Consider the following 144,179-nt stretch of genomic DNA (forward strand, 5'->3'; position numbering starts at 1 on the left):
CTTCTGATCTCTTACTTGGGCTGCAGCTAAATTCTACCCAATTTTTCTGACTTGGACCACGGTTAATCCAAAATCCAATTTCGGTTGGTACTGCTAATGACCCGGAAAAAACCTCCCTTATAGTGTTGTAGAGTACACCATGTTATTTCGATCCCTTTAATGAAGTCATCTTCATATTTCGCTCGCGTAGCTACAGCGAAAAGATACGACGCTTTGTATTTCTGTACTTCTTTTCCATTTTTAAATTATTCATTTTTTTGTCTTAATTTTACACGCTTTGCTTCATTTTTTGTCTTAAATTTACAAGCTTTCCTTGATTATTAGTAAATGTCCTTATAGGTGCCATGTGGAACCAAATACTGGAAACTTCGAAATAGAGTTTAATAAGTAAAACGCTTAAAATAACTTTTCAATAGCTGTGTATATTATAGTTCTAAGGTTTAAAGGGAAGGTGATTTAGCAACAACAAGAAACGGTAGGTTAGGTTATTTGGCAATAGCCTGCAATTCAAATTTGTTTATAGCTATGTGTGTGAACTGCTTGCCTCCTGTAATATTTGTAGTAGACGTCTTCCAGAAATGCTTAGTACTAGTGCAAGAACAACGTCAACAGTCGTCCATCTGAGTGACACAAGATGGAGTCCGATAACCGCAACACCAAGCGCTGACTTCCTAAGATCCCTTGTCTTTACATATTTCACAAAATAAATTAACTAAATTTATTATGTAAGTAGCAGTATAGGCTTCATAAGGTGCACTGTGCGCAAATAAAATGTATGTTACTTATTTTCTCCTGCCCTAAATATTATATACAGCTGCGAAGGGACAAAAAGCACTGCTTCCACGGTGAATTACGTCGTACAGCAGTAAATGGTTGGCTCAGTCTTATTGCAGTAAAAGCAGTCGTAGTGAAACTTGGGACGTCATTGTCATGCCGATTATTTCCAAAATAGGGAAACTATCTTAATTTACTCAAAACAGACTTGCAAACACTCAAATTTATATTCGATATTAACGACTTTCTCCTCTTCAAATAATAATTTCTTGTCATTGTCAATCTACACTTCATATCCTGTCTACTTTATTTTACTGCTCAAATGGCATAACTCGAATACTATTTTAGTGTCTCATTTCCTAATCCAATTCCCTCAGCATCGCCTAATTTAATTCTACTACACTGAGTCACTATGTTTGTGATTTTACTGGTTTTCATCTTATATCTTCCTTTCGAGACACTGTCCATTCCGTTCAGCTGCTCTTCCAAGGCCTTCCCTGTCTCTGACAGAATTACAATGTCATCGGCTCACCCCAGGTGCCGAACCGCACTGGTACGCAATCTCCGATTCATCTCGGGAATGGCGGACGTACCAGTGGCGGCACAGCACGTAAACAGGCAATAAAGAATGTGATACACGCCGAGATTGGCACCGAACTGGGGCTTTCCATTTCCGCCTCGTGGCGACAGTCGCACACTGAACTGTGTCTGAAGGATTCAATTTGACGACTACCTTCGGAGTCCCCGTCGCCTCGCAGCCAGCTTTATGACGTCACAGTCACCGTCTCTGGCGAGTTCGCTGTCTCGCAGAGAGCGCCGCCTTCCATTTTCTGGAGTATGCTACACGTAGGTATTCGTGATCTCGTACTTTGGGTCTCTTGTTATTTCTCCAGTCATAATTTGCGGAGTTGTTGGGTCAGTGCTGGAAATCTGTGCCTTAGTTTTCTTACGGTTAAACGCCATATAAACGTCAGTTCTCAGATATGTATATGAGTATGATATTGCGTAAAGCGTATGGTAAAATGTTTTTCTGCTTATTGCTATATTTACAGTCGAATATTATTTTGACAGTTCAATTCATGCTCCGTTATAAACATTCTAATACTTTTTATTCCGTATCATACACCCTTTGGGAAATATGCCAAGTTTCCTTTGATTAATCTTGAAGCACAATTACTGCTACTACTGATATAGCATTTTTGTGGAAGAAGAATCTGATATACAAGATAAAAGAGCACCTTGCTGAAAACCGAAAGCATACAAAGCATACAAAGCGATAAGAAGGGTGTACAAATAGCAGCGTAGCTTCTGCACATGCTTAAAAAGCACGAGCAGTGGCTGTTATTGGCATGAATTTGGTGAATGTATGTACTTCTGTGTATTACTCTTAGAGTGATGATTTAGGAACTGTTCTGAGCCTTAATAATCGTGCTTAACGTAGTGAATCTCTGCCTTCACGATTTGTATGAGGTTATTTATCGAAGTTCATAGAGTCGTCCGGAGATTTTAACATAACAAGTTCCAGTACGGATTCCAAAACGGTTTAATTGCAGGCATCATTTCGTATTGGAATGCATCCTGTAGGCTGTAAACATATCTAACGTACCAATTACACAAAGAAAAACAAAGAAAAACAAACGCCTCCAGGTTTCTCTGTACCAAAATACGGACTGACGGAATGAGGTTAGTAGCAGCAGCAGTCTGAGAGTTAAGGCCTTGACTCACACAAATATTTATTAAACACATGCCAGTGACTTAAACTCACACAAATATCCGGTAAACACACGCTAGTGACTTACTGACATATTATCATCTCGTGGCTTATACACTCCTGGAAATGGAAAAAAGAACACATTGACACCGGTGTGTCAGACCCACCATACTTGCTCCGGACACTGCGAGAGGGCTGTACAAGCAATGATCACACGCACGGCACAGCGGACACACCAGGAACCGCGGTGTTGGCCGTCGAATGGCGCTAGCTGCGCAGCATTTGTGCACCGCCGCCGTCAGTGTCAGCCAGTTTGCCATTGCATACGGAACTCCATCGCAGTCTTTAACACTGGTAGCATGCCGCGACAGCGTGGACGTGAACCGTATGTGCAGTTGACGGACTTTGAGCGAGGGCGTATAGTGGGCATGCGGGAGGCCGGGTGGACGTACCGCCGAATTGCTCAACACGTGGGGCGTGAGGTCTCCACAGTACATCGATATTGTCGCCAGTGGTCGGCGGAAGGTGTACGTGCCCGTGGACCTGGGACCGGACCGCAGCGACGCACGGCTGCACGCCAAGACCGTAGGATCCTACGCAGTGCCGTAGGGGACCGCACCGCCACTTCCCAGCAAATTAGGGACACTGTTGCTCCTGGGGTATCGACGAGGACCATTCGCAACCGTCTCCATGAAGCTGGGCTACGGTCCCGCACACCGTTAGGCCGTCTTCCGCTCACGCCCCAACATCGTGCAGCCCGCCTCCAGTGGTGTCGCGACAGGCGTGAATGGAGGGACGAATGGAGACGTGTCGTCTTCAGCGATGAGAGTCGCTTCTGCCTTGGTGCCAATGATGGTTGTATGCGTGTTTGGCGCCTTGCAGGTGAGCGCCACAATCAGGACTGCATACGACCGAGGCACACAGGGCCAACACCCGGCATCATGGTGTGGGGAGCGATCTCCTACACTGGCCGTACACCACTGGTGATCGTCGAGGGGACACTGAATAGTGCACGGTACATCCAAACCGTCATCGAACCCATCGTTCTACCATTCCTAGACCGGCAAGGGAACTTGCTGTTCCAACAGGACAATGCACGTCCGCATGTATCCCGTGCCACCCAACGTGCTCTAGAAGGTGTAAGTCGACTACCCTGGCCAGCAAGATCTCCGGATCTGTCCCCCATTGAGCATGTTTGGGACTGGATGAACCGTCGTCTCACGCGGTCTGCACGTCCAGCACGAACGCTGGTCCAACTGAGGCGCCAGGTGGAAATGGCATGGCAAGCCGTTCCACAGGACTACATCCAGCATCTCTACGATCGTCTCCATGGGAGAATAGCAGCCTGCATTGCTGCGAAAGGTGGATATACACTGTACTAGTGCCGACATTGTGCATGCTCTGTTGCCTGTGTCTATGTGCCTGTGGTTGTGTCAGTGTGATCATGTGATGTATCTGACCCCAGGAATGTGTCAATAAAGTTTCCCCTTCCTGGGACAATGAATTCGCGGTGTTCTTATTTCAATTTCCAGGAGTGTAGTTTGTGAGATATTTTCCGGAAAATTCGTCATAAAAACGAGCCAGGCTAACGGAAAAATACCAAAATCGTTGCTCTTTTGGTATTTTTCTAGACCCCTTTGGACTACAGTACTTGAACGATTACAGGGGTGGTTTATTAGTGTTCGTTCAGTTATAGTACCGATAGTTACTGGCCCTACCTGCTACATCCCTGAACGCTGTAGTATCAACAGAAGAAAAATACACATTGTGGAGCCGAAGACGTGCTGCCGGCAGCATGACTGCTTGCTGTATAATCCGACGAATTAGCCACAGGCGCTGTACCTAAGAGCTGCTGCCTCCTGTTCAACTGGAACATTAGATTACTTGATGAATTTTTCACAGACAGTGCAGACTGGAACATCTCTGTCAGTTTTTATGCTAAACATTCACTCAAATGAGCGTTTCGCCATTTTGATACAGACAGAAACTCTTCCATTAACGAAACGCACTATCCATAAAAACAGAAGACTATCTCAAATAACAGCTACTTAGTCGCACTAAATGAAGGATAATATGGGAACAACAATAACAGCGAGAATAGGCGATAACAGAGTGCACTCAATAATAATTGTTCAATGATATCAAAACGATCGAATGTTTCTCCTCAGAACTGCATCAGGCTAGTGTAGTTGTCGCTTCCAGCGTTACGGGGTTCGCATTTGCTTACAGGCTGTTTACAGTGTAGACTGGGGATCAGCTTAACTGTTAAACTGAAGTACCAATGCAAATCTGTATTTGTCGCACGTGATACCTTACACACGCTGCAAAATGTAAACTAATTTGTATGCATAGGTTTGATTTGCACTTACATTGCCAGTGACATACTTTCCTTCAGAAATAGACGGCAGAATGAGTGTTCAAGGGCTAAATTCAAATGATTTTTAAAAGCATAACGGAATGTAAACTGACGGTAAAATTTGGTAATGTGGCTTTCTTCCAGCAGTGCATTAATCAGTTGTAAATGATAAAAAGAATAAATAGACTACATTTCTAAATGGACGTGGATAGTGCTTTATTTTAACTTTCGCCTGCTCATTAAGACGTCTCGCGTACCAATAGGGGAGTAGGAAGACCTTCTGTACCATTCATACCCCGGTAGTGAACCACTGTTCTAGTTGAGTCAGGAGAGTGAATGGGTAACTTACACATCCAAAATATTAGAGAGATGTTTCAGTAGAGAGAACGAATATGTCGTTCATCTGACGAAAAGAGTACATATTAGTTTCAACTGAAAAGAAAAAAAATGAATAATTCCTTCATTGTACAAAACTGCAATGGATGGAATCGATTGGTTCCATTCGATTGCTCCCACAGGCTGATTTCACTAGAAAGAAAGGCAGGAATTATAGTACAGACAATTCGTAAAACAACAACCAACTGAATCTATTGTTTTCATTCGGTTGATTCTGTAGACTGGTTTCACTGAAAGAATCAATGAATAATTGAACCAATACGTTAAACTACAACCGAATGAGTCGAATGTTTACCAAAAACCGACCAAATGGATTGTTTTCACTCCGTTATTCCCATCACTAGTACTCGATATGACGTCGCTCTGGTGCCTCAACATAAGCAACCGGGTAGCTCTACTCGAGCTTTTCAATTAGTAGCTGAATTGTCGACGTATCCGGTAAATTATGACTGTTGAAAATTGTATTGCAATTGCGAAGTGTTTCTAAAGAACTTTTCCCGCATTTTCCAATCAGTTTTTGATAATGGAAACACATGTAAAGTAAAAGTTATTCATTTTCACTAACTGCAATGTTTATTGACGACAACTGCCACGTGAACAATAGCGAGCATTGCCACCCGATCGGAACAAAACCGGCACTCAATTTAAATGGTGCCCTCGCGATGGGACGTCCTACATTATGCTGAAGCATCTACCGCACACAGTCTGCACTATCCCGTCGAATCGATTCCCTACTCCGTATACAATTCTTGATAGTCGAGCATACTTACCTGAGGAGTCTTTTTTAGTAACATTCTGCCTTCGGAATTGGGCAAACAATAAGTTTGGAATGTAAAATTATACGATGAAAGGTCATTTCTGCCATGAAATACCATGCAAGCAAAATTAAATGTAACAAAACATCCAAATATCTGGTCTGTAAAAATCAGCTGCAGAAATAATTCACGTTACTGTGCGAGTACCCAGTTTTCATCGCTGTCTTTGATAATAACGAAACCTGTAATCAGCTTACAAATTACGGAATTTAAAGCGAATGTAAAGAACACAGCCAATCAATAGGAAATACTACAGTCATTGTTATCCATTTATCGTTAAATCCGTTATAAATCTAATACAAACGGCGCGCAGTGTGAATGGAACGATAATGTAAATGCTTTAACATTACACGCTATGCACACTGAACTGCTTCACTGAACTAAACAAACATAGGCTAGCAATGCGATCCTGTTTACGCCGGATGGAGTGTAACTAAGATAAATTGCAATTACGTTATGATTCATCCATCACGTCAACATATCCTGAGACAAACTAAACATTCATCAAATTTATTTGTTTACCTTAAAGTTTGGTAATTTAGTTTTTTCAACTTCAGTTTCAACTGATGAAATTAAAGACCAGTTATTAATTAGATTGTTTCGGGTACGCTTAAGACTTTCCAGGTATAAATGTGGTTGTGTAATTTCTTCGAATCGAAACACACATCAGTAATTTACTATTTTTCTCCTTACATCATCGATTGAAACAGGTATGAGTCAAGCAAAAGAAAGTACTGGAGCTTTCCTGTGCCTTACGGTCGCATTACATACGCATTTACCAATAGCGGTGCAAGAAAAGTAGTTCTATCATGTGAACTAAAATGATTTTACAGAAAACTCTATTTTTAAACATGTTGTAAGACATTAAAATGTTAATTTCTTCCTTTGTGTCTATCACGTTTTTAAGAAATATTGTTCCTCACGCTTCACACCACTCCATAACAAATCACACACAAAGGGACAGTCAGATGAAAAAGAGACATACGGAAAAAAGTAACTGATTTGTTCATTACTTCATCTACATCTGCATCTACACACGTACTCTGGAAGCCACCATATGGTGCACGCCGGAGAGTACCTGTACCAATCAAGTCATTTCCATTTCTATTTCACCCGCAGAACGAGGGTAAAACTTCTATCTGTAGGCCTCCGTACGAGTCCTAATCCCTCTAACCTTACCTCTATGGTCCATAAGCGATATTTACGTTGGCGGCAGTATAATAGTTCTGCTGTCAGCCTCAAATACCGGTTCTCTAAATCTTCTCAGTAGTGCTCTTCGAAATGAAAGTCGCCTCCCTCCAGTTCCTAAAGTATGTCTGTAGTACTTGCGTGTTATTCGAACCTATCGGTAACAATTCTTGCAGCCCGAATCTAAACTGATTCGACGCTTTCCTTTAATGCGCCCCGGTGCGGATCCCGAACAGTCAAACAGTACTCAACAGTGGGACGCACTGGTGTCCTACATGCGGTCGCCTTTGCAGATGAATCACACTTTCTTTAAATTCTCCCAACAATCCGGAAACGACCATTCACCTTCGCTACTACAATCCTTAAATGCCCTTTCCATCTCATATTGCTTTGCAACGTTACGCCTAGATATTTAATCGACGTAATCATGTCAAGAAGCACACTACTAACACCATATTCGAACATCATGGGTTTGCTTTTTCCTACACTTCTCCATTAACGTACATTTTTCTACGTTTAGACCTAGTGTCATTCATCACACCAAACAGAAGTTTTATCTACGTCATAATGTATCCTCCTCTCATGTCTCTTATCATGAACTCAGCCTTGCAGGTGGCTCTTCTTCAAAATATTTTTTCTAGCACCATCTTTTTTGTGCATGTTACAATCACCAGTACGTAAATACGGCTTACCTGTAGCACTTTGCAATGGATCCGCCATCTTCACTGTTTTCCGATCTAATGCACCATCCCAGCTAGACACGACAGCGAGAAGCACGAAACTAAAAGCGACAGATGTCCAGTAAAGCCGTTGTCCAGGTCTGAAACGGTTAAATGTGTTGGAAATGATAACAGACGATGGTGGTTATATGGATATGGACGAAGCTTCTCACTGCTCATGAAATGCTGGAATTAGTCTGTATCCTTTATTACGCTTTTTACGCTCACGCGAAGCTGAGGGATCCGTGACAGCTGAGTGGCCTTAGGATTCTTGAAGGTACAATATTGTTTGCATTCTTTCTGTGGCACAAAAAATAAATATCAATTCATTTCAGAATTAATTTAGTCGGCATTTTATACGTAATTATGTAAAACATATTTTTTATCTGTATTATGAATAGCAGACTTCAGCGTACAAAGTAAGCTACTTATTTACGGTACTTCTCTACTTATTCTAAAATACTCTTCAAACCGCGCGAAGCTTTAGATCACTGGAATGAAACAGTAACTGACTTTATATTTTTCCGGTCTGCTACCCATTATGAGGATGTCATCATCTTGAAGGACAGACACAACATGTACATAATGCTGGAACGCTGGAAACATGTGGAGAACTTCTGTGATCAAAGTTGCTACGAGTTTGTACAACTTTTTCATGCACCTCTGAAAACCACACACCTTTCAATAAACTGACTGAATTAGCGGGGGTGTGGTCGGCAAGTGTTTTTAATTTTGAGCTTTACTGGACACACTTTAAAGAAATTTTGTCGATCACATCCCATCATCGCACATTGATAAGAGATGATATACATCTGTTTCTCGTCTGAAAATTTCAATTCATGGTCCACAGGCAGCATTTACCCTTTTTGTACGTGTTTAAATGTTTCTCTCGAAAGACTGACAAAATCTGTGACCTACAGAAATTTTCAAATTTTTGAAAAGTTCTTATGGGAACAAACTGCTGAGGTCATCGGTCGCTACCCTTACACACCACTTAATCTAAATTTAACTTACGCTAAGGGCAACACACACACGCGTGCCCGAGGGAGGACTCGAACCTCCGACGGGGGGAGCCGCGTGAACTGTGAGAAGACGCCCTACACTACGCAGCTACCCGGCGCGGCTCTAACCTGTAGTTCAGTCAATATTCGAGCTCTAACACTTCCGATATTAATATCACACAAGAAATTTTTCAGTTTCAGACTGGATCACCAGTTGCCGTTCTCCACATTTCTGTTTGTTGACTTTTATTTATTGCTGGCGCCGGCGGTAATAAGACAATGACGTGCAATTATACTCTACTCCGCGTGGATAAAATCTTCCGCCAATTCCATTGTATCGTTCTGCGTAAATGTGAGGATTGTCTTCCGAGAGCAGGGCCGGTTCAAGAACATTGTTCAGCACCATCGACCTATCATTGATCCCTCCCCAATCTGCACCTCGTCCCCATTATCCAAACCCTGTATGTTAGTTAAATTTTCTTCGGCTACTCGTACGACCTTTAAAAATAAATCTACGTCTATAGATCGTGGAACTGGGTGCTTGTTTTTCTTCTACGATGAGTGATGCATGAACATCTCTAAAAAAATAGCTACCTCAATCTTATTTAAGTGCTAAATATTTTAAAAAATCATGTCCATTGACGGTAGTTTTTGAGATGTTTGTAAGATATATCATTATCACACAGAATTATATATTTTTTACTGTTCTATCGTCAATAAAACTGTACTATCTATTGAACTGAGTGGATAGAATGACAATATAGAAGTTCTTTTATTTTTTATTTAACAATGGAAATTTTTAGTTCCAAAATTTACTATTATTTCACTTTTCATCGGAGAAAGTGAGCCATAAATAACAGAAATATTGTTTAGCTGCGTAAGTTGTATGTTTAACGTGAAGAAAATGACCAGTAAACTGTGACATATAACGCGCTAAAGTGGAATTTTATTTCTTGTTAAGGTAAGCACTGGGTGAATTTTAAGCCTAATTACAAGCGGACTTAATTCAGAGCTTACAATTCACATTAATTGGTACCAAATAGGACAGCGGTTTATACTAAAGCCAACGGCAGCTCTTAACCACACATTACTTTTATTTCGCAAACGTACGTGGAGGTATGTTTACTGGGATGCTTTCCTTCCATTATCTTATACTTACACCATTGTTAGTGCCCCTCCTTCCTCCCCTTTAGTTCGCCTATGGGGGTAGAGATAGACGCAGGTTCAGTTTGCTTAATAGAGAGTAAATGGGTCAGTGGAATTCTGAAAACGACAGGAACAGTTAGTGGTTTCATAATAAGTCGACAACAAACAAGATTCTAGCATTAGAATGCACGTTTGGATCTCCTACGTGGCGACTTGCTCTTTACGATTCTCCAATAGTAAAGTTTTTGTCACATTCAAGAATGTGGATAAGGACTTTAATTCAGGGGCAATGTTTTCGAATTTTTCGTAGTCGCATACATCTTCCACCGGTCAGTCTCTCTAACGGAGTTACAAAGAGGTCTAACTGTTGGTGTTCGTGTAGTTGATCAATTTTCTTCGTAAGTGGTAAATGTATTCAATGCTTCATTATTACCTTTAGAAGTGCGTCCACTGCTTAGGGGAGAAATAACAAAGATAATTAACTGTGATTAGAAAAGCGCTAATACAGTAGTACCAAATGAGCCTAACATTCGTCTGTGAACAAAAGCTAAACAAGTACGCCGTATTAGGTATTGCCTAAAGCAGGGATATTCAAACCGTGCGTCGCGGATGCCAGGAGTATCGCGCCGTCACGGTAAGAGCGTCGCAGCGGGTTATTAAAAATAATAATTTGATTTATTTCCTTGCTCACTGAACGAACAGCTTGTGCGCTGGAAGTGGTATATAACGCACCGTCAAGTAAATGCTGTGGTAGCGTGATAAATGGCGGTCGATTCCTATTACGTGAATTATTCGTGTTTATACGGTAATCATTTGGTTGAAGGATAGTTGTATCGAATGCACATACTTTTTAAATGTTGTCGGTGTTCTGTGATATGTGTTCCTCTGTCAGCATGGAGTAATCTTTAAATATATGTACAAAACCTAATATTTCTAACATATCACACAGTTACAAAGACATGAATAGATGAAAATTCAGGAAGAGTGAAAACAGTTAATAGGATTTTGATTATACATGTACTGCTGTTGGGCATGGAGAACAACCACATTGTGTGATGTTCTTCGAAGTCATAGCTGCTGAAAGCAGGCTTCCGAATGAAGTGAAACGACGTTTGGAGTCAAACTACGGTAGTCTGGCAAACGGACCGTGAGAATATTTTCCCTAGAAGTTAAAAGACATGCCAAAAGAAAAAAATTATGTGCAAAACGAGCGGCAAATTTTTATATTCAGGTCAAAAATAGTTCAAATGGCTCTGAGCACTATGGGACTTAACTGCTGAGGTCATCAGTTCCCTAGAACTTAGAACTACTTAAACCTAACTAACCTAAGGACATCACACACATCCATGCCCGAGGCAGGATTCGAACCTGCGACCGTAGCGGTCGCGCGGTTCCAGACGGTAGCGCCTAGAACCGCTCGGCCACAACGACCGGCGAAGATGGTTCGATGAACCCTCTGCCAGGCAATTAAATATGATTTGCGGAGTATCCAAATAGATGTAGGTGAACCCAGAACTTATGGTCTAGGGTGCGATAAGCTACAATTTTCATTCACCTCTGGTATTTGTGGATGGGACACTAACCAGCGCTTGGTATGTGCAGAGTGTTCTATTCCATCTACAGGAAGGTGATGTTCCAATAGGATAACGCTCACCTACACACTGCCCATGAAACTCAACGTGCTCTGCGAAACGTGCAGTAACTTCCCTGGCCATTACCATTTCAGAATTTGTCTCCAGCCGAGCACTTTTGGCATATGATAGGACGAGAAGTAACTCATACAATTCGTCGACCTACAACTCTTACAGAACTACGTGAAAAAAAAGAGCAAGCGAGGAATAATGTGTAGCACGACAGTACTTGCCATTTCTATGATAGACTGGATTCCAGAGTCAGCGTCTGCATTGCATACTAATGTGGGAGTTTCGGCATAGATCGATACGGGTACCTCAGAAATGCTTGTGCTATTGATATGTAAATGTAATCAGTTAATGTACCCCATATGCGCTGTTGCTACAATAAATCTTTATCGAATAGGAAACGTCTAAAAGGAGGTAGTAAAATTTTCTGGCAGTACATTTAGTTTGCGTCTCTTCTTTTTGGGGAAGAAAGCGGAAAAATAGAGGGAAACTCCGTCCGATCAGGACTCGGAAGCCCTAAAGGTACCGACAAACTACCTTCGCGTCCTCAGTCGATTGGTGTCAATGGATAGGGACATTGAGGATCATGTTGTTAGCACACCGCTCTCCCGGCTCTTCGTCAATTTTTGTGACCGGAGCCGCTAGTTCCTTCTCAAGTAATTCCCGAGCTCTTCTCACAAGAGATGAGTGGACTCCACTTACCAACAACACTTGGCAGATCCGGGTGGTCACCCATCCAAGTGCTGGTCAAACCAGACAGCACTTACCTTCGAAGATCTGACGGGAATCGGTGTTCTCACTGTCGCTAGGACGCTGGGTGACCATCTTGGTAAATACGCAGCCAGCGAGGCGGATTGCTAACCTACGGATCGCGGATTCTAATCCCGGCCGGATCGGAGATTTTCTCCGCTTGGTGAATGAGTGCTGTGTTATCCTCATGGTGGTATCGTCATAACTGACATTCTACTGTTAAGATGGTTGTACGGACACGTCCCGAAAGCCGATAAATTAAAAAAGAGTAGTGGTTGACTAAAAGGGAGAGGAAAGCTCTCACCAAGTTCAAAGATGATAAGAATCAACTTTGCAGTTTTTCAACATTTTAAAATACATCTAAGCAAAGCACAAAAATGAGTTGCACACCAAATTATACTAACAACATCCGCACCTTGGCATCTATGGGAGGCACTCGCGAGCCACCCAAGTACTTCCCTGTAAAAGCGGAATGGCGTCCAACTCACAGTTTTAAATTAACTCACACAACTGTCGTTTTTTCCAGATCGTGCACGTCAATATGGATGACAGAATACGGTCGCTCATGCAAACGAATCCCCTCCCACGCAAAAAGTTGCTCTCTATCCGCACACACACACACACACACACACACACACACACACACACACACACGCACGCACGCACACACACACGCACACGTGCAGACGCACACACAAACACCACCGCATAAATATGTACGACAACATGACTCAAAAATAAAGTGGCGTTAGGAGATGAAGGATGATGGAAGTTATGCGTACGGATTATAATTGCAACGAATGTTGGTAAATCCCGCAAGTGTTGCTCTATGCAGATATCATTCAATGGAGAATATATTTATTTTTAAAAAAATTCACCTATGGAATTCAATTGTAAAATCGTCTTAGCTGACGGCAGAGAATAGGCCGATGTTACATGTGTCATAATCTTGCGACGAAAATGAGCATCTCGCAAACAACATTTAAATAATTGACGCTTCCGAGGAACTAACCGTAAGATTAAGCTCCCCATACACACTTAAATGACGGACGAAAGATTTGCTTTACGTCAAAACTTTCTTCGAAAACTCAAGTGCGTTGGGTGCCGTGCGTAAAAGTCTTCAGATTTTCAGCGGAGGTGCTACGTGACAAGTGACACAACCCTTAAACACACCGTCCGGCCTCTTGAATGAACTGCTATCAGCAGTTTCGTGAACACGAGGGTGTCTACTACGGAAGTCATAGACGGAAGCTACATATGATCTCGCCACCTGCATCAGGACCTCTTAGAATCGTCGGCGCATATCTGTTTCTAAAGCAGAATCTTACACTTGAATTCAAGCTTCAACGAAAGTAATAGGCACAGTACCAAATGATTACGCAGGCAGACATCGGGTAAAGACAGGTGTTGTGGTCCGCTACTCTTGGTCGTGCGGTAGCGTTCTCACTTCCCGCGCCCGGGTTCCCGGGTTCGATTCCCGGTGGGGTCAGGGATTTTCTCTGCCTCGTGATGACTGAGTGTTGTGTGATGTCCTTAGGTTAGTTAGGTTTAAGTAGTTCTAAGTTCTAGGGGACTGATGACCATAGATGTTAAGTCCCATAGTGCTCAGAGCCATTTTTTTGAACAGGTGCTGTATTGGAGACGTAGCTACACAGAACTGAGTACTTCATAATCACAGGATACAAAGTAATTCGTAGACAGAGATTAATGGATATGGAAACAATGCATCTTCAGTATAATGCCTCACAAACGACAGTAAGGTTCAGCCCTCCTCCACGGCGTTCTGTCCTTGGAAATTTCTTCCCTTACCCCAAGAGTCTGGAGATCCCTGGCCACCTGGTTCCCCCATCTTATTTTCAGTCTCCATTCATCCCTCGGTTTCCTTTTCTAACACTTCTCCCGATGTAGATCCCTCCTCTTTTATGCGTGGTATCCCAGCAGTAATGGTCATTATTCAGGGATACGGCACGAACCATAACCAGAAGGAAAAAACTCCATATGGACTTACACCATATTCCGAACGGTTTCCGAGACAGTACATATTAATGTACATTCCTATTTGTTTTCTGTAGTTTTCAGTACATTGTCAGTTTCGCGCAGTCACCCATATACAACACCTAGTAAACATCATAGCACGATTTCTACAAAGTATTAGTTGAAAAATACCTGTTTCACGCAGCGTGCTGAAAACCCTGGCAAATCAGTGCCACTACCGTGGAAGAAAAACAGAACGTACACCGTATCTTCATGTTCTTCATTAGTGTAGATTTGCCTCACTTTAGACAACGCGTGTACACATACAATTCACCATTGCTTCTCTTTGATACAGTCTCAATCCCTGGCACTTCTTCATGACGAGAAAAAAAGTACGTACATCAAAAAAGGTTTTGCATCACCCCGGTTCCCAGAACTCCTGAAGATAGACGTTGTCTGTGGATAATGTATCAAAGATACAGTCCCTTTGACTGTTCTGAGATGTTACTAAACCCGCCCAAAGATGTAAACAACCATGCATGAGCAGCATCTATTAGACGATGTGGATCGGACAGCTCATCAGTTCCAGTGATTGCACCAGGAAGGAGGTACATGGCCCTTGATGTCTGTAGTTCAAACATGGCCAGACGTGTGGCCAGGCGTCTCGGAGTGAACCAAAGCGATGTTGTTCGGACATAGAGGAGGTACAGAGAGACAGCAGAAACTGTCAATGGCATGCCTCACTCTGGCCGCCGAAGGGCTACTTCTGAAGTGGATGACCGCTCCCTACGGTTTATGTCTCGGACGAAACCTGACAGCAACGCCACCATGTTGAACAATTCGTTTCACGCAGGCACAGGACGTGGTGTTACGACTCAAACTGTGCGCAATAGGCTGCATGATGCGCAACTTCACTCCCGACATCCATGGCGAGATCCATCTTTGCAACCACGATACCAAGCTGCGGGGTACAGATGGGTCCAACAACATGCCGAATGGACCGCTCAGGATTCACATCAAGTTCTCTTCACCGATGGGTGTCGTATATGCCTTTAACCAGACAATCGTTGTAGACGTGTTTGGAGGCAACTCGGTCAGGCTGAACGCCTTACACACACTGTCCAGCGAGTACAGAAAAGTGGAGGTACCGTGCTGTTTTGGGTTGGCATTATGTGTGGCCGACGTACGCCGCTGGTGGTCATGGAAGGCGATACATGAATGCCATCCTCCGAACGAGAGTGCAACCTTATTGGCAGCAAATTCTTCCCCCATCGTGCTCATCTTGTGAATGACTTCCTTCAGGATAACGATGCCTCTCGACTAGAGGGCATGTTCTCCAGACATAAACCCCATCGAACATGCCTGAGATGGAGTGAAAAGGACTGTTCATGGACGATCTGACCCACCAGCCACTGCGAGGGATCTACGCCGAATCGCCTTTGAGGAGTGGGATAATCTGCACCAACAGTACCTTGATGAACTTGAAGATAGTATGCCACGACGAATACAGGCATGCATCACTGGAAGAATACGTGCTACTGGCTGTTAGATGTGCCGGTGTGTACAGCAATCAGGACAACCACCTCTGAAGATCTCGCTGTATGGTGGTACAACATACCGCGTGTGGTTTTCATGAAGAATAAAACGGGCTGAAATGATGTCTATAATGCTCTCTATTCCAGTTTTATGTACTGGTTCTGGAACTCTCGGAACCGAGGTGATGCAAAACCTTTTTTGATATGAGAGTTTTATGAATGTTATTAGTTTAAGGACGGGAGGCCGCTTTAAGAACGTGCATCCACTAGTAGTTCACAGTTTGCCTTTTCAATATATTTACGTATTAGGTATTGGATCCCGTCTCTTACCTTTCACTGATTATTAGAGTAAATTCTTTTCTGAATGGTCAGCTCCCACCTTTCCTTGTCCATTTCGAACGCTAGTATTGTGGGTGAATGCTGAATTGAGGTCATATCCCTCTACGCCCCTACTCTTGTATTAACGTCCATCGGTAACAAGAAATGTATACTCAATAATTATACTTCGTTTGTACAAGTGTAATTTCAATTTATAATAAATTGTGGTGCTTCTAATTCGACTTTCAATGAAAAGTGTTAACCCCATTTATAGAAAAATCAAGGAAATGCTAGCATTGCAAGGCCCCCTACTAAAAATGCTCCTCTTAAGATGATAAAATTGATTGTAAACCGAATGAGTAGTTTTTCTTTGATCGTGGTGGGTATTTTTTATGCAGTGAGATAGACGATCCTTGAGCCAGGCCCTAATCCTTTCTGATGTGCCGACACTTCTGTATCAAATTCGACCCCAGTCCTCCGTTCTAGACGTGGGAAAGTTACACTTTTGTGAACAAAGTCCACGTTATGTGGTGAAAGGGCAGGCCCTGCCATTCCCAGTCCCTTGTAATGGGCCAGGCACCTCTTTTAAATTAGGAGCTACTTGAATGAGAAGTATCGGCTCCGGTATCGGTATCGACATATGGGCGGCAGAGCGGCGTGCTCACCACATAACTCTCCTTATACACTTCTGGAAATGGAAAAAAGAACACATTGACACCGGTGTGTCAGACCCACCATACTTGCTCCGGACACTGCGAGAGGGCTGTACAAGCAATGATCACACGCACGGCACAGCGGACACACCAGGAACCGCGGTGTTGGCCGTCGAATGGCGCTAGCTGCGCAGCATTTGTGCACCGCCGCCGTCAGTGTCAGCCAGTTTGCCGTGGCATACGGAGCTCCATCGCAGTCTTTAACACTGGTAGCATTCCGCGACAGCGTGGACGTGAACCGTATGTGCAGTTGACGGACTTTGAGCGAGGGCGTATAGTGGGCATGCGGGAGGCCGGGTGGACGTACCACCGAATTGCTCAACACGTGGGGCGTGAGGTCTCCACAGTACATCGATGTTGTCGCCAGTGGTCGGCGGAAGGTGCCCGTGCCCGTCGACCTGGGACCGGACCGCAGCGACGCACGGATGCACGCCAAGACAGTAGGATCCTACGCAGTGCCGTAGGGGACCGCACCGCCACTTCCCAGCAAATTAGGGACACTGTTGCTCCTGGGGTATCGGCGAGGACCATTCGCAACCGTCTCCATGAAGCTGGGCTACGGTCCCGCACACCGTTAGGCCGTCTTCCGCTCACGCCCCAACATCGTGCAGCCCGCCTCCAGTGGTGTCGCGACAGGCGTGAATGGAGGGACGAATGGAGACGTGTCGTCTTCAGCGATGAGAGTCGCTTCTGCCTTGGTGCCAATGATGGTCGTATGCGTGTTTGGCGCCGTGCAGGTGAGCGCCACAATCAGAACTGCATACGACCGAGGCACACAGGGCCAACACCCGGCATCATGGTGTGGGGAGCGATCTCCTACACTGGCCGTACACCACTGGTGATCGTCGAGGGGACACTGAATAGTCACGGTACATCCAAACCGTCATCGAACCCATCGTTCTACCATTCCTAGACCGGCAAGGGAACTTGCTGTTCCAACAGGACAATGCACGTCCGCATGTATCCCGTGCCACCCAACGTGCTCTAGAAGGTGTAAGTCAACTACCCTGGCCAGCAAGATCTCCGGATCTGTCCCCCATTGAGCATGTTTGGGACTGGATGAAGCGTCGTCTCACGCGGTCTGCACGTCCAGCACGAACGCTGGTCCAACTGAGGTGCCAGGTGGAAATGGCATGGAAAGCCGTTCCACAGGACTACATCCAGCATCTCTACGATCGTCTCCATGGGAGAATAGCAGCCTGCATTGCTGCGAAAGGTGGATATACACTGTACTAGTGCCGACATTGTGCATGCTCTGTTGCCTGTGTCTATGTGCCTGTGGTTGTGTCAGTGTGATCATGTGATGTATCTGACCCCAGGAATGTGTCAATAAAGTTTCCCCTTCCTGGGACAATGAATTCACGGTGTTCTTATTTCAATTTCCAGGAGTGTACGCATCCAGTCACGCTTCTGAGCTGAAGATGACACATCGGCCGGTCGGTAACGCTGGAGCTTCATGGCTTCTCCGGACGGTGTTTAGTTTAGATTTTAGGGTTTACACTCCTTGTTATTCTACTGCCACCTACTGTCGGACTTAAGTACTACACACGTACCACTGTAACAACGATTCGACGGGCGTACCGTGAATGACAGGGAAAAAATTAACTGTAAATGAATATGGAACACCTCTCGTATAAATGAAATCCGACTCTGATCTAGGTTTTACAAGGTACTGCATGTTGAAAAACTGTTTACAATCGCACCTGACTTGCAGTTCGACTAACTGTTACACGCGCGACCTCAACTTCTTGCAGTATTGGACCAGTGTCTTGTGACGGTTGTGGTTTGCCGCAGCGCTGAGGTGGCGGCCGCAGACATGAGAGCCGGCGGGGACTGCGGCGTGGCAGCAGGAGGCCGCTGGCTGATGACGCTGGCGTTGGTGTCTGCGGGCCTGGCGGCCGTGTCGCCCCCGCCGCCTCCATCGCCGCCGACCCCACCGCGCTGCCGGCTGTCCGAGTTCCCGTGCGGCGGCGGCGGCGGCGGCGGTGGCGGCCCTTGCGTCGCGCTCGACAGGTTCTGCGACGGCGCAGACGACTGCGGCGACAAGTCGGACGAGCCGCGCTACTGCTCCCGTGAGTGCCGGCTGCCTGCTCTCTGTCCTGCCTCCAACTCTAGTTGAGGCCGGTTTTAGTAACATCTTCCGACTACGGTTGCCGTAAGGGGGAATCCTGACTTGTTTCTGTCTCTGCAATTAGTGACCGGCTTGCAAGGCAGTCACGTCTTAGGTAACGTACAAGAATGAAATAATATTTCATGGGTGAAAAATGTGTGTACATTCAGATGCTTGGACAATCTTAATGATATTCATCACACAATCCAAAACATTAAGATGAAACAGATCTTTGTACTGTCGCCAATGGGACACAGTGAATGTACACTGGCACGTGAAACTTAAGGACAAATTAGCGTTCGCGTGATATCTCACTGCCAAGATAGAAAATGAGACGCAACTTGGGCCATACATCTGAAGAAGGGCTACAGCACAGAACTGAAAACAACAGAGAAATATGTACTGAGACAAACACGGAAGACACTTTAATTCAAAGACAAGAATTACAATTATGGAACAGCGATTCATGATGGATATAAGAGAGATATAGGAACAATTAATGTATCCAGAAAAGTTGTTAAATATAACCGTTTCGATGGCCCACGTGTCATAGGGAGAGAAGCGTAACGTTATATAGAAATACTGGCTTCCAAACCATTGAGCACCGTACTCTCACCCAACCACGCTATTATGACACTGTACTCCTCCCCTATGTGCGTCTTTCCAGGCTTGAATTCGGCCCGAACTTAATTTTAATGCGTCACAATGCGCAACCGCATGGAACTGCACAGATACAGGAGGTCTTGCAACAAGAAGATATTCGGCCAACACACTAGCATGCCTGTTCCCGTACTTTAAATCCCATCAGGTACGTTTCGCAAGCGTTGCGTGTGTGTGTGTATGTGTGTGGTTTGAGGTTTCCGGGCGCTAAACAGCGTGGTCATCAGCGCCCAAACACATAGAAACAGGAACACGTGCGGTGAAGGGACAAAGACGGACAGCGAACAAGGAGAACGGCTAAAAGACACAGACCTGACGCAGTTCCAAATCCTCACATACAGAGGCAAAACAAGAGAAGAAGGAACGCACTAAAAAAGGAAAGGAAACACAAGGAAAATAGAACAGAAATCGAAGTGAAACAAGTAGGTAATCGTGACTGGCCGACCTCTTACCTAAAACCTGGGTGAGCCAGCACATTACAATCCTCTCCCTAAAATCAGAGGCAACAAATTGGACAGGACACAAAACCCTAAGAACTTAACCATAGTCGTTGCGTCGTCTTGCAAAATAGAGGGCAAATCCTGTGGCAAGGAAACCACCGCCCTCTGGTCAGAGAATAAAGGACAGTCAAGTAAAATGTGGCGGACGGTAATCTGGACGCCACAAGCACTGCAGATTGGGGGGTCCTCCCGCCGGAGTAAAAAACCATGCGTTAAGGGACTGTGCGTGATGCAAAGGCGAGTGAGGAGAACCTCATCCCGCCTGCATGACTGGTAGGACGTACGCCATGGCCGCGTGGTGGCCTTGACCAGACGCAGCTTATTTTCAGCGACTGCCAGCCACTCCTCTTCCCACTGACGCATAACATGAAAACGCAGGAGGGATGTAACAGCATGGAGGGGGACGGCACATTCAACACCATGAGGGAGGGAACATGTATCTTTGGCAGCCACGTTGCGTAGACGTATTTGAGCACTCCTACATGCACCGACGAGCACGCAGCCGTTCTCAAAAAAATGGTTCAAATGGCTCTAAGCACTATGGGACTTAACATCTGAGGTCTAGAACTTAGAACTACTTTAACATAACTAACCTAAGGACATCACACACATCCATGCCCGAGGCAGGATTCGAACCTGCGACTGCAGCAGCAGCGCGGTTCCGGACTGAAGCGCCTAGAACCGCTCGGCCACAATGGCCGGCATCCGTTTCCAATCGCGCTTGTGGAGCCATGGAACGCGCTGCTACAAGTACTCTTCACCAACCCAATGGCCGGTATGAGAGCACGCTGCTTATTTGGTCACACATGTTACACTGCCTTCTTAGAAAATGCAACACCAATAACAACTGGAAATATCACTACCAATTTGATTTGGGAGGTAACACGTCATGCAAAGATCACATGATTGTAAGTACAGCCTCATGTGAAATGCGGAAGATGATGAAATTACTAATTAGTGGTGTCGCCATTGCTGGCTGTAAGTACTAACCACTGCTACACGCCCCGACAGTGAATGAAAGAGGCTCTGGATTTGTTGATGGGGTATAACAGCCATGCTGCTTCCATGTACTGCCAAAGGTGATCTGGTGTAGCAGTGGGTGGTGAATACCGGGCCAGTCATTCCGTATCATCGAGCAGACGTTTCCGACAGGTGGGAGATAAGGAGAATAGGGACGCCAAGGCACATATGCACTTAGACGGGCAACGAAGAAGTTTTGAACACTGCGCTCCCTATGTGGTAGAGCATTATCGTGTTGCATTGTGTCCGTCGGCAAGTTCCGAAGTTATGGGAGGACGACAGGCTCCAACACTTCGGGATGTAACGCTGACTGGTTAGGTTTCCGGCAGTGCTTACCAGGGATATGCGAGAGAGGAATCCAATACCATACAAACAATATTAACGGATGCAGTACCAGTATGGCGATGCATAAGGCAAGAATTCAAGAGTCTCTCACCACGGTATCTCCAGACTCTAATTCGAACGTCGTGGTGGTGCAGGCAGAATCGAGATTCATAGTTAAAAGCGATGTCGCTCTATTCGGTTGTCCCCGTCCGCCGTTCTTAGCACCAATGGACACCTTGTTGAATGACCACTCTGCTGCAAACGACTTCGAGTGGCACGCGCGGACACTGCTTCTTGTGGAAAAGACTGAATTTGTTGTGATTTGGTTCGTAATGCTGCTGAGCGATCCGTCACTGACACGCACACGTGTAGCGGTCCGTCGTTCTCTCCTGCATCCAGCGATTACAGACGCGCATCACTGTTGCTTGGTTCCGTCCGACACGACCACCAATTTCTCTGAGTCATAATGGGAAATCACTATAGTCATAAATGAACTAAAAATATTGGCATCTTAACTAAAAAGGCCAAAATTATAAATACATAAAGTATAAAATAATAAGAACCAAAATCAACCAATAAAGGGAAATACGAAGTGTTAGAAAAATCATAAACCTTAAATAAAATCAACAACAAAGGCAATCTAGCAACCAAAGTATTTCTTGCTCGGTCGAACCCCGAGGCATTCTCTAAACACACTCGCTGGCTTCTACGAGGCATACTGAAGCTGATTACGCAAAATAACCTAAGTTTGTCCCAACGTCCATCTGTTCCCCTTTACATAGCGCTCGGACTTGGGACTATTGGTGCCCGTGCTCTACGTCTGCGCTGAAATTCTAACCGTGTGCATCTCTTGTCTCCACAAACGCACGCAGAAAATTTCACCTGAGTTAGATGATTACTTTGATGCGATTATGAATGAGCAGCAGTGTCTTAAAAACCATATCCTGTTGTTCGTTATGGGCAGGAGACCATTTTCAATCGCGGTAACTTGAGTGACATTGTTGTCTTTGAATAAAACTGTCATTTCCATTCGTCTCATTAGGTGTTTCTATCATTTACGTTCTGTATCATACTGTACTGTGGCAGTTGTTTCTGTGTATGTTCCACGTTTTATTGCGCTAAGTTATTTGGCAGTGGCACATCATGTAAAAGTACTTCCGGCCTCAAGTTTTCTACACCGGTGTTCCAGTCGTAGCGTACTGGGTCAATTCGGTCGTCAAGTTCCATCGCACAGCATTGGAAAAATGATACTGTCTCGGAAAATATTTACAAATTTGACTCGAAAATGGCCCTTGTTAAGTAAAGGAGGACAACCAGTCACAGAAAATAGTAAATTGATGCATCAGTGTCCTAGTGTCATGTGCCTATATATGCGCGTCTCCAGAGTGCTCTGTTCCAAGGCTTCGCTGTCATTACGTTTGAACAAGTGAGAGGAACTGATGTATTTAGTGACTGCAACAGAAAATGGTGCTCAACAGAAAATAGCAAGTGTTCATTCTCTATGCAGTCCGCCCCGGTAGCTGAGTGGTCAGCGTGACGGTTTCCCGTCCTAAGGGCCCGGGTTCGATTCCCGGCTAGGTCGGAGATTTTCTCCGCTCAGGGACTGAGTGTTGTGTTGTCTTCATCCTCATTCGGAGCGCAGGTCACCCAACGTGGTGTCTAATGTAATAAGACCTGCACCAAGGCGGCCGGACCTGCCCCGCAAGGGGCCTCCCGGCTAATGACGTCAAACGCTCATTTCCATTCTCTATGCTGAACATAATTAGTAGAAAATATTTGTAGGCAAAGCAAAACATAGCGTCAAAAAGGTGAGAAAGGGGTTGCATAGCGAATAAAAATTGTGATGTTCATGAGCAAAGCTAGATCTCGCTTCAGTCTCATTGTAAATATTTTCCGGGCCACTTTTATCTTGCCCTCCCCATGTATTAGGAAAAATCATGTCGGAGGCACGATGTAAAGTAATACAAGGGAATATCAAACTGTTATCAACGAGGTCATTGCAAACGGAGCTGAAGTTCGGAATGAGGGGTCGTGGACAAGGAAATCGGTCATGTCGTTGTCAGAGATTCCCTTAACTGCTAATATATTGAGCAGGTAGAGTGATCAGAAATTTTTTATAAGCATTATGATAAAAATTTGATACGTTTATAGAAACAGAAACAACTACGACGTATAAACACTGAAATCGGGACAGTTTACCTAGTGGAAGTGTTCATCTTGAAATGAATGATAAGCAATGTGAAGTCCAGGATTTAGAAATCACAGTTCTCAAAGATTTTAACGGATCAATTAGTGTATTGTTTATATGATGTCTGTCATTCTGAAAATACTGCGTCAACTGGACAGATCGCAGTGTCATACACGAACAGTTGGTCAGTCGACGTCATTAATGTAGCTGTATGTATGTAATTTCTATCTTAGAGCTTGTCAACTAACTGGCAATGCGTAAGGGTAACGCGTTCCTACGAGTATGTAAAATATGACGGTTAAGCAGTAAAGGAAATTTGGTAGCTTAATCTTTCCAGCCAAAATCTATGCAAAGTCAGTGGTTCCGCACTGAACAAAGGTCCTTCATTATGTACACTCTCGCGATGAATACTGATTTTATTGTTGACAGAACAGCACAGTGCATTCATTACTCATCTCACGCACGACGCAGCGGAGAACGTCAAGCTGACTACTACACGAATCCCAGCGACAAATAAGCTACCGAAATACAATGTCAGATAGGAAGACGGTTATTAGGTAGTAACGGGAGTCTGATTGTCTTTCCGACCGATAAAGAAAATGCTACGTTGATTATTAAGACTGACAACTATCGTCAGAAAATGTTATATTGATTGGAGCGTAACACATACAGGAAGCTCAGTGGCGATCCAACAGTCTTTAGAAAAGCAGGGAAGCCTTTACATGCTACTAGTATACCTGATGAAGGGGTGAAGACATTAATAACACGTGCTCCCCAGCCACGGAAACCTTTTGGATTCCTGAAGGCAGATCTTCTGTTCACTGTAGGTGCTAAAAGGTAATCTAATTGCATCTGGCAGAGTTTCTGACTGAGATGAAAGGACGTTGACAGCACCGCTTCGTTAATTTCCTGGCGTTTATCGAACTACTCAAGAAGATTATGACAGACGAAAACAACGTTAAGGTTATATTTCTACAAGGTTATTGTGGAAGACATGCCGGATCCCTTTCGTCAATTACTTGAGCGTAGCGTGAACAAATCTTCTTACAAATTACACAACGGATTTTTGTCTGAATTTTCATAGACAAAAGAACATTGTAAAGTAGACAAATGGTATGTTAAACTGACCAGCGTGAAACTTAGTTTTGCAAAACACGATTTTTTTTTACTTGAAAGCAATCCGGGTAACCAATAAAAATTAGTTGGCGATTTTAGGAAAAATTTTTACCACAATTCTCATAGCCAGACGAAGAGTGGGAAATGTAGAAATAGAATATCAAAATGGTGTGTAGCATTGTAAAAATGTATTTAATTGCCTGAAAATAATCAGAGCAATTGAGAAAAATTTAATTAGGGGCAACTAAAGTAGTTCACGAACCGCTGCAAGTTGCTAAGTAGATAGAGTGTCAAAAAATTCTCTTCGAGGCTTAGCTACTCTTCACATGTAAAATTATGTAGGTGTGATACATAACTGTCGAAAAGTCTCTCCTCGATCAAGCACTAAATTTCAAGAACAGAAGACACTATGAGACAAACATGGCAAAAAGCTTAGCATTTCAAGATGCAGCTAATTCTCGTCAAAAAAGTAACGAATGGTGAGATATTTGATTTTTAAAAATGCTTACTTCGGATTAAGTGCTATATTTAGGACATTTCTAGAAAGCAAACGTTAGGAAGAGAAATGAGATTTCTAAGAGTTCATCTTTTCACAGCCTAGTTATTCTGAGCGTAAAAGTTTCATTGGTGTAATATTTAACCGTTAAAATGTTTCCTCCAAATCAGTTATTAAATTTAGGACATTTAGCAAAGAGGAGACGGTTGGAAAGCAAATGAGGTGACAGTAAAATCACGTTTTCTGAACAAACTAGAAAATTTAAAAAGAAGACTGAAGAAGTTGGTCAAATATAAGTGATCATCATTAAGAAGAAAAACAAATTAGAAAAAAATTTTTACACAACTTTAAGTGATGATCAAAGTTTAGTACATCAAATGAGGTACGTCAAATGATTGCCTATTTAATTTTATTTCATGCGTTCAGGCAAATCATTTAACATAACAACTAACCGAATTTTTTCACAGTGTACTTTTATTGGACAAACTGTTCCGTCAAATTGTTCTATCATACATTACCGACAACTTATTTTACGTCCACCGAAGTGTATTATGGGATGGACGGCAAAGCGATGATATCTCAACAGTCACCGGCAATAGCGAATTTCTTCAGGGAATACTTTGAGGTGCAAGACCTGAACACGACACCGGTATTGTTCGCCCATTACATACCACAAGAATGTTGAAAATCAGATGGACTTATAAGATATTGAGTGACGAGGTTCTCCGCTCCGCAGAAACCGCGAAGAAAGGAACATACACAAACCACTGGCAAGACGAAATTCAGGATGACGGGACATGTGTTCAAACATCAGAGAATAGCTAGAAGGAACTGTAGAGGGTAAATCTGTCCGATTTCATGATTCAGTGTCTAGGAAACCATCGCACAACTACTAGTATAAATAATTTATTAACTGTCCTGTAGAAAACAAATCTAGAGCACAATGGAAGACAGAGATATGATAATATCTGACGAATACTATCTGCAGAATGAATGTAAATATTTGAGACTCGTCTTTAGGAAAAACCGTTCCAGCGAGATGGAAATTTCAGTTCATATCTGGTGCCACCACGACAGTTGTGGCAAGATAGAAGTCTCTTAGATAGTATACTTATGCAAGGTCTAACAGAAGTAAATGAAACAATAAGAATTTCAAACCTAGTGACATTGTTTCTGGGGATAGGCCGTGTCCCGTTTTATAGAATATATATTTATGGCAGATACTGAAGAGAGGATGTTCACCTCGACGAAATTTGTACCACATCTCTTGTGGCGAGATATAGCTGGCTCTTTTACTGTGTGGTCTCGCGCTTACGAGAGTTGTTAAGATTTTTAGAACGTGAGAATAAGTTAGTCGAAAAGTGGCTAGGTCTTTAGATTATTTTATTCGATGCATATTTTCTGGATCTATATTTGCAGACATGTAGCTGATACCCAAGTGCAAAAACAACCGAGAATCTTAGAACGCTTTGTTAGTAGATAGACCTCCTACAATCTGTGTTCAAGGATAATGTATACCTTCACATCAGATTTGCACCAATTTAGTAAGCATCTCCTTAAGATAAAGAAGATTAGTGCGTATCAAACTCCTGAGCGACCCTATCGTATGATGCTAACATATCAATTCGGTAAAAGCCTATAAAAATTTAAAGGAAAGAATTATTTCAGAAAAATTTTCCTGTCACTTTAGAGGTCATGGTAAAGCGTGATCTGGATTTGTGTAACGCTGCAGTCAAGGTGAGAAGTGGTGCTCTTACACTACACACCCACCTCTGCACGATACCATTAACTGTAGAGCACATGTACAGAGTACATGCAAAGGTAAGTTTTTCCCAGAATGAGACTGGTAGCATAATTGTCACACTTAGAACATCTTTCCACCAAATAAGGATAAAAGCAAACACTGACAAAGGACAACGGAGCTTTGCGATAGAAAAGTAATTTTATCTCAAGACGTGTGCTTAGACAGCCACGTAAGGCTCATCCAAGTGGATCTTATTAAATGAATTTATTGATTTGATCATCGCCCGTTAGGTGAACCAGAATCGAGGGAAACTGGGGACTAGTTATTATGAGATATGTTTGCCCCACGTTTCGTATGATCTTCTTGAAAACTTATTTTATTCTTCTCCAACTGATTTACTGCTCCCTTCTTTGACTTCAGTGTCTTCCAATATATTCGTAAGAAAATCAGCAGAACAAGAAAAGTGTGGATTTCACTAATTTATGGTTTTAGTAAGGACATTTCGATAGTTTAAATTGTTTAAATACGTGAGTTATTCCTCACACTAGAGCACCAGACGCACAATGAGCACTCGTCATTCCACGGGAATGCGAGCCAAGCTATCTTGGCAAAACATCGTCTCGTCAGGATTAATACTCGGACAGCGCATGCCTGTTGCTGCGTCTGTGTAGCAAGCAGACGTCGTGATATCTCAAGAATTTCCATTTATTCCAGCTGTTGCCGTATCCCGTAGATGCGCACATTATTCTTGCTGCCTCAGGTAGGGAATCTCCGGTTTATCAGGGGAAATACTTATGTCTTTAATACGCAGAGAAGGGAGAGAGAGAGAGAGAGACAGGACAGAGACAGAGAGAGAGATACCGGCAGAATTCGCTGCCGGGACACATATTTACGACTGCGATACAAGACGAGGGAGATAGCAGTGGAAACAAGAAGGCGGTCATGTCTTATCGCGACGTCGGAAGTAATCCTGCGACGGGAGGAACACGTGCCGAGGCGAGCGAGCCCGGACCTGGCAGGTGCATCGATGTATCGACCGCTGCCCTCGAGTTCGCTCTCGATTCAATGCAAATACAAGGGCTCGTGCTGGTCGATCTGCAGACGCAACCGCGCGGCGATCGCAATTATTGGGAGTATGGGGAGGGTAGGGGAGGGAGGGAGGTGTCGCAGATGGCTGCACCAGCGGCCGTAGAACCGGGCCACTATAAATGTGAATGCGGAGGAAAAAATATGGAAGAGAATAAAATGTAATTCAAATGCCGGTGGAATGTTTCATTTGTAACCGTATACCGTACTGGAGCTCTCCTTCCCCGGGTCGTACATATCCAGCAGCAGCTGGCTGTATCTGAATATATATTCGCCGGTGACGTGTGTCCTGTATGAAAGCGTCGCCGTTGGAATTCTTTTGCGAAGTAATTCAAATATGTCCGACATGTTCCGCGAGGAAACACATCATTGAGTTGTTGTCTTAAATTTGGATCTTTATCAAAAAATGGATGATTATTTACAACGTCTGCCGTCTTCAGTTGCTGAGTCTAACAATATTATTTCGTTACCACTTGTAATCGACCTCAAACGATTTGAAGCACGTTACCTCTGTACTTGATATTTATATATAGTAATTTATATATAGTAATTTATATATAGTAATTACTTGATTATGCTACAGACATCACGGTAATTTGATAGAGTACACCCATTAGAAAAGTCCTCTCTAAAATTTAGCTGTAGATAAATAAAGTAAGTTAAAATGACGTTCACAGATAACACATCTGCGTTCTCATTTTCCTGAGTTTGATAGCAGAAAATGCGCTATGAATAACAGTTAATGTAACATGAAGCGAATACGTTTACAGAATGTTGGTAAGCAAACATTGCTGCTACGACTAGACGAATACTTGGGGTACAGAATGAGCGTCTCATGTCTACTCAATAAATATCACTTCAAGTCTTTTCTGAACGTTGCATAAAAGTATTTGTTTTTTTTTAGAACTTTTCAGATTGTAGTTTGCGATTCATACCGTATCGTATTTAGTGCAACAAGTTACCAAGGAAAGTATAAGGTTCTACATGTCGGGGCGTGGAATGGCAGAAGTTTGAGCATGGTAGGGAAGACAGGAAATGTGAAAAGTGAAATGAAGTGAAAGGTGAGTAGACAAGTATTTACAGTTGGATGAATAAACTTTCTCTGTCTCATGATGACTGGGTGTTGTGTGATGTCCTTAGGTTAGCTAGGTTTAAGTAGTTCTAAGTTCTAGGGGACTGATGACCATTGATGTTAAGTCCCATAGTGCTCAGAGCTATTTGAACGATTTTGATGACTAAACCGTAATGTGAACAACAGCGGAAAATGGTATAACTGCTGATTATGAATGGTAAGGAGGGGCAGGGAGTGAAGAGTTCAGTGGTTGTTCTCAACAGAATAGACAGCAAAACAACACTAATAACGATAGGCCAGGCATGCCGACGTGGCGAGCTGAAGATGAAGAGCTAGAGAAGTATGAGAGGATTTTGAAGGGATAAATCAATACGTAAAGGGAAATGAAAATTTAATAGTCATGGCCGGCTGGAATGCGGTTACAGGAGAAGGAGTAAAAGAAAGAGTAATAGGAGGAAATGGGATTCTTGCTAGGAATGGGAGACGAGAAGGACTAATTGAGGTCTGCAATAAATGTCAGCAGGCAATAGAGAATACCCTATTGGAGAATCACAAGAGGAGGGGTATTATGTGGAAAAGGCCGGGAGGTACAGGAATATTTCTATTTCATGACATCATGGTCAAGCAGAGATTCCGAAATTAGATACTGGATTGTAAGGCGTACTCAGGAGCAGATATAGATTCAGATCACAATTTAATAGTGATGAAGAGTAGGCTGAAGTTTAAGATATTAGTCAGGGAGCATCAGTACGCCAAGAAGTGGGATACGGAAGTACTATGGAATGACGAGATACCCTTGAAGTTCTCTGAGGCTACAGTACAGCGATAAGGAACTGCCCAGTAGGCAGTTCAGTTGTCAGGGACTGGAAATCTCTGAAACGGAGAATCACCGCAGTTGGAAAGAAAAACATGGTGTCGTATATTGACGACATAATGACTTGTACATTGCTACGCGTTAGCCTATTTGGAGCCATCAAAGGCGCTCCAAGGTAGCAACTAAGAGACACAATGCAGAGAGCAGGCAAAAGTGGTAGCGTTCCCAGAGATAAACAGTAACACTAGAGACGTCCAAAGAGCGGATGCTCCGTACAGCTGTACCAGGGGAGTAGTTTCACTTCAGAAAATTAGCTGGTAATTCCGTGCACGGCCCAGACGCTCTCGTAAGGCGTCACTGTACAAGGTGGGCACGAAAAGGCACGTCTTAGCGGAGGCAGCAAGCCCCTGAGAACTGCAACGTCGGTGGGTTTACAAAGATTAGATGCTACTACAGCAGTTTCCGCCCACAGAAGGGCGGAGGACGCGGCCCAGTGACGTAAAACAATATTGTTGCTGGCCATAATAGGAGTACCAATGACGTTTAGCTTTCAGTGGAACGCTGTTGATACTGAGCAGGAGTAGGCGAGGAATCTAAGTGTGGTTGACCAGAGGCACCCTTAGGTACAGAAAAACTCGCCATATTTGCTAAAACTTGGTAAGTTCCAGTGAATCGGTGGGTCGACTAAAGGAAAGCAGAAATGGTGTGGTGCCACGATTCATTAAAAACCCGTGTTTTTCAATTCCGAGGAAGTCCCCAGTCAGACCGCTAGGGCACCGACTCCGTATCGCTTGTGGCGGGCCTCAGTGAGCTCCGACACGTCTCTCACTTGGAGTGCCGCTCTCAAGTTAGCACCTAACGTGCTGCTGGTGTCCATTACTTCTATCAGCACCCTCACCTCGTGGCTTCAGACACTGGCTTGTGTTGTGCAGCTAATTCCTTTTCCTTTTCTAATGTTCAGAATTAGCCTTAATTGTAGTAGTTAGTCTGATCGCAAATAAATACCACTAATCAGATCCATGGACTCCATGACTCTCCTGCTATAAGCATCCAATAGCGTCCCAGAACTCACGTCCTCGTAGATGCCCTGTGAGAATATTTGCCGCCGATCCAAGTCATCAACCTGCCTTCCCAGGGATTTCGTCTTTCTGCATTTTCTACTACTCGCTCGGAAATTGTAGACTGACCTTAAACCCCCTGTTTTCACTCTATCCTGCCTCAGGACACGAATAGGTACAAAAAAGATAACTGCGAAGAAACCGTGGGTGATAAGTGAAATACTTCAGTTGGTTGATGAAAGAAGGAAGTACAAATATGTTCAGGGAATTTACGGATACAGAAATATAAATCACTTAGTAATGAAACAAAACGGAAGAGCATGTAACCTAGGGCGACATGGAAACATCAAAAATGAAATGCAAAAAGAACTGATTGCCATATGAACTTAGACAGCATATATTAAAGTAAAAATAACCTTAGATGAAATTAAAAGCAAAAGTGGTTAAGAGTTCAATGGATATTTCACTGTAAAATGCAGAGGAGAGAGCAAATAGATGGAAATAGTACTTCAAATGTCTCTATGAGGATAAACTTATCTGATGACGAGAGAGAAGGACACACTTGAGTCGATATAGAAGAGATAGGGGATCCGATATTCGAATTTAAAAGAGCTATGGAAGACTTAAGATCAAATACTTCAGACGGAATAGATAACATTCTATCAGAATTCATCGGGGGAATTGTCAACAAAGCGACCACTGAATTTGATGGGTAGAATGCATGAATCTGACGATATACCGTCTGACTGTAGGAGAAACATCATCCACACAATTACCAACGATTGCAATACTTAACAAATGCGAATATTATACCATATTCTCCTTAATACCTTAGGCATCCAACTTTATGACAAGAATAATATGCATAATAAAGGAAAAGAAATTTAAGACGTGTTAGATGACGATCACTTTGGCTATAGGGAAGTTTGAGGCAGCAGAGAGGCGGTTCTGACGGTGTTGTTGATAATGGAAGCAAGACTAAAGGCAAATCAAAACACATACACAGGAATTAGATTTGTAAGCTATAACGAAACATGGATAATATTCCATTTGGGCAGGATCCAAGAGGGAGCAATAAGCGTGGAAGTCCTGGAACGAAGTTTTCGGATTATAAAGGGTGTAAGACAGGAATGTAGTGTTCCGTCCCTACTGTTCAATCTATGTATCGAGAAAGCAATGATGGGTTTAAGAGTAAAATTAAAATTAAAGTTCAGGGAGAAAGGGTATGAATGATAAGATTCATTGATTGGACTGTTATCATCAGTGTTGAATGGAGTGAAGAGTCTGAAGAATACAGAATATGGGTTGAGGGGAAATCGAAGAAAGTCCACAGAATGAGAAGTAGCACAAATGGGAACAGCTAGAAACTTAATAGCGGGGTTTGAGATCACGAAGAAGGTGAAGTTACGGAATTCCGCTACCTATGTAGCAATATAAACCATGATAGACAGAGCAAGGAGGGCATAGAAAGCAGACTAGCACTGGCAAAGGAAGACACTCCTGGCCCAAATAAGTTTACTAATATTAAACATAGGCCTTAATTTGAGAAAAAAGTTCTAAAAATATGCGTTTGTAGCACAGCATTATATGGTAGTGAAACATGGACTGCGGGAAAACTAGAACAGAAGAGAATTGAAGAGTTTGAGATGAGGTGCTGTGGAAGAATGTTGAAAATTAGGTGGGCCTGTAAAGTATGAATTGAGGAGCTTCTTCGGAGAGCTTGTGAGGGAATCAATATATGGAAAACTTTGTCAATAAGAAGGGATAGGGTGATAGGACATCTGTTAAGACATCAGGGAATGACTTCCATGGTACTACAGGGAGCTGTAGAAGGCAAAATACTGTAAAGGAAGACAGAGATTGGAATACTTCCAGCGAATAATTGGGGACGTAGGTTGCAAGTGCTACTCTGAGATGAAGAGGTTGGCCCAATAACGGAATTCATGGTCGTCCGCATCAACCTAGTCAGAATACTGATAACAAAAAATAAATAAATAAAAAACTAGATCAAACTTAATGAACAGTCTTTGGTTGCTTGTGGATCACAAGTGGTTAAGGTATGAAATGATAATTCCGTTTGCAGGTGCACATTTCACAGAATACTTCCACGTGAAGTTTTTGTCTGATGTGGCCAGACTGATGGATTAGTTCCGAGATTAAGTCACGTAATCCCCGCTATACTGTTTATTATGACAGTCTGACACATATCACACTTACGTTTCTACAGGATGGGGTAAATAAAAGTGGCCCAACAGAGTTCCAGGGTAAAAAGAAACACAACAGAGCAAAGGAAATACGTTAATAACCTGACTATAACAGATGTTGAAAGTGGACACCATTCACCTCGGGGCACTTTTATCCCTGGCCAGCACGCTACTGAAGGGGGATCGAAGCTGGACTGCTGGAAATACATAGTCTGCAATTCTTGAAGACTTTAGACCTCCACACACAAAGCAATCGTACGATGAGAGGTCAGGTGACCTGGGTGGCCAGCTAGGGCAGCGACATAAGTGACCTCTGTTAACAACTTTATCAGGCGTGTAGCCTGTGTAAACGTACTCTAAGATTCGGCCGGCTGTATGGGCAGTTGCTCCATCGTTTTGGAAGTACTTGTCGGTCTTTCTCTCCTCCGATAAAGCTGCCACAATAGTTCAGTCGTACCCACTCGTCCGTGGAACTTTTATTTGCCTCATCCTGAATATGAAACAGCATTTCACATGCGCGGTTACGGAAAATCGGGTGCTGTGGAGCCGCAGGTTTTTGGTCGCTGGGACTGTAAGATGCAACAGATCCTCCACTTTTATACAATGGCGTCGCAATTCATACAGCAAAGATGAAACACCTCGTAGAAGAATGTACTGTGAACATAAAATATTAAATTTAATCATTTCTCTACTGCACGTAGATCGCTGCCTTTTGCCTTCCCCCTTGCAGCCAAAAACAAACATATATGTCACATGAAAAAATGCCATATACGATATTCATGAGTAGTAGGAATTTGCGAGGGACGTTAAATAAGCATTGGAACTTATATTTTTTCTCAGCCTGTTTCGGCTGAAAAAATATTCAGAATTTTTTGTCGGGCATCGTGGAATATTTTCGTGAAGTTCAGACAGGTGGTGGCGCTGTACGAGTTCTTCAAAATGACGTCTGTAATGAGGATGTGTTCCAAACAGAGATCTGGGCGGAAAAATCAGAGCATCGTTGATATACAAAGGCGCTTGTAGAATGTCTGTGGATACCTGGCAGTGAACAAAAGCACGGTAAGTCGTTGTTCCAGGCGTCTGTCATCATCGCAACAAGGTCACTTAGACCTGTCCGTTCTCCCGCGTGCCGGCCGGTTGCATACAGCTGTGACTCCTGCAGTATTGGAACGTGCGAACACTCTCATTGGAGGTGATCGACGAATCACAGTGAAACACCTCCATGACAGAATAAGCCCCCAAACAAGTTTATGCACCCGAGAAGAGCTAATAAAATCATTGGAGTGTTCTTCCTCATCAACCTTTCAGCACGGAACTCGCACCTTCCGATTTGGCTGTATGAGGGATGCACTCGACGGGATTCAGTACGTGGATAATGAGGAGGTTATTGATGCAACAAGACGTTTGCTCCGACGTCGACCAGTTCAGTGACACCATGTGAGCATACAGGTCCCCTCAGGAAGATGGTGTGAGGCTGTCGCATTGACAGGAGATGATGTTGAAAAGTAGGGTTTTTTAGCTGAAAGGGTGCGGAATAATATTGTCTATCGGAATCTCAAATAAAATCAACCTGCTTTCAGAAAACAATGTGTTGCATTTCCTTTTGAACTCCTCTCCAATACTGAAAAAGGACAATTTAGTAGACCGATTATGGGACGAAAATATAACCAGAATTTATTTATTTGTTTGTAGCTACTCTGTCAAGGGATCACAAATTTAGCATTGGAGGGCAGCGTGGAGGGTAAAAATCGTAGAGGGAGGCCAAGAGATGAATACACTAAGCAGATTCAGAAGGATGTAGGTTGCAGTAGGTACTGGGAGATGTAGAAGCTTGGACAGGATAGAGTAGCATGGAGAGCTGCATCAAACCAGTCTCAGGACTGAAGACCACAACAACAACAGCTACTCTGTAGAATATCTTAACTTCTTTTCTGACGCTGACTGCCCAGTTACATTACTGCATGCCGCAGATGGGACGACATCATGGTATAACCCACTCTATGTGACAGAAGTTAGTGTAGGCTACACCTACATCTGCACACATACTCTACAAACATGGCGGAAGGTACCTTTTACCATTGCTAGTCATGAACTTTCCTGTTCTACTAGCGAATCGAGCGAGGGAAAAATACCTTTCAAAGTGGCAGGATTCGAACCAGCGACCGTAGCAGGCGCGCGGTTCCGGACAGAAGCGCCTAGAAAGGCTCGGTCACAGCGGCCGGCAGAAATTACTTTCCATACACTACCGCAAAATCCTCTCATATTCTATTCACGGCACTGTCATAAGACGTACGTAGCTGGTTAACAATACCGTTCTGCAGTTTTCCAGAAATGTCGCTTCTCTAAACTGTCTCAATAGTTTCGCGAAAAGGATGTCTTCTTCTCTGCACAAATTCCTATTTAAATGCATGGAGCCGGCCGGTGTGGCCGAGCGGTTGCAGGTTCGAATCCTGCCTCGGACATGAATGTGTGTGATGTCCTTAGGTTAGTTAGGTTTAAGTAGTTCTAAGTTCTAGGGGACTGATGATCTCAGATGCTAAGTCCCATAGTGCTCAGAGTCATTTGAACCATTGTTTTTGAATGCATGGAGAATTTCCGTAGTGCTCGCATGTTCATCGAACCTAGCGGTAACCAATCCAGCAGCTCGTCTCCTAATTGCTTCGTTGGCTTCATCATTTCTCCTTTTACACACCAGTCAGAATGAGTAAATATACGTTTCTTTCGCTCTACTTTCGTAGTTGAAAGTTCACTGGTAATATCTTTATTGTGAAGCAGGTAAGTTTCCTTTCAGAGTTTGCCAGTGGTCACTGTAAAAACTACGGTTAGCTTTGTAGCTTGGATGACAGTGCGAGGTGCAGGCTGTGGTCGGAGCATACCCCTAGACCCGATAAAACCATATTCTAGTACCCAACACGCTGAGGGAACACCCGCAAATGAACATGCAAATTAATTGAAAACAAGGATACTGTCATGCAACGGGAAACGTCTTATTTAAACGAATATTAATAGGGGTATGCCTATTAAGCACGAAAAATGTGAGTACCACACCGCTTTCGTAGGTATACTAACTGGAGGAGGTTCTTGTAGCTGAGAATGGTAACAAATAGTAACTATAACAAACAGATTTATTGACTGTGAACGTGAAAGTTACCCACAAACATCTTAAAAAGAACCATTAATAATCGAACAAGGGAACACAACTCAGGTGTATAGGGAAGATAAAAAGTTAGTGCTTCCCGGGCATGGCCAATGACTGTGTGAGTTCTTAATGAGTTGTAGAGAGTTACAGAAGGATAAGAGTGAACACTAGCAAACTGCTAAAATGTGAACTGAAAGCAACATTCTGGATGCGTGACTTTAAAGTCGCGAACTCAGCACCTGAATAGAGCGAATGAGATTCGTTCCTATATTGCTTCGGCGGCTGCGACCATGTGGCATCTTACCAAGTGGGCAGCGTGGAAGAAGACGAGGCTGTCGCGAGTAGTGGCTGCAAGATATGATTTCAGCCGTCATTTTGTTCTTAGTGCTTAAGCACAAACATCTTTCCAGCGGCAGAAACGTTCCTTTCATCCATCATCTCTCCTGTCCTAGTCTGAAGTGTTTGTACTCTACAACACCCTGAGCAGAAATGTGCTTTGTAAAAGCCTGAGACATAGTGTCACCACTGAACTTAAAACAGACAGTTTACAACAACCTGACAAGAAGTGGGTTCTTCAAGAGCCGTCTGAAATTTGGCTGTTTTGCTGCCAGATCTGAACTTTGGGTTAGTGAACACGGAGATTCCGAGTACTGACACATGAAAAATGCGTAACACGCTTAAACAATCTCCTACTCTTTTCTGTCTCATTATGTTTCAGCAGATCGCTCAGAGGCTACAGCTACAGCCAGGAGACTCCTTGATACGTCGATCAGTTATAGAATTTTGGAACACGTATTATGTTCGAGTATAATGAATTTTCTGGAGACTAGAAATCTACTTTGTAGGAATCAGCATGGATTTCGAAAAAGGACGGTTGTTTGAAACTCAGCTCGCGCTATTCGTCCACGAGACTCAGAGGGCCATAGACACGGGTTCACAGGTAGCTGCCGTGTTTCTTGACTTCCGCAAGGCGTTCGATACAGTTCCCCACAGTCGTTTAATGAACAAAGTAAGAGCATATGGACTATCAGACCAATTGTGTGATTGGATTGAGTAGTTCCTAGATAATAGAACGCAGGTTGTCATTCTCAATGGAGAGAAGTTTTCCGAAGTAAGAGTGATTTCAGGTGTGCCGCAGGGTAGTGTCATAGGACCGTTGCTATTCACAATATACAGGGCTATTACAAATGATTGAAGCGATTTCATAAATTCACTGTAGCTCCATTCATTGACATATGGTCGCGACGCACTACAAATACGTAGAAAAACTGATAAAGTTTTGTTCGGCTGAAGCCGCACTTCAGGTTTCTGCCGCCAGAGCGCTCGAGAGCGCAGTGAGACAAAATGGCGACAGGGGCCGAGAAAGCGTATGTCGTGCTTGAAATGCACTCACATCAGTCAGTCATAACAGTGCAACGACACTTCAGGACGAAGTTCAACAAAGATCCACCAACTGCTAACTCCATTCGGCGATGGTATGCGCAGTTTAAAGCTTCTGGATGCCTCTGTAAGGAGAAATCAACTGGTCGGCCTGCAGTGAGTGAAGAAACGGTTGAACGCGTGCGGGAAAGTTTCACGCATAGTGATGTGAAAGATTCAGTGTTTAAACCTCCTCTACCAAGAAACGTGCCAGAACTTCGAGCTCGCATCAACAATGCTTTCGAACTCATTGATGGGGACATGCTGCGCCGAGTGTGGGAGGAACTTTGATTATCGGCTTGATGTCTGCCGAATCACTAAAGGGGCACATATCGAACATTTGTGACTGCCTAAAAAAACTTTTTGAGTTTTTGTATGTATGTATATCTCAAATAATAAAGTTATTGTAGAGCTGTGAAATCGCTTCAATCATTTGTAATAACCCTGTACATAAATGACCTGGTGGATGACATCGGAAGTTCACTGAGGCTTTTTGCAGATGATGCTATGGTGTACCGAGTGGTTGTAACAATGGAAAATTGTACTGAAATGCAGAAGGATCTGCAGCGATTTGACGCATGGTGCAGGGAATGGCAATTGAATCTCAATGTAGACAAGTGTAATGTGCTGCGAATACATAGAAAGATAGATCCCTTATCATTTAGCTACAAAATAGCAAGTCAGCAGCTGGAAGCAGTTAATTTCATAAATTATCTGGGAGTACGCATTAGGAGAGATTTAAAATGGAATGATCATATAAAGTTGATCGTCGGTAAAGCAGATGCCAGACTGAGATTCATTGGAAGAATCCTAAGGAAATGCAATCCGGAAACAAAGGAAGTAGGTTACAGTACGCTTGTTCGCCCACTGCTTGAATACTGCTTAGTAGTGTGGGATCCGTACCAGACAGGGTTGATAGAAGAGATAGAGGAGATCCAACGGAGAGCAGCGCTCTTCGTTACAGGATCATTTAGTAGTCGCGAAAGCGTTACGGAACTGATAGATAAACTCCAGTGGAAGACTCTGCAGGAGAGACGCTCAGTAGCTCGGTACGGGCTTTTGTTAAAGTTTCGAGAACATACCTTCACTGAAGAGTCAAGCTGTATATTGCTCCCTCCTACGTATATCTCGCGAAAAGACCATGAGGATAAAATCAGAGAGATTAGAGCCCACACAGAAGCATACCGACAATACTTTCCACGAACAATACGAGACTGGAATAGGAGGGAGAACCGATAGAGGTACTCAGAGTACCCTCCGCCACACACCGTCAGGTGGCTTGCGGAGTATGGATGTAGATGTAGATGTAGATGTAGGTACGGTTCTGAAATTGACCAATGAAAAACTCTGCACGTGGGCATAGTGCAAAAGCACGAGCTCTGCCGTAAAATATATAATGATCCAACGAGAAGTTGGAGCACCGTAATGAATAGTCACACGCCTTGAGTGAAGGTTTACCTAGAGATCTTTACCTGGCTGAAAGGATTTCTGTGTGAAATTTCATGTTTCATCGAGAAAGGGATGCCTATCCCGCAACCCTCCTACGGATTGGGCAGGGGGAATGACAAGGCCATCCTAGCCACCTGCGGAAGAGGGCTTGCCCAGAGTACAGTAATTTTATACAGGGAAATTTACTTCACTCATCCAACTTGTGAGCTTCCAAACCTAATAATCTTCCATCAAAGCAGAAAGTGAAGCGAAAAGAGCCACTGGCTATGCTGCTCCAGTTCTGGAAGTACAGAACAGTGTAGTAAACGACTAGATGACAAAGGAACTTGCGTATCATCCTCTGAATTACGCTAGACTTTTGAGAGCAAAATGGCCACGTTACAAAAGATATCAAAACAGTTAGTATGCTTAAATTACAATTTGGGTTACTAATACTTTGTCTCCTTTGCAATGTGTTTACGCAATGAGAGGCTCTGAAGACAGAAGCATGGGAGAGCTTAACCACATGATAAGATGGTACATGCCTTTCTAACGCAGTTAGGCGTACTCTATGATGCTAAAACCTACAGAATTTGCTACACATTCGGATACTTCGAAGCTGATTTTCGCGAAACGGAATATCACTTTAAGATTTTTGTAAAAGATGATGTGTGTAAATACTCTGCTTTTTAACGAATGGAGAGTGATTGTGTCTTACAGATATTTCGACCAACAGCACTGGTCAGTTGAGCGCATTGTATACCACATGGCTTATGCTGAAGGGTTTGATTTTTATTGATCTTTTGCTGTAACAATAAAGTCCTTCACAAGTGCAAAGAAATATTTGTTTTATAAATATACACCATTCATTTGGGGTGCTCTACGGTAATACCGTAAAACATCAACAAGTAATTAGTTTTAATTTACAATTACGGATTTGTTCTTCAGGAAGCGACAGAAGAATTAGTTCACATGAAAAATGCTTACATTACAGGTTAAACGTTCGTTCATAGTTAAATGCACCACATTCAACTTATTTGGATGTAGCATTCCTTCTTATGCTAACTGTTTAAGAGAATATTTTCCAACAATTCTTCCAGATCGCAGACCGTGTCGTATTGTAAAATCAGGAACCAATATTAGAGCCACTATTACCAGTGACCTTCATCGGCGCATGTAATATGTGAAACTAGAGAAAGTTGGCAAATCGTTAAAATGTAGGACTGCAACGTGCATTTGATAGCACAAACATCCTATCTCAGATCAACAACAGTGCCTCTATTTGAGGCGCTTCCTGGAAGAACTATACTAAAGCACACCCTCATTTATCCGAAAATACATTTACGACGTGAGAAAACATATTCACCTACTTCCACTAGATTATTTGTAGTAATGGGCCATGGACGACAAGCAAAGGACTACCGAAGAGGTTAGTCTGCCACGCATACTCTCCAATAAAGTTACTTACGACGTATACTACACTCTGTTACAAAGTATGTTTTGCAGTACCCCGACGACATATGTAATTATTGAACTCGCACGATTCTATCTGGTGTCCTGCAGAAGACAAATCAGGCAGTGCCACGGAGAAGAAAACTCTTCCCTTCAGCTCCTTACACTACACAGGATCTCTCTCGAAGATTAATTGATTCTTGGGCTCTATGAAGGGCAGAAGTGAAATATCAGAGGTTTCAAGGTGATCGTAAATATCGATGAAAGGCAAATTTCACAGATGCTGCCGAGAACTGTGAAATACAGATCAATCTATTTCTCTGCATCGCGGGTAATAATTGTAAAGTGGATGTCGATACAGGATTCTGGTTATACCATTACTTGACAAGGTCATATATTGATTGTGTATGTATTTGTCTTGGGAAAGCTGCGGGTAAATGGTCCAAATGGCTTTGAGCACTATGGGACTTAACTTCTGAGGTCATCAGTCCCCTAGAACTTAGAACTTGTCTCATACAACATCATGTACTGTAAGACAGCTGTGATTGGCCTGCACTCTACATAGTGATATCGTCTCAACAAAAGCCTTCTTCCTCTCTTGTTAAAGAATATAGAGAATATAGGACCAGAACCCTTTTATCAAAAGAAGTTAACTTGTTCAAAGACCACCATGCTTAAGGTTATCAGATCAGATTGACGTGTCGCCGTATGAGACTAAGTTTTTTAGTATGGATACCTAAATGATTGCGTATTTTCGAGTGAATATCTCTACAACTGAAGAAACACAAGTGTCACCTACACCAACGTTTCAATGAACGAAGGTGGTTGTAGTTATGCTCTCTGGAATAAAGTCAGTCACGGTGATAACAAATATTTTGTACGTATGGAAGGTCTTATTGGTACGGAACGTTCGGTTGTGTTCGCCAAGAAGCTTTTGGGAGACCATATTCTTATCCTCTTTGATTGAAGATCACCTTAGGCATCCTTTTAGTTCCATATTATTCCTTCATTAGTGGCTTTTGAGAAACTGTATTTTCTGTGTAATCAACCACATGATGCAGAGGTTAGGTATCGAACTCGAGAGGCCCAGTTAAGAATCTCAATGCTGCCCTCCTTATTTGGGTTCAATGTGGTCTGCTTTTAAGCCACATATGTTGAAATCCGCGATGGCTCGTAATAAATCGTAGATCCCTCGAACAGAAGACAGTGGCAAAAAATTGGAAGAAGTCGCAGGTGACGACTGTCTACAAAACTGCTGTTTAATGTCCTTAACATTCATTTGCTGTAGCATCTTGCAACATACAGCGTATATTTCTATTGTGATTGGCGAGCTGTAACGAATAACATTACATCAGCATTTACTTCATTTGCACAATAATAATTATAGCTGTTAAGAGCAGCATGATTTTAGGTTGATTAGTACCTTCACGTACGAACAGCGTAAGCAAGCCATTAATATTTACTTTCGCCTGGGCAGATCAGGTACTGAAATGGCGAAACGTGGATGCAACACGGACAGTCAATACCGATAGGTGTATTCCACTTCATGGTGAAGCCACGATCGCGCAGAAAACTCCAGGCAGTAAAATATGTGAGGTGTTTTATGGGAAACCTGTTAGACACAGAGGAAATACACCTAACGCACTGAAGTTGGCATATATTACGGTAACACTTATCACCATATCAGTGCCTATACTCCTACTACCCTGTGTAGTGTGGGCTCCTCTTTAATGCAGTATCTCGAACACTATGACTCCTCCATTCCAGCCACAAGGATTCTGAAAACATCAGTCATGTGAATCCCAATTTTCACATTACATCCTAAATCAATGGAGCAAGGCAGCCCCAAAAACCTTTGACTGATTGTCAGCACCATATGTACCCTTCTTATCAAAAGTACTTTGATATGGGTATCACGTGAAATTTGTTACTGGATTGCTGGGTGTTCATAGGGAGGACGTAGCGTGTTACCTGGGATGGCGAGTAATTGACAGATGAAGAAAAAACTTGAAGTGTGCACTAGGGAAGTTAGGTAAGGCTCTCGATGTCCATGCTATATATTAATGACCTTACAAAAGATATTGATAGCAACTACAGATCTTTTTCGGGTGATGAAGCTTCCTTTAATAAGTCTGAAAAAATATTCACCAGTATCATGACAAAATTTAGAAAGTGTTGCGAAGATTGATAACTTACATTAAATGTTCAGAAATGAAAAAGTGTTCACTTCACAAAACTAAAAGTTATAGTATCCTATGACAACAATATCTGTGATATCGTCAACTCATACAAATACGTTGGTGTAGCAGTGTGTAGGGATATGAAACTGAACGACCACATATTCACCATTGTAGCTGAAACATGTGGCAGATCATAGTTCATTGCTAAAATAAAAGACGGCAAAGGAGATTGCTTACAAAACACTCCTGGAACTAACCCTAAAATATTGCTCGTGTATGGGGGAATAGTTCAATATACGACTAATACTTTTACAGAAAAGGGCAGCACGAATGGTCACAGGTTTATCTGAACCGTTGGTAGTGTCACGAAGTTGCAAAAGAAAACGGACTGGCGAACGCTTGAAGAGAGACGCCGCATATTCCCAGAAAGGCTTCTACAAAGCTTTAGAAACCAACAATGAACCTAGGAATATACTATAACATCTTACTTATTGTTCCCGTAGGGATCGTGAAACAAGATTCGATAACAGTGCGCACAGAGGTGGTGAAGCAGTCATTCTCCCCTCGCTCTACGCTTGATAAGATGTAACGGGAAGAATTCCTAAAGAGGTACAAAGGGAACACGTCACGTCACATTGCTTTGTAAAATACGTATGGAGATATATCTTGTTTCACTACAAATAGAGTCATAGAGCTATAAATAGGTCGGTCTAAATGTAAACGAAGGCTTTCCGTTCCCATTCTGACAAAGTAAATGCATCCATAAATAAATAAAAAATAATAATTTTAATTCAATGCCAAAAGAAGAATAGTGCTCTTGCTGAAAGGCAATACGTCGAGCCATACCGTAACAAAGCATGATGTATTTATTCATAGTAAACACTTCGTAAAAGCTCTTTAAATCGTCTGAGCAACTGGGAGAACACTATGCACAGTTATTATAATGTTATAAGATTAAACTGTATAAAACAGAAGTGCCTCTTTTTATTAACAAAAGCTGGTCACTTTTTAAACGAGACGTCAGAGAACAAAAGCTGCAGTTGACATTGAGAGTACTTTTCCAAACAGAAAGGTATTGTTATCTGAAAATCGAGTGAAACACTGGATATAAAGAGAGATCAATGGTCTGCACGTGACATGTAGAACAGATGTTTTCGGAAAACAAGTGAAGCAAACAGCCCATCAGGCGGCTTTTGTGAGCATTGTGCTGCTGTCGGACCTCAAAGCAGAAAGCTGACAATATGACTGAAAGCTGTGAGCATTTTATGAATTTTTTTACACTTCATTGATAAATAAATACGGAGACCATTACTTGTATAGGCAGCAAGGCGAGTGACGGCGATGGTTAACCATTGTCGTACCTTCTTATTAACAGCTTTTTAGATGATATCACCATAGGGTGAGTAATTTCTAGAACTCCTACCCGGCGAGGAGCACTATACTTCTCCTATTTCATCGTTCAGTTTACGATTATGGCCAACTATTTGGAGGTTATAGCAACTTCTAAATGCCAAAAATTAAAGTAGCTTGTGACTTTATGACACAAAACATCATCACTTCACTAGACGTCTGTAAGTAAGCGGTCGTCCATGGCGGAGCTAATGTGCCTCATACGACAAAATTAGCATCTTTATGACATCAAAGTATAAAATCAATACACTGCGGTTACGCTTAAAGTGCACAGTGCCCGTGTGAATATCGTATTCATGATTTTTGCTGCAGGATAACCTACTTAAATAGTGTAGACCCGCCAGCGTAGCAGTGCGCGCTGACGCGCTGCTTCCTGGACTCGAGTAGGCGCGCCGGCCCCGGATCGAATCCGCCCGGCGGTTTAACGACGAGGGCCGGTGTGTCGCCCAGCCTGGATGTGGTTTTTAGGCGGGTTTCCACATCCTGCTAAGTGAATGCTGGGCTGGTCCCCACGTTCCGCCTCAGTTACACGCGTCGTAGACATCTGAAACACGTCCGCACTATTTCACGAATTATACTGGATGCAGACAGTTGAGTACACTGATGTCATCCTGGGGTGTACGGGGTGCTGACAGGAAGAGCATCCAGCCATCCCTCACACTAACACTGCCAAATCCGTTGTAACCCAGCTGACCCTGCGATCGCTGCGGGACTATGGCGTAAGCGAAGGAAAGCAAGAAAGAAAGTACCCATTTAAATAGTGTAATAGTTAGTGTACAATGCTTTCTGTAAATACAAATGTATAAGAAAAACCATATTCCATTACGTCGAGTAATGATGTGTTGTGGAACTTAGTTTTATGGCTTCTTTTCAGTCAAGGGCTGTGCCATAGTAACAATTACCGCGTTTTATTGACCACCATTTTCAGGTTCTCCGTTGAACACCATATACTCTATGAGATCAAAAGTATCCGGACACGCCAAAAACATACGTTTTTTATATTAGGTGCATTGTGCTGCCACCTACTGCCAGGTATTCCATATTAGCCACCTCAGTGATCATTAGACATCATGAGAGAGCAGAATGGGGCCCTCCGCTGAATTCACGGACGTGCTCAGGTGATTGGCTGTAACATGTGTCATACGTCTATACGCGAGATTTCCGGATTCCTAAACGTACCTAGGTCCACTGTTTCCGATGTGATAGTGAAGTGGAAACATGGAGGAACACGTACCGCACAAAAGCGCACTAGCCGACCTTGTCTGTTGACTGACAGAGACCGCCGACCGCTGAAAAGGGTCGTAATGTGTAATAGGCAGACATCTATCCAGACTATCACACGGGAATTCCAAACTGCATCAGGATCCTCTGCAAGTACTATGACAGTTAGGCGTGAGGTGATAAAACTTCGATTTAATGGTCGAACGGCAGCTCATAAGCCACACATCACGCCGGTAAGTGCCAAACGACGCCTCGCTTGGTGCTCGCTTGGTGCAAGAAGCGTAAACATTGGACGATTGGAAAGTGACGAAACGTTGTGTCGAGTGGCAAATCACGGTTCACAATGTGTCGATCCGATGGCAGGTTGTGGGTATGGCGTACGCGCAGTGAACATCATCTGCCAGTGTGTTTAGTGCCAATAGAAATATTCGGAGGCGGTGGTGTTATGGTGTGGAGGTGTTTTACATGGAGGGGGCTGGCACCCCTTTTTTTGCGTGATACTATCACAGCACAACTTGAACAGAAGAAGGGATCGGTTGGTAGGACATGTTCTGAGGCATCAAGGGATCACCAATTTAGTACTGGAGGGCAGCCTTAAGGGTAAAAATCATAGAGGGAGACCAAGAGATGAATACACTAAGCAGATCCAGAAGGATGTAGGCTGCAGTAGGTACTGGGAGTTGAAGAAGCTTGCACAGGATAGAGTATCATGGACAGCTGCATCAAACCAGTCTCAGGACTGAGGACCACAACAACAACATCACAGCACAGGCCTACATTGATGTTTCCCACTGTTGAAGATCAATTCGGGGATGGTTATCGCATGCTTCAACACGATCGAGCACCTGTTCATAACGCACGGCCTGTGGCGGAATGGTTAAACGACAGTAACATGCATGTAATGGACTGGCCTGTACAGAGCCTGACCTGAATCATACAGAGAACATCAGTGATGTTTTGGAAAGCGACTTCGTGCCAGGCCTTACCGATTTACATCGATACCTCGCCTCAGTGCAGCATTCCGTGAAGAATGGGCTGCCATTCCCCAAGAAACGTTCCAGCACGTGATTGAACGTATGACTGCGATAGTGGAAGCTGTCATCAGCGCTAAGGTTGGAGCAACGCCATACTGAATTCAAGCATTACCGATGGAAGGCGCCACGAACTTGTCAGTCATTTTAAGCCAGGTGTCCTGATACTTTTGATCACATAGTACACAAGTAAATGTTACGGCGTGAAATAGAAGACGTTGTAAGACCTGAAAGTGTTGTCTGGTGTGCGTCAGATCTGACTCGAGGAACGCGTGTGCAGCGAAAACCCTTTTACATGTAAGGTGGGCGACTGCAATGCTAGTTCTCTCCTCTGAATTATTAATATAAGTGATGGCTGAGTTTGGCCACTGTACACAACGGAAACACCGCCAGAGTGAGAACAAAAAATTTAGTTATTCGTAGGTTGCTTAAGTGTTGCTGGACTGTGGATACCTATGTCATGAATGAGATTAACAGCCATTTATTTGCTCTAATGATTGACATAAATCACAATAAAATCTCTAGATAGCAAAGTTCCGTAAAACTAAAAAATTAACGCACAAATTGACTCTAATACTGTACGTACTGAAACGTCCCCTTTGAACAATTATACTAGACTGTGCTTAAACTGACATACAATATTTATAGCGCAACGCAATCTGACTTTCAAAAATCCCTGCAAAAGAATGGCCCTGAGTAACATTAAACTATACCTTTCAGAAATCACTTACCTCACAAAAATCTTCATTACTCGAACTACTGCAGTACAGCGAGCGCCACTACTGCCAGCTAAATAAAAGATTTAAACTACGGAAGGCACTAACTACTGATAGGGATAGTTAGCAACTGAAAGATATTAATAGAGAACAAACAATGTATTTACCTTAGTATCATCAAAAGTCATAATATATATATAGCAGTTCATGACAAATTACAAAACTCCGCCATCTCTCTCCCCACATCCACCACTGCTGGCGGCTCACCTCCAACTGCGCAACGCTACGCGCTGTTCACATCCAGCTGCCCAACACTACAATGGCGAGTATAACAACAATGCAAAGCAGCCACAGACTGCACACAGCACAGCCAGTGATTTTCATACAGAGGTGGCGTTACCAATAAAAAAACCTAAACAGCCTACTTACAGTACGTGTGGAAGACTGCAAGGAGAAAGCACTACAAGATATGCTCATCTTTCAATCAGCAAATGAAGAACTGCTCAGGATATAGATCGCACTACCGCAATTTCTGAGACTTAAATGACTCCAAGTGAGCTAGCGTGCACTAATCAGCACCTTACGGCAGCAGGAGACAACTCCTTCTGAACAAGTGCCTGGACCCTGAATGCTACGAATCTAAGCTCCCAGCACAACACCATCTACTAAAAAAAAGAAGGAAAGGAAAAAAGCTCTACAGTGAGGGGAGGATTCAGTGCTTTTGCGAATATGATGGACGAGAATATCGCTTATTTCATGAAGAAACTGGCGACCGCAGCAGGTATTTTCCACTATTGTTCGAACCCTTAGGAGCAAGCGCGATGGCCATGGGACTCATTTTCACTGGATAACCAAAAGTAAGACGCAGAATCAATTGTCGTTCTCACGCTAAATGGGCAGTGCACTCCCTTTGATATTCGTGCAGAGAACGCAGAATTATCAAACTCAGTTATTCTTTAGGGACCTGCTGTGGTGGTACAGTGCCCCGTTTCCACTGCTATGACACGGTGCTGGCTTTTTCCACAACAGAACGAAGAAGGTAGCAGCTGCCTGTGTCGTTGGGGAGACGTGTCTCTCCTAACGAGATTCACTGGCTGTCTTTGGCTGACAACAGTAGTCTGAGACCACACCGGCAGCACCCCGACCCAGTACCGTTGGTAACCCCCATAATACGATGATAATTGACAAGTTGTACGGAAACAACACTACACCAAATGGCTACAACATTCCCCTTGCAACACCAACCGTTGTCTCCAAATTCGTGAGAACCGCCTTTGTAGAGAGTCTTTATCATAAATTAGTCAAACTCTTTCAAAAACACGATATTAACATTCTACATTCATCAGCTAAGAAATTACAAAACTGTTGTATTCATAATAAATAACCATACAGAGACAAACATAGTGGTTCTGCGGTGTAGATGATTACTTTCACTGAATGCGATGCATCATACATCGGGAAAACAGGTAGCATGTTCAAGACGAGATTCTGCATATGTACATGTGATCACAGCAGTGATATTCTCATGTATTCAATCCACGACAACTAGTATTATATGGGTTTTAATATACATGGGGCAAGGAATGAAAGTACCTGAAGTTGGTGTAAGTGCTGAGCCGAAAGTAGTCGTTCGCAATAAATTTCTTTCAGTATACAGCTGTCGTAGTTACTTTTCTTTATTTAAATAATTTAAATAGTCTTCAATTTGCAAAAAAGGAAACCAGGAGAAAAACTGAAGTACTTGAAGAGATAACAATTTCACTTCGTTTAAGTGATAATAATGTTAGGCTTCTGAATCATCAATTGGTCAGAAAGAATTAGACTTTCTACGATGTTGTGATACCTCTTTCAAAATCCATCTAATTAATTTCCTCCCAGTTTGTTTTTCTTATTTTGCACTATGTACTGCTACGGTTTCGATTCCCTTATTACTTTCGCATATATATAGTAATTTTGGCTGTCTTTTATGTACGCCAATTTGTAACCCCCTGCGATCTGTATTGTTTTTATGGCAACACTTGATTTTACAGTATTTCTTATTCTTTATGTTCCTTTAATTTCTAAGGACTTTGAATGTTTTTTGCTATGCACTATCATACATTGTCGATTAACGTGATCCCAACAACTTTTACTTATTTCCTGTAACTGCTTTTATAGTCTTACGTCCACATTAGCTAATTTTTACCTACACTAGTGCCTTTCGTTGACATGCCGTCCTTTTGCGTTTATACACTTAGTTTTCTTCAAATGCATTTTTTCCTTCGGTTCTTCCTTTAGATGGTTTGTCACCATGCTTCTGATTAATAGCCCTAACAGCTGGTGACAAGCATTGCTCCTACAGCCCTTTGTGAGTGCTGATCTGTTTTTAAAAAAATTTTAAATAATTTATTTAAATTTACATTTATCCTCCTTAATTTGTAATTTATAAAAATACATCCTTCTTGTTTCCTTTTCTTTCAGAATGTTTAAGCATCAACAAGGCAAACGTGTTATTTATAATAAAAATAACTTTTCAACCGAGAGCGTTTCTACCGAGAGCGTTTCTTTATGTAATAATGAAAATCGGTTGCTGTACCATACATCATGGTATGGAATAAGCGGTACAAGATAGATGTTTTATGACATAGCGAGTTTTGGGGCAGTAAATTTAACACTCCATTACACTCTATGTGTCTGACAGATACAGGCTGAGGGTGTTTGATGGCAGGTTTAGACGCGTCGGGGCTACGTTGTCTTCCTCTCTCCTATTACTCCAGCACGTGTTCCTCAACGGGTTAGTCTGACGTTCTCGCGCGTCACATGCACGAGAAGCGATTAATTTTTCTTTTGTACCTGACAGATACATCACCTGTTTTTCAGTAAGCATTTTAGATGTTTCATTTTTGATTTTACCCCTCAATTTCCTTTTAAGAGTAAGTTTTGATACCTTGTGATTATAATTATTTTTGTGAAAACTGATACGTGCGCCTGATAAATACTCATGTATCTATCTGATGAAGGGTGAATATTTATGTTAGTGTGACTACTCCAAATGTTCTGAGTAACTTCCATATGTCCAAGTTACTCGTACATACTCTGTTTTTCCACAATCAGTATTTTTTATTGTCAGGTTCAAAATGACGTCAAAAATAGTTCAGTATGGTCTCGGTAACCTCGCCAGCATACGACAAATTCACCAACTCCAGCTTGATGCCTTTGATAAGAGTGATGACGATGTAAGTCAACCTTCATTAGCTTCAGCTCCTGAAGGAATACCAAACCTCATTCCAGAGGTTCGAGAAGATGCATTTGATACTGATGCAGAAGAAGAGGTTCGAGAAATCGAAGACAACTCTGACACTAAACAAAGTGATTCAGACACACCATCTGATTCAGAAGACGATGACACCTCTTTTTTGTCTCAAAAAAAAAAAAAGAAGAAAAGTATTGGATTCCATCTCATGAAGAAAAACACCTTATCCACGTAATGGGAGTGGCAAACGCCGACTTATAAGACGATTCCCAGGCCTAGGAGGAAAGGTAAAAGAGTCACAGATCATTCTGAAAAACTGGCTCTGTTTATTTGATGACAGCATGTTAGCAATGGTTGTAATTTTCACTAACCAAAATATCGATAGCAGTCGATATAATTATTCACGTGACAGAGATGCTAAAAAGACGGAGAAAAACGAGACAAAAGCGTTTATTGCCGCTCTCTATATGCATGAAAATTGTAAAGCATGGGAACTAAACCTTACAGATTTATTAGTTGGCGATGGATTCGGGAGTGACATATTCCATCTCACCATGCACATCAACAGGCTTCGTTTCTTACTTCAGGCTCTAAGATTCGATGACAGGCAAACCAGAGAAGAGCGAAAAGCTCTGGATCACCTTGTCCAGGTCAGTGAAATTTTTGTAAAATTCGTCAAGAGAGTTATCAAGCGGATGAAGACGTCACCATCGATGAGAAACTGGACGCTTTTAAAGGTTGGTGCTACTTTATTTAATATACTGGGTAGATCTTTCCACCATCTACAAACTCTATGGGCTGATCGATGAGAGGATAAGCAACAAAGAAGGTGTAATGGTCATATGTCCGGAAATGAATAGTTTACAAATTGGATACCGTTTATTCAGTCATAATTTCTTACAGAGACTGTGGTCTAGTACGAGCTGTACCATGCAGCCATAGTTATATTATGCAAGGTTTCTTCCTGAAGGACGTTATTGTTCCTCATGCGTCATGCCCTAGCTCCCTCTCCTGTCATAGTCATTGGTAATGTTGTGTCCGGTTCACTTCTCTTGCTGACTCACCTTGTTGTGGATGTGATACAGTGCTGTACAGAATGGTTCCGTATTAAAATCAAAAGCTTGCCGACATGGTGTTTACTTACGGAAAGGCAAATGGAAATGGGTGGCCGGCAGCAAGGCTGTATCCAGAGATCTATCCCTGCCGAAAACAACCATAGCATGTAATGTTGGCTATGGTGTTTCGTCGTTTGTCTGAGACAGGATCGTTTCAGGAAGGAGGAAATCATGAAGGACATATCTGAAATTTTCGGACAGCAGACCTGGAGGAAAATGTGATATATACTATGTAAGGCGACCGCAATTTCAGTACCAGGCAGTTGGCCCACCTGTAAATGGTAAGCAGACGACCATGTGGAATACTCTCGATGACAAGTGCTACTACCCTTATCACTTACAGCATGTGCAGGGTTTACTGTTATAGGCGTCGGTGTTACCGGAATGTGTGGCTAGGGATAATTGGTGACCGTGTTTTGGGACGAGTCTTCCTTCCACGCCGCCTAACAGGCCGGAACTATCGGCATTTCTTGTTGGATAGTTTGACTCCCCTGGAGGAAGAAGTGCCACTAATGATTCGAAGGGCTGTGTGGCCGCTACATGACGGTCCTGCAGACCACTACGTCGTTAACGTCCGGACGCATGTCAATCGTACCTTCCATGGTCAATGGATTGGACGAGGGGGTCCAGTTGCACGGCGTGCTCCTTCATCGTGCGTGTACAAACTGCGCAGTTATGACTTTTTTCTGATACGTTTGTCTCTCTGCGTCTTAGACTACGTTGTTAAATTGTGTCTGATGGCTAACATCACGATTATTGTTGTGATAGTCACGATCACTGTGGTAACTGAGTACACTATCAAATAAATAAAATAATGGGCAGTTTGACAAAACAATTGGAGGAATTATCAACTTTCTCAGAGTATCTCACTACCCGACTGATGCAGATCGTCCTTCCTAAGTTATTACCTGCACTTAATGTGTAGAGTACATATTTCCATGATGTGATTTCCTACTGTTTCAACTTTTGTGTATGCCACTTGATGCTTTCATTACACACGCTGTATCCGTACATTCACTCAGTACGTATCATGCTTATAATAGAACGTGGATGCTTGATGAAAGCCTTTTTACGTTGTAAATGACATCCAAACTAAATTCAGAGGGACAAATACATTTGTTAACTACGCAAAATATGATAACTGTAGTGCGAAACGTTGTCTTCTCCGAAAAGGCAAATGAAGATAGTACTTAATCGTATCATTATGGCAGGTGAAAAACAAACATTACAATGCGATGGGAACTACAATCACAAAAGGGAAACTTACTGTAATTCATCAAAGAATTTAGAAATGCGAATTGTGATACGAATTACAATCAATGGGCAAACACTGCACACACTCGCGTGTTTATATGGAAGAAAAAGAGATAAATATAGAATGAGAGACACGGACAGAGCCAAAGAGAGAAAGAGAGAGAGGAAGAGAAGAATAAGAGAGAGAAGAGTGGCTGGATGAGGTTCAAAGAAAGACCGAGAGAGAAAAAAGGAGAGAGAGAATTCGGATTCTGAGTGGAAGTACACACGGCGTGAGTACATAGCCCCACCGCCTTCAGCGTCTTCTTTTGTCGCAGGTAGTAATTAGTATCTGTTTGTAGAACAAAAGAGAGGAAATATACTTTCATTTTAAAGTATTTTTCAGCGGCGGCCCGTGAGAGTGAAATAGTATTTCAACAACACAACACTCGTGGCACAGCGGAAGAATTACAAGGAGCATTAGAAGGCCGAATTTACAAACTAATGTTAATGACAGGTACTAGTAGTGTAACAGGTTGTTACTCAAATAATAACTTTTTTATGACATTAGAGGGTCAAAACCAATTCGATAAATACAGCGACTGCAATATTGAACTTTTAATTCAGTTTTATATTTTAAGAGATCTAACACCTGTCTGCAGACACCCGTTACATTGTATGAACTGGTCAATCAATAATGTATAATTGCTTTATCTGAGGCTGCCCTCGTTTTAAAATTATCTGTTCTCTCGAATTTTCTGCGCACGGGTGCTTTACAGATAGAATCATATACATAGCTGCAGCACACTTTCTAATGTCATCAACCTATTTCGCATGAGGTTATGGCCTCACACATTTCGTATTTCATAGACACAGACAAAGAACTCGTAACATCCATCTACCATTAACTGTCTTGGTGATCTGACCCACACGCCTCCACTGTCATGATTATATCTTTCACTTCAGATTGTTCTTTGATACGTGTGACTGTCCTTCGTTCAGTATTAGTAATTTCCGTCTTACATCTTTACGTTTCTCAATGAGGAAAATACGGTTTAGAACACTAATCGCCTTAAAAGCCCATATTCTTTGATTCATCTGATGTCGATGAACTGACAGATGAGGAGAGTTTCGATGATGATGAAACAGGGTGTACTATGGACTGGGTTCTTAAAATATCCAGCCTCAGTATCCTTTTCTTTCAGTAATTCTGATATGTATCGGCTGAATGTATTCAGATTGGCCGAAGAGGATGTAGAATATTTGTTTTCTGAGGAGATAAAGTGGAAGACATGGTTACATTATCACTTGATGTCGATGAACTAACAGATGAAAAAAGTTTCGATGGTGATGTAACAGTGTGTACTATGGTGCAGGATAATCCAGGCACAGTAGAAGGCAACGTGCCGGAGGACGACGACATTCCAAGCTGTTTTACAGCAATTTCACCTTGTGTCAGGAAACTGAATATCAGTCACACCTGAAGACTCGTTTTTCTAAAAAGGAAGAGAGTGAACCATCGGTAGTATTGTCTAAGACATATCCTAACTATCGTTTCGGCAAGTACGTAGTCTGACGGAAACTAACCGTGAGAATGCTGTGAACGCTGTACAATGTTATACGTCGATGGGAATTTTTGAGGAACTGCTTACTTCTAAGTTGCTAAATAGCGTTGTGGCACAAAATGAAAAGTGTGCAGAACAGTGGAACAAAAAGCCGCCGCATTCTACCTCAGCAGATGAACTGAAATTACTTATTGGTTTCGTTAGTTAACTCGGACTCCATACATTGCCCAACCAGAGAGATTGTTGCTCTGAAGATGACAATCGATGACGCACCTTGTAAAAAGTACCACACTACGTAATCAATACTCTGAATTAAAATCAGTGTCTCATTTTGTAGCAAAGAATGAAGGAAGTGATCGAGTATTCAAGGTCAGAAATTTGATTATCATTTCAAGAAGGGAATTTCTGGTGAAATTCTCTCGAGCGGCGATATGATGGTCAGGTACTACGGTCGTCATTCTCCGAAGCAGTTTCTAAAAGGAAACTCGTTATGTTTGGATATAAATTTTGAGCTTTGCATGGAAGTGGTGGCTATTGTTATAATTTTGATTTGTTCTGTGGGAAGGATGTCTCTGGAGATTCTCAATGTTTGGGAAATCGAGTCGTGACAAAAATGCTAGTGTTTCGCTGACCCAAATAGCAGTACGATGTATTTTTATAACTTTTTTTCATATTATCTGTTTGTACAACTAAAACAGATGAGTTTCCATGCCACAAGTAGAATAAGAGAAATCCGAACTCTTGATTGCACTTGCGAAGTAGATAAAATCTTAGCAAAGAAATATCGAGGAAATTATGATACTCATTTTGATACAAACAAGCATATCACCATGAACATCTTGTTTAGGCTTTAGTCAACAGCATGTAAGAATTTTAGAAAATTCATTACACTGTGCTGTCTGTGAAAATGATATTTATTCCGCTACCGGTCTTAAATCATCTTGCTACGACATTCCATTTATGTTGGTTTTCAGTAGTAGTGTATGCCAAAGCATGTATGACACGTTGAAAATGGTTTATTTCATCTAAGTGAGCCTCTGGTTTGAGTTTCTATATGGCAAAAGAGCCAAAATGAAATGAAGCTCGTCGAACACCCTTATCTTGTGACTCAGTACAGCAAATATATGGACTTTGTAGACCATCGTTAGTAGCTTCTGCAGAACATGCGATCGCAGTTCATGAGAAAAAATGATACTGACAAATTTTCATTAGAATTGTTGACGTGGCTGAGGTACATACATACAACAACGTATCTCAGGAGACGAAAAAATTAAGGATATTAGAAGATGAATTCCCACCTCTTATCTGAAAATCGGGCAGAATGAAAGACGAATTAGCAGACCAGTACCATCGTAGACCTTCAGGAAGGAAGCTCTGGACACTGTGAGTCAGTATGGGAGAGGTCTCGTTATTGGAAAAAATTTGGTAGTAAGAGTGATGTAACTTCATGAACTCTTAGTTTTCCTAAATTTCATAATCAACTAGACTTCCCAACTAAATGGTTTGGTTGTAACTGTGCCATCTAACTAGCTACTAATTTCTATGAATATATGTTTCCAACCCTTAGATCGATAGTTATTAGATTCAATATTTTTAGTAAGTGTAATTCATTGATCTTGTAGGTTTTAATCACTAACTTTAGTACATAATTATAATTACAATTTTCATCAAGTGTGTAAATGATGTGACTCAATTTAGAGGCTAACTAAAATCTGTCATTAATCATTTCTCAAAATCTTTCAAGGGTACTGAATTCATTTTGTAATCTGAGCACTTAGATAAATCTTTCCCATGTCGAAATTTAGTGTTTTGTTCTTGATTTTCTTTCCTTAAGAATAAAGCGGAACAAAAATTGTAAAACAGGAAATAAGGTTGAGCAAAGATTGTTTTCTTTATAGGACACCACAGGCACCCAGCATCCTATTTACAGGACAGTGATTATTTTTATTTCTGTCAGAGAGAATACATTTAAATTTCAGCTATATGTTATTTTAGACCTTTTAAACATTTATTAAAAATTTTTAAGGACATTCACACCAAAATAAATTCGGACGCTACGGGTTAAAGCATCACTTGTTAACCTCCATGGTACTCGAGGAAACTGCAGAGGGTAAATACTGTGGGGGAAGGCAGAGACTGGAACACAAACAAGTGAGGTCGTAGGGTGCAAGTACTCTTTTGAAATGAAGGGATGGGAGCAGGAGCGGAATTGCCGGCGGCCCACATCAAACCAGTCAGGAGAATGATGACTCAAAAAAAATCCATGCCGTAGTAAAGAGGAAGGGGCCGCGCTCAGGGTGCTATGTTTGATTATTTCAGCGTGCAACAGGACGTACTACGGCGACGTGGGCCGCACGTACGAGTTGGAGGTACGACGACCGCGGGAAGACCGCCTGCCCTTTCTCTGTCACCTCAACTTCACGGCCGCCGGCGGTGACTATGGGGACATTGTGCAGGTGAGCACAGCGGATTGGCTTCACAGATATACCATGACCTACTCTCTTACTGTTTTTGTGCAATCTAATTGTTCCAATAAACTGTTTCTCTTTTTGCCGTTTGTATGAACAATACGTGATAGACTTCAGACGACATAAGTCCTGCCTTGTACATTCACCTCACTCTCAAGCTAATCGGGAAATACAGCGTGTAAATTAAATAGCGTCCATATTGGAAATATTCTGCAAGCTCACCTTACCTTAATGTACGTAAAGTAGAAATTACCAAGAAATATGTTGACGTCGAGATACATACGTTTCCCTGACAAGTTGGCAGTGCTACGGTGCATGGAAGTGGGACTTCTTGATTTTGAAGATGTAAACTGTCTGTGTTTTAGGACTGAATTTAGTGGACGTTACAATCCCATAGAAAAGACCCTGATAAAAATTCGCCCTTTTTCTCAATGAGTGTTGACCTACAGTAATACTAATACAATGCTGTCTGACTTCATTTAACAAAAATTTAACACAGACAAACTTACGTCACCAAACAGTTAAATCGGGTATATATATTATTTAAGTGGGCTTAGCGAGATAGTCTCTTATCAAAAAACTAAGAATTGATGATACAAAATTCCTATATTCCATCTTATATGCAGAAAAATGCACTGCAAACAGAAAGACTATTCAAAACATAATATTGTGATTAATACATATGAAAGAAGTTATCTAAAAATAATGAACCTATTCACATCAAGATGTTGTTGTTGTTGTTGTGGTCTTCAGTCCTGAGACTGGTTTGATGCAGCTCTCCATGCTACTCTATCCTGTGCAAGCTTTTTCATCTCCCAGTACCTACTGCAACCTACATCCTTCTGAATCTGCTTAGTGTATTCATCTCTTGGTCTCCCTCTACGATTTTTACCCTCCACGCTGCCCTCCAATACTAAATTGGTGATCCCTTGATGCCTCAGAACATGTCCTACCAACCGATCCCTTCGTCTGGTCAACTTGTGCCACAAACTTCTCTTCTCCCCAATCCTATTCAATACTTCCTCATTAGTTACGTGATCTACCCATCTAATCTTCAGCATTCTTCTGTAGCACCACATTTCGAAAGCTTCTATTCTCTTCTTGTCCAAACTATTTATCGTCCATGTTTCACTTCCATACATGGCTACACTCCAGACGAATACTTTCAGAAATGACTTCCTGACACTTAAATCAATACTGGATGTTAACAAATTTCTCTTCTTCAGAAACGATTTCCTTGCCATTGCCAGCCTACATTTTATATCCTCTCTACTTCGACCATCATCAGTTATTTTGCTCCCCAAATAGCAAAACTCCTTTACTACTTTAAGTGCCTCATTTCCTAATCTAATTCCCTCAGCATCACCCGACTTAATTAGACTACATTCCATTACCCTTGTTTTGCTTTTGTTGATGTTCATCTTATATCCTCCTTTCAAGACACTGTCCATTCCATTCAACTGCTCTTCCAAGTCCTTTGCTGTCTCTGACAGAATTACAATGTCATCGGCGAACCTCAAAGTTTTTATTTCTTCTCCATGAATTTTAATACCTACTCCGAATTGTTCTTTTGTTTCCTTTACTGCTTGCTCAATATACAGATTGAACAACATCGGGGAGAGGCTACAACCCTGTCTTACTCCCTTCCCAACCACTGCTTCCCTTTCATGTCCCTCGACTCTTATAACTGCCATCTGGTTTCTGTACAAATTGTAAATAGCCTTTCGCTCCCTGTATTTTACCCCTGCCACCTTTAGAATTTGAAAGAGAGTATTCCAGTCAACATTGTCAAAAGCTTTCTCCAAGTCTACAAATGCTAGAAACGTAGGTTTGCCTTTCCTTAATCTTTCTTCTAAGATAAGTCGTAAGGTCAGTATTGCCTCACGTGTTCCAGTGTTTCTACGGAATCCAAACTGATCTTCCCCGAGGTTGGCTTCTACTAGTTTTCCATTCGTCTGTAAAGAATTCGTGTTAGTATTTTGCAGCTGTGACTTATTAAGCTGATAGTTCGGTAATTTTCACATCTGTCAACACCTCCTTTCTTTGGGATTGGAATTATTATATTCTTCTTGAAGTCTGAGGGTATTTCGCCTGTCTCATACATCATCCTCACCAGATGGTAGAGTTTTGTCAGGACTGGCTCTCCCACGGCCGTCAGTAGTTCCAATGGAATATTGTCTACTCCGGGGGCCTTGTTTCGACTCAGGTCTTTCATCAAGATAGAAAGCCCAATTTAAAATGCATAAACAAAATGTGCCAATAATTCTAATACATAATGCAGTTAATAACCTCGACTATTTCACTGTACAAAAATTAATTACGGTTCTGCAAACAGTAAATTTTTCGTAAAAATGACTCACTAACGAACTGCTACCAGATAGATGAGTCAGTCAGACACATTGCTATTGCTTCGTTCGAAATTAACGATTTTTAGTCCAACATCCAAGTGGATGAAACCATTTATATGATTCAAAATATTTTCCTTACCCACAAAATATTATCATAGGCTGCAATAATGGAACTTATTTATTTCTTAATATGAGTATGTATGTGTTTTAAACCGGGTACCTAGAAACGACGGAGAGGCTTCGTCCAACCGTAGCCATCAGTGGTTCAAAACACCACAACAGGCCACAGCAGTCCACCCACCCCTACCGCCGCCCCACACCGAACCCAGAATTATTGTGTGGTTCGGCCCCCAGTGGGCCCCTCAGGAATTTCTCATACCAAACGAGTGTAACCCCAAATGTTTGCTTGGTAGAGTAATTATTGTGTAGGCGTACGTGGACACAGTGTTTGCGCAGCAATCGCCGACACAGTGTAACTGAGCCGGAATAAGGGGAACCAGCCCGCATTCGCCGAGGCAGATAGAAAACTGCCTTAAAACCATCCACTGGCTGGCTGGAACACCGGACCTCGTCACTAACACGCCGGGCAGTTTCGTGCCGGGGACCGGCGCGCCCGCCGGCCGCGGTGGTCTAGCGGTTCTAGGCGCTCAGTCAGGAACCGCGCGACTGCTACGGTCGCAGGTTCGAATCCTGCCTCGGGCATGGATGTGTGTGATGTCCTTAGGTTAGTTAGGTTTAAGTAGTTCTAAGTTCTAGGGGACTTATGGCCACAGATGTTGAGTCCCATAGTGCTCAGAGCCATTTGAACCACTTGAACCGGCGCGCCTTCCCGCTCGGGAAGCAGCGCGTTAGACTGCGCGGCTTGCTAGTTCTTAATATTAGTACTTCGTTATAACTACCTTTCCTGCAGTAAAATTTCTTTACGCAGACAGAAGGACTAGACATAGTCTCTGTACTAGCTGGCACTGCTGCCAATGTACTTATCAGTCACTTTGAAAACCAGTTTTCTGTAACCATTCATAATAGACATAGAAAGTGACGCATTGCAAAATAAATTTGAACATAGGATTAAACAGCTAATCTGTTGCAAATAATTGTTTGTTACACTGCCTTAAGTTTCGACATCTGCCAACAGTGTCTTCATCTGAATGAACTTTCGAAGTCCATAAAATGACATTGCGAGGAAGCACCGCTCAGAACTTAGAGCAATCATCCCTAAGTCAAAAATAAAATAAAATACGTTCCAGCATTTGCCTAATATGTATGATGTTGGTGCTACGTAGGCACACGAGGCAGAGGCTGGAACGTGTTGTATTTTATTATTGACTTGAGCATAACTGCTCTAAATTCTGAGCATTGCTTCCTCTCAATGTAATTTTACGGTTTTCAAAAGTTCATTCTGACGAAGACACAGTTAGTAGGTGTCGAAACCTCGGTCAATGTACCAGTTATTTGGAGCCGGTTGGCTGTATAATCCTATGTTCAAATTAGCATACGGTTGCTGAGAAGCAGTCATGTTTAAATCTGTAGAAAATAAATGTTGACATTGGATGACAGTAATCTGTTAGCTCATATGTGAATGATGTTCATCCTAATGTTCACTTTGTTGTGGACCTCAGGCAAATGGGTCCATTAATTTTCTCGATTATGCGTTACTAAGTAAATCAGAGGCTTTATTTTGGTTTTTATCGTGGGCCTAAAGTGTATGATGTCCTTAGTTCACAAAATTTTTCACACCCAGCGGAACAAAAGAAATCTTTTTCGAAGCAATGATAAACAGAGTACTTAAATTACGCCTTAATAATACAGAAAAAAATGAATGTTATAAACCATAATACTTCCAAACCAGGTTGTCAATTTTCCATAGATAATTGGGTATATAATTCTAAACTCTTGATCTTGCAAAATAAAGGCAACGAATTTAGTGACAATGATGCAGAAAGATTAGAATTCATTTCAGTTTTTCTGTTCCGCAGATTTAATGATAGGATCGCCTTTAGCACCAATAACACTCCAGTCAGCTACTTGTTCACAACTTCAAAACCAAAAACACTGGTTTACAACTGCAGGCATTTATGAAATTTTCTGCACAGATTGCAAAACCTTTTACATTGGCCAAACAGGCATAAACCTTAACTCAAAGAGCATACAGCAGTAGGGACGAAAATTGTAGAATACCATTGCCTCTCAACTAATTTCAAAACGATACAGTGTCACTAAAATTGCCAATATTCTCCCTGATATCATAAAATGCAGAAAAGATCCCATAAGATAATCTATCAGGAAACTGAATTTACAGTCTTGTTCACTATATTAAGAACGATATTCCTAACTATAATATGCTTAAAAACATTGTTGTGATGGGTACCGTCTAGCTTATGATTGATGTATCGCAGTGTTATTAATTTCACCGATATTACATTTCAGTACATAGTATGGTAGGCCTATTTGTTCTAACTAACAAACCACGTTCAGTTTCTCATGCCTGCATATCGTTGTAACGTCGTGTTTGTGCGCAGAGATGCTCTTTGCTGCTTTCAGTTATTTGTCATATTGGTTTCGTTCATCGTAGGGTCTCTGTGCGTCTTTCTAATAAGATTTTGGTCTGTATTTTGTTTTACCTCTGAAGCTCATCACTCGCCTCTGCCAACTTACCTACCTGCCCGCCGGCCGGAGTGGCGGAGCGGTTCTAGGCGCTTCAGTCTGGAACCGCACGACCGCTACGTTCGCAGGTTCGAATCCTGCCTCGGACGGCAGGTTAGTTAGGTTTAAGTAGTTCTAAGTTCTAGGGGACTGATGACCTCAGATGTTAAATCCCATAATGCTCAGAGCCATTTGAACCATTTGAACTTACCTGCCCCCTGCAGGCCGTCTCTGTAACTTATTCTTCCTTTCGTATGTTTCACCTCCGGGAACGTACCAGCTATCTTTCTGCCTTCTCACAGGACGTCCTACACGTAAGTTCATGTGAAATATGTCAATTTCCTAGACTGTATACGACTTTGCAAATACTTGACCACTATGGTGTTTTTAAGATATTTGATGACGATAATAATAGAAGCTCGAGAAATGAATTAAAAATTTGTGCAACAGCTGGGACTTGAACAAAGGTGTCTTTGCTTGCAGGTTGTTTTTCAACGTCAGTTAGTTTACAAGAAACGAATCCATTTTAATGTTAGACAAGTTCACAGTATATTATTTATTGCACTGTGTGAACAGGTTGTTTTGAATTACGTTTGTCGTTTATGATGGCTGTTACTACATCTTCTTCATTTGATAAGTCTGTCGCACACTATGCAGATACGACTGAATTATGGCCCTGAGAACCAAGTACGCTTACGGTTTTTAAAATAAAAAGAAAAGTGCAATTGATGTAGGCATTTTATTGAAAACCGTAATTAATCTTTCATGTGCCACGTGGTAGCTAAGCCTCGGTAAGACAAGGACTTAGTGTACGAAGTATTCCTGAAACCGATAGAAGCGCTAAGGAATTTAGGCAAATGAAGAACTTGTTTACTCTGACCAGTTGCAAATCAATTACAGTGTACAGAGATTATGAGATCTGTCCCACATTAATAAGAACTGCAAGTCCTACATTTTTTACACATACGGCTCAGCCCAGACAAGAAGCCCTCGCCTCAATTAGGATCGTCAAGTAAGCTCAAAAAAATGTTGAAATGTGTGTGAAATCTTATGGGATTTAACTTCTAAGGTCATCAGTCCCTAAGCTTACACACTACTTTACCTAAATTATCCTAAGGACAAACACACATATCCATGCCCGAGGGAGGACTCGAAACTCCTCCGGGATCAGCCGCACAGTCCATGACTGCAGCGCCTTAGACCGCTTTTTTTTTTTTTAAAGTCTCAGTTTGTTCGCTTTGGTTCGTTGTATCTGCTTTTTTTTTTTAATCTCATTTTTGTTCGTTATTGTTCGTTTCAATTGTTCGTGGCGGACGTCACCTGACGCCCGTTGTAGTTCGTTATTGATCCATTCACTCAGTTTTTTTATTACAGAGGGCAGTCAACCCTCTGACAGAACAAGCTGAGCTACCGTGCCGGCGAGCGCTCGGCTAATCCCGTGCGGTGCCAAGTAAGCATTTGCAGCAAATATTACCTTTCTTTCCGGAGCTCCTCACGCATACAAACCCTAGCTGCAATCTACATCTTAGTCAATACAATCCAGAGCAACCATCGAAGCACGCACAAGAACCGAGCTGTCAGGAGCAAGAACAGAGTAGGATTCTCCATTCCTGTTAAAAAAAAAAAAAGAAAAGAAAAAAAGAAAAACAATCCACGCTGTCTACTTAGCCACCTCTATTTCTCAATGTTGAGCCACCGCTCGGCCCAAAGACAGCAGTTGAGACGAACCAGCACAGATGAGACAGGAGAAATTACGCAGACATTGACTAGTGGGAACAGATATAACAGCAAAGACTGACTGATCGTGAGAAAAACATGCGTAAATATTGATAACGTGGAAGTCGCAACAGGCAACCTGCAATACTTTGTAACACATTTTTTGTTAGTTTGTCAGTCTGTCGACATCAGTATATCTGTTAGTAATGTCTTCTTGACCTACTCGCTTGTAAAAGTAGCTTACAAAACAATTTTTATACATGTGAGACCATTGTTTCTCTCACTGTGTTGTATTGTCGATTGAGTGCATAGTCTTTTGGATCTCTGCAAACGAAACTACTGAAATATAAAAGGCAAAAATAAAGACAGCTGACCAGAATACGAGGAGCTATTGTCATGGAATCATTATTCGCTTCTAGCGTGTAACGTATCTCCCTCTGATGACTTCATCACTAATGAAATCTTAATACGGAAACATAATATTTTGCTTCCAAAGACAGAAAGAAGCACAAGGTCAACAGAAAAGGGGAAGTGTTAAGGCACCAAATGTTGATAAAAACTTCACTTACGTGAAAGCAACTTTAATGTTTAATGTGTTTCAACCCACAGCAATAAAATCTCGCTTCTGTATGTCTACAATAAATACAATCGTCATATTTCACTTTATTTAATTTTGTGCATAATCACACAGAATGATAACCATAACTGATTTTGGTCGAATGTGGGGTATCTACACACTGTATACGTCGTAAGTCACAACTTTTGAATTATTTTTTGCTATTTCTTTATTATTCGCTAATTACTATTCCTTCTTGTATGATACTGGGGAGCGGTGGAGTAAAATTAACGAATAAAGAAACATAAAGGAAACGTTGTTGTACATACGTTTCTTTGAAGAACAACATACCACATCTCAAGACAATGTCTTACGTTTCATTAGTGGAAAATTTCATTAAGTGTTTATATTTCATTAAATATTGAATTCTATATGAGGTGTCATTACTTTCAAAAAAGCAGTTCGTCAAATACACCCCAGGTGGGAACAACATTTCCCAGTTACGGCTGTGTGACGAAAGTAGTATGAAGTAAGTACATTGATAGACGAATGATTTGAATCACACACAGCAAGCAAAAATAGTGAAACCCTCTGGTCTAAATAAAAATGTCATGTTTAAATATCACATAGGGGTTATAATGTATCAACTCTACCATTTTTATGCCGAATAAGGACATAAGCAGGAAATTTAGAACTTGCCAAAAATACACAAAGAACATTACAAAGGCTAAGGTTTGCAAGCTGAAACACCTGTCAGTAAACATTATACACCAAGAAAACGAACATTAGATTTAACTGTTAGGACTTTTTGCGTTGACTGCTGTTAGTAAAAAAAAAAAAATTAAACGGTCGAGGATAGAATGAATAACTAGGAAAATCAAAATCTTGTGACACACAGAAAATGCGAAGATGACGACTTTTAAGAAATCAAAATAAAAAAAAAATGGTTCAATGGCTCTGAGCACTATGGGACAATATCTGAGGTCATCAGTCCCCTAGAACTTAGAACTACTTAAACCTAACTAACCTAAGGACATTACACACATCCATGCCGGAGGCAGGATTAGAACCTGCTACGGTAGCAGTCGCGCGGTTCCGGACTGAAGCGCCTAGAAACGCTCGGCCACCGCGGCCGGCTCAATATACAAGAGGAGGCTTGCGTCCACGTAATGTAGACTCCCAGTGGAACAGACGTTAATTTAAAAAGCCAACGCAGCGTCAATTAATAATACTCTTGGTTAGGGGAGGAATGACAATTACATTGTGCATTACTGATCTAAATGCGAGGAGCATAACTGATTAAGAACATTCAAAAATTATTCTTTATGTGATCTCACATTAGTTCACTAAAAAGTTCTGTGGGAAGATCACCGAATTAAATGAAAATGTAGTAAACGGAGGATGTACGGGAAGAAGACTGTTGGAAACGTTTACCAAAATCTGTAAGTTAAATGACGTGTTGCTCAGCTAAGACTGCTATGGCTTGGGAACTACCAGTTTTGAGAGTTAAGAAAGACTTTGACATGAAAGACAGAGAAAGCAGTATCTACTCCGACATATTGCACTTGCTACGTAAAGCACGCAAAGAACAGACAGAGTTTAAAAAGTCAGTGTCCAATTTGCTGAAAGACATAACTAAACAGGTAGAAAAAATATGTGAAAGATTCTTCGTTAATTACAAAAACTTTCGACTTCTTTGTCCTTTTCTTGATCTAATATTTCATCTCCGCTACACCACACCTAATCAATAGTTTGTTTTCAAATTCTACTCGCTGTTTTATTTAACTTCCGACGCAATACGAACTATTCTTGAATGCTGCAGCACTAACCTACCTCCGTTATTAGTAATAATAAACCTTACAGATCTCTTCCGTCACCTATTACTGCTAGAAAAGCTCCCTTTCATATTCTGATTTGGATTTAAATTTTACTCAAACCCAAATGACGTCACCTCGTTCTGTAACATCACTTCATTAGCTTTAGCTAAGCAATATTTGATGGTCGAGTTATTCGATACTTCATATATTTTTAGGATTTTATTTTTCTAATTTTTGTTTCAAATTGTTATACCACCCCCACATTAGCAATATTTTAGGATACCAAAGCACCGTTTGAGTATCCAGCTACTCAGGGAAGAGAACTAAGACCTTTTTTTCAAATTAATGTACTTCGTTGAACCTGTTTGAATACTGACGACACTTGTTTCTGTTTGGGTGATCATGTGTAAGGCGAAGTATACAGATACAACATTATCATAAATTTGTGTACGGATGATGTAGAGCTGAAAGAAACTTGACGTCAATAGGATTCTTTTTCCTAATTTCCGCTCTCAGGCAGCTTTCTTTTCCCTGTTATTGACAGTTTTTGCTAACGACTGTGTCAACACGTTTTCTTGGGAGCACAAACATTTAACAATCTGCAGTTCGTTTTTTCTCAAACCAAGGTCACGAAAGAAACTACGAGGTCTCAAGTGGAGAGATTCCATCTCCGAATGATATTCCATCCAAGAAATAATCGTGTCTCTGTCAATGGTCGAACGGCATAAAAGCCCTTCAGCTCATGAAAGGGCTCGACTGCCTCCAACGGCGATTTAATCGATTCTCTCAATCTTCCAGCTCAATAAAGAGAATTCCCCTTCGTTAGTCGTCTTTCTAGAAATAGTCCGCGCAGCCTTCCATTTTCTATTCAGCCCTGTCCTATTCATACCGAAATGAGTTTTCTCAGGCACCTGGAGTTCCTCACGATGCGCCCATTTTTCTTTTGAGGAGCGAATGGCACCTGCCACTGAAGTATGGCTTACGTTGTTATACTCTTCATACTGGCTGTCACCAGGACCATTAGTGCAGCTCAATTAATTTCCGTTACTAAGGCATTTTTGAGAGAAATTTTTACAGAATAAAGGAATTAAATTACTAGTCTATTGGTTTCAGACACTTGATCAAGATTGACTCTTTTTAACATGGTAGGAAGCAGGCACTCTTATTTGCAACTTTACGTTAGTGGTGATCTCGGTTCTGATCTATCAAAACACAAGAAATTTTTATTGACTGACGTACCCTGTTCAAACGGTTTTTTGCGAGTAAGGTGGAAACATATGGAGCTTCACCCAGTCTCCCCAAAAATAGTCTCACAACTGCGTTTTAGTGAAAATACTAATCTAATTACCGTGCAACTAACATATCACCCTTGAAGAAAACATTTACCAGTCCCGCATGTGGTGTAAATGGATACTCTTTCTTAAATAAGAATGCATTTATACTGTACACTTGTTGTGATTTCGTCTCTTGTGGTAAACGTCTCCAATGTCTATTGCATGTGATACCTGGAAACTAGAAAACACAATTCGTTTTCCACTGACTGTCGAATATTTTTAGCCCTGAATGGATTTACGAATATGTCATCAATTTTAGTCCTAATTAATTATGAATACTTGTAAATTTCAAATGTAAGAGCGCAACATAAAAATAAATCTAAAACTTAAATTTTTTTGAATAAATAGTGACTGACAGAAACACGTCAATTGGTCACAGATGAGAGCGTGATGAAAAGTAATCCCTCCTAATTTTCTATCTGAAAGCTCTTGAAACTTTTTCAATAAAGCAAATGTTATTGACATTAATAGCCTTTATTCTTCATGTCCAAATATTGCTTGTCCTCTGCCACTAGAGAGCTTCGAATTGTAGCGTTTCTCATGGCGGTGTTTAACGTAACTACGCAGGTGCGTGAGAAACACGGTATCCTAATCAAGTTTCGAGCTCGAAGAGTTCATCCACACATGGAGCACCTCTACTTCAGCACGATAATGCCACCACAAGCAATCGCTGCAATATCTACAACCATCCGACGCCTTGGGGTCACTGTAATTAATGGTAAAATGACTTGGACCATTCAGATTATCATCTTTTCCCATAAGTTAAAGAACACCTTCGATGACAGCACTTTGAAAGTGATGAAGCGGTACAAGTATACGTAAGCTAATGGCACCATCAAATCTTCTATTATGACGGTATCAACGAACTGGTCTAACGGTAGGAGAAATGCGTTCGTTGAGAGATAAATGTTTAGACGCGAATTACAAAGATGTAGAATGTTAATAATGCCTGTTTATTAAGAGTTTTTACACAAAAAATGCGGAGGCATTACTTTTAAGTGTGGCCTTTGTAGATGTATGGTAGGACATCTAATTCGATTAATTAATTGTTCCAAGGCAGGTGAAGTACACTAAATAGAAATATGATCTATGGACAGCGTAAGGAAAAGGCTTTGAAACACAGCTACTGAGATCAGCTGAGGTCAGCGCGGGACAAAAGTACGTGAGTTTATCTGTACAGCCCCAGTAACACGGCCAGCTGCAGCAGACTATCAAAGGCCTTCGTGCACTCGCACTCCGCCAAAAGAAAGTGATGTTTTCCTTTGTTTTTAACTCTTTATAGCTCCCACTAGCACCAAGGAAGTATGGAAGTTACTTCCTGATGCCTTAACAGATTTCCTAACATCCTGCTACTTCATCTTGTCAATGTTTTCCACACATTTCTTTCCTCGCCGATTAGCCGGAGAACCTCACCATTTCCTACCTTATAGTGACACCTCATTTTCAATATTTTTCTGTAGCACGATGTCTCAAATACTTCGATTCTCTTCTTTTCCGGGTTTCCCCCAATCAATATTTCGTTACTATATAATGCTGCGCTCCAGACGTACATTCTCAGAAATGTTTTCCTCAGATTAAGACATGCGTTTGATGCTAGTAGACTTCTCTTGGCCAGGAATTCCCTTTTTGCTGTGCTATTCTGCTGCAGATGTCCTCGTTGATCCATACGTCGTCAGTTACTTTGCTGCCTAGGTATCAGAATTCAGCAACTCTACCTGCTTCGTGAACACAGATCCTAACCTTAAGTTTCTCGTCACTCTCAGTTGTGCTAAATATCATTACCTTCGACTTTCTTAGACTCACTCCCAAACGATATTCTGTACTCATTAGGTTGTTCTCTCCATTGAGCAGTTACTGTAAGTCTTCCTTACTCTCACTGCGGATAGCATTGGAACCAGCAAATCTTATCACTGATATCCCTTCACCTTCAATTTTAAATCCACTCTTGAACTTACCTTTGATTTCCTTCATTGCTTCTATGTTTACGTTGAACAGTAGTGTTTAGAGACTACATCCCTGTCTTACTCCTTTTTAATCCAAGTACTTCGTTCTTGACCTACTTCTTGTTGTTCCCTCTTGGCTTTTGTACATATTGTATATGTATAAGTAAATCATTTGATGCTGTCGAATACTTTTTCAGGTCGAAAAACCCTATGAAAATTTATTGATTTTTTTACAGTCTAGCTTCCATTATCAATAGCAATCTCAGAAGTGTCACTCTCTTTCCCTTACATTTCCTAAAGAAAAACTGACCGTCATCTAACACATCCTCAATTTTCTTTTCCGTTCTTCTGTTTATTATTCTTGTCAGCGATTAGGGTGCATGTGCTGTCAACCTTGTCGGTTCTTGGTATCTTCTTGTGTTCATGTTTTTGCGAAAGACAGATGGTATATCGCTAGCCTCATACATTCGACACACCAACTTGAATAATCGTTTTGTTGCCACTTCCTCCAATTATTTTAGAAATTGTGAAGGAATATTATCTATCCCTTCTACATTAATCATCTTAAGTCTTCCAAAGCTCTTTTAAATTCCAGTCCCTCCTATCTGGTCTATGTCGACTCCTGTTTCTTCTTCTCTCACGTCATCAGACACATCCTCCTCCTCATAGAGGCTTTCATGTGTTCTTTCTACCACTGCCTTCTCTCTCTTCTGCATTTAAAAGGACTATTACTATTGCAATTTTAATTTCACCGAAGATAGTTTAGACTTTTCAGCGCTTCCGACGGTCATTTCATTTTCGATTTGTTCATATTTTTGGAGCACACGTTTCGCCGTAGCTTCCTTGCACTTCCTAATTACTTTATTCCTAAGTCCTTTGCTTATATGTTCTTGGACTTCCAAGAACATTTCTGTACTTCCTTCTTTCATCGATCAACAGAAGTATTTCTTCTTTTACCCTTGGTTTCTCGCAGTTACTTTCTTTGTACTAGTGTTTTCTTTGCAAGTTCTGTGATTACTCATTTTAGAAACGTCCGTTCCTCTCAAATTGACCACCCACTAAGTTATTCGTTATTGCAGTAGCGATAACCGCTCAGTATAGCCCCACCCCTTGTGACTCTTGAATAGAGTATTTGCTGTCAGTAGCTGAAATTTCTTTCTTTCTCCTCTCCCGTTTCTGCTACTAAGACCGTATTCCCCCGCAATCCTGTGTTCTAATCTTTCATCTACAACCACATTCCAATCCCCCATTACTATTACAGTTCGCCGAATTTGTGACTAAAGTTCTTCACATAATTTCAGCTGATAATTCATTTATTTGCATCCTCCCCCTACCTTGTACAACTAAGGTAGTCTCTGATGACCAAAATGTTAATGAGAGTCTGACTGCAACTCTTCTTATTTCTTGTTTCTCTTAGGGGAAGTAAATGTAATGTCTGAAACGATATTAAAAGAAAATGATCTGGAAGCAATATTAATTTTTGGCGACAGGGCAGTAAGGGACTTCTTTCGATGGTCACGAATTTTGTTAACTGTCTTTCAATGACATATAGAAATTTGTGACTGAATTCAGTCGTGTACACGAGCACTGAAAATTTCGGGTACACACAATTTAAGTGTGACTCGTACAAATAAGATTGCTCAAAGATACTACGGTGTCAAGCGCTCTTTTTTTATACTTGACCCTATAAAGACTACTACTTCTGTAAGAAACTAAGAACAGTTCTTTTGTATTGCTTTATTGAATTCAAAGGAAAGTCAAATTACAGTATTTAAGTGTATACCCAAGACTGCATCTGCACGTTTTTGTAGAACTCAAACTTTGTTTTCAGAAATTTCGACATGGCGTAACATCTAAACCTTTCAGTCTGTTTTGAAAGGTAGAATAGCATGGTGTTTTACCCATCTCCCCAAAAGTAATCTCACCCCTGTGTTTTAGTGAAAGTTCTGAATTAACTACTATGTATCTAGGAACTTAGGAGAAAACCTAAATTATACAACCCATCTATAGCATAAATAGATAGTATTAATTCATATAAGAATGCATTTATATTGTACATCCGTAGTGATTTTATTTCTATTGGTAAAGGTTTCTGATGTCTATTGCTTGTGATACTAGGAACTAGAAAAAACATTTGATTTTCCATTCACTGACGAATATCCCCCAGTCCCCTCCTGGCCGCTCCCCCCCGCACCTGAGTGGGTTTGCGAAATTGCCATCAATTCTAGGCCAATCAGTTATGAGACCTTGTAAACTGCAAACGTAAGAGCGGAAGATAACGCTAAATCTAAAATTTAAATTTTTTTAAATTAATCCTTACCTACTGAAACGTGTTATTTGCCCGAATATGAGGGAGTGCTGAAAAGTAATTCCTCCGAATTTTTTTATTTGAAGTCTCCTACACATTTCAAATAAAACGTTAATATTCTACATGTTTATTCTTCATGTCCACAAAATTGCAGTCACTAGAGGACTCGGAATTGTAGCAGTTAACATGACAGAATGTAACCTAGTTATGTCAGTGCGACAGAAGCAGAGTGTTCTAACCGAGTTTCGAATCGAAAGAGTTCGCCCCCACGGAACACCCTCTACTTCAGCATGACAATGCCAGACCCCAAGCGAGCAACGCGACATTTGCGGCGATCCGACGTCTTGAGTTGACTATCATCGATCATCCTCCATACAGCCAGACTTAGCTCCCTATGACTTCCGTCTGTTTCCAAAACTTAATTGGCACTTTTAAAGGACTTCACTTTGATAGTGTTGAAGCGGGAAAAGCGTAGATGTGATTATGGCTCCGTCAAAAATGTCAAATGCTCTGCAGTGAAGGTATCGACAGGCTGGTCTCACATTGAGAGAAATTTGTCAGTCACCAGGGTGACTATGTTGGCAAATAGATGTATAGGCTTGAAGAAGTAGAATGATAATAACGTCTGTTTCATTCAAAAAAACTTTCAGAGTTTTCAAATAAAAAATTCGGAGGCATTACTTTTCACCACTCCCTCGTACATGTGAGATCTAACACAATAATTGGCAATAATCTGAAAAGTTTGAACATTTTAGTTCCCCAGAACTGCTGTGTTGCATATAATTATCTTAACTACTAGTTGTAAACGTAATTAAGTGCAAGAAATAGAAATATAAGCTACACAGTATTTAAAGAATAAGCAGAAATTGTGTAAAACCTTTTAGTTTTAAATTAAAATACGAATTTGAGGCATGGGTGACTGCATGAATAGAGGAACCAACACTGGATAATCCTCGAGAATAGTGAGTAGACATTGTTTAATTGATTTTAATCCATCTGTGCACAATAGTTATTGTAGTTTCAGAAATCAAAATACGTATTGTTGCGTAACTTTCCTTTATCTCTGTGTGTTGACCTTATAGATGCTTTAAGGGGACGCGCCTCTGAATGGGCAGCATTTTTATCATTACCTTCACCACTATATTGCAACTGATCTATAAATGAGAGATAGCTCTAAATTCTTACACCCTATTAGGGTCATTAGTCAAAGCATTTCCCAAAAAATCATTGAAATGTTATTGTATTTTGTTACTGACAACAATATTTATAATAGTATACAAAACGGAACACTATTTCACTGCAGTACCGTTTATTTTGAAACCACTTAGGTGGTTTATGCCTTCAATTTCCTTCCCTCACGCTGATCTGTGAAAAAGACAAGTAACTTATTTTACTACTACAAAAATATTTAAAAATGTAGTTCAAATATCACCGACATCATCATGTTATAAATTTTTCAGGAAATAGTAGAAAATGGAAGTACAGGAAGTCATTCTATATATCTGTACCAATTTTTGTCAGTTTAACTTCAGTCATTTAGGAGAAAAGTGTACCTGAATGATGAAAATTCAGTTTTTTGGTAAATCGCAAAACAAGGTTTACAAATTTATTAACTTACCTCTATGCTCGTTTAGAACATTCTAGCTGCAAACTCCGGTTGTCCTCCTGTTTCCTTTCCTCCATACTCTTTCTCTTCATTCTTTTCTTTATCCTTGACTCCTTGGTAGCAGCTTCTGCAGCTGTTTCTGCTTCGGTTACCCTCCGCTTATCAGTAGCAGTTAGAGCTGAAACAATATTCCTTCTTCAAAGATTGATCCTTGAAATTGCACCATCATTAAATGTTATTATTGCATCCATTACACCAATTTTCAGCACTGTCAGCCCAACAAATACGGTTTTGGGTATTCTCTCCCATATACAGCTTATGAAGCTTTCATTTGCATTCGTAGAGAGATCATGCATACATTTCCTGATAAAATTTTTTAATGCCAGATCCCTATACATAGGCCTTATTGCCTCCACTACAGCAAGTGGTAAGGAATGCTTGTGGGTATATAGTGTGCCTGTGACATTGCTCAACCAGCACTTGCAGCACAAATCTTTCCCTTTCGGATACAAACCATGCTGTGGAGTTTCATCTGTTGACACTCTGTGAAATCATGTTGCCCAAACAGCTCGTCTCATGTTCTCCAAATCTCCCACATTTCTCCTTATTGCTAGTCCCTAATATTGAGTCGAAGAATCAATTTCACTTTTTGTAAGACGGCCTGGACCACCTATGTGTTTTGCGTCTGAGCGTTTTTTCCCCTGAAGTCAAGTTATTTTCTCAGCCGAGCTCCCATTCTTTCTTGTACATGTCCAGCACATTCAAGCTTTTCTATCAGAGTGTCACCATGTGGTCTGTCATTAACAACTATAGTGTGTCCTTTAGAGTCTCCGTCCCCAAGGTAGCCTACATACCCAACACCACGACTGACCTCTGATGTTCTAAAAATGTTTAAAACTCCTATCGTTTCCGTCTTTCCACTTAGGCCATCAAAGTTCTTTGTACAAACATGGATGCCAATAAATTTACTTCAACAATCCTGGCAGTTCTTTGCTATACATTGATAGTATAGTATCTCACCTGTTTTCATAAACATGGCAGTTAAAACCCCATACAGAGAAGTATGACCTCTCTTCTGCCAAGATCTATCAAATGCTGCTACAATGTCTGTATTCTCAGACAAGGCTACTGCTTCTTCTTCTGCTCTTTTCATTGAATGTTCACTTATATCACATAAAGCATTAGTATTAATTTACTGTATCTGTCAAACCTCAGTGGAGGTGGAGGCAAATCCACCACTGCACAGAAAGTCTGGGCAGCTCTCCTCCCCCTTCCAGTACCTCGCATTGCATAAGCAAACAGAATATTTATACTGTAATGTCGACTATCAGTTACTGGCGGTGTCATAGTATCAATGTGCATCCTACACGAGTTACAGGAAATCACTAACCAACTTGAAAGACCCTTCGTTGCTGAAATATTCTCAGAAACGTCAATAATATCTTCACAATTGCAGTACTTATATCTCAAAGCACTCTTTAAAAGTCTTGAAAGCATATTTAGGTTCACAATAACATTTCCGTCGTTACTGCTGCTCACAATACAACTGGTCTTGTTGTTATTACCTTCAGAAAGCGAAAGTTTACGTCTAGATGCACTGGCTGTGGGCACTTTTGAAGCAACTGATGTGTATTATTCGGTTGTGTTTGTAACTGGTTGCCGAGAAACTTTGGTTTGGGGCTATATTTCTTTAGTCTCGGCATTTGTAGCACAGAAAACACACACACACACACACACACACACACACACACACACACACACACACGAACAAAGCATCACACAATAACTAAAAAACCACACGCGTATGATATTCAGAAATCATACATTCTCAGATCTTTCTTTACATTCGAACGCTAGCCTTATAGACATGCTTGTACTTTGGTTCTGGGAATCAGTGCCTTCTATAATACACCTGTGTTAACGATCCATAATTAACGACGGAAGAAACGGAAGAACAAAATAATGCATCACGTATTCAGACGCACTTCAAACTGACAGATGGGTGTAGCCCCTGTACAACATTACGTACAGCCTCAATTTTAGAACGAATGGAAAATGATAATGCCTATAAAGTAGAAATTTTTGAAATCTGCATGAAAAGCTCTTTCCTATGCACCAAGAATATTTTTTTCAAGTTTTTGTTCATTTTCACGTGCATGTCCCCTTAAGACAGAAGTAAATTGGTTTTTGTTGGAAGAAAACTGCATATTAATCCGTTTTTAATTCTGAATATCTGTTTATTTTAAATTTTGGTGAAATTGTACTGTAAAATACATTGTTAATGGTCCAGATACAGCTAGGTTTGTTTTTTCTCAAGTGCTGTTTGTGCATATTCCTTTTTCTCGAAATATTTTAGTCTCTTAAAAATGGTAACTCATTACTAGTATTTTAATTTTTATTTCGATTACTAATATAGCATAAAGCCAACTGTAGGTTAATAGAGACGATCGTCTCAACGTATTTGTATAATAAGGTGCTTTGGCATGAGGTAGACGAACTTTGAAAGACTATAGGCCATAAACAGAGCAGCAATATTAAGGGATGTCTTGTTTTTTAATGTGCGTGAAATGTTTTATCATGCGAGGAGCAGGAATTGGAAAGGTGGTACGGATGAAATGTAACAAGTCACCCAGAAAAGACATCATTTAACAACTGTAAGAAATTTTTTTTCTTTCACATTTAAACACATGGAACTTAACATTTTCAAAGGAATGTAAGGAAAGAGGTAAAAGATTTAATCGAGAAACTTTCAGCGAGGTTTCACAGCGTTATATTACGTAAAGTTCCTATCTCAAACAAATCGAATACCAGCCAAAGAGATTTCACTTAACACGTATTTCATAGAAGAATTCATCAGTCAACACTTAACATCTATCAACACGTCAACTTACAGCTGCATCCCCAGAAAATTACAACAAGCAATGGACACTTATAAAGTAATATGGAATATATTATTCCGGAGAGATATTAGCTCAAATCTTTAAGTTGGATCCGAATGACTCAAGCTAGTTCTGTAAGAGAATGTAGAAAATATAAACAATTACGCCCAAAATGCTTCAAATAAAACAAGAAGTGGTAAAATTATTACAAAAAGAAATCACACAAGGTGACCACAAGAAATGTTTCATGAATTGCAGACGGGGCTCACATCCAACAGACAGGAATTAATACGACAAAAATAGACAGCAACATTTAGGAGTGAAAGTCAGCCAAACAGAAACCGGCGAACCATTTGATTAAAAACGGGTTTAGCTAAAATGGAACACATATAATATAAAGGACTTTCTGGCACAGTGGATATATCCGAATTACAATTCACGCTACCTACACACTATGAGGTCACCAACCAAGTCCCACCATCGCTGGTGCCATCGGCTCTGTGACCACACTTTCCACCTGAATCCTATACCAAGAAACATCAGATCGATATCCACGGCCGTCTTCCACCAAATCAGGGCGACTTTCCTCTAGGGCATTTCATTTGGTATAGTGGACAATAATCATACATACACTCTAAATGATATTGAGTAACACTCACGAGGCTTCTACTGCAACAACAAACAGTAAAATTAGTACACAGAAAATGCTCGTAGTGTCCGTGTTCATACAACTGGCAGCACTTGTCCTTGGACGACTATCCTGCAGTTATTGGTGGAAAACGAGTGAGAGCGAGCTAACTCGCATTTCCGTTAACTCGGCAGGGTAGGGAGCAACACGGCAGCTGGCGGGGTGCAAAGGAGGCGGTTGCTTAATTAGACAGGCAAACAGATTACCAGTTTCTCGTGAAAAGCAGCCAAAGTTGCAAGATTCAGTTTTGTTGTTCAACTGATATCTAGTTTTGGGTTTCCTAAACGCACTTCCAAATAACTGAAAATGGGTTCAGGTAAGCCGAAACTTCTTAACACAACGTGCTGTCTCGTTACTAACCCAGCATGCTGGAAATCCACAGAGAAATTACATTACGCTTTCGATATCATGTCGAAGCCGTGCACGGATTGACATGCTTAAGGCATCCTTATTAATTACTCAACTACAAGCACAGTAGCAGACTCTTCACAAGCTGCGAAGTAATTTTATCCCTTTAGCAATTTCACGTGTAAGAATCCAGACAAAGTAAAAAATAAGAAGTACTTAATCTTGGCGACATGATCACGTTTTACGTAGGCAATGGAAGACATGTTCGTCGTGTGTATCAGCATCAGTTTCTTGACACTAGACGTACACAGTTCCGGTACCGGTACGCTTGCTAAATGGAGAGAAAATGGAGAGAGCGTTTAGTTACCTTCTTGTAGTGCTTCCTGGGTCATTTTAAGGATGGAAACCGGCTAGGATTCAACCTAGTCATGTAATTTGCTACATTGCCTACAAATTTCGGGGATTTACTCAAATGATTGGACTCTACCTGAATGCCGGTTCATACTTCCTGTAGGCTTTTGTTAGTCACCTATGATTGGTTGATGACAATGAAACTGTCATCACCACCTGCATCAGCAACAATTTGTTCTGCCCTAAAAAGAGAACAATAGTTAACCATCCAATTTTTTTACAATCCAAATCTGGCTTGTAATGTAGCAGCGAATGCAATATTCTGACTCCAAGCTTTCTAGGTACATGATCTTGCAGTTTGCGTATTTACTTTACTATGATGGGTGTTCAACAAGTAACGCAACAAATATTTTTTCTGAAAACAGGTTTGTTCTATTCAAGACTGCAATACACCATATTATTCCTCATATTTCTGGTACAAAAGCCTAGTTTTCAACACAGTTTCCTTTCAATGATAGGGCTTTACGCCACCTTCCTGAGACGGCCTGTATGCCCGCATGATACCACTCTACTGGTCGATGTCAGAGCCAACGTCTTGCTCCATCAGTAACCTCCCCTATCAACCACTTACTGCTTCCCAGGGGGTGCATCCTTCATTGGACCAAACAGATGGAGGTTGCGACATACAGGCTGTATGGTGAGGAAGGAGAGTCCAATGAAGTTTTGTGAGCTCCTCTCAGGTGCGCAGAATTGTGTGAGGCCTTGCATTGTTAGTGTCTACGATTTACTGAGGGTAGCAGAATACACTTCAGAGTCGATCGTTGCACCATGAGGGAGGACATCAGAATATTCGCTTCTGAGTTCCAGAAGGTCGTGCCCATGACTCTGCCGGCTGGGAGTGCAGCTTCGAACATTTTCTTCGAAGGAGTGGTGGTGTGGTGCGCCACTCCATGGGTTGCCGGTATAATTCCGGTTTCAAGTGATGAACCCAAACTGACGGACTAGTGTGTCAGCACTACCAACGGAGACTTCCAACTGAGCAGTGACCGAGCGGGATGGCGCAGTAGTTAATACACTGGACTCACATTCGGGAGGATGTCGTTTCAAACCCGCGTCCAGCCATCCAGATTTAGGTTTTCCCGCCATTCCCCTAGATTGCTCGAAGCAAATGCCGGGATGGTTCCCTTGAAAGAGCATGGCCGACTTTCTTCGCCATCCTAGACACAAACAGAGCTTACACTTCGTCTCTTAATGATCTCCATGTCGACGAGTCGTTAATCCCAATCTTCCTTCCTTCCTTCTTTGAGCAATGATACATCGATCACCTGAAGTGACAGTGTCTCCACGTTCCAACACCGCAGGAGTCACAGCTGTGTGTGGCCGTCGGGCACGCGGAAGATGGGACAGGTTTGCGCGACCCTGTTGCGATAATGACAAACGACTCACCCAACGACTCACCGTGCTTTTCTTCACTACCAAGTCTCCCTAGACATTGTGCAAGTGTCTATGAATATCTGCGGTGCTTCGGTACTCCTCCAAAAGAAACTCAATGACTGTCTCTACTTAGAAAGCAGCTCTGTTGTGTCCGCCCCCCGGTAGCTGAGTTGTCAGCTCAACATAATGTCAGTCCTAAGAGGCCGGGTTCGATTGCAGGCTGGGTGGAAGATTTTGTCCACTCAGGGACTGGGTGTTGGGTATTTTAAGCTTCATCATATCATCCCTATCGACACGCAAGTAGCCGAAGTGGCGTCAAATCGAAAGACTTGCACCCGACCAACGGTCTATCCGATGGGAGGCCATAGTCACACGACATTTACATTTATTTACCTCTGTTGTGCTTCCCATTTTGAAGCGTACGTGTTCCGCCTACACTATCGGAACATCATGAAACTATGGGTGCTGAAGCGGAAGCATTCCACGACGTACCATAACAAACTTAGTATTTTTTAAACCCAAATTGACACAGAAAAAAATGTGCTGCATTACTTATTGAACGACTCTCCTATTTCCTCATTCACTTTATATATGTTTAGGTACTGCGTAATACATTCATCATTTTCATTACGCTGCAATGTATAACCCTCTTCTATTCTCACTAATCCTACTTTTGTGCTCTAATTTCTCTTGACGTGTAAATTTCTTACTGTGTATCACCCAGTTCTTATGATTAATGTTGATGCTATCAATGTTTTTTACTATTTTAGGCGTTATGTCCTTAACGGGTCTTACAAAGCTAAAGTTAAATGAGTTGTATTACAGTGCAGGGAAACCAACAGAGATATGTTGAAGTCACCTTCAGTAATGAAGACATTCCCAGTAAAAGAAACGGCTCTCCTATATACTCGAATGAGGCGTATTCACTAATAAGGCCCGACTCTGCAGCAGTTGTACTGCACCAGGCAGATACCTTCTACTTCTGTAAACCTCCGTATGGGAGAGCTGACAACACCAACGTTTCCTGCGTACACTCTAAGGATGAAGCAGCCACTACCAGCATTGTATCGGAGTTGCGTGGCTTTCAGCTGACGTTCGACACGTTCACGGTGGGCAAGTTCGTGTCGTTCACGAGCGACGGCTGCCCGGACGGCCACATGAGCATCCGGGAGGCGGGCCGGCCCTCCACGGGCGGGCAGTGGTGCGGCAGCGCCTGGGGCTACACCGTCTACTACAGCGAGACGCCCTCCATCAACCTCACCCTGCTGCTCTACAAGCTGTCCGAGCAGGTCAGTGTCTGCAATAACTTTCAGTCTTATGCTTAGGAAATATCGATACGCAAACCATCCAGCCAAAATTTTAAATTAAATTAACTGTTAAGAGCTTATATTAAACGAAGAAGGTCAAGTAATTCATTTTCCATTCGCGTAGTGCTCTTAAAGCTAACTGACATTTAAAGTCTGCAATGCAAGAACCCATAGTGATGTGGCCGAATGTCAGAGCACCAGAGGCAGGACAAAGCGTACAAAGCAGACTACTAATATTCTGGGAAGAACAGTATTTTGCTCAGTTGCAGTCTTTCAGAGAATCTCTGCCACGAAATATGAAAGTGATTTGAAACCTTCAAGGCGACTCCTCCATCCGGCAGCTATAGCAGCGTGTAATTGCTGCTGTCATGATCTTCAGTCTATTCTGATAAAGCTCTCCAGGCAGGTATATCGTTTGCAAGCCTCTTCATCTCCGAATTTTTTTTTTTTTTTTTTTTTTGGTCATCAGTCTACTGACTGGTTTGATGCGGCCCGCCACGAATTCCTTTCCTGTGCTAACCTCTTCATCTCAGAGTAGCACATGCAACCTACGTCCTCAGTTATTTGCTTGACGTATTCCAACCTCTGTCTTCCTCTACAGTTTTTGCCCTCTACGGCTCCCTCTAGTACCATGGAAGTCATTCCCTCATGTCTTAGCAGATGTCCTATCATCCTGTCCCTTCTCCTTATCAGTGTTTTCCACATATTCCTTTCCTCTCCGATTCTGCGTAGAACCACCTCATTCCTTACCTTATCAGTCCACCTAATTTTCAACATTGGTCTATAGCACCACATCTCAAATGCTTCGATTCTCTTCTGTTCCGGTTTTCCCACAGTCCATGTTTCACTACCATACAATGCTGTACTCCAGACGTACATCCTCAGAAATTTCTTCCTCAAATTACGGCCGGTATTTGATATTAGTAGACTTCTCTTGGCCAGAAATGCCTTTTTTGCCATAGCGAGTCTGCTTTTCATGTCCTCCTTGCTCCGTCCGTCATTGGTTATTTTACTGCCTAGGTAGCAGAATTCCTTGACTTCATTGACTTCGGGACCATCAATCCTGATGTTAAGTTTCTCGCTATTCTCATTTCTACTACTTCTCATTACCTTCGTCTTTCTCCGATTTACTCTCAAACCATACTGTGTACTCGTTAGACTGTTCATTCCGTTTAGCAGATCATTTAATTCTTCTTCACTTCCACTCAGGATAGCAATGTCATCAGCGAATCGTATCATTGATATCCTTTCACCTTGTATTTTAATTCCACTCCTGAACCTTTCTTTCTTTTATTTCCATCATTGTTTCCTCGATGTACAGATTGAAGAGTAGGGGCGAAAGGCTACAACCTTGTCTTACACCTTTCTTAATACGAGCACTTCGTTCTTGATCGTCCACTCTTATTATTCCCTCTTGGTTGTTGTACATATTGTATATGACCCGTCTCTCCCTATAGCTTGCCCCTACTTCTTTCAGAATCTCGAACAGCTTGCACCATTTTATATTGTCGAACGCTTTTTCCAGGTCGACAAATCCTATGTAAGTGTCTTGATTTTTCTTTAGCCTTGCTTCCATTATTAGCCGTAACGTCAGAATTGCCTCTCTCGTCCCTTTACTTTTCCTAAAGCCAAACTGATCGTCACCTAGCGCATTCTCAATTTTCTTTTCCATTCTTCTGTATATTATTCTTGTAAGCAGCTTCGATGGATGAGCTGTTAAGCTGATTGTGCGATAATTCTCGCACTTGTCAGCTCTTGCCGTCTTCGGAATTGTGTGGATGATGATTTTCCGAAAGTCAGATGGTATATCGCCAGACTCATATATTCTTCACACCAACGTGAATAGTCGTTTTGTTGCCACTTCCCCCAATGATCTTAGAAATTCTGATGGAATGTTATCTATCCCTTCTGCCTTATTTGACCGTAAGTCCTCCAAACCTCTTTTAAACTCCGATTCTAATACTGGATCCCCTATCTCTTCTAAATCGACTCCTGTTTCTTCTTCTATCACATCAGACAAATCCTCAGCCTCATAGAGGCTTTCAATGTATTCTTTCCACCTATCTGTTCTCACCTCAGCATTTAACAGTGGAATTCCCGTTGCACTCTTAATGTTACCACCGTTGCTTTTAATGTCACCAAAGGTTGTTTTGACTTTCCTGTATGCTGAGTTTGTCCTTCCGACAATCATATATTTTTCGATGTCTTCACATTTTTCCTGCAGCCATTTTGTCTTAGCTTCCCTGCACTTCCTATTTATTTCATTCCTCAGCGACTTGTATATCTGTATTCCTGATTTTCCCAGAACGTGTTTGTACTGCCTCCTTTCTTCAATCAACTGAAGTATTTCTTCTGTTACCCATGGTTTCTTCGCAGCTACCTTCTTTGTACCTATGTTTTCCTTCCCAACTTCTGTGATGGCCCTTTTTAGAGATGTCCATTCCTCTTCAACTGTACTGCCTACTGCGCTATTCCTTATTGCTGTATCTATAGCGTTAGAGAACTCCAAAAGTATCTCGTCAGTCCTTAGTACTTCTGTTTCCCACTTCCTTGCGCATTGATTCTTCCTGACTAATGTCTTGAACTTCACCCTACTCTTTTTTGTGGCGGCGTTCGTAGCGACAAACAATTCGCTGTAGAAACGGCTTACGAAGTCACCGCCACACTTGTAATAGCGGGCCGACCGGTCCGCTGGAACAGTCAACAGAAAGATGAAAACCCAAACACTCTGATTAAATAAAAGTCGGTACTTATCTTTATTAACGAAGATACAGAAACACAGTAGTGAACTCCGTGTCTACAGAAATCTGTCTAGTTCGAGTCGGAGCGGCTAGGTCAACGTCGGCTGACGACAAACAACAACTCTGCTGCGATGAACACACAACTGACTAGCAAGTACACAATTCGGTGGCGAGTATACAACTGAGCGGCGAATACAGAACTGTCCTAGCGCTCGCGACTCCAGCGCTTAAGAAACCAGAAGCCAGCGGCGGCGCGCGGACTTGCGGCGATTTCCTGTCTCGCTGGCGCTGCTTATGCGGACGGCGTCCGGACTTTGATGCTGCCAACCTTTTGGCAGCGGGCTCGGGTGGCATTACTGTCTAGGATATAACACTCCTCCCCCCCCCAAATCGCCGCACTGTCGTTGAATAATGACGTGGCGAGCGTCGACGGCGGGGGAGGGGTCTGGCCGCAGGCGTAACGGACGAGACCGGGGCGGAGACTGTTGTCGGTGGCAGTCCCCGGTCCGCACCCCAGCATTGGCTGCGCGGGGCCTCGGGAAACACCTGAAAACCGAGGTCAGGGTGCACGCCTGTGACCACGGGCGCAGCTTCTGGTACTGGACGCGACGGGGCGTCGGGACGCACGAAGAGAGGCAGCGTCTCCTGACGCTGCGTCGACGGCTGCTGAGGGGGCGCCGGACAAGGCGCTGCGGTGTCAGACTCCTTGGGGTGCTCAAGGAAAGCGGCTGCAGGACAGGCTGCACAGACACCGCTTGGGAAGGCGGCCCGGCTGAGGGGTCGACGTCCATCAGCTCCGAAGGCGGTGGCGACTGAAGAGGGACCGCAGGCGCCGGAGCGACCACCTGGGGCGCTCGCGGATGAAGCTGCGCGGGAGGCACCAACGGGACGGGCTGTCGGCGTGGTAGCGGCGACGGCTGCTGCTGCTGCCCTGGGGGCGGCAGCGAAGTCGGAAGGCGCGGCTGGAACCCGCCGCGGACCAAATCTGTGGACAAAGAACGAGCGGCAGAATCCGGGCGGCCAGCGCGGCGCAACAGGTTCTGATGCCTCCTGTGCACCCCAGTAGCACCTTGAACAGTATAAAAACCGCGTCCCTGGACACTTATCACGGTACCACGTTCCCAACGACGGCGACCGTGATAAACTCTGAAAAAAAACGGCGTCGTTGCGCTGAAAACGCGTGCGATGCTCAGAAGCGGCGGGTCGATCCGGGGGGTGCAACAACCGTAGTAGGGTGCGATGACGACGGCCGTGGAGAAGCTCCGCAGGCGAAGGGCCGTCGCGTGGCGTGGTTCGGTACGACGACAGGAACGTGATGAGGGCCTGCTGACGAGAGTGCGTAGCACGAAGGCGGTCCATATGATCCTTGAATGTACGTACAAAACGTTCCGCTGCACCATTCGATTGAGGGTGGAACGGCGGAGTAAGAACATGGCGAATGCCATTGGCAGAACAAAAACTTTCAAATTCACCAGAGGTAAATTGTGGACCATTGTCAGACACTAAAACTTCTGGAAGACCCTCAATACAAAAAATTGAAGTCAACGCCTGTATAGTTTGTGCAGACGTTGTAGACTGCATGGGCACAACAAACGGAAAATTACTAAATGCATCTATCACGATGAGCCAACGAGAATTCCAATATGGACCAGCGAAATCAATATGTACTCGCTGCCAGGGACCGGCAGGGCGTGCCCACTCAAAATAGCGTTGAGGCGCAGCAGCTTGGTGTTCGGCACACGTCGAACAATCTGTAGACATCTGCGTAATCTGCTTATCAATGCCGATCCATGTACAATGACGGCGGGCAAGCTGCTTGGTGCGGACCACTCCCCAATGCTTGATGCAACAAGTCGAGGACCTTGGATTGGAGCACTTGGGGAACCACTACACGAAGCTGGTCATTCTCGGTGCGTAACAGCAAAACTCCGTGCGAAACAGACAACAGATGACGTTGCGGATAATAGCGACGAACCACAGGATCCGATATGTCCTTTGCCTTGGACGGCCAACCAAGTTGAACAAAACGTAATAGTAAACTCAGATGAGGATCCGTAGCTGTCTCACGTGCCACCTGACGATAATCAATCGGAAAATCCCGGAGGGATTGATGCTCATCGGCGTGAATCTGACGGCAAGAGTCGTCAGAGGAATCGAAGACATCATCCGCAGCAATCGGCAATCTAGAAAGCGCGTCAGCGTCTGCATGCTGAGCTGTAGGGCGATACAGTATCTCATACTGGTATGGTGATAACAAAAGAGCCCAACGTTGTAGTCTCTGAGCTGTCCGCTGAGGAACTGGTTTAGACGGATGAAACAGTGACGTCAGGGGCTTGTGATCTGTTACTAAATACAATGGTCTACCATAGAGGTAGTGATGGAATTTTGTGACACCGAACACAATAGCCAACGCTTCCTTGTCCAATTGGCTATAATTACACTGAGCTTTGTTTAGCAATTTAGATGCGAACGCAATAGGACGTTCGGTGTTACCGACTCGGTGAGACAACACAGCACCGAGGCCGAAAGAAGAGGCATCACAAGCTAATACCAGAGGCTTGTTAGGGTCGTAATGGACCAGACAACGATCATTCAATAAAGCCTCTTTAAGCTGCTGAAAGGCTGATTGGCAATCAGCTGACCACACAAACGGAACATTCTTACGGCGGAGACGATGCAACGGTGCAGCAATCTGTGATGCATTAGGTATAAACCTAATATAATATGTCAATTTGCCAAGAACTGCTTGCAATTCCTGCAGATTGCGAGGGGCGGGCAAATCACGAATAGCTGCTAAATGTGACTGGGAGGGATGAATGCCTTGAGCATTAATAACATGTCCCAGATACTCCATCTCCGTAAGGAAAAATGAACATTCATCGATGTTGCAACGTAGGCCTGCCTGAGACAACACTTTAAACAAACACTCCAAATTACGGAAATGTTCAGCAGGCGTCCGACCGGACACAACAATATCGTCTAAATAGTTGCAACACGATGGCACATTAGCCAGAAGTTGTGACAAAAAACGCTGAAAAACAGCTGGAGCTGACGCACAACCAAAAGGCAAACGCAGAAAACGGAACAACCCCAACGACGTGTTTATGACAAAATACTGTTGTGATTGCTCGTCGAGGGGCAATTGCGAATATGCTTCACGGAGATCAATTTTGGAAAAGAAACGAGCGTCCCCTAACTTATCCATCAGCTCGTCCGGTCTAGGCAAAGGAAAAGAATCAATGACAGTCTGAGGATTAACTGTCGACTTAAAATCAGCACACAAACGTAACTTGCCAGACGGTTTCTTTATAATAACTAAGGGAGAAGCCCACTGGCTCGCTGAAACGGGTTGAATAACACCGTTGTTTTGCCAACGACGAAGTTCATCTGCTACAGGTGCCCGGAGGGCGTGAGGCACTGGACGAGCACGAAAAAATCGAGGCTGAGCATTATCTTTTAACGTAATATGAGCGGCAAAGTTCGCAGCACAACCTAGTCAGTCTTTAAATATGTCACTGTATTGTTTACACAAATCGGTTATGCTGTCTTGAAGAACAACAACAGAATTAATTTGCAACACATTGTCTTGGATAGACAGGCCAAACAAGTCAAAACAGTCTAATCCGAAAATGTTTACACTGTCTGTAGCGCGGAGCACTGTGAATGAAACTGTTTTTGTATTGCCACGGAATGTGGCTGGCACGCTACATACACCTAACACAGGAATTTGTTCTCCACTATAAGTAGCCAAAGAATGTTTTGCCGCTGAAAGTTTAGGGCGGCCGATAGCCGCATACGTAGCACTATTTATGAGAGTCACAGACGCACCAGTGTCTAATTGAAAATTGAAGGTCTTATCCTGGATGCGTAGCTTCAAAAATAGTTTATTACACTGTCTCTGGATCGGTGCAGTGGAGGCGGAAGACACAAAATCAGCGCGTTTAGCGCGTGTTCGCTGCTTACGACAACTCGTGGGTTGGGCGGGTGGAACAACAACTCCCGCTTCACTTGCAGTCTGTACATTACGTTTTACAGCGTTTGAATTACGCTTGGGTCGCATAGCAGAGGGCTGGGTGGGTGGCTTATTGCGAACAAGTTTATTACCCACACGAACCGTGGAAGAGTCTTGAAACGCGACCTTCTGGGCGGGCTGGCTTTGAAGAACATGAATATCCATGGGCTGGGCAGCACTAGAATTGTTCTTGCGTTTACGCAAACAAACAGTCTGGATGTGTCCTTTCCTTTGACAAAAGTGACAAACCGCGTTTCTTATCGGGCAACGTTCACGAGGATGAGCAAGAACACACTTAGGGCAAGACTTAATTCTATCATTTTGCACACGCGGCTGACGAATGTGTTTAACATGACGCGGCCGGCTATTGTTTACAGTCTGACTCTGCCGGTGGGGCCGCGGGCGTGACATAACTTGCTTAGCACAGGCAATTTGAGAAATACATGGCTGATCTAACTCACACTCAGCATAGTCAAAAGTATCTTGGGCTTCAATGATGTTCATCACAGTCTCTAATGACGGGTCAGGCAACTTTAAGATAGCAGCACGAATACGAGAATCTGCAATGTTTTGAGTAATAGCGTCTCGTAACATGACATCACTGTAGGAAGCTCCACACACAGAATTAAATCGGCACTGACGGGTGAGGCCTCGTAAATCTGTTAACCACTGTTTATTAGATTGATGTGGCAGTTTCTTTAATCTGAACTTGAATCTGGCTGCTGCCACATCAACTCGCGACTCGAAATACTCAGCAAGCTTGTTAACAACGTCATAGTCTAAAGCTTCTGGCTTGGATTCCGGGAACAACTTACAAAGTAGTCGATAGACTTCCACGCCTGCAGTGGAAATTAAATAAAACTGCCGCTCAGTACCCGTGATTTTGCAGACTGTCATGTGCGCCTGCAACTGCGCGAAATATTCTCGCCATTCTTCTCTTGATGCATCAAAAGCACGGAAAGGTGGTGCTGCCTGTGCTTGTTCCTTTTGTGTTGGAGGATTAGCCGCTTGTTTGGCGATTGCTTCCACCAGACTTTGTATTTGCTGACTCTGTAACAAGATCAACTGTTGTAATTCGGCAGACATAGTGAACACAAATTAAACCAGCCCCCAAAATTTTATCGCTATAATTAGTATAACCAGAAACAAGTTGAACCAGCCCTGCACACGAATCCGGAAGCCCTCGTCGCCAGTTTTGTGGCGGCGTTCGTAGCGACAAACAATTCGCTGTAGAAACGGCTTACGAAGTCACCGCCACACTTTTAATAGCGGGCCGACCGGTCCGCTGGAACAGTGAACAGAAAGATGAAAACCCAAACACTCTGATTAAATAAAAGTCGGTACTTATCTTTATTAACGAAGATACAGAAACACAGTAGTGAACTCCGTGTCTACAGAAATCTGTCTAGTTCGAGTCGGAGCGGCTAGGTCAACGTCGGCTGACGACAAACAACAACTCTGCTGCGATGAACACACAACTGACTAGCAAGTACACAATTCGGTGGCGAGTATACAACTGAGCGGCGAATACAGAACTGTCCTAGCGCTCGCGACTGCAGCGCTTAAGAAACCAGAAGCCAGCGGTGGCGCTCGCAGACTTGCGGCGATTTCCTGTCTCGCTGGCGCTGCTTATGCGGACGGCGTCCGGACTTTGATGCTGCCAACCTTTTGGCAGCGGGCTCGGGTGGCATTACTGGTTAGGATATAACACTCTTCACCACTACTATATTGTGATCTGAGTCTATATCTGCTCCTGGGTACGCCTTACAATCCAGTATCCGATTTCGGAATCTCTGTCTGACCATGATGTAATCTAATTGAAATCTTCCCGTATCTCCAGTCCTTTTCCAAGTAGACCTCCTCCTCTTGTGACTCTTGAACAGGGTATTCGCTATTACTAGCTGAAACTTGTTACGGAACTCAATTAGTCTTTCTCCTCTTTCATTCCTTGTCCCAAGCCCATATTCTCCTGTAACCTTTTCTTCTACTCCTTCCCCTACAACTGCATTCCACTCGCCCATGACTGTTAGATTTTCGTCCCCCTTTATATACTGCATTACCCTTTCAACATCCTCATACACTTTCTCTGTCTGTTCATCTTCAGCTTGCGACGTCGGCATGTATACCTGAACTATCGTTGTCGGTGTTGGTCTGCTGTCGATTCTGATTAGAACAACCCGGTCACTGAACTGTTCACAGTAACACACCCTCTCCCCTAACTTCCTATTCATAACGAATCCTACACCTGTTATACCATTTTCTGCTGCTGTTGATATTACCCGATACTCATCTGACCAGAAATCCTTGTCTTCCTTCCACTTCACTTCATTGACCCCTACTATACCTAGATTGAGCCTTTGCATTTCCCTTACAATCTTGAGCCTTGCCGCCAACATTCGCGCAAAGATCTTATAGTCGGTATTGAGCATCGTGAGCGGTCTAAATTGATGGGCGCTGTCACTCGCTGTCGATTTCGGTATTGGTATAAGCAGTCCCGCCATGAACTGCGACGGAACATCCGTGTCAGGGCTCAATAACTCGTTATACATCAATACCAACTGGGACATCATTAAATCCGCAAATGCGCGGTAAAATTCGAGTGTCAACCCATCTGGCCCAGGGGATTTATGCACCGCACCCTTCGCGAGTGCGCCCCGGATGTCATCTTCCGTTAGGGGTGCCAATAGCACCTCTGCATCCGGACCATCCACCTCCGTTTGCATCTGTCGCAAAATTTCTTCTTCTGTCCGAATGTCCGTCGGCGTCCCAGTGAAAAGGAGGCGGTAATGCTCCAGAAACTCAGCAGCAATGGCCTGTTGTGACGTCAAGGGCCGACCATCGTCATCATGGAGGACTGTGATTAGGGATCGGCGATTACGCGCATGTCCCTTGGACACATGATGCATGCCAATACGTTCTCCATCGACGTTGTCCAAGCACCGAGCACGGATCGAAAGTCCCTCCAGTCGACGTCTCGTGATCGATAAAATGCAGGCCTGAGTGCGATGGACTTCCGCTTGACGTTCGGGCGATGGGCCCCTGGAGGACAGGTCGCGGAGCACCACGTAGTAATAGTCAAGTGTATCTCGGAACCATTTCGCTTTTTCCTTGCCATACGTTATGAGAGCTCTTCGTATCGCCGGTTTTGCACACTGCAGCCACCACGAAAGAACCGTACGGTGCAGCAGCAGACGGCGAGTGCAAGTCTGCCATGTTTCTTCGATCCGCTGGCGACATTCGAGATCCACCAATAAGGAGGAATTAAGTTTCCAGGAACTACGACTCCGCCAGACCCGCTGCCGTGGGAGGGTTAACGTGCATAAATACGCAAGGTGATCCGTAAAAGCTGTGGGCCAACGTTCAGCAGCCAACACGTGATCTCTTAATCCGTCAGAAACATAAATCCGATCCAGACTGCTCGCCGAGTGGCTAGTAAAATACGTGTAGCCCTCTCGCTGCCCATGGATCTTTTCCCACGTGTCCATAAGGGCCATGTCCCGGCAGATCGTGTTCAATGCGTGGCAGGAGCTGAAATTAGGAGTTTTATCCTTCGGTGTGAGTACACAGTTAAAATCCCCCCCTACCAAGATGTGGTCATACCTCCCATGGAAGAGGGGGGCAATCTCCTCCGAGTAGAATCGTGCACGCGCCTGTAGATTGTCAGATCCGGAGGGTGCATAGATGTTGACGATACGAATGCCGTTCACGGTCATAGCCAAACCCCGAGCCGAAGGAAGGTAATCGAGGTCACACATCGGAATCCCTTCCCGGACTAGTATCGCTGTGCCACGTCCTCCATCTAGAGTGGGCGCTAGATAAGTGTTGTATCCATGCACGTCGGGAAAAGCAGCATTGAAGGTTTCCTGCACCTGCAGAATATCAACGTCTGTGGCGTAAATCATGTCCCGGAGAAGCTGCATCTTTGCAAGCGAACGTGCGGTGTTAATGTTCACTGTGCCCACCTTATATGCTTGGTTCGTTGTCGTTGTCATGCTCGTGTCATGTCATTGAGAACTCCAAGGGCTTTAGTCCACTATTCGTGCTCAGAGGGGTGCCCGCCAACGGGCTGCCCTCCTTCGTTGTCGTTCCGTGGTGTGCATCCTGTAAGTGAGTGGTCTTCGACTGGTTCCGCCCAGTCGCACTGGTCATCCATCCGAGAAACGTCCTCTGATGTATTTCGACGTGGCTGCCGGGACATTGGTGTCCCTGACTCCTTCGTCGGCAGCGCTGGGTCAGTCGGTGTCAATGAAGAGGGACCATCTAAAAGGCAGGACATCCGGTCACCATTGGACGGAATCCTGTCAGCGTCCTCTGAAGACACGTGTTCTGTGTCAGACAGTTCTTCGGCTAGGATACCTTCCGTGTCCCCTAGGCTAGGGGGGGACGTGTCACCCGAACTATGGCGACGCTTTTTGCGACGCTTCGGCGATCGCTGTTTGCGTGCCCTGCCCTCTGCTGCCTCACTGTGTTCGTCGGTCGTTCGTTGGTCCGTTGCCGGCGCCACTGTCTGGACCTCCACTTCCACGTCTCTTGCTACATGTGAGTTTTCGGAAGGTTCCTCCCTCAACTGTCGTGACATGGGTGCAGGGACATTCTCCGAGTCACCTCCATGCTCCCGTAACTCGGTCTGCTCTTGCATAAACACGTCCTTGTCACGCTCCGAACTTGGCAACACTTCCCGGCGGGCCACCGACACGTACGTCATCGGCAGTTGCGTGGGAACTTCTCGCTGTGACGCTTCTCCACGTGGCAGTTGCACGACGCGGCGTTGTATGCACTCCGAGCGGATATGCCCTTCTCCACCACAGCCAGAACAGGTGCGTGGCTGGCCATCGTAGATCACAATAGCTCGACATCCGCCAATGTATAAATAAGACGGGATATGTTTAGTAAGGACGATCCGCACCTGTCGCACGCCGTTTAGCACAGGATAAGTATTAAAACTAGCGCAGTGTTCAGGCGTATGACTAACTACCGTTCCATATGGTCGCAGCGATTCAGTAACCATCGATTCTGGCACCTCAAACGGCAATTCAAAGATCCGAATGACCCTCACACCCAATCCTGAAGGAGCTACTGTTTCATCGCTGATATGGCCATCAGAGTGTCGAAAATTAAATCCTCTTTGAGCAGCGGAGAGAGTTCTTTCACACGCAGTTTCATCGGTCATCTTTACGTACATTGTACTGCTTACAATGGACAGGTGTATTCCAATTATGTCTGCAGCAGGTAAACGAACTTCTTCCCTCAAAAAACGCTCTATTTCGAAAGCTTTGGGTCTGGCAAATTCGTTGTCGAACGTAAATTGGAGCGTAGTCTTTCGAAAATTGTGTGCCATGGCGATCGAGTCAGACAACAACACTCGCGAGTACCGGCGGTGTAAACACTTTCTCGTTCACGCGCGCCCGCGGCCGGGACAGCAGGTCCGTGCCGCGCCACTGCCTAAAGCAGACTGACCTAGACCACGGGTCACCGAATAACTACTTGCAACCCACATCCTTTTGATCCTGCTTACTGTATCTGTACCTTGGTTTACAGTTTCTACCCTTACACTTCCCTCCATTTTCAGATAGATCATTCCTTTGTCCCACAGCTCGATGTGCGTGTCCTATCAAGTTCGTTTGGTTAAAGCGTCCCATAAACTTCTTCTTTTCCCAGTTTGATCCATTGCCTCTTCAGTCGTTATTCAATCTACTAATCTTGATCATTCTTCTGTAGCAGCACATTTCAAAAGCTTCTATTTTCGTCTAGTATGTTCTTTTTATAGTCCATTTTCCACTTTCGATTAAGACTACCTTCTCAAAAGACTTCCCGGCATTTCAACTTATATTACTTTTTAACGAATTCTTCTTTCTCAGATATGCTTTCGTTGCTATAGCCTTTCTGCATTTTGTATCCTCTCTGCTTCGGCCGTCATTAGTTAAATGGTCACCCAAACATAAAAACTCATCTATGTCCTGTAGTGTAGCATTTTCTAATTCCCTCGGCACCGGGTGCACGTTTTGCCGCATTATGGAAATTTCTTATGTAGTCAATTACAGAAACTGCTCCATGTGCCAAAAACTGTAAATGAAGGGTAATTTCTGAATGATTTGATCAAAAACAACATGTATGATTTACAGCAAACCTTTAATCAGTGCAGCCACCTATTACTGTGACTGTACAGGGAACTCACAATAAAGATTACGTGACTACAGAAGAAAGTTTCCGAAAACTTCAGTAGTATTTTTTCCAGGAAACTCGTGTGCCTCTCACAGTAGACGGCTCATAATGATGTATGACCCAATAAGATCTGGGCTTCGGTTCTACAGCTACGCTCTCAGCTACAGCAAAATTATATCCATAATGCCCCATCAAATGTCAGAGGGTATGGAGATAAGGCCGTGACATAATGATATTACGTTTTAGGACTCAATCTAGTTAATATATCCGCATAGAGTGTGTGCGTGAATGCATGACCAAAGTGTTATTACGTTGGTCTGTCTGTAAATACTACTGGATTAATGAGGCCCCATTTGCGGGTACAGTAACCAAAATACATTATTTTACAAACAATCGAGAGAGGAAAGTATGAGTTTCTGATTTGGTATTTGATTCATATGCTGTCAAGCGAGGAAAATACACATCGTGTTGTTTCAGAATTTGGAGACAACAGCTATAAATTGTCTTTTTTCTGGAATTAATAATGAGAGACTTTGTTGTTTTTTGTGGTTGGTTGCACATTCACACTCAGTTTTTAGCACTGTATTCCATTTTTGGCGCCATTCCGACGATAAAAAATGTGAAGTCTATAAGTACATTTGTCTTAAAGGACCCGTTGAGAGACCAAGTGTAGGTAAGTAAAGATATTCTTCACGTGGTGCATGAATTTTTTGTGAGAGATTTGTAAAGAGGAAGCAACACTTGCCAGATCGTAGTACCGAATGAATGCCAGAAGCACGGAAGACATACTTCAGTTTAACCATTCTGTTCTCTAAGTCTCTCATTGCTTATATTTTTGTATGACATCATTTCTTGTGAAGACGCCAAAACTGGTAGGTCTTCGAGAACCGGGGGCTTGTTTGGGAACGGAAAGACTATATCTTCGTTGCTCGGTTTGTAATGACAACAACAGAACTGACAGGTCTTCGACAACAGGTGATTTGTTTTGGATTCCAAAGATATAATCTTTATGGCTGCATTTCCATTGGCGCCGTCAGAACTGAGTTTGGGAGACCAGGACGGGAACATTGTTACCTCGTAAAAATCTGTAACCTTGCATTCTGTACTCATTTCTAGTAGATCGAAAACTATTTAAGTCATCAAATCTGAGGTCGTGGAAAGACGTTCAACACTAGAGTTGTAAGACCACAATAGGTTACAGTACAATGCTGTAACTAAGCGTTGACTTCGCTAGTTTTCCAAGTAGCTTTGGTCCCTTAAGGACATAAGTGCATTTACCTGTAGGTTAAGTGAGTCGTGTTACCTCAGAACGGTCGCTTTCTTCACGTGTGCAATCAGCTTTTTTCTAGATTCCCCTAAAACCAGTAAGTGTGAACCATTCAAGAAACTTAATGGGTTTATATAAAGAACTTGTTAATTGCGGGACATTTTTGTTCCACAAGGTTATCCACGTAACCTTAAAAGTTAGCAGTATTTACAACAAAATTAAATTGCTAACATTTAATTACGGTTTGTTTCAAAAATTGTTCATGTGTAAAGCGAAACAGAGGAATGATGCTGTAAAAATGAAGAAAACAATACAGTTTTACCATAGAGCAGTAGAAAAGGCAAAATAAAAAACGAAAATATATCAAACTTTTCTTCAGTACATCACCGAATTTAAGTGGAATATGTTCCCATTAGCCGGCCAGTGTGGCCGAGCGGTTCTAGGCGCTTCAGTCTGAAACCGCGCGACCGCTACGGTCGCAGGTTCGAATCCTGCCTCGGGTATGGATGTGTGTGATGTCCTTAGGTTAGTTAGGTTTAAGTAGTTCTAAGTTCTAGGGGACTGATGACCACAGATGGTAAGTCCCATAGTGCTCAGAGCCATTTGAACCATTTGATCTATTTGCAACAAAAGTAATTGCTTTGTTTGCTTAAAAAATATGGTTCAAATGGCTCTGAGCACTAGGGGACTTAACTGCTGTGGTAATCAGTCCCCTAGAACTTAGAACTACTTAAAACTAACTAACCTAAGGACATCACACACATCCATGCCCGAGGCAGGATTCGAACCTGCGACCGTAGCGGTCATGCGGCTCCAGACTGTAGCGCCTAGAACCGCGCGGCCACTCCGGCCGGCCTTTGTTTGCTTACATTAAAGCTTAGAAGTTAGTGGATCAAGTAGTTTCTGTTATTAATACACTGCCATTTATAATCTGTAAGGATATAAAATACACGCTGGCCTAACAGTGAATGGCGTGCCTTTCTAATTATGTGCAAAACAACCAACAAAAAAAAAAAAGCTACCGGTAATCCTACCACTTAGTACGTCATTTACGTAGTGCATCAAAATATCGAACCATACTTCTGGTAGATAGCAACTCTATTCAATACTCATGGAAATAGAAACTTCTGAAATCGCCCAAAAATCTATTTTAGTTTGGTTGTTTCTGGTTCATAAAACAGCATCGGCCTTATTGCTTGGAGTGAGATGCGTTGTTTTATTTTTCGCAGGGAATCGGCTACAACTTCAACTTTAAGTTGTCGTACAAGGTGCTGCGCGAGGAGGAAGCGCGGGTGCGTTACGGCAACCTGTCGGCAGCTTCCAACAGCAGCGGCAGCGGCGGCGCCAGCGGCAGCGGCGGCGGCTTGCCGGCGTGGCGCGGCGACCTGGTGCCCGGCTCGTACTGCGACCGCGTGCTGGAGCGCTGCGACGCGCGCGCCTGCCGCGTGCAGTCGCCCAACTACCCGGGCGTGTACCCGCGCAACGCCACCTGCTACTACCGCGTGGAGCAGCGGCCCGTGCCCAGCGGCCGGCACGCGCTCATCGCCGTCAGCCAGCGCCACTCGCACAAGGTGCACATCAAGGACCAGGTCGCCGAGTACGACCGCACGCAGCGCGTGCTCAGGTACGCTCGCTGCCGTTTCAGAAAACGCACTACCGTTCCTGCTGAATTGTCATCTATAGTTTTACATCGCCACCCACCGTACTATGGTGCCACAGCTTACCAGAATCACCCTCACTCCTCCTGCAACACAACCCTCCTTTCCCGTTCATGGATGGTCCAATGGAAGAGATGCTATCAGTGTCATTCCACATACGCTCAAGTTCAACGAATTTTGTCACAGTGGATATTACGACAAAAATAAGGTGGAGTTAATAGTATTACTTGGAATGTTGGTTCTAGATATGCTTAGATTAGTCTTTCCTCGATGCACAGTGCCTTTCTTAGTGCATCTCCCACAGCAGTTCGTTGATTTACATACAGTCTGGCGTTCTACATTAAAGTATAATTTTTGAGATGATTCATTGTATCTATGCTACAGTTTATATACACGTTCAAAAAAAAGGCCACACTTGGTGATCGGCATGCAATTTCTCATCTCAGTTCAAGAGAAAAGTGTATCTGGCAAAACCTAATCTTCCCAGTAGCTTTAATACAAATGCGATTTAAAAAACGGAGCGCTAGCAACTCTGTAACTCCACGCAGGGTGGCCGAAAACAGTGGCATGAACTCTGCGCTATGCCAGAGCTGATTCAGTTGCTTAGCGAGTCGAGGCAACCCCATGAAGGACGGAAACGATGACTCCTTGATGGTGGAATCGCCTTCGCGCGAACATTTTCAATAAATGCATTCGAATATTTCCAATTTACATCTTCACAATGCGGTAACTTTTGTATTTCTTTTCTGTTACTGTTGCCTTTATTTGGACATTAAGACATAACAAGAACTTCTTGCAGACGTAAACGACAACTTCATTTCGTCCGTGACACAAATAAAGCCTACCGAAAATATTAATGTATACAATAACGTCGTCTGTATCCAATGAGGTGAAAAAAAACACAATAGGTAGGCTACACTAGACTGCACTTTATGATACGCACAATAATGCCATTTTGTACATTAGACGTCCATACTTACCTTCAAAGAGCTTGAACGTAAATATACGAGGAAAATTCACTTTTGAGAATATGTTCAAAGCGACCACCATGTATCTGTAAACGCTTCGCCACTCGGTGCTCCTTACTTTTCTCGACCGTACGCAACACACCTTAATTCACCGTCGCTGAAGTAGCATGCAAGCGAGCTATTTAATCATGCACGTCTATGGGTAGAATACTATGAACTTCTTACTTCAAGTGTCTACGCAAATAGAAGTGTACTGGATTAAATTCCGTGAAACATGGAGGCAAGAAATTTCGACCTCCACGACCAGTTCATTTCCATGGAAACGCTTCATTTCAATAGTTACATTCATTAGTTCAATAGTTACATTCATTCCGATGCGTGGCGGTGCACCATCACGCTGAAACCATAGCTGCCACTGAGCAACAAGTGGAATGTTTTCTAATGCGTCAGGCAAAATATTGCAAAAAAATGTTCAATACTGTGTGAAATCTTTTGGGGCTTAACTGCAAAGGTCATCAGTCCCTAAGCTTACACACTACTTAACCTAAATTATCCTAAACCCAAACACACACACCCATGCCCGAGAGAGGACTCGAACCTCCTCCGGGACCAGCCGCACAGTCCATGACTGCAGCGCCCTAGACCGCTCGGCTAATCCCGCGCGGCTAAATATATTGCAAAGATACGTAAGACGAAAGGGCTCATTCAACTTGCACGACAATAGGTAAGGTCCCAAAAGCAATCCTCTCACGAATCTAGCCCACAGGTTTATGCCAAAGCGTACCTAAAAGCCACGTACGCTGCTTGTGTTCCGTTCAATAACGGCTCTTGTGCACGTAAAAACACCTTCACAATGAAGCAACATTGGTGAGTCCATATCGCATTATTTATAATCAGTCAGTTATCTTCCACTTGTTGCAAAAGCCTACGCTCTTCAGGGTCACGCCTTCTGGAGTAAACGAGGGTTTCTACGCTCCACACTGTTGTCGTGGAAGTCGGTACGTTTCCAGCCTCGTCTAAGGTAACGAATAATTTCAGGCCCATTAACAGAATCGATCCGCCATTCGACGATTTCACTTATGCTGCAGACGAGGCGACAATGAGCCAGGCCTTTGTTCCTATTACTTCGGCGGTCGATAGTTGTGTTGCATTATTGAACATGGATTTCATTCACAAATTTTGTTCTTCTAGGGACCCTCTTCACCAGCTCCGAGTTTTTCGATACTGTATTATTGCGCCCTATACGTCAGTTCTAGAGGAGCACGCCCGCATCTCGTGGTCGTGCGGTAGCGTTCTCGCTTCCCACGCCCGGGTTCCCGGGTTCGATTCCCGGCGGGGTCAGGGATTTTCTCTGCCTCGTGATGGTTGGGTGTTTTGTGCTGTCCTTAGGTTAGTTAGGTTTAAGTAGTTCTAAGTTCTAGGGGACTGATGACCATAGCTGTTAAGTCCCATAGTGCTCAGAGCCATTTTTTAGAGGAGCACGAAAGCCTTGAAAATATCCAGTTGAGCTCTACACAGTACGTCAGAGGTTAGAGGCAACATGGGAGACGTACAGGGTCTCTTCATATCGGCCCACGAGAAATGAACACGTGGCTGACGGCTGCTGTGACACACTTCCCACATCTTGTGAACGAGTGTTTCAGTCTTAGCAAACTGTTCAGCAGCAATGAATGACACTCCCGATACACACTTTCTTCTATAACTCACCTGGTGTAACGGTAACCCTGGTGTACATTACAGGGTGTGGGAGCAGTGTAACGTGGTGCAGGACTACCTGACGATTTACGACGGCTCGTCGACGACGGATCCGGTGCTGGTGCGGCTGTGCGGCGGCGACGCGGTGCCCGACATCGTCAGCAGCGGGCCCAACATGCTGCTCGAGTTCCACACCTCGCCCTATGACAACCCCTTCCACCCCGTGCCGCTCAGCTACCTGCCGGGCTTCGAACTGCAAGTTGAGGCAAGTTTCACTGCTATTAGCTGTGGCTATCGTTACAAAAGTAAAGAGGAACCAGTACGTCTTTTATAATTTGAGGAAACCCGTGGACAACGTTCTAGATAACTGCCGACATTTTTTCAGTTGAACACCCCCTCATTTCTAAGGCACAACAAATCCATCTTCGTTTGCGAGACGGTGTAAGTTGTCTGCGGTGGTTCTTATCTTTCTGAATACTCCTTTTTTTGTTTCCTGAGTTGTCTTACCCGGGCACCAAATGTTTAAATTACAATGCATAGCGATATCTAGTTTCATTAGTGCCTATGAGGAAACGGGGAATTGTTACTTGAGCATTCATTACGCCGAGGAACCTCGAGCTTCACATCACTTTTATTGTTCAACTACCTGAAGAAGGTTATTTCTCTCTATTGACAAAAAGTACGAAGCGAATGCAGTAACAGTTGCCATAGTTGGTACCATGGCCGCTCAGTCCTGGTCACAGTGTGACTTTGAATGGTGCTTTGGGCAATATTGGCGGCAGTATTTATTGCCATTCGTGCTGCCGTCTCATAACTTCGGGGTAACTTTATGTGTCGTTGTCGATCCAGTTGCTGCTGACTGTTCCAGTTTCAATCACCAAAACCGAACAGCGCGAGATCCTAATAAGGGCTATCGGATTTCCCAGCTCTCTGCAACTGGCCATATCTCACTGCCTGCAGATATTGTTGTCTGCTGTGGTAACTTCAGAAATTCGCTCTGTCGTTAGTGAAGCTACAAGGGTTGTCCAGAAAGTATGTTCCGATGGGGCGCTAAATGGAAACCACAGTGACAATCAAAAACATTTTATTTTCAAGAGTTAGCTACAATTTCTAGATATTTCTCTACATTGTCGCCGTTCCGACTTAGACATTTGTCGGGGTGTTATACCAAATTTCCAACACCATCGTCATAAAACGCCGCTGCCTGTGCTTTCCGATGATTCTCTACGCTTGTCTATTGCGCGTAGCCTGCGCCACAAGTGTTGTCTTCGTATCCAGTATGTCATGTGAACAGAGATGATACTCAGGACGAGCCAATTTGGACTGTGTTGTGGGTGATCGAATACTTCTCATCGAAAAAGCTGCAGGAGCGTCTTCCTAACCCTGCAGAGTGCGACTGAGAATTACGTGAAGAAGGAAGTGCGTGGCAGTTGTGTTAGGTGGGCTGCATTCATTAAGGCGAAGCCTCTCAGCGGGCCCCCCTACTTGGTGGGAGACATCGTTGTTCTAGGCACCTTTACTCGCTCACAGTGCGCTCACAACTGAAAAGAGCGTCCTGATGCGTCGACGGTCATACTACAGACACCACCCAACACATATGTGCAAAGATTCATGGGGTTTTCATTGTGGTGTCCATTTCGTGGCTGAACGGAGCTTACTTTCTGGACAAGACTCGTATTACGAACGAAATCAGTTGGAAGACGATAGTCATTGCTTCTCCTGTCATGATTTATAAGACCAATGGAAAAAAATGAACAGGAGAACTGTTTCAAGTCATCTTTCTGAACTCTTTATTCCTACTGGTGATTTTATTGGCTGATAAAAAGTCTGATACAATTTTCTAACTTAGCGAACTTGAGAAAATTCCTATGCATATATGTTCACACACTGTGATATTACACAAATTGAAAATATGTTTTATTGTAATTGAGATTCATGTAACTAACTGTTCACAAATGTCTAGAGAGTTCGAAGCAATTTATATTTCAACTACAAGTTGTGTTCAGTTAATAATGTTTTATTGGGGACTAGTTTTGTAGAAAGTAATATTTCCAAGCCGACGAAAAATTACGTTCTAACAAAAACACCATGGTAGGAGAGATTAACAGGTCCAGTTTCAAATTCTAGGTAAGTGCTGTTACATGATTATGGATTGGACGGCGTTAGCAAAGTGATCTAAGGAAAGCTTCGTTCCCCACTAATTTAGGGTTAATTAAATAAATATGCCGACTCCTGAACAGTGTTCACATATACTACCAAGATGTTTTAATTTCAATGTATTTATACGTATATTTGATATCGCACATCCCACCAAAACTAATCGTCAATAAAGCGTTTTTCACTAAGAGCTGTACGAATTCGTTCAAATTTATTAGAGCTGAGGATCACATTTTGCAAAAAAGAGGAAAGTGTTCTTTCTTCTATAACGTTGACAGCATTTGAAAACCCCTTGGTGGCTTGTTGTTTCTTACACGCAGACAACGCACCTAGTGTTCATGAAAGATCAAAACCTCTACAAACAACTAGAGTGGGAAAAAGTGGCAATCTTTGTCCCTGCAAAGAGTTGAAAAGAGATAGATTGTATTCCCATCCACCCTCGTAATACCATTGACGATTAGCCATACTGAAAGGGCATTATCTCATAACTCGGCAACTACTAGTTAGTAGCTGAGTTCAAAAATGAATGGTTAGAGGCTGACGTGGGTTCGGTGCCGAGGGTACTGGATGTGGAACAGTAACTTCACAGGTGAGGGCGAAGCGTGAGTAGGGTTAACACTTACTGTGCAGGACATAGCATTCTTCGGGGAACCACAATGACGCAACAGTTTTCTTGTATCTTTGTGTTATTGATGTGATGAAGTTGACATCGAGAGGCACAATAAGTAAAACTGGAAATAAAATAATTTCCGTCCAAACGAATAATCTGTGTGTAAGAATTGAAAAAGTGGATTTTCCTGGTGTTGAATGAAGTAATCATCGGTTATGGACGTTTGTGAAAGTCACTGTTTTTACATACATTTTCTACACTTTTGCATTGCTGTTGTCCGGTATTTACGCTTTATTGGCTATGTAAACATGTCACGACGAACATCTGAGCTAAAAGTTTCAAAGGACTCAGTCTGAAACACTATTGATTCATTTAATTTCAATTTGATGTAAAGGCTCCACATACATTAGCTCTAATGTGCCCAGTGTATTGAAGATGTTTGCACTAATGGTAACCCCGGGAACTGAAAACCTATGGAATCAATTCAAAGGGAGCTACATTATTTGGAAACTGTAGTTTACATTACCAAAGAAATGCTTTTCTTTGTGAAGAAGTATGTATTTTCAATTGCCTCTCTGTTGTATGTCTAGTATCTGACGTATGTGCAACCGTCATGTGCATTTTCTCATTTCACGATCGATTGGATTTTTCTTTCCGAATTCCCCGCTTGTATTGTCAGTCCTCTCAACAAATTATATGAGAATAACTACATCTACAATGCAATCGGCACTTGCCACAGTAAGAGATGTCTAAAAAAACAGTTTATGCAATATTCTTCTTCGTAAACTTCGTCTTGGTGTAATCTTCCTCTGTCTGCATAGTATGAAAAGCAAAGGCGAAGCCAGCTTCGGTTGCTAAACGTGGTTTCTTCGCAAACATTAACGTTAGTCTGATGGTCAATATTGTCCATCAGCAACGTCAGCTGTCTTCTTGAAGTGTAAGTCATGAGGACAGCCGTTACCGGAAACACTGTGCACTGTGGTTAACGTCGTAATGGCATTTCAGATTACTAGCCACGAACTGTTACAGTGTCATTTGACACTAGACAAGCTGGTATACACCTTCTCGCCACAAAAGGAAATTCCTCTTTCCACTCTTCATTACACTGTTCTCTTCTTTACACATATTTGATTCTTAGGGAACATGAAATTATCAGGAAACCAGGAAAAATAATTTTCACTACACGAAGCTTGGGACCATACTCAAACAAAAAAGTCTGAATGGATGTTCTGACATTTTACTGTATAGAATCTTTATGCTGTTACACAATTACGATTTCGGCCTTTGGCTGTTTTCAAGAACCACAATGTTAAGCACCATCATACTACTATAAACGAAGTAATCGTCGAAATATAAGTTCTATATCTGTCAGACCCTTTGTGAATATATTTTCATTTATATGCTGTGAAATCTTTATTATATAATTATGTTAAATATATTTCGACGATGAATTCGTTTAACAGAAGTCTGATCATGCTTAACACTGTGGTACTTGAAAACGGGCAAAGGCCAAAATCATGATTATACAATAGAGAAACAATCTATACAGTCAAATGGCGGTACTTCAGTGTAAACAATAACAGTTTCCCTTAAACAGTATTACTAAGTGAAGAAGAACTATCACATAAGAGTCAAGTGTGCGTCTTCAGCCATGACGTTATTTATGAATGCTGAAATCAATTTTTGTGCCCACTGTAGACTGTCAGAAAGATAGATAAGCTTTACTATATTTTGTATTATAGTACTGGACAGCTGTGGGGTTTGCTATTTTCAAATGAAATTGCTACGGCAAAATACGTTTCGTTGTACGTCTCACTGCCAACGGAGGGAATAAAAAACGTTTTCAGTATTCAGCAACAAAAAAAAGAAATAAAGAAAAAATAAAATAAAGAACCGTCACATTACTCGCTACGAAACTGAGTGAGTGACTGCATACTGTCAAGGCTACAAGAAAGTTACAACAGCACTGCCAAATCGACAAGAGCCGCCTTTCACAGTGGCAAGTTCCCAATGAATGGTATGTGTAGTTTTTCTCATATAATATGTTGATAGGATTGACTACACATGAAGGATATTCAGAGAGTAAGATCCGATGGATCGCGAAATGGAAACCACAGGAACAACCAAACATCCAGAATGAGATTTTCACTCTGCAGCGGAGTGTGCGCTGATATGAAACATCCTGGCAGAGTAAAACTGTGTGCCCGACCGAGACTCGAACTCGGGACCTTTGCTGTTCGCGGGCAAGTGCTCTACCATCCGAGCTACCGAAACACGACTCACGCCCGGTCCTCACAGCTCTACTTCTGCCAGTATCTCGTCTCCTACCTTCCAAACTTTACAGAAGCTCTCCTGCGAACCTTGCAGAACTAGCACTCCTGAAAGAAAGGATACTGCGGAGACATGGCTTAGCCACAGCCTGGGGGATGTTTCCAGAATGAGATTTTTACTCTGCAGCGGAGTGTGGGCTGATATGAAACATCCTGACAGATTAAAACTGTGTGCCCGACCGAGACTCGAACTCGGGATCTCTGCCTTTCGCGGGCAAGTGCTCTACCATCTGAGCTACCGAAACCCGACTCACGCCCAGTCCTCACAGCTCTACTTCTGCCAGTATCTCGTCTCTGCAAGGTTCGGAGGAGAGCTTCTGTAAAGTTTGGAAGGTAGGAGACGAGATACTGGCAGAAGTAGAGCTGTGAGGACCGGGCGTGAGTCGTGTTTCGGTAGCTCAGATGGTAGAGCACTTGCCCGCGAAAGGTAAAGGTCTCGAGTTTTAATCCGCCAAGAAGTTTCACAACCAAACATGTTTTATTTGTAACAGTTACCTACATCTTCCAGCTATATCTTTACACATCGCCGCTCCGACTGGGGCATTTGTCGTAGCATTGTACCAAAGTTTCAATAACCTCGTTATAGAAGGCAGCCGCTTGTATTTTCTGCCAATTCCCTACATTGACTGCAGTTTGTTATCTGCGCCAACGATTCATGTGAGCAGAGAAGAAAATTGGACCGAGCCAAGTCCGGAATGTATGGTGGATGATGAAACACTTTCCATCGTAAACGCTGCAGGAACGTTCTCATTGCACCTGCATGATGCGGCCGAGACCTGTAATAAGGAAGAAAATGCATACAATATCAAAATCTTGTACATGGCTGCACATTCATAGACCGTGAATAGTTACAACTGAAAGAAAATTAGCCCTCGCCCACAATTTTTAACAAATTAACCTGGTTTCGACACTGCTAGGAGTGTCTTCCTCAGAATTTAAATCAAAGAATGGTCTATATATATATATATATATATATATATATATATATATATATATATATGTTATAGAATATAGACCATTCTGTGACTTAAATCAAAGAATGGTCTATATACATATGTTATAGAATGTAGACCATTCTTTGATTTAAATTCTGAGGCAGACACTCCTAGCAGTGTCGAAAGCAGTTTAATATGTTAAAAATAGTGACCGAGGGCTAATTTTCTTTCAGTTGCATGCAATATACTTGTATGGACTGCATGAAATCAAGCGAAGTCTCTGCCGGCAATGATACCTGGTGGGACAGACTATTTTGTAAGTATCTATAAGTGATCACTGTGCGCTCAGAACTGAAAAGAGTGGCGTGAAGCGATCGGCTGGTGTAGTAGAGACAATTTCCAACACAGTTATGCAAAGCTTCAGCGGATGTTCATTGTGGTTCCCATTTCGCGACCGCTCGGATCTTACTTTTCGGATAGCCCTCGTGCATGCGTAGGAGATCGCTGATTTTCACCTGTTCCGCAGGTGGTGTTTGTGGACGCCCGGTCGCATAGCTACGTGCGCGACCGAAGACACTGCGAGTTCCTGCTGACGAGCTTCGACGCGCCGTGGGGCGAGGTGGAGAGCCCGCAGCACTCGCTGCCGCCCAACACGACGTGCCGCTACCACTTCCAGGGCCGGCGCCACGAGACGGTGTGGCTGTCGTTCCTTAAGTTCCACCGCGCCGACTGGGACACGGGGGCGGCGGTGGCGGGCTGCGTGCGCCTGTGGGACGGCCGGCTCGACCCGGTGACCAACAGCAGCGGCGGGGGCGGCGCGGGGGCGGTGCAGCTGCTGGGCGAGTTCTGCAAGGAGGAGGCGCCGCGCCTCTGCGACCACAGCCTGCTCAGCAACAGCACGCGCCACACGCGGCCCTGCGCGCTGCCCGAGAGCTACGTGTCGTCGGGCCCGGAGCTGACGCTCGACACGTTCCAGGCGAGCCCGCTCTTCCCGCTGTCGTTCCTGCTGCGCTACGAGTTCGTCGACACGTCGCTGGAGGGCGCGCCCGCCGCCGGCGCCGAGGCCGGCCCCTGCGACCGCGTCTTCCGCTCGTCGCCGCTGTCGCCGCGCGCCGGCCGCTTCCAGTCGCCGGGCAGCGTCTTCCTGTACGGCCGCGGCGGCGCGCACAACCTCAGCTGCGTGCTGCGCTTCGAGGCGGCGCCGGGCGAGCGCGTGCGCCTCACGCTGGCGCGCGCCAGGTTCGGTGGCCGGCCGTGCCAGACGCGCCGCGACGCCGACACCGACCGCTGGTCGTGCGCCGTCCCGCCCAAACTGCCGCTCAAGAAATTTCCCAGGAGGAAGCGCGTCGGCGTGGCGGAGCTCTCCCTGTCGGAGTACCCCTGGACGGGCGTAAAGATACAGAGAGATTGCTTTTGCTCTCCAGTGCTCGAACCGGTCGTGATCGACACACTGACCGCATCAACCGTAGAGGTCAACTTCACCGTAACGTTCATGAACATCACACAGGACTTCAAAGACTTCTTCTTCGACGGAGAGTACGAATTCATCTCCAGCTCCGACGCCAGCACACCTGCCTGCGGACAGTCCAAGGAAAACGTCGTACTTCGCGGCTCCAGTGGCGAAATACTCTTGGGCGGCGCGGCTGTCAAACCTCCCACCACTTCCGAACTGCCTAAGCTGAAGGTGGAGGAGGGTGTCCAGAGCGACTCGAACGACGTCCTGCCATCGCGGTGCATACACCTCCCGTGGCTCATACAACCGGAGGACGCGCTCAATAACTACCTGTACGTAAAGATCGCAGGCTGGGAGATCACTGGTGACAGACGCGACTGTCCGACGCCGAACCGCATACTCGTGCACTCTGGAGACGGTCACCGGCCCTCGGTAGTGGTGTGTCCCGCCAGTGCTGGCGCTGCAGCAGACAACGAGGTGTCCGGAGGGGGCGTTGTGGACGTGTTTTCGGACGGCTGGGACCACCGCAGTCCAGTGCAGCCGGCAGATATCCTTCCTGCGCTGCGGTCGCCACACGCGCGCAGTCTGGTGGTCGAGTTCCTGGAGAGGCGGCCCGGCACCAGCTATGCAGTCACGTGGATGGAGGTGTCACGGCGACCTCTGCTCTCGGCATCCAGCTACCTGCTCACTGCCTCCTCTGCAGCGCCTTCGGAATGCTTATATCGGTAATATACCACAAACTATTCTACGGAAAACTTAGGGCGGAATAATGACAAAGTTACGAAACAACGTACACACATTCGCACATTCACTCAAGCAGCTCAACCATCACATGACCGCAGTTTGTAACTGCTGAATCCAGCCAGAGACAGTGGTCGTGTGTGTATGAGTTGTGTTTGAGTGACTGTGTGCGTGTGTGTGTGTGTGTGTGTGTGTGTGTGTGTGTGTGTGTTGTCTAATTCAGAAGAACGTCTTTTGGCCGAATGTTACTTGTATAGCAGTCTTTCTGTTGTGCCTGCCTGCGACTCAACATTTCCACTATACGGTGACTAGCGATGTCCTTCTCGTAATACTGTCACAAACTATTCTATACATCTTATTCTAATTCCGTCACAGTTCCGTGTCATTATGCTGGGGACGGCTTCGAACAACCAAGTTCATTTTCAAGCCAGGCCTATTAAAGTGAAAATACAAAAAAATTATGACAAAACAAAAATAAACTAGGAAACATAGTTTTTTTTTTAAAAATTTCAATAGTTGTCCACTGAACTGTAACATATGTAGCTGCACAGATAGTGCTTGGTTATGCGACAGTCGATTGACACAGGGGTAATACACACATGATACATAGTCACATATAACGTCAGGCCAATTTGACAGTGTAAATGTATTCATGAAGAATGCTGAACTAGATAAAGTATTGGCGCTAGATTCATTTCCAGAGGAAAACAGCTGATGTCACTAGTGTCTCGTTCAGCACCCATGCGCGCGCTTACAGCCAGCGGTGAATCGCATCTCAAATCCAAACTGTCAACGCTCATATTTATATAGCACAAACCTTGCATGAAAAATAACGTATGGCAATGTTTGCTCCATTATCAAAACTTACATACTCAAAATATGTAAAAAATATGTACTGCTACATTCGTATTAACGAATCTACACCAACACAATTCTAATGACAGCTTTCAGTGACATTTGCTTGTCACTAACATTTAATACGTTAAATTCGGAGTACTGCTGCGTAGTGTAGGATCCCTACCAGATAAGATCAACGGAACACATCGACATTGTTCAAAGAAGGGAAGCACGTTTTGTATTATCGAGAAATAGGGGAGAAGGAGTAACGGATGTGATACACGATTTAGGGTGGACATAATTAAAACAAAGACGTTTTTCATTGAAGCGGAGTCTTCTCACAAAATTTATATCACCAGCATTCTCCTCCGATTTCGTTGGCGTCGACATACAGAGGGCAGAAACGATCATCGTAATAAAATAAGGAAAAATCGGAGCTCCCTGTTCGAGTGTAATAACAGAGAATTTGAGTGAAGATGGTTCGATGACTCCACTGCCAGGCACTTAGGTGTGATTTCCAGAGTGGCGATGTAGATGCAGATGTAGAAAAGAAGTTTGACATACGTGTCCCTCATGAAAAAGTAACATAGGTCTAATGAAATAATTATCCGGTGTGTTCTAACGACACATACTTAACAGGTCAGAGCATACCTTCAAAAGTCGACCTGCGTCCAAGTTCCTCGACATACAGTTAACAGAGGACATGCTCAAATCGTCTTGAGTACTGAGTAAGACATAACAGATGCAGTGTCGTAAACATTGTCGTAAACCGTAGGCTAAAAGCACCAATGAGCTACGTTGTCAAATGAAAAAGTACATTCAACTTGTACTCACGTTATCCTAATCTGCCTACTTAGGGCTGTGTGACACGTAAATTAACCTGTAACATAGTCCATGAATAATAAATACAAAAATCAGTCAAAAAATATTGAAATGAAACTACATATCGTGGCAGAGAAATCTGTCATATTCCTCCGAATTGGTCACTTGCCATAGACAAGGGATGTGCAGAAAGTGCCTCCTCAACGTTGTGTATAACTGTCAGAACCATAATCCACAGGTCTAGGGTTCAGTCTTCTGTTTGCCTTAGCACTTTCTCTATCATTTTGTCATTTTCACTTCTGGATGACAGATAGGATAAGTCAAGTTCAAAAGGTGGAAAACTTTCAATAGGACCAGTGATGTGCTGCGTCATGCTTTTTACTGAGAGATGTATGGAGAATACTTCGTGGGATTTCCAATGTACTAACAGTCTCTGTCCAACATTTCGCACTTCAGTTGTTGCTTACTTTGTTAACTGTCAACACTGGGGTGAGCACCACATTGGTCAACTCATCTGCTTCTGACTCGCCGTACAAAAAATTGTATTCTTGGAAAACTCTCACTGTCGCTTCTAAAAGTGATACTGACCGTGTTAGCCTTATGCAATCCATAATGACACTACAGTGGCTAAGTTCCCCAACCACACGCGCACCAACACGAACATCAGCTGTAAATATTCTAACCGCACCATGGAGCTCACAATAGAGACGCAGCTGAGTGATACTGCTGGCAGGAACATTATGTTACACTGTTACTAGCTTCTGCACATCATCCCACAACCTGCCTCCTGGCATTCCAGCCCTATAATCACAGCCCTGTAATACAACCGATGTAATGTGCAAGCCACTTATGAGGATGAGTAGAACTTTACTTTCATCCAGACAGTACATTTTCTGAAAGAAAACATAATTTTCTGAAGCTATTTGTTATAACAGCTACAGAAAACGCTGAGGAGAATCTACCGGTGTTCACCACAGTGGCTCAAAAATATATGGTTTGAAAGACACGGGGTCTTTCAATGAGACACAAGTCCACCACCTGTCGATTGAGCAAGTGTTTCTGTCAGATAGAAATATCGTCCCACGTTATTAGAGGCAGAAATTGGCGGAAGCAAGATTAATGATCAAACGGTTCAAATGGCTCTGAGCACTATGGGACTCAACATCTTAGGTCATCAGTCCCCTAGAACTCAGAACTACTTAAACTTAAATAACCTAAGGACATCGCACACATTCATGCCCGAGGCAAGATTCAAACCTGCGACCGTAGCAGATTAATGATCAAACAATTCCCGTAACTTACGTTTTGTACTGAGCCAGATCGTGAACATTATCAAAGATCGCCTAACATTTGCACTGGGAATCCCGAATCTTCTCCACAGTGGTCTTTTGGGATTACCAAGTTCATTATGTCTCTACAAAATGGGTGCTAAGTTGCTTGATAGTAACGGGTAAGTAACAATGTCCAGCTTCTCAAGCCCATCCTTACCGTTACTGATGAAAGATCGCTGCCACTGGAATCTGCGTTCTAGTCATTTTGACAATTATGCCGTATGGTCGTGATTTAAACGTCAGACATATCAAATGCATACATGTCATCGATAATACGTTCTGAACGTTCGAAAATCTCTTTACATATTTAACTTTTACCGTTAAAGCGGATGAAACTAGAGCTGTTACTTTGAAGAGACAACCAGTGGATTCGGAAAGTACTGACTGTCGAATACTAAAGCCATTTTCTGCACGTATTACGCAGTGGTCTTTCTAAATGTGTCATCAAGCCGTCCTCTGATGACTCGAGTTGGGTGATCTTCGTACGAAAAAATAAAGTCACAATTCGAGTAATGCTTTCATGAGCGTTGATAACAGCTGTTAGTCGCTATAGCATAGACAGTACGAAGTAGTGGAGGTAGAAGACGTCAGGATCCGACTCTCACTATCAGCCAGATCTGTGGATATCGTTCGAGACAGAAGTAACTGTTCCAGACGGTTCCACAGATTTTTGATGACGCTGAAATCCGATAACTTGACGAATCAGAGTGGATATGCGACTGCTCCAAGATTCTGCTGATGCTATACAGCGGTAGTTAGACGGCTGGAGGAGGAGAATGTTATCATTATGCAACCGCGAGTGATTTAGTATTTATTTGCACATGGGGGAGTTGAAAGTCATTCATTTGATACAGTCTTCCTGATGAAATTACTAGTAGTGGAAGAAAACATCTCTGTGTAATTAAAATAGGCATAGGAAAATACACTTCCTGTTTAGTCATTCCCTGCATGCAGACCAGCTGGAAAGACTGCTGAGGTGTAAGAGTAATTTACACAGAGATATGAGATTCGTTTGATGATACAGCGCTATTCCGCGTCCCCATGATAACTTCTTGCTGTCTCTTCGCCCATTGTAAGCTAGTACGTTTCTGGGTAGCAGTGCAGAGGCCTATCCTTTGTGTAATTCAAATATTGACGACATCCAATTTCTTCTGGACTGCTATTTTCCACAAAAGTTAATATGCCACTGCGAATCTGATTGGTCCTGACTTCCAATGAAAATTAGTAAACCTGAAGATAATTTGTAGAATAGGAACCAGATACGAAATATTAACTACACAAAATAACTGATAAAAGGAATATACGTAAAAATATAGATACGGAAACGGGCGGATAATTTCATGGCATTTTATCTAGGGGCCGGCCGCGGTGGTCTAGCGGTTCAGGCGCTCAGTCCGGAACCGCGCGACTGCTACGATCGCAGGTTCGAATCCTGCCTCGGGCATGGATGTGTGTGATGTCCTTAGGTTAGTTAGGTTTAAGTAGTTCTAAGTTCTAGGGGACTGATGACCAGAGATGTTAAGTCCCATAGTGCTCAGAGCCATTTGAACCATTTTTTTTATCTAGGGGCCTGGAGTGTCTGTTACGTTACATTAGAGTCTTATTACATACAATTTTAGGCTACATTGCAAAGCAGTTTTTATCTGTAACTATCGATTTAGAGTACACTATCTTATCAAAAGCATCCGGACAGCTATTAGTTGTCATTAATATTGGGTGTGTCCATCCTTCGCCTTTATGACAATTTAGGGTCTGCAAAGGACACTTTGAACTGGAGTCTCAATGTCGGTGGAGGAATGGCAACCCATTCTTGCTCAGTAACCGAAAGCATACAATATAATGATGCTGGACGCTGGATTCTTGGGCTAAGTGGATGTTCTAAGTCATTCCAAAGGAGTTCCACTCGTTCTAGGTCTAGACTAACGGCAGGCAGGTCTACTGTAGGAAAGCTATTGGCCACAAACCATTGCCTCACAGATCCTATTTAGTGAGAGGGTGCATCCTTATGCTGATAAGATCATCGTCTCCCCTGTTCCCCCACAGTAAGTAGAACTTAGTGCTGTAAAATGTTTTCATACCGTTGCAGAAGTAGTGGTTTCTTTAGTGCAATAATGGGCCCAATCATGAGTCGCGAAAAGCACCCTTATACCGTAACACCACATCTACCGTGCTTCATTTTTTGCACTACATGTGTTGGCAGGTAACATTCTGCAGTAATTCGTCAAACCCAGAGCCTTCCATCGGATTATCACAGGATGTAGCGTGAGTCTTACTGCAGTCACTCGTTTCAATTAGGATCATTTTATCCCATTCTTCGCGTTTTCACTTCACATTTGCTTCACCAATAGTCGACATGGCAGATTTGGGAAGGCTGAAACGTCCGTAATGGATTTGCTGGTCAGGTGTCGTCTAGTCCACGTTGAAAGTCTAAAATCATTCCAGACCGACCCATTCTGCTGGTTCTGCTTTTCTACTGACAACGTCTTGCAGATGAGGTACTGGAGGAATATGTGAAGGCGGGTCATGAGTCGTGCTTGGGTAGCTCAGTCTGCAGAGAAATTACCTGTGAATGGGAAAGGACTCAGGTTGGAGTGCAGGTGTACCAAGATTCACAAAATACAAAATAAAAGATTTATATTGGTGAGTCCACCTTTCGTGGCATCTAGTGGTCAATTCCGCAGTAAAGATAGTAGCTGAGGTAGTGAATTAAAATTTGTGCCAAGCGCGGGACTTGAACCGAGGTCTCGTGTTTATTATGGGTATGTGCTACCCTGCAGCTGCACGGAATATCCTACTCCACCGCCGTCCCTAACACAAACTTCAATTCGAACCTCAGCCATCATGATATTCCTTTTCTTAAATGGTCAGCACTGCCGAGGCTCTCCGATATTGGAATAGTACCCCAACATTGTGCGTAATGGGGAAATCCTGCCTACCGAGCTGTAAGTGATCTATTGAGATGATGTTGTTGTGTAATTTTCCTAGAAACAAATAGAGTCTCAGCTTTTTATTTGAAAAGGATAGAAACTGAAGTTATGAATTTAAATTTGCATTTCCAGTAAACTGTAGTTACACCAGATCAGTAGATCACCTACGCCTGAGGTATAGGCACGATTTCCCCATTACATAGAAAGCTGGGGTGTTATTTCTATATCAGATAGCCTCAACAGTATTAGCGATTTAAGAAAGGGAAATTCAAGATGGGATGTAGTGTGAGCAGAAGTTTGTGTTTGGGAGGGCACTGGACTAGGGAAATCCATGCAGTTACGTTAGGAATAATGCTGTGGTCATTTAGTGGATAATATAGCTACGTAGTTGGTGTTAAAATCCAGGCATTACTACAAAATTTAATTCATTGCTTTAGCTTTTATCCATATTGAAGATAAAGCTGAGGCTTAACGTATCTCCAGTAAGAAGTAATTACATCAGACCAAATCCGCAACACATTTGACTGTCTACATCTACATCTACGTCTACATGGATACTCTGCAAACCACATTTAAGTGCCTGGCAGAGGGTCCATCGAACCACCTTCACAATTCTCTATTATTCCAATCTCGTATAGCGCGCAGAAAGAACGAACGCCTATACCTTTCCGTACGGACTCTGATTTCCCTTATTTTATCGTGATGATCGTTCCTCCCTAAGTAGGTCGGATTCAACAAAATATTTTCGCTTTCGGAGGAGAAAATTGGTGATTGGAATTTGGTGAGAAAAGAAAAACTCCTTTATTATAATGATTTCCAGCCCAAATCCTGTATCATTTCTGTGACACTCTCTCCCATATTTCGGGATAGTACAAAACGTGCTGCCTTTTTTTGAACTTTTTCGATGTTCTCCGTCAGTCCTATCTGGTAAGGATCCCACTCCGCGCAGTAGTACTCCAAAAGAGGTCGGACAAGCGTAGTGTAGGCAGTCTCCTTAGTAGATCTGTTGCATTTTATAAGTGTGCTGATAATAGAGCGTAACCTTTGGTTAGCCTTCCCCCACAACATTTTCAATGTTTTCTTTCCAATTTAAGTTGTTCATAATTGTAATACCTAAAAATTTAGTTGAATTTGCGGCTTTTAGATTAGACTGATTTATAGTGTAATCGAACTTTAAGGAGTTCCTTTTAGCACTCATGTGTATGACCTCACACTTTTCGTTATTTAGAGTCAGCTGCCGTTTTTCGCTCCATTCAGATATTTTTTTATGGTTTTGCAGTTTGTTTTGATCTTCTGATGAGTTTATTAGTCGATAAACGATAGCGTCATCTGCAAACAACCGAAGACGGGTGCTCAGATTGTCTCCCAAATCATTTATATAGATAAGGAACAGCAAAGGGCCTATAAAACTACCTTGGGGAACGACAGAAATCACTTCTATTTTACTCGATCACTTCCCGTCAATTACTACGAACTGTGACCTCTCTAACAGGAAATCGCAAATCCAATCACATAAGTGAGACGACATTCCATAAGCACGCAATTTCACTACGAGCCGCTTGTGTGGTACAGTGTCAAAAGCCTTCCAGAAATCCAGGAATACGGAATCGATCTGAAGTCCCTTGTCAATAGCACTCAGCACTTCATGTGAATAAATAGCTAGTTGTGTTTCACAGGGACGATGTTTTCTAAGCCCGTGTTGACTGTGTGTCAACAGACCTTTTCCTTCGAGGTAATTCATAATGTTTGAACACAATATATGCTTTAAAATCCTGCTGCATATCGACGTTAACGATATGGGCCTGTAATTTACTGGATTTCTCCTATTACCCTTCTTGAATATTGGTGTGACCTGTGAAACTTTCCAGTCTTTGGGTACGGATCTTTCGTCGAGCGAACGGTTGTATATGATTGTTATTTATGGAGCTAATGCTTCAGCATACGCGAAAAGGAACCTAATTGGTATACAGTCTGTGGTGGTTAATCCACCCTAATCAGCCAAGTGCTGTTGAGCTGGAGGGCCGGGCCGCATAAGCACCATTCACAGTTTATAACCACAAGACATTTATTAAAGTTTTCTTTGGCCAATTAAAATTTTATCTTTAAAATTCAAAATCCTTACAAGCACGGGCAACCGCCCTATTCAAACAACAACATTAATATTTAACCAAGCATTAAGTGACTTGCAAGTTAATTAAATTCTATACACAGTGAAGCTACCAAAAAGAGACTACAATAATGAGATCAAGTTTAACCAGTAATGGATATCACAATTTCTTTTGTAACACAAAAGAAAATACCAACAGATACACCCCTTCGTGACAAATTTTCAAAACAGGTGACGTAACATAGGCACGGGCAAATTCAAGTTGCAGAAGGGGGGCCCATTGGACCCAGACTCGAGGCGGCTAGGCACAGAAACCACAGCAGGCGGGCGAACTGGACAGGGTGCCGCACACAGTACACTACAACACACTGGAAAAAAGGTCTTAGAGCCCATGCTACTATGCAATATCGGAGAAAGGGGGGGAGAAAACGGCAAACATTAATTCCTCAAACGTAAAATAACTTTGATGTATAAAATAACAGCTTATTTCACGAACATTGAAATAAAATAGTAAGGGTGAATCAATAACTAATGCCCTTGACGTAATATTAAAGGACGAGGGCGAAAAGCACAACACCAAGTCAGCTTAGAAATTTAAACTACACTAGTAGGTTAACATATGCTCACACACATCCATGCCGGAGGCAGAATTTTAACCTGTGACCGTAGCAGTCGCGCGGTTCCAGACTGACGCGCCTAGAACCGCTCGGCCACGTCGGGCGGCAAAAATATTACAGTTTCACCACACTGGCTTATGCCGTCCATCACTCGGAAAGGCAATAGTACCAATTAATACACCTCGCTTACTCGGACTGTATCAAATCACAAAATCCAGATAAACCTTTAACCACACACAATAACATGTGTTTACTTATACAGCACTAAATAGAGGGGACCTTTTGGTTGGCAAGACAACAGTTCTAGTCGTGGTGCCGATACTTGGGAAGCAAGGATCAGTTTAATGTGCGCACCGAGAACATGACAAGCAATTCTCACCAAATCTTTTATAAAAGCCTTTACAGATCCAAATCAGGTCCGCACGACTCGATTCGGCTAATGTGGCCGAGTCCAGTTCCCACACTACAAACTAGGTTCGGTCTTGCAAACGTGTCAACCACGCTCGCCTCCGATTCTCGCGCGCCGCGCGGCTCTCCGGCTAGAAATAGCCCCCACACCCGTCGCGGCCAAAAACCACGTCAAACGGCCGAGCCCAAAGATCACAACATGCCGACCCGATCGATCAATGGATGCGAGCCGCCGGCCGGAGTGGCCGTGCGGTTCTGGGCGCCACAGTCTGGAGCCGAGTGACCGCTACGGTCACAGGTTCCAATCCTGCCTCAGGCATGGATGTGTGTGATGTCCTTAGGTTAGTTGGGTTTAATTAGTTCTAAGTTCTAAGCGACTGATGACCTCAGAAGTTAAGTCGCATTGTGCTCAGAGCCATTTGAACCATTTGATACGAGCCAAAAGGGCTCACAATCTGGACCAGAAGACTGTCAGGGTACTTCTTATCAGACAGTGATTGGCCGCAATCAAACATAGATTTATTAGCAGAGCGGTGAGTTCAGCGTAATCTTATGACAATGTCACTCTCGGTATGAGAGACTGGTTTTGATGATGACCCTTCAGAGACGAAAGCTGGAAAACCGTTCGCTATTCAAACAATTCGATCATCACATTTGTCTCGCATTAAAAAGCGTTTTAAGTCGCTACAGTGCAAGGTGCTGCTCTTGCGACAGGTGTCCGGAGCTGAACGCGTGCATCAGCGCGGCGCTGTGGTGCGACGGCGCGCGCCACTGCCCGTCCGGCTTCGACGAGGACGACGCCAACTGCGCGTACCAGGCGGCGGTGCCGGTGCTGTACGCGGCCATCGGCGGCGCGGCGCTGGCGGCGCTCGTGCTGCTCGTCACGGCGACGCTGCTGGTGCGCGTCTGGAGGCGGCGCCGCGCGCGCTCCCACAAGCCGCCCCCGCAGCTCGTCTCCGCCGCCGGCCGCCGCCCCAACGGCAGGCACTTCCACACCGACCCGCTCTTCCTCGACGCCAAGGACGCCGGCCTCTGCTGAGTTTTCCCCGTCTCCCGACCCGTGACGTAACACCGAGTGCCAAACTTCGTGCAAAGGAGAAACCTGTTCAAATACGGTACATTACACAAAACGCTGATAACATACAATGCTCTTAAAGTGGAGACCGTCAAAGTTGGTGATCTATTGTGCTGGTGTCATGAATATTGCCACGCTCTTTGCAGGCCAAGTGTTCTGTGTGTGTGAGGCTGTAAACGAATTTAATTTCGTCAGCGTTGCAGAGCATCTTTACTCGGGTGACACTTTACTCGATGTGGCACTGGCTTACTCAGGAGACGATTGTTGAAGCTGGGAACAACCACGGAATCTTTATCTAACGTAGGGTGACTTTTCGACGTGTATGGAAAATGAAATGAAGTGCCAATAAACCGAAGAGATACGTACCTTTAATCCACGCAAACCAATATTTAGACAGCTCTTTCCGCTATTCTGTTGCTCACAATCAACACGTTGCAAAGATATAAAAAGTAGTAATTCATATGTGAAGTCAATAAAGAAATACGATGGCTTTTCCGAAAGTAAGTTCCGGTCAGTTGCGAAATGAAAACCACACTGAAATCAAAATTTACTTTATTCGCAACAGTTACCCACACCTTCCAGCTACCTTTCTAAATAGCCGCCGCTTCGACTGAGACATTTGTCGTGACCTTATACAAACTTTCCAGTAACCTCGTCAAAGAAAACCGAGAAAGGTGGCGCAGTGGTTAGACACCGGACTCGCATTCGGGAGGACGACGGTTCAATCCCGCGTCCGGCCATCCTGATTTAGGTTTTTTTGTGATTTCCCTAAATCGCTCCAGGCAAATGCCGGGATGGTTCCTTTGAAAGGGCGCGGCCGACTTCCTTCCCCGTCCTTCCCTAATCCAATGAGACCGATGACCTCTCTGTCTGGTCTCCTTTCCCAACTGACCTCCAACCCCTCGTCAAAGAAAGCAGCTGCTTATGCATTCCGTCAATTTTCTTCGCTGTTATACCATTTGTTGTTTGTGCCCAAATGTCTTCGTGCACAGCGGATCATGTGAGCAGAGATAAACAACCGAGAGAGCCAATTAAGGACATTATTTCGGGTGCGCAAACACTTGCCATAGAAAACGCTGCAGGAGCGTCTTCATTGCCACTGCAGAATGCGGCTGAAAATTGTCTTGAAGAAAGAAGCGCATGATATCTATGTTATGTGGGCTACATAGCTTCAGGCAAAATCTCATACCAGATCGACCAGATCCACATACTTGGCGGGAGGCACTGTTGTTTTACACATTTATACGAGGTTACTCTGCACTCTGAACTGAAAACAGTGACGTGAAGCGATCGACAGGTACACTAAGGACACTCCCCAACACATCTGTGCAAAGCTCCATCGAATTTTCACAGTGGTTTTCATTTCGTGCCCAATCGGACCTTACTTGCCAAACACGCCCCGTATTTTTATTTTCTTCCACTATCCATCACAGTTGCGATAATAATTTCTTTGTGGCTACTAGTGTCCAACCATCACATCCATTTTTTAGAAACCATAGCAAGCAAAATATTTTGTGGTGTTAAGAAAGGTAAAAATTACAATGTACTTCCACAGTTGTACATACAAGTTGAACGTCACATCAAGCATTATACATTTGCTTCTATCAAAGCAGTACATGCTTTTACATACTTTGATGTACATGTGAGTAACCAGATTTTCATTACACGTCGCTAGATATCATTACATCAATGCAAAATGGCAGATGACAGACGCTTGTTTTGGGCACGACGTGTTCGGCGTTGCGTTGGTTTTATTAAAATGCATGAGGTATCATAATTATGCTCGTAAAACATGTAAATGATTGTAACTAATTTTAGAAACAGTAATGAAGGATTGTGGCATTAAATGTAGTTTGTTACCACTGACCAAACGTCAGTGGTCTGTAGTAGCCTCTACGGAGGTTAAGAGGCGATTAGGACAACGTAGTGTTTCAATTTGCTTCATTCAGTTGCCAAGAAATCGATTTATATACTCGCATGAAGTTTCAAATTTTGTATTCTGATTTCTGCTGAAGAATAATGAACATTTGCTTACTCACATGTGCACTGATGGACTGATGACTACACTTACATCTAAGGTATGAACAAACACGTGTTGAAAAAATTTTGTGATGCTATACGTAACGTTCCACTTACATGTACAACTATGGAAATACACTGTAATTTTTACGTTTTTAACATCATAAAATATTTATCAAGCTCTAGTTTCAAAATGGACGTGATGGTTCAATACTAGTCGCCGCAAGGAAATTACTGTTAACACAAGTATGATGGAAGCTGGAAGAAAATGAAAGTGTTTAATATCAAGATACTAGTCCTGTCCTCCATCAGTACGTTGGGACTTCATACAGGAATAGTTCATGCAGTTGCGTGTCTGAACACATCACATTGGTAGCAAATTTCAGTATTGAACCAAGCGATACAATGTCATAAATTTGGAATCACTATAATTTCTCTCCATTGGCTGGCTGACCAAGGTGGTGAACATTGTCAAGCAAATTTTTATACTTATCCGCTTCGTGATGAAAATAAACTGGGAACTCTCACACAAGTTACTTGTTCCTCCTAATGGCTGCATTATGTGGTACAGGCGGGTTCCAGATGTCTTTTCTCTCAAATAAAAATTATGTTAATTGCTTAGTAAGCCGTTAACGAAATCAAACAATTTAAGAATAACATTCGTCATTTGACTGTCTGTCATTTCTGCAGCTGAGATTTCCCTACACATTGTAAGGTCACCCTATAAAGAAGAACTTTTTCAACTACCGAAACTTCCAATACGTACAGGGCTTGGTTGGCACGACTGCACTCTATGTGAAGGCATAGATAAGCACTTTCACTACTGGAAGTTGTGAGAACCTCTGTCCACAAAATCAGTCATGACGCTGATATTTAAGCTGTAAAACTGGACCAATTTCTTACAGTCAGTGTGAAGCATAATGGAAGATAGACAGTGTATTTTTTGTCCCAGTTCGTTCTCTCTGAAAAGATGATACAAGCAACAATATAAACAGGTAGGATATGTTTCGACAGTGAAACCTGATCTACCGGCGGCCTATAATGTTGTTTCAGAGATTCTCTAACCATGGTGACATTAATGCGAGCCCGAACTCCTTCGACATATAGTAATATTGTAAAATAAAGAAATCAAAACAGGAAAGGGTGTAACTAAGATTATAATATTGTCCACCCCTTCCACAATTTGAACACCTTTCTGAAAGCAACTACACGCCTGATTGTCACAAGTTCGTGTACTATCCGCTCTCCTCTACAACTGATTATCACAGCTATTTGCAAGTTCACATAGTGACTCTTACATATAGAGACTGAACCATCAGCCAGTATACAAACAGCTTTGAACAGTCGCTGTGCTTCCTTTGTGTGCGTCCCGCCTTTCCATTGAAACTGTTACGAAACGAGTCTGGATACGAAGTGTTTGGTGATTAGCAAGCACCGACTGATATGCGCTAGACCAACAAATCAGGTTCTGCATCGATTTTAAACATGGCTTCTGCAGCCATACAAAACCACTGTGATGATTCTTGGCTGATCTGTGACGTCTGAACGCTTCGTTGTTGGTATACGTGTATGGCTAATCGATATTGTTACGCTGTGGAGAAACGATTGACAGCATTCCCAACAGCTAAGAATACAACGACTTTGCCTTCTTCTTTCTGTGTAGACTGATGATCTGTGCCAATCCTGAATAGATAAAAAACTGTTTCAATAATTTACTATTGTTTAATGTGTAATTGAAGTTTATAAAAAGAAAGAATAAATAGCTTGAAAAATGTGTCTTGAATTTCATACTTTACCTTGTAAAAGAAAAAGTAAATCTAACATGAATCACATTCAGTATCTTTAAGATGCCAAAGGTTTCATAACTGCAAACGAGTTCTCATTTTTATTCAACTTTTTGGAAAGAAGGCAGACTTCCTTCTCCAAGGAACTATAATCAAACACACTTCAAAATATCAGCTATTAGTTCGTGTTTTCCTCTTATAAGTTTGGTATTTGCTGACACTTCCGTTTTAACCCTATACTTTATTGGTACACTATGTGATCAAAGTATCTGGACACCTGCTGAAAATGACTTACAAGTTCGTGGCGTCCTCCATCGCTAAAACTGGAATTCAATATTAAGTTGGCCCACCCTTAGCCTTGATGATAGCATCCCCTTTCGCAGGCATACGTTTAATCACCTGCTGTAAGATTTCTAGAGGAATGGCTGCCCATTCTTCACCGAGTGCTGCATTGAGGATATGTATTGATGTGGGTCGGTGAGGGCTGGCACGAAGTCGCGTTCCAAAACATCCCAAAGGTCTTCTATAGGACTGAGGTAAGGACTTTGTCCAGGCCAGTCCACTACAGGGATGTTATTGTCGAGTAACCAACATACGTCGTACATTAGAATCAGTTCTTCCATCGTGTTGCAGTCGCCATCCCCGTATTGCTCTTCTACGCTGAGAAGCAAGAAGGTGCTTAAAACATCAATGTAGGCCTGTGCTGTGATAGTGCCACGCAAAACAACAAGGGGTGCAAGCCCTGTCCATGAAAAATACGACCACACCATAACACCACCGCCTCCGAATTTTACTGTTGGCACTACACACTCTGATAGATGACGTTCACCGGGCATTCGCCACATCCACAGCCTGCCATCTGATCACTAAATTTCGTAACGTGATTCGTCACTCTACGCTACGTTCTTCCACTGTTCAATCGCCCAATGTTTACGCACCTTACCAAGTGAGGCGTCGTTTGGCATTTACCAGCGTGATGTGTGGCATATGAGCAGCCGATCGACCATGAAATCCAAGTTTTCTCACCTCCCGCCTGTCATGCTATTCGAAGTGGATCCTGATGCAGTTTGGAATTCCTGTGTAATGGTCTGGATAAATGTCTGCCTATTACACATTACAACCCTCTTCAACTGTCTGTGGTCTCTGTCAGTCAACAGACGAGGTCGACATGTATGGTTTTGTGCGGTGCGTGTCCATTCACGTTTCTACTTCACTGTCACATCTGAAACAGCGGATGTTCTAATGTGTGTGAAATCTCGTGGAACTTAACTGCTATGGTCATCAGTCCCTAAGCTTACACACTACTTAACCTAAATTATACTAAGGACAAACGCGCACACCAGTGCCCGAGGGAGGACTCGAACCTCCGTCGGGACCAACGCACAGTCCATGACTGAAACAGTGGACCTAGGGATGTTTAGGAGTGTGGGAATCTCACGTACAGACGTATGAAACAAGTGACACCCAGTCACCTGACCACGTTGGAAGTCCACAAGTTCCGCTGAGCGCCCCATTCTGCTTCCCCCTCATGATGTCTAATGACTACTGAGGTCGCTGATATGGAGTACCTGGCAGTAGGTGGCAGCACAATGAACTTAATATGAGAAACGTATGTTCTCGGGGGTGCCCGGATACTTTATATCACATAGTGTATTTCTTCGTACGAGGGTTGGAACTTAAATAGTGGCAACTATTTATTCACAAGCGACACAAAAGAGTTGTATGCTTGCACCTGTTACTGTCCTTAAAAGTAGCCACCAGCGATATGGAGGGCGTAGTGTACCGTTAGCAGAGCCTGTTTTGTTGGTGGTGCTAATGGAACGATCTACTACTTGTCGAATCCCTGGAACAGTTCCGAAGTGAATGCCATCAAGCCAAAACTGAAAAGCCAATCCAACGAATGGTGTCATTATGGGTCGCGGCGAAGGTCGAAAGTGCATCAGAGCCCCAGTATGGTGAAAGTTATGGTGATTCTCGTGTACGAATGTGATGGTGTTATCCTAACACATTACGTTCTTCCACGGCAGACCGTCAATGCACAGTATTACTGTTCGTTTTTGGAGCGTTATCTGCTACCAGCTTTGCGAAAGAAGCGGTGACACTTTCTGTGCAACTCACCCATCAATTTGCACGACAATGCACGGGCGCATATAGCGCAAGCTGTGGCTGCTCTTTTCGGTTGATGGGACTTAGAAGTACTGGTACCATCCGCCATACTCCCCGGACTTAAGTCCTTGAGACTTTGATTTTATTCCAAAGATGAAGGAACGACTTGGTGGCATTCGCTTCAGAAATGTTCCAGAGATTCGACAGACAAGACCACTCCATTTCCTCCATCAACATAACGGGTTCTACTAATGGTATACTACGCCTTCCACATCACTGGCAACGGATTCTACACAACGCTGGTGACTACTTTGAAGGACAGTAACAGAAGCAAACTTACAACTCTTTTGTACCTGTTGTGAACAAGTAGTTGCCACTATTTAAGTTCCGGCCCTCGTACCATTTTAGACTTCCATTCTTGGGCTCTTACTCAACAACTGTTGTGAAGCCATAGTGCACCTGTATGACGATATCATTGCGGACACTGTGGCGCACCAGCTGTCCAAAAGTGTGATTCATTTAATTTAGGGACACAGTTTGTTTCGGAAAGTCTCGATCCTATTTCATGTTCTATAGATAGGAAAAACACAAAGTCCACTGTTTCAAATGGTTCAAATGGCTCTGAGCACTGTGGGACTTAACATCTGAGGTCATCAGTCCCCTAGAACTTACAACTACTTAAACATAACTAACCTAAGAACATCATACACATCCATGCCCGAGGCAGCATTCGAACCTGCGACCGTAGCAGTTGCACGGTTCCGGACTGAAGCGACTAGAACCGGTCAGTCACCAAGGCCGGCTCACTGTTTCATGTGCAAACATTCACATACTGCATAAGAGTACAAAGTTAACACGCCCTTTTCCTTATCAGAATCCACCTGCCCATTCCGTCCACAAAGTGCTCTACACGTTCTGCTGAAGCCAGTCTCTACCTACTGTAGCGACCTTCCCGAGGTCATCCAGTGCGTGAGGTGAGCTTCTGCAACGGAGCACTTACTGTGAACAGATAAAAAGCCGGCTCAGCCGGGGTGAAATCTGCTGGAGGAAAGTGTTTCTCCCGGAGGGGGGGTGTTCAAAGAGGTAGAGCCGAGTGCTTGTGCACTGTGGTGTGCATTATGTCTTGAGCTTATGCGTTATTGTCTGCATTATGTCGCAGTTAACTGAATTGGAAGGTGGGTAAATTGTTGGTGTTCGAACGATTGATACATCCTTAAAGAAGGAATTCGAAGTGATGGTGTTTTAAGAGGCACCGTAACGGTCATTTATGCAGCATACAGGGAAAGAGGAAAAACATCATTCGCTAAGTTACAACCTCGATAACTGCATTACCAGCCCAGCTCAAACATAAAACACTACTGTACTAAAGTAGTATACCAACCTATACCTCGAACACAGCGTAGGCGTACGCAGCAGTCAAGACCAATACAGTACCGCTTCGCAGAAGATTTAATTTTAACAAGGTCAATTTGGAAACATTCGCAGAGGAACTGGATAAAGTCGTAGTAAACATCGACCCAACCCCAGAGAACAACGTGACTTTTGTGTCAATGCTACAGAGAATCTGCGGACAAGATATATCACAAGGATGCCGACAGCAGTACATCCCAGGTCTCTCACATGACTCAAGGCATCTCCTAGCCGAGTACGAGGAATTATACCAAAAGGACCCCTTTAGATAAGAAACAGTAGCATGTGGTACAGCTTTGATGGAAATGATAAGTGAAGCTCGGCAAATTAGATAGATGGAGACTCTGGAGAGGATAGATATGACACATAGCAGCAAAATAGACTGGAACCTTATTAAAAAACTAGACGGAGAGCCAAATGGTCCCAAATAGTCTGCCACGGTAACACCTAATCAAGTGGCTGATCAACTGCTCCTGAATGGAAAGACTAATACAAAACAACAGAAAGTAAAAATTAACACGATTTTAGCATCAGAAACTAAAAATATTTTAACACCCTTTACAATCAAGGATTTCAACACGGTCTCAGGAATATGAAAAGCGGCAAAGCCGCTGGGGAGAATGACATGTCCACAGAGCTGATCAAACGCTTTGGACTGGGCACAAAGATCCTGCAACTTTTCAATCAATGTCGCGAAACATGTAAAATCCCCAAGATGTGGAGGAAGGCAAGGATAGTGACACTTTTGAAACCCGGGAAGGTACCTGATTCACCAAATAACTATCGCCCAATATCTCTCCTGTGTCATCTTTATAAACTGTATGAGAGACTTATTTCAAATCGTATGATACACTCTATTGAGATGACAGTTATTCTTCAACAACCTGGTTTTAGGCTTGAAAAATCATGTACTAGCCAAATTCTGTGCTTAACAAAACACAAAGAAAAAGGATACGAAAATACAATGATAACGGGGCTAACCCTGGTCGACATTAGCTCTGCAAATGATAAAATTTACCACAGGCTGCTGCTCCAGAAGCTCTATAATGAACTAAGAGACTATCAATTTCTTAAGATTATCGAGTCCCTATTACAAAATAGACAATTTTATGTTGTCCTCAATGACAAAAAGAGTAGACGTAGAAACCATAAAAATGGTCTTACCGAAGGTATCGTTTTGGCGCCCTCCCTATTTAATCAGTACACCAACGACCAACCGATGCCTAAGCTTACAAAACGTTTTCTGTATGCGGATGATCTGGCAATTACAGCACAGGTAGGGAAGGAGATTTGCGGATGTAGATCAGAAGCTGGAGAAAGCTATTAGAGAAATATCAGAGTATTATGAAAACAACTTTCTCAAGCCAAACCCGTCCAAACCAGCGCCTTCCACTTTCGATCTTCGCAATCTAACCTTAACCTTGATATAATAAGACATTGGAGCATACCGACAAACCAACTTACCAGGGACTTATGCTCTACAGAATTCTGAGATACAGGTCATATTCTTCTTTTGCTTGAGCGTGTATCCCGTGGTTGGAAGATTCGGCACCGTTAGGTACGGATTTGGCAAGGTTAATGTTAAGAGGTAGCCGGATGCCCTTCCTGCCACCACCTTGTATTCCCAGGGATGGAATTAGTGTACCCCAGCTGTATGTGTCTAGTGTAATCCCTGGAAAAGTGCGAACGTGTTCAGATGTCTATGAGTCGTGTAACTGAGGCAGAAGTGTGAACCAGCCCAGTATTCACCTATGGGGATGTGGAAAACCGCCTAAAAACCACATCCAGGCTGGCCGGCACAGAGGCCCTCGTCGTTAATCCGCTGGGCGCACTCGATCCAGTGCCGGAGCCCCTACCCGAGTTCAGGAAGCAGCGCATTAGCATTCTCGGCTAACCTGGCTGGCAGATCTCTGACATACAGGGACCACTGTGAAAAGACGCGACAAAAGGTACTGCCGGAAATAATATTCCTTAGAAACTAACTAACAGCAAATGGAATGCTGCACCTTCCTTTTCAACAGCCGGGTATACCTGCCCAGTGTGGTCCATATCAACCCATGCAAAGAAGATCGACATATATCTTAATGAGAAATGTCGATTAATAACGGGACGCATGAGACCTACTTCCCTACTAAAACTATATAGAGCTGCCGGGCTTGCGAATTCCAACTCTCGGAGAACATCACATGAATTCAGAGAGGCTCAGACAAACTATTGACAATCGGCATCCCCCTTTTTGGCGGTGAGAGTAAACACGGGCGATTGGAACCCCGTAAAAGGTTTCGAGCCAAGACAGTAGAAGATCCACCAGTTGTTCGAATTTAGCACAAACTGAAAGACATGGAGAATACTGAACCGAATAAGTACAGGGGTGGCCACTGGGGTCTCGGAACCACGAAATAAGCGTAAATGTGGCGCTGTTTAGGACATGGAGCATCTGCTCGCCAGCCCAAACTCCCCTTGCAGGTGCAACCCCGATGATTTATGGCTGGACAAGAAAGAAGCCTTGCACATGACCCTATACTGGGCTGAATGATTGTGACCTGGTTTCTGGACATGAAAAAGTAAGTAAAGTAAGTAAATTGTCATCTCAACGCTGCTCTATTGTTGCTAAACTAGGACATTATACACTCGCGATCTGAAGAAACTCGAACGCTTCAACCAACAGAAGGTAAGATACATCATGAACATGAAATAGGATGACCTTGTATAAAATACCACCGTTCCTGAGAAGGTGAAAATGAACAGGATACAAGCTCTCATTATTGGCACCAAGGAAGATGGATTGGCCATGTTCAGCGGATGACAGATGACAGACTTCCATGTCAAATGCTGTACAGTGAAGTGAGCACAGGTAAAAGGCCGCGAGGAGCCTCTCTTAAAAGCCATAAGGATCAGCACAGGAAAAATCTAAAAACCTTGAACATCGATCCGAGTAACTGGTCCACCAGAGCAGAAGATCGCAGTCGCTGGCACTCAACTACCTCAAATGCTCTTCAGAACTTTGAGCGTGAACGTCGAATACTGGAGAATGACATAGCCGGAGATATAAACTCCTTCAGGCCTAGCCACTTCCTCAACCTTCCATCATTTGTTACTTCTTTGGTCGCATGTTCCATGTTAGGATTGATCTACTAAGCCATTAGAGACATTTCAACGCCTGAACCATGACACAGAAAATCTCAGAAGAGAAACACAAACTCGGATACGAGTATCAGCCGACGACTACGACGACATGAAGAGATAACATGAAGACCCAGGTGGTCCTTTGCAAAACTGACGAAGAAAGGAACACGTTGTAAATACTGACTAGAAGAAGAGACACTATAATAAAACATGTGTTAAGACATTAGGGAGTAACCTCCAAGGCTCTAGAGGAAGCTGGAAACGATGAAAACGGTAGAGGAAGACAGTGACTGTAACTCGTCAAACAAATAATATTAAGAACGTAGACCGCCAGTGGTACTCTGAGATGAAAAGCTGGGAACAAGCATTCATGGTGAGTCGCATGAAATCAGTCAGGATACCGAAGACTCAAGAGAAAATACTTTCATCAACAAATAATGAAATAAATAATGCCTGACCCAACCTGAAAACAGCACTAAACACGAAGTATACTGATGCACTTTAGTGATCGTTCTGTCTTTCACAGAAAATCGCAGCTGTTATTTAAATAGCTGCTAATAGCTTCTACGTGTATGAGGTTACGTTGAAATCTTACCGTATCATCTGTTTTCTTTGATTTTTTTTGTCAGGCATTGTGCATAAGTGAAAAAGAACTTCAATTTGGCTTTTAACCAAAGAGAAATTGACAAACGGCCGTATGTTTTCTGAAGTTATCTTATTTAGTCGACCAGTCTTGGCAGCGGGGTGTATCATAGGAAACGTGTCGCCTGATCGGATAAATAACGTTTCTCGTTGCGCGAGGTCGACACTCGTGTCCGGATCCGGTATTACTTAGACGGACGGCTGTTCGGAACATCTACTGCGCCATTGACGTGAACTGGTGGAGGCTATAATGTGCTGTGGGGGATATTCTTCTAGTTTTCCATCAGAGCTGTGGTAGTCAAAACATGGTTCAAATGGCTCTGAGTACTAGGGACTTAACATCTGAGGTCATCAGTCCCCTAGACTAAGAACTGTTTAAACCTAACTAACCGAAGGACATCACACACATCCATGACCGAGTCAGGATTCGAACCTGCGACCGTAGCGGTCATACGGTTCCAGACTGAATCGTCTAGAAAACTGTGGTAGTATCGAAAGTCCCCCCCCCCCCCCCCCCCCCATGAACCATGGACCTTGCCGTTGGTGGGAAGGCTTGCGTGCCTCAGCGATACAGATGGCCGTACCGTAGGTGCAACCACAACGGAGGGGTATCTGTTGAGAGGCCAGACAAACATGTGGTTCCTGAAGAGGGGCAGCAGCCTTTTCAGTAGTTGCAGGGGCAACAGTCTGGATGATTGACTGATCTGGCCTTGTAACATTAACCAAAACGGCCTTGCTGTGCTGGTACTGCGAACGGCTGAAAGCAAGGGGAAACTACAGCCGTAATTCTTCCCGAGGACATGCAGCCCTACTGTGTGATTAAATGATGATGGCGTCCTCTTGGGTAAAATATTCCGGAGGTAAAATAGTCCCCCATTCGGATCTCCGGGAGGGGACTACTAAAGAGGACGTCGTTATCAGGAGAAAGAAAACTGGCGTTCTACGGATCGGAGCGTGGAATGTCAGATCCCTTAACCGGGCAGGTAGGTCAGAAAATTTAAAAAGGGAAATGGATAAGTTAAAGTTAGATATAGTGGGAATTAGTGAAGTTCGGTGGCAGGAGGAACGAGACTTTTGTTCAGGTGATTACAGGGTTATAAATACAAAATCAAATAGAGGTAATGCAGGAGTAGGTTTAATAATGAATAAAAAAAAACAGGAGTGCGGGTTACCTACTACAAACAGCATAGTGAACGCATTATTGTGGCCAAGATAGACACAAAGCCCATGCCTACTACAGTAGTACAAGTTTATATGCCAACTAGCTCTGCAGATGATGAAGAAATTGATGAAATGTATGACGAGATAAAAGAAATTATTCAGGTAGTGAAGGGAGACGAAAATTTAATAGTCATGGGTGACTGGAATTCGTCTGTAGGAAAAGGTGAATATGGATTGGGGGGAAGAAATGAAAGAGGAAGCCACCTTGTAGAATTTTGCACAGAGCATAAATTAATCATAGCTAACACTTGGTTCAAGAATCATAAAAGAAGGTTGTATACCTGGAAGAATCCTGGAGATACTAAAAGGTATCAGATAGATTATATAATGGTAAGACAGAGATTTAGGAACCAGGTTTTAAATTGTAAGACATTTCCAGGGGCAGATATGGATTCTGACCACAATCTCTTGGTTATGGACTGCAGATTGAAACTGAAGAAACTGCAAAAAGGTGGGAATTTATGGAGATGGGACCTGGATAAACTGAAAGAACGAGAGGTTGTAGAGAGTTTCAGGGAGAGCATAAGGGAACATTTGACAGGAATGGGGGAAAGAAATACAGTAGAAGAAGAATTGGTAGCTCTGACGGATGAAGTAGTGAAAGCAGCAGACGATTAAGTAGGTAAAAAGACGAGGGCTAATAGAAATCCTTGGGTAACAGAAGAAATATTGAATTTAATTGGTGAAAGGAGAAAATATAAAAATGCGGTAAATGAATCAGGCAAAAAGGAATACAAACGTCTCAAAAATGAGATCGACAGGAAGTGCAAAATGGCTAAGCAGGGATGGCTAGAGGACAAATGTAAGGATGTAGAGGCTTGTCTCACTAGGGGTAAGATAGACTACTGCCTACAGGAAAATTAAAGAGACCTTTGGAGAGAAGAGAACCACTTGTATGAATATCAAGAGCTCAGATGGCAACCCAGTTCTAAGCAAAGAAGGGAAGGCAGAAAGGTGGAAGGAGTATATAGAGGGTTTATACAAGGGCGATGTACTTGAGGACAATATTATGGAAATGAAAGAGGATGTAGATGAAGATGAAATGGGAGATACGATACTGCGTGAAGAGTTTGACAGAGCACTGAAAGACCTGAGTCGAAACAAGGCCCCGGGAGTAGACAACATTCCATTAGAGCTACTGACGGTCTTGGGAGAGCCAGTCCTGACAAAACTCTACCATCTGGTGAGCAAGATGTATGAGACAGGTGAAATACCCACAGACTTCAAGAAGAATATAATAATTCCAATCCCAAAGAAAGCAGGTGTTGACAGATGTGAAAATTACCGAACTATCAGTTTAATAAGTCACAGCTGCAAAATACTAACGCGAATTCTTTACAGACGAATGGAAAAACTGGTAGAAGCGCACCTCGGGGAAGATCAGTTTGGATTCCGTAGAAATGTTGGAACACGTGAGGCAATACTAACCTTACGACTTATCTTGGAAGAAAGATTAAGAAAAGGCAAACCTACGTTTCTAGCATTTGTAGACTTGGAGAAAGCTTTTGACAATATTGACTGGAATACTCTCTTTCACATTCAGAAGGTGGCAGGGGTAAAATACAGGGAGCGAAAGACTATTTACAATTTGTACAGAAACCAGATGGCAGTTATAAGAGTCGAGGGGCATGAAAGGGAAGCAGTGGTTGGGAAAGGAGTGAGACAGGGTTGTAGCCTCTCCTCGATGTTATTCAATCTGTATATTGAGCAAGCAGTAAAGGAAACAAAAGAAAAATTCGGAGTAGGTATTAAAATTCATGGAGAAGAAGTAAAAACTATGAGGTACGCCGATGAAATTGTAATTCTGTCAGGGACAGCAAAGGACTTGGAAGAGCAGTTGAACGGAATGGACAGTGTCTTGAAAGGAGGATATAAGATGAACATCAACAAAAGCAAAACGAGGATAATGGAATGTAGTCGAATTAAGTCGGGTGATGGTGAATGAATCAGATTAGGAAATGAGACACTTAAAGTAGTAAAGGAGTTTTGCTATTTAGGGAGTAAAATAACTGATCATGGTCGAAGTAGAAAGGATATAAAATGTAGACTGGCAATGGCAAGGAAATAGTTTCTGAAGAAGAGAAATTTGTTAACATCGAGTATAGATTTAAGTGTCAGGAAGTCGTTTTAGAAGTTTTTGTATGGAGTGTAGCCATGTATGGAAGTGAAACATGGACGATAACTAGTATGGACAAGAAGAGAATAGAAGCTTTTTAAATGTGGTGCTACAGAAGAATGCTGAAGATAAGGTGGGTAGATCACGTAACTAATGAGGAGGTATTGAATAGGATTGGGGAGAAAGAAGTTTGTGGCACAACTTGACTAGAAGAGGGGATCGGTTGGTAGGACATGTTTTGAGGCATTAAGGGATCACCAATTTAGCTTGGAGGACAGCGTGGAGGGTAAAAATCGTAGAGGGAGACCAAGAGATGAATACACTAAGCAGATTCAGAAGGATGTAGGTTGCAGTAGGTACTGGGAGATGAAGAAGCTTGCACAGGATAGAGTAGCATGGAGAGCTGCATCAAACCAGTCTCAGGACTGAAGACCACAACAACAACAACATCGAAAGCTCCGTAACAGCAGTAGACAACGTAAACCTTATGTGGACCACCTGCATCCGTTCGCGCTTTATGCCTTCCTTGACGAGTATGGCGTCTTATAGCAGGATAACTTTCCTTCTCAGAAGCCCAGGATCGTACTATACCAGTTTGAGGACCGTGATAGTGAACTCACGCTGTGGTCTTAGCCACTAAACACCCATCCACTGAAAGGTAATTTTTGCGCACTGCGTGATTTATTGCATAGACGTCTGGTGCCACAGACCTCCGGAAATCTACCAAGGAATTGTTGTAAGCATGCCACACAAAATCGCTGCTTCAATGGGTTCCAAAGGTGGATCTGTGCGCTATTAAGCAGGTCATAAGGTTTTGGCTCATCATCGTATACATTATATTCCTCTGACCTTTGGAGGAAACTTGGTACACTGATTTGTGAATAAATCGAGGAATTCCAGATAAAGAATCAGACCTTCACAGCTGTCCTCGGATAGACAAGATGGAAATACAAGTAGAATATTTCAAAATCTGTGATACGTCATGGACCTGTTACATCTAAAGGGAGAAAAAAAGTAAGCTCATTGAGGAAGTGAAACATGAGGACGTGATACACAGTGAACGCAGTCACTACTCTTTTCTGTATGTTCCTATGGGACCAAACTGCTGACGTCATCGGTCCTTAGGCTTTCACGCTACTTAATAATAGCGTTCTCGCTTCCCGCTCCCGGGTTCCCGGGTTCGATTCCCGTCGGGGTCAGGGATTTTCTCTGCCTCGTGATGGCTGGGTGTTGTGTGATGTCCTTAGGTTAGTTAGGCTTAAGTAGTTCTACGTTCTAGGGGACTGATGACCATAGATGTTAAGTCCCATAGTGCTCAGAGCCATTTGAACCATTTGAACTTAATAATACTATGAGGTTCAATTAAATAAAACGTGGTCAGTGCGTCTACCATTGCCTTAAACGTAACGTGGCACCTGGTAACTGTGGGTATGGTGGAGCACATCTATTGATAGAGAGACTGACGCATGTGTACCGTTTGATGTTGCGTAGCGCCATTGTGGTTTCACGCCGAAGAGAAGGTGGTCACACATCGTCCACTACCGAACATACAGGCTAGTAAGCAGGAACAACGAGGAGTGGTTCGATTGTTATCGGCGGAGGGAGTTGGAGGTCGTGAAATGTATCGACGGATGAAGGCTGTGTACGGTGAATAGAGTCTGAGTCGTTCAGTGTTGTGGAATGGCGCAAACGGTTCCTTGAGGGACGCGAGTCACTGGAAGAAGATGCTCGTCCAGGACAGGCTCATCGTGTCTTCACACCGGAATTGGTTACGGAAGTGAATGCCTTAGCATTGGACAACCACAGAATCACCGTGGACATGTCCATCGGTAAATGGGTATTAGCGTGGGCACCACCCGCATCATAATGCATCAACACTTGAACTTTCGAAAAATGTGTGCGCAGTGGGTTCCCACCAAGTGATAGCCGAACAGCGCTACACTCGAATAGTGCTGTCTTTGATTCATCTACAATGTCATCATCAGGAGAAATACGGCTTTCTGTTGCGTATTGCCATGGTGACACCATTTTGAACCGGAAAGCAAGAGTCAGAGCAAGTAGTAGAAACACGCGACTTCATCACCTCCAAAGAAATCAAAGGCCGTGTACACTTGTTATGGTCAGGTCATGAGGCCCTTCTTGCTTGACCACAAGGGCCCTCTGCTTGTCGAGTTCCTGGAACGGGGAACCACCACCAATGCCCAGCGTTATCAAGCCACTTTACAGAACCTTAGACGAGCCATCAAGTCGAAACGCCGAGGCATGTTGTCCAGTGGCGTTATCCTGCTGCATGATAATGCCCGCCTACACCCAGCCAGTGCGGTGAAGACGAGCGGGCCGCTGTGGCCCAGCGGTTCTAGGCGCTTAAGTCCGAGCCGCGCTGCTGCTACGGTTGCAGGTTCGAATTCTGCCTCACGCATGGATGTGTGTGATGTCCTTAGGCTATGTAGGTTTAAATAGTTCTAAGTCTAGGGGACTGATGACCTCAGATGTTAAGTCCCAAAGTGCTTAGAGCCATTTGAACCACTTGAAGACGAGATTGCAGCAGTTTCTGTGGGAAACGCTGGAACATCCACCTTACAGTCACGACCTTTCACGGTGTGACTTACATGTTTTTGGAACACTAAAACAAGCTATTCGTGGACATCGATTTGCAACGGACGACGAAGTGTGTGGTTGGGTCCAGGCCTGAATCCGACAGCAACCTACTACATTCTTCAAGTACGGAATCGATCGGGTAGTGTCGCAATGCGATACATATGCCAACAGTTCTCGCGGCTATTTTTGACTATGTGTGCTGTGTATAACTAAATTTTTGAGTTAATAAAATCGTTTCCGTCACTTTACACTGGTGACCGGCTTTCTCGGAGCAGCTTCTTTCCTTGACCATTTATGTCATAGTTAACAGTGAGTGCAACCACAACATTTTGATCACGAGAGTACCGTATGGTTCATGTCTAACGCCGACTCTTCTTTAAGCGCTGCGTATTGGCAGTAATTTTTTAAACTGACAGTACTAGCTTGTGATTGTATGTGATGGAGACACTTAACACTTATAAAGTCAGCTCTCTTGGACGCCTATGTGCTACTTACGACAATTTTGTAAGGCCTGCGTGTTATAGGCAACTATTAATTTCACCAGTGTTTGCATTGATGCTCTAAACTGTATGTGTCCTAAGATCCGATGAGGGAAGCTCTAGTTCCGCTGAAACCGGTAATCATGGAATAAAAAGAATTCCTGTGATCTGGGCTACCAGTTATTATTTTACACTGTTTAGGATTATGTGCGCATTATGATGCAGTAATTGTGAAGTACTGGGTCGAGCATATCAAGGTCTTTGAGAGGTTTGTATTTTCCAGCTTTTAAATGGTACATTGTCTTAACTGTTTCTTCCGTCTCTTTCACCGTATTAGACCACGTTTTACGTAGTTCACATGGGATCAACTTGTTCTGGCGTAACCACAAAAACCCGGAACGAAGACAAAGAACGCAAGACCAGAGAAAGTGTTGAGGCGACGTCAGCCAATAGACCCCTGACAAGGACCGCGCCACGACAGGAGCGACCTCTGCAAGGAGTGAATATAAGCGCCGCTCCTGCCAGCGTCGGCCGGACCTTAGTGCACAGGATGCGCAGAGTATTAGCACAGCTTAGTAGAGAGTGCTTCGATATCAGATTGTAGTGATCTATATTCATTGCTTGTTTGAACATCGTGTATAGCAAGGACTCATATTTTTGTTGCATGTCATCCATCGCTTGCGACACCTTTGTACATTCAAGTTAAGTATTATCGACCTGCTTTATTCAAATAGAGCTGTTAATGTTATTTGCTTGAATTGTTGTATAGTATTCCGAGATCGCGGTATCCTTCAGGCACCCTATTCGAGATGAGTGGACAGGACCTCACATTTCGCGACAAGGACTCAACACAAGAGATTTATCTCTGCTGTACCACAAAAGTCAGCTGTTAATTTTATGAACTGGCAATAGAATACTGTCGGCTCAGATTTTTTTCCTTGCACTGTTGATGAACATTGGCATCAAATCGTTTGTCAACGGAAGCTGCTCTGCGGAACACGCTGGTGTGAAAAACGAGAGTACAAAAGTAGCTTTCGGACGATGTGGCACTGTCAAGTGACACAGTTGGATGAAACTTGAACCTTACCAAGAAAGAATTGTTATAGCGTAATACAGTACAGAAAATAAGTAGATCACATACACAATGAGATGTACACTAATGACACGAATATCCTCTCGTTCCAAGCGCTCCTCCACCAGCACTATTCGATGCGGTCGTGCATTATCATTGTAACCTCACAAGAGAAATCTTATAATAATATTTTAAATGAGAATAGGCATAGAGCTAAGTGTAACCTCCCCGCAAAAATAAAATGTTTTATTGACAATGGCAATTAAATAAAAATTAGCAATGTGACCCTAAGGTAAGTTGCCCACAAAAAAATATAACACAATTCAATGATAATGAAATCTCAGTCACAATGAAAATGCAAATAGACCGAAATGTCGATCTTAGGCCCTGTTCACTGATTAAACTGTAATTCTTACCTTAGTAAAACTGCATTTGCTCTTATTTTTCGCCATAGCTTGGAGGAAATTCATTGCAAAAATTTTGAATTTAAGGGAAGCTTTTATTTAAGGAATAGCAAGGGAAATATTTCTTTCATTAAAGGATTCTTTGTAAAGAAATTACTTTGAAAACAAAATTATTATTGGGGCGATTCTTGGACCAATTAGTTACAGTTAATTTACATCATTAGCTGAGCGCCATGCTGCTTCATTACCTTATTTAAAAATAATATACCTCGTCCTGAATCTTGACCAGAATGCCATGTCGACGCCCGCCGACTCCTCACACACAACTGCTAACCCGCAACGGAACTGTCTCGTAACTCGACTGCCACAGAACTGAACTCTCGCGCCGTCAAGCGCAGACTAGGAACGACAAATCGCTCTCTGGTCAGAGACTCTGCAATGCCTCGCCATCGCTGCTACCGATTACATACGCGTTTCATCATCTATAAAAATGACGGCAGGGCCGAATGCATCATTGAAAAGGTGCATATGGGGAAGAAGTATAACGTCACAGTAACATTGACCGGTGGGTGTACCGTGTCAAAAAAACTTGGCGGTTACACAGTAACAGCTGTACCACCAAAACGATTGTGTTTTACAATACTGGAGGAACCCTTGTATGGCGAGAGGAGCGAACGCGAAACGTACCCGTGACAACATGACAACTATGAAAGTCTGACAGCTATACTTTTCAGTTACTCTAGCTCACTTACAGGCGTCGTGCATAGTGATTTATATTCCTGTCCCTAATGTTCGGAAACTATGTTTCTACTGTCTGTCTGCCCGTTTCAAGGTATTTTCGTGAAACATTCGATCATGACAGACAGCACTTATGTAAATGATAAATGGATCGCTTTGAAATAAACTGGTCACTTGTTGTTCAAAATATTTTTGTTGATGTGTTTTTGGGCCAGCTTATTTAACATACTGAAGATGAGTTGCGAATCATCCAACGAAAAGTTATAGTTTGAAACGTGCGCTCGCCAAATTAATCTTATAAAACGTGAGAGTGCATGATTCACATGAGTACTCTACAACAAAGCCCTCAGGACGGACTAACCAACAATGTCCGACCAAATCATAATTACTAAGGACCAGCGTAACACCCGGGTGCGTCTTACAGCTCGTATTGAAATACTTTCGTAACGTCACACACAATATTGAATCCACGTTAGATGCCTAAATGATGATCACTATTCTGTTGTAAGGCCAACTGAAAATAGACAAGAGGCATTAAAATACTCTTAAAATAACGGAAGCTATTGTGCAACATTTCAATGAAAAATCAAAACACAGTATCAAACAAGTTGTTAACAAAATTCATAAATCATATTTACATCAGGTATCACAACATGATTAGAAATTAATAAAATTAATGACACATATGGTCGGTTTGAACAATGAGTGACCTTCTACTATCTAACATGAGGAAAAGATTGAATAACAAACGAAAGGGTTACGTTCTACGAGTCGGGGAGTGGAATGTCAGACGTTTGCACTGGGTTGGGAGGCTAGAAAATTTGAAAATGGAAATGCGAAGGCTCAACATACACTCCTGGAAATGGAAAAAAGAACACATTGACATCGGTGTGTCAGACCCACCATACTTGCTCCGGACACTGCGAGAGGGCTGTACGAGCAATGATCACACGCACGGCACAGCGGACACACCAGGAACCGCGGTGTTGGCCGTCGAATGGCGCTAGCTGCGCAGCATTTGTGCACCGCCGCCGTCAGTGTCAGCCAGTTTGCCGTGGCATACGGAGCTCCATCGCAGTCTTTAACACTGGTAGCATGCCGCGACAGCGTGGACGTGAACCGTATGTGCAGTTGACGGACTTTGAGCGAGGGCGTATAGTGGGCATGCTGGAGGCCGGGTGGACGTACCGCCGAATTGCTCAACACGTGGGGCGTGAGGTCTCCACAGTACATCGATGTTGTCGCCAGTGGTCGGCGGAAGGTGCACGTGCCCGTCGACCTGGGACCGGACCCCAGCGACGCACGGATGCACGCCAAGACCGTAGGATCCTACGCAGTGCCGTAGGGGACCGCACCGCCACTTCCCAGCAAATTAGGGACACTGTTGCTTCTGGGGTATCGGCGAGGACCATTCGCAACCGTCTCCATGAAGCTGGGCTACGGTCCCGCAAACCGTTAGGCCGTCTTCCGCTCACGCCCCAACATCGTGCAGCCCGCCTCCAGTGGTGTCGCGACAGGCGTGAATGGAGGGACGAATGGAGACGTGTCGTCTTCAGCGATGAGAGTCGCTTCTGCCTTGGTGCCAATGATGGTCGTATGCGTGTTTGGCGCCGTGCAGGTGAGCGCCACAATCAGGACTGCATACGACCGAGGCACACAGGGCCAACACCCGGCATCATGGTGTGGGGAGCGATCTCCTACACTGGCCGTACACCACTGGTGATCGTCGAGGGGACACTGAATAGTGCACGGTACATCCAAACCGTCATCGAACCCATCGTTCTACCATTCCTAGACCGGCAAGGGAACTTGCTGTTCCAACAGGACAATGTACGTCCGCATGTATCCCGTGCCACCCAACGTGCTCTAGAAGGTGTAAGTCAACTACCCTGGCCAGCAAGATCTCCGGATCTGTCCCCCATTGAGCATGTTTGGGACTGGATAAAGCGTCGTCTCACGCGGTCTGCACGTCCAGCACGAACGCTGGTCCAACTGAGGCACCAGGTGGAAATGGCATGGCAAGCCGTTCCACAGGACTAAATCCAGCATCTCTACAATCGTCTCCATGGGAGAATAGCAGCCTGCATTGCTGCGAGAGGTGGATATACACTGTACTAGTGCCGACATTGTGCATGCTCTGTCTATGTGCCTGTGGTTCTGTCAGTGTGATCATGTGATGTATCTGACCCCAGGAATGTGTCAATATAGTTTCCCCTTCCTGGGACAATGAATTCACGGTGTTCTTATTTCAATTTTCAGGAGTGTAGATATACCGGAGGTTAGTGAAGTAAAATGGGAAGAAGACGAGGATTTGTGGTCGTAAGAGTATGGAGTAATATCAATAGCAGCAGAAAATGGTATAATGGGAGTAGAATTCCTTATGAGTAGGAAGGTAGGACAAATAGTGAATTGCTGTGAGCAGTTGAGTGATAGGTTTGTTTTCATAAGAATCAGCTAACCAACACCGAAATCGGTAGGTCAGGTATACATGCCGACGTCGCAGGCTGAGTATGAAGCGATAGGGGAAGTATGTGAGGGTATTGACAAGTAATTCAGTACGTAAAGGGAGATGAAAATGGAACAGCAATGGGTGTTTGAATGCGGTTGTCGGGGAAGGATCAGCAAGGAGTATACGAGAGAAAATTGGTTTGTTAGTGGGAATGAGGGAGAAGAAAGGCTAATTCAGTTCTGCAGTAAACTTCAGCTAATAACAATGAGTACTGTGTTCAGTGATCACAAGTGGAGGAGGTACACTAGGAAAAGGCAGAGAGTTACTGGAAGACCTCAGAAACTCCGAATTCAGATACTGAAATGTAAAACGCTCACAGGAGGAGATATAGATCAGTTCACAGTTTAACAATGATGAAAAGTGCACTGAGGTTTGAGAGAGTCGTCCGAAAAATTCAATGTGGGGGAATGTGGGATACTGAAGTACTGATGAATGACGAGATGCGTTTGAACTTTGCTAAGATTATGGATACTGAAATAAGGAACACCAGACTACGCAATTCGGTTAAAGAAGAGTGGACATCACTTAAAAAGACAATCACTGATATCTGAAAGAAGAACATGGATACTATGAAGGTATTTGCGAAGAAACCATGGGTAACAGAAGAAATACTTCAGTTGGTCGACGAAAAGAGGAAGTGCACAAATGTCCAGGTAAATTCAGGAATACAGAAATACTAGTCACTTAGGAATAAAATAAATAGGAAGTGCAGTGAGCTAAGGTGAAAAGGCTACATGAAATATGTCAGAAAGGACTGAGTCAGTATACAGAAATGTCAAAACAAAATTCGGTGAAATTAAAAGGAATGCCAGAACCAATAAGAGTCCAATTGGAACTCCACTATTAAATGCAGTGGAGAGAGAGAGAGCAGATGGGTGGAGTGAGTACACTGAATGCCTCAATGAGGTGGATTACTTGTCTGATGTCCGCCCCAGTAGCTGAGTGGTCAGCGTGACGGATTGCCGTCCTCTGGGCCCGGGTTCGATTCCCGGCTGGGTCGGAGATTTTCTCCGCTCAGGGACTGGGTGTTGTGTTGTGTTCATCATCATTTCATCCCCATCCGGCGTGCAGGTCGCCCAATGTGGCGCCGAATGTAATAAGACCTGCGATATGGCGGCCGGACCTGCCCCGCGAGGGGCCTCCCGGCCAATGACGCCAAACGCTCATTTCCACTTGTCTGATGACATGGTAAAAGATGAAAGAGGAGTCGACGTGGAAGAGGTAGAGGATCCATTATTATTTTCAGAATTTAAAATAACTGTGGACGACTTGAGATCGAATCAGGTAGAGGGGATAGATAACATTCTATCTGAATTTCTGAAATCACTAGGGTAAGTGGCAACAAAACGGCGATTCAAGTTGGTAAGCAGCGTGTTTGAGTGCGGCGATATGCCACCAGACTTTGGGAAAAAAGTCATCCCAAAGTGCCGAGGGCTGCAAGTGCCGACAAGTGCGAGAGTTACAGCAAAATCAATTTAACATCTGATGCATAGAAGTTTCTGACAAGAATAATCTACAGAAGAAAGGAAATGATAATTGTGCAACTATTAGATGACGATCAGTTTGGCTTTAGGAGAGGTAAAGACACAACAGATCCATTCTTGATGTCACGCACAAGAAAAATCAAGACGCATTAATAGGATGTGACCACGTGAGAAAAATGTTCCAGAATGTGAAATGGTTAAAGATGTTCGAAATTCTGCGAAAAGTAGCGGTAATCTATAGAGAAGAGGTAATATACAGCATGTACAAAAATTAAGAGAGAACCATTGGACTGGAAGACCACGTAGTCTTTCGCCCCTAATATTTAACCTACACTCCTGGAAATTGAAATAAGAACACCGTGAATTCATTGTCCCAGGAAGGGGAAACTTTATTGACACATTCCTGGGGTCAGATACATCACATGATCACACTGACAGAACCACAGGCACCTAGACACAGGCAACAGAGCATGCACAATGTCGGCACTAGTACAGTGTATATCCACCTTTCGCAGCAATGCAGGCTGCTATTCTCCCATGGAGACGATCGTAGAGATGCTGGATGTAGTCCTGTGGAACGGCTTGCCATGCCATTTCCACCTGGCGCCTCAGTTGGACCAGCGTTCGTGCTGGACGTGCAGACCGCGTGAGACGACGCTTCATCCAGTCCCAAACATGCTCAATGGGGGACAGATCCGGAGATCTTGCTGGCCAGGGTAGTTGACTTACACCTTCTAGAGCACGTTGGGTGGCACGGGATACATGCGGACGTGCATTGTCCTGTTGGAACAGTAAGTTCCCTTGCCGGTCTAGGAATGGTGGAACGATGGGTTCGATGACGGTTTGGATGTACCGTGCACTATTCAGTGTCCCCTCGACGATCACCAGTGGTTTACGGCCAGTGTAGGAGATCGCTCCCCACACCATGATGCCGGGTGTTGGCCCTGTGTGCCTCGGTCGTATGCAGTCCTGATTGTGGCGCTCACCTGCACGGCGCCAAACACGCATACGACCATCATTGGCACCAAGGCAGAAGCGACTCTCATCGCTGAAGACGACACGTCTCTATTCGTCCCTCCATTCACGCCTGTCGCGACACCACTGTAGGCGGGCTGCACGATGTTGGGTAGTGAGCGGAAGACGGCCTAACGGTGTGCGGGACCGTAGCCCAGCTTCATGGAGACGGTTGCGAATGGTCCTCGCCGATACCCCAGGAGCAACAGTGTCCCTAATTTGCTGGGAAGTGGCGGTGCGGTCCCCTACGGCACTGCGTAGGATCCTACGGTCTTGGCGTGCATCCGTGCGTCGCTGCGGTTCGGTCCCAGGTCGACGGGCACGTGCACCTTCCGCCGACCACTGGCGACAACATCGATGTACTGTGGAGACCTCACGCCCCACGTGTTGAGCAATTCGGCGGTACGTCCACCCGGCCTCCCGCATGCCCACTATACGCCCTCGCTCAAAGTCCATCAACTGCACATACGGTTCACGTCCACGCTGTCGCGGCATGCTACCAGTGTTAAAGACTGCGATGGAGCTCCGTATGCCACGGCAAACTGGCTGACACTGACGGCGGCGGTGCCCAAATGCTGCGCAGCTAGCGCCATTCGACGGCCAACACCGCGGTTCCTGGTGTGTCCGCTGTGCCGTGCGTGTGATCATTGCTTGTACAGCCCTCTCGCAGTGTCCGGAGCAAGTATGGTGGGTCTGACACACCGGTGTCAATGTGTTCTTTTTTCCATTTCCAGGAGTGTATATCACGAAGAACTAACGACGAAAATGAAAGAAAGTTTCAAGAGTGGGTTTAAAATTCTTGGTGAAAGAATATCAATGGAAAGATTTACTAATGGCATTGCTGACCTCAGTGATAGTGATAACAGGACTGGCTTAATGTATTGAGCAGTCAAATGAGTACAGAATATGGACTGAGAGACAATTGAAGGAATTGGAAGGTAATGAAAAGTAGCAGTAATGATAATAGCAAGAAAAATAACATCAGAATTTTGGTTCACGAAGTAGACGAAGTTTAGACATCTTTCTACCCAAGCAGCCATGCAGGGTAGCCGCGCGGTCTGGGGCGTCTTGTCACGGCCCGTACGGCTCCCCCTGTCCGAGGTTCGAGTCCCACCACGCGCATGTGTGTGTGTCTGTGTGTGTGTGTGTGTGTGTGTGTGTGTGTGTGTCGTCCTTAGCGTAAGTTCGTTTAAGTTTGGTTAAGTACTGTGTAAGCTTAGGGACCGATGCCCTCAGCAGTTTGGTCGCTTAAGACCTTACCACAAATTTCTAAAAATTTCTACCTAAGCAGCAAAATAACCCATGACGGACATAGTAAGGTGGACATAAAAAGCAGGCTCGCACTGGCTAAACTAACGTTCCTGGCTAAGAGATGCCTATTAGCTTAACTGTAGGAAGAAATTTCGTAGAATGTTCGTCTAGAGCGGATCCTTGCATACTAGTGGAACATGGATTTTGGGTATACCACAACAGAAGAGAATCGAAGCATTTGATATGTGTTTGTACAGAAAAATGTTGAAAATGAGGTGGATAAACAAACCATGAACTGAAGAGGCTGTGCGCCGAATCGTCGAGGAAAAGAATGTGTGTGTGAAATCTTATGGGACTTAACTGCTAAGGTCATCAGTCCCTAAGCTTACACACTACTTAGCCTAAATTATCCTAAGGACAAACACACAAACCCATGCCCGAGGGAGGACTCGAACCTCCGCCGGGACCAGACGGAAAAGAATGTATGGAAAACATTGACAAGAAGAAGGGACAGGCTGACAGGAGATCTATAACGACATCAGAGAATCATGGTACTAGAGGGAGCTGTAGATGGTAAAAACTGTAGAGGAAGGCGAGCTTGGAATACATCCAGCAAACAATTGAGAGTGCTACTCTGAGATGAGAAGGTTAACATAGGAGAGTAATTCGTGGCGGTCTGCATCTAACCAGTGAGAAGATCGATGACTAAATAGATATATAACTATTCAGCACTCCTCCATCGTTAAACTTTTCCTTGTGCTATTTATCAGTGTAGCTGTTAAATTCTGATTAGTCACAAATAACAACTAGCAGGCAGTGGTAAATATATCTGCTAACTGGTATAACTGGCGAGGTAAACTGTGTCAGTGCTATGGCAGTCACATATTCTCCCCTCTATAGGCGATTACAAGACAATACCCAAGGTTAACTTCTTTATTACCCCAGTGGACGAAACGTTACGTGAGATGGTATTGTTGATAGCTGCAACTATACTTCCTTAGTTGTTACTTGATCAACAAAAATAACTCGAGGATGGGA

At 43.3% G+C, this 144,179-nt stretch overlaps 1 protein-coding gene across 1 annotated transcript; it reads left to right on the forward strand.

Moving 5' to 3' along the window:
- Window positions 1–5,589: 5,589 nt before the first annotated feature.
- Window positions 5,590–117,336, forward strand: LOC126483629 (uncharacterized). The gene is made up of 10 exons (XM_050106713.1): window positions 5,590–5,625; window positions 18,522–18,573; window positions 18,977–19,108; window positions 56,889–57,025; window positions 80,097–80,297; window positions 95,727–96,121; window positions 98,864–99,083; window positions 105,377–107,028; window positions 116,808–117,029; window positions 117,315–117,336. The coding sequence occupies exons 1-10, from the start codon at window positions 5,590–5,592 to the stop codon at window positions 117,334–117,336; spliced, it is 3,069 nt and encodes a 1,022-aa protein (XP_049962670.1).
- The last annotated feature ends 26,843 nt before the right edge of the window (window positions 117,337–144,179 follow it).

This window comes from Schistocerca serialis, chromosome 1 (assembly GCF_023864345.2).
Source record: "Schistocerca serialis cubense isolate TAMUIC-IGC-003099 chromosome 1, iqSchSeri2.2, whole genome shotgun sequence".
NCBI classification, from domain to species: Eukaryota; Metazoa; Arthropoda; class Insecta; order Orthoptera; family Acrididae; genus Schistocerca; species Schistocerca serialis.

Excerpts from the sequence above, each read along its gene's own strand:
- LOC126483629 (XM_050106713.1), top strand. The coding sequence starts at position 5,590 with ATGACGTCGCTCTGGTGCCTCAACATAAGCAACCGG. Across the intron at positions 96,122-98,863 it reads CGCACGCAGCGCGTGCTCAG|GGTGTGGGAGCAGTGTAACG; the intron begins GTACGCTCGCTG and ends TGTACATTACAG. Across the intron at positions 107,029-116,807 it reads CCTTCGGAATGCTTATATCG|GTGTCCGGAGCTGAACGCGT; the intron begins GTAATATACCAC and ends CTCTTGCGACAG.